The following is a 144,179-nucleotide window of genomic DNA, read 5'->3' on the forward strand; positions in this document are numbered from 1 at the left end:
GGACACAGCAGTTTATACATAGTTTCAGGCTTCAGTAACCAATGGATCCATTGCAAAGGTAGCAAGTCCGTGTAGTTTCAGTGATATGCCAACTAGCATTTGGACATTAGGCAAAATTGCAGTTTTATCTTTGGCATTTGCCTATCTCCCTTTCTCCTTCTTTTGCCAATACCTCACTAATTTATTCATTCAGTCATTTGTTCCACAAACATATATTGAGTAACCACCATGCATCATACTCTAAGCTAGTTGCCTTTAGCAACTCACACGTGGGGTTTGTCACCCCAACAGATCACTCCTCCCCCCTAAATTAGCCCTCTATCTTCCATGACCATTCAACCACTTCTGGAAGGGTGCTGATTAGATATTTATTTAAATAACTCATATCAATATTAGGCATAAATGATAATTGCTATAAACCTATGCCGTGCTCTCGCCTAAGCTCTTTGTAAGTGTGAATACTTTTAATCCTCACAACATACTATAAAGTAAGTACTATTATTATCCCCATGTTAAAAACTAGAAACCTAAGGCATTGAAAGTTTAAGTAACATGCTCAGTGGGGAGGTGGCCGAGGCAGGACTCAACCACGCAGTCTTTCTTCACAGCCTGTGTTCCTAATCACTGCCCACATGGCCTACACCTGAGGCCTGGGACGAGGATTGGGGAGGAAGAATTTCTTCTGCCCTTCAAGGTCCTTTAGCTGGACTAAGAATCAAATTAGCATGAGACAGATTAACAGGAAAAATAAAATTTAATGGCATACATGTGGGGAATCCCCACAGATGGGGAAATTCCAAAGACAGGCAACTGATGCTTGTATGAGCTAAGGATAGGGGAAGGGTCTGAGGATACAAAGGGGAGAAAGACATTAGCAGGAAGGTGAAAGGTGTTTGGAAAACAAAGGTGGCTCTATTATGTAGATAAATTTCTTAGGTAAAGAAGAATCTCTGTTAATAGCTTTCTTCACAGTACAAGCAGGCAGTTGAAGAGGAGGTAAAAAGCTTTTCCTGAATCAGCTGGGCTTTAATTGCTTTTAACTCAAAATAATGTTCATGCCAAAGTGGCCCATCTTGGGGGCTGCCTGACCTTGGCCCTTCAGAAGAGTAAGAGGTTCTTACAGGCTCTGTTATAGGTTGGAATTGAAATTTGCTTTCTGCTTTGAATTGACCCTTTTCTTCTTATCATCAGGAGTCCAGTGGTCATTAGGATAGGGTTGTTCTGTTGGTATTGAATTTTATATAAACATCAAAGAAAGTAAAAGTCTATTCATGACTAATCTGAGAAAAGACTTCTTTATGGTCATTGGGATTGATAGTAATGAGGATATAGGCATGCTCTACCTGACTTTAGGGGTGTTGAGACCTATCCAGGGAAGCAGAAAGAGGAAGGATGTACATTTGTGATCACAGAGATAGAACCATGTAGCAGTTAGAGAGGTGGTCCAGTTAGACGGTTAATGGGATATCTAATTTCTGTTGAGTCAGTGAGTTAGAAGAAATGTTTCTGAAACTTTTATAATCAGCATGCTGGGGCGCCTGGGTGGTTCAGTTGGTTAAACGTCTGATTCTTGGTTTTGGCTGGGGTCATGATCTCAGGGTCATGGGATCAAGCCCTGCTTCAGCTTCTACACTCAGCACGGAGTCTGCTTGAGATTCTCTCTCTCCCTCTTCCTCTACTCCTCCCTACCACGCTCTCTCTCTAAAATAAATAAATAAATCTTAAATAAAAAGTTATATAATATGTATCCTGATGGTAAGAATTAAACCAGAGTATTACTTCTCAACTTAACTCTGGAAAGGAGGAGATTAAGCAGATGAAGCAAATACTATGAAATCTCCAAGGTGCTCAATTTTTCTTTCAGCAGAAAAGAAAAAAAACCTGCATTTTATAGTTTTACCTAGCAGTGTTGGCTTAATATATAAGAAAATGAAGGAAAGAGTGCACTTCTTTTTATATTTCTCCCTCAGTGATTTCATACATCCTCATTAAATCATTTTAATTCTCTCATTCATATATTTGTTCTTTAGCTCTATTTTTATTCATTTGTTCAGTCATTTGTTAATGCAGTTATTAAATACTTTAAAAGTAGCTGCCATTTATTGTTCTGGGTGCTATGAATATTGCAGCAAATAGCATAAGCAAAATTCCTGGTCCACAAAGTTTACAGGTAAGGAGGGCAGGAGTCATAGGCAGAAAGAATCAGTTAACAAATAAGTGAATAAGAGAAATGGAGAAATCAGCTATATAAATAATACAGACCAATGTGATCCAGAGGGACTGGTTGAGGGCTATTTTAAGTTTTTAATTTAAATTGAAGTAATTAACATATAGTGTATTATTATTTCAGAGGTAGAGTTGAGTGATTTATCAGTCTTATATAACACCCAGTGCTCATTATATCATGTGCCCTCCTTAATGTCCATCACCCAATTACTCCATCCCCGCACCCCACTCCCCTCCAGCAACCCTCAGTTTGTTTCCTATGATTAAGAGTCTCTTATGGTTTGTCTCTCTCTCTGATTTTGTCTTGTTTCATTTTTCCCTCCCTTTCCCTATGATCCTGTTTTGTTTCTTAAATTGAAAACAGGAGTGAAATCACATGATAATTGTCTTTCTCTGATTGACTTATTTCACTTAGCATAATACCCTCTAGTTCCATACATGTCATTGCAAATGGTAAGATTGCTTTTTTTGATGGCTGAGTAATATTCCATTGTATATATATACCACAGCTTCTTTATCCATTCATCTGCTGATGGACATATGGGCTATTTCCACAGTTTGGCTATTGTGGACATTGCTGCTATGAACATTGGTTTCCAGGTGCCCCTTCAGATCACTACATTTATATCTTTGGGTAAAGACCCAGTAGTGCAATTGCTGGGTCGTAGGATAGCTCTATTTTTAACTTTTTGCAGAACCTCCATACTGTTTTCCAGAGTGGCTGTACCAGCTTGCATTCCCAGCAACAGTGTAAGAGGGTTCCCCTTTCTCTGTATCCTTGCCAACATCTGTTGTTTCCTGACTTGTTGATTTTAGCCATTCTGAATGGTGTGAGGTGGTATCTCATTGTGGTTTTGATTTGTATTTCCCTGATGCTGAGTGATATTGAGCATTTTTTCATGTGTCTGAAGTGGTCTCTTTCAAAGCATAAAAAAGGAAAAAGTTTTGGGGCACATGGCTGCCTTGGTGGGTAGAGCTCAACTCTTGATCCCAAGGTCATGAGTTCAAGCCCCACATTGGGCATGGAGCCTACTTAATTTAAAAAAAAGAAAAAAGAAAGAAGAAAAAGTTTTATATAGCTGGAAAGAATTCAAGACATCCTGAAGGCTTGATTGAGTTGATAGATGAAAATGGTGGAGTAAGGACATTTATGACTGAGAAAATAAATGAATAAGAGAGAAAGTAAAAGGGAACACTTGCCATGTCCAGCCAAGGTTAACGAGGAACAGAGGGATGGAGGGGGGATAAGGGGAGACAGCTTTTTGGAAGCAGAGGAAACAGATTAAGGCCAGATCATGGAGGGCCTTGAACATTGTGAAACAAGTTTTAATTAAAAAAAAAAAAATTATTCAGGGGCACCTGGGTGGCTCAGTCGTTGTGTCTGCCTTCGGCTCAGGGCATGATCCCGGGGTTCTGGGATCGAGCCCCATGTCGGGCTCTTCCTCTGGGAGCCTGCTTCTTCCTCTCCCACTACCCCTGCTTGTGTTCCCTCTCTCGCTAGCTGTCTCTCTCTCTCTCTCAAATAAATAAATAAAATCTTAAAAAAAAAAGAATTAAAAAAAAATTATTCAAGCAAAGGAGTAGACATTTCTCCAAAGAAGATATACAAATGGGCAAGAAATATATGAAAAGATGCTCAGCATCACTAATCATCAGAAATGCTAATCAAAACCAAAATGAGATATCACCTCACACCCATTAAATGGCTACTATTAAAATACATCAAGTGTCGGTGAGGATGTGGAGAAATTGGAACCCTTGTGCACTGTTAGCAGGAATGTAAATTGGTACAGCCGCTATAGCAAATAGTATGAAGTTTACTCAAGAAAGTAAAAACAGCACTACCATACAATCCAGCAATACCAGTCCTGGTAGATACCAAAAGAATCAGAAGCAGGGTCTCAAAGAGATACTGCACACCCATGTTCATAGCAGTATTGTTCACAATAGCCAGAAGGCATACACAACCCGCTCTATCAATGGAAGAACGGATAAACAAAATGTGGTATAAACATACAATGGCTTTTATTCAGCCTTAAAAAGAAGAAAATCCTGCCACATGTCAAAGTATGGATGAACTTTAAGGACATTATGCTAAATGGAATAAGCCAATCACAAAAGGACAAACTCTGTCCCGTTCCACTTGTGTGAAGTACCTCACATAGTCAAATTCATGGAAACAGAAAGTAGAATGATGGTTACCAGGGGCTGGAGAGGGGGAGAAAGAGGGGTTATTGTTTCATGGGTATAGAGTTTCCGACTTATAAGATGATGCTGTTTCACAACAATGTGAACGTACTTAACATCGCTAAACTGTACACTTGAAAATGGTTAAGATGGTAAACTTTGTTTTTTATCACAGTAGAAAAAAAATTTTGTTACTTAAGTCCTCAAAATCGTTATGCTGTTTTTGTATTAAAATATTATTTTTAATTTTTTTAACTTGTAAGAGAGAGAGCAGCAGTGGGACGGGGTGGTGGGGAGAAGCAGAGAGAGAGAGAGAGAAGCAGGCTCCCCACTGAGCAGGGAGCCTGACGTGGGACTTTATCCTGGGACCCTGGGATCATGACCTGAGCCGAAGGTGGAGGCTTAACCGACTGAGCCACCCAGGTGCCTTTGTATTATTACATTTGTGTGTGTGCATATGTGTGTGCATGTGTGTGTATGTGTGTGTGTGTTAGGTTGCAGGAAAATATATGTATCTGCTCGGATCTACATTAACTGCTCTTATCTATATCCCACCTTTGTGGGTCTTGGAAAGTTGTTGCATGGAGCAAGAAGCTAGCCTGGACAAGGGGGCTTTGACACTTGCTTCGTCAGTGTTTATCACACTGGAATTATCAGTATCTGCATGTTGCAAAAGCTCACTTTATAGTAGCTTTCCAACAAGATAATGTCTTATTATAGGACCACTTTTACCCCATCCTTATGTGAGTCCCAAGGCACTTTTCTAGCATAAACTTTTGTACTTTTATACACTTACACAATGTTTAGGCCCAATTTATTTTTTTTCCAGATACAAATTGACTGAACTTTATTGAGACTTGTTATGTGGCCTGATAAGTGATCAAATTTTATAAATGTTCCATTTGGGATTTAAAAAAAAGTGTGTATTCTATTTTTGTATGTGTGCAACTTCATATATACATATATATTCACACTATTCACATTCGTTTTATATATATTCATTAGAATAAGCTTTTACATTTTTCAATTAGTAAGGGATTTGTAGGCCCACTAAATTAATTATTAATTAAAATTAATTATTTTAATTAATTAAAAATTAATTATTAAATTTAATGTATTCAATAGATAAAAGTTAAATTATATATTTGATATATAAGGTTGCCTCCTATTTTATATGGATTAAACTAACTACAATAGGGGCGCCTGGGTGGCACAGCGGTTAAGTGTCTGCCTTCGGCTCAGGGCGTGATCCCGGCATTCAGGGATCGAGTCCCACATCAGGCTCCTCCGCTATGAGCTTGCTTCTTCCTCTCCCACTCCCCCTGCTTGTGTTCCCTCTCTCACTGGCTGTCTCTCTCTCTGTCAAATAAATAAATAAAATCTTTAAAAAAATAAAATAAAATAAACTAACTACAATAAATGATTTGGCAAGTGATTATTTAGTGTTTAATATTTCATTATTTCACTCTTGCATAATCTATATTATAGGTATTAAATCACATTAAGAACACATAAGGTGAATACTTAATCACTGTCTTCTACACTGGGTAACAGGTACTGAGCTGGAGCGTATAATTCTCAGTGTGCTTAACTTTCGAACACTTGTGTATTCACTTTTATAATTACTTATTATTTATTTTAAATTTAATCTTATTTTTGCTTTTTGGAACTTTCCTGCTACAGTTATCTGTATTCTGTGTAAACACTAGAGAGATACTCTTCACTGTCCAAAACTGGTTCACTTTACATGACCTGAACTTGAGAAGCTCATGTTTCCCAGGTTTCAAGACAACATGCTAAATGTAGGGCAGCACCTACTGGTGAAGGATGATACAGCCTTACAGACTGTTCTACTGGACCTTGTCGTTTAGACCAAGTTGGAGGGCATGGGGATCATGAAGCCTTTAAATGTGCAATCTAGGGAATCCTGCTGCCAGAAAATGCTTACTGTTTAATGTTGCAACAGAGTGGTCATAAGCAGGAAATACAAGAGTTGAGAAGATATTATAAAACAAATATGCCATTTAGATGGGACCACAACATCTAACGGGCATACAGTTGTTTAGTGTTGGTGTACTAAAATGTTTCATGAGGACTGAGACCAGGTCTGTGCTGTTCGCTTAGAATCCCTAGCACAATCAATGGTACCTTGAATATGTCAATAAATATTTACCGAATGAATGAATGAATGTTAACCAGTTTGGACATTTCTTCCTCAAAACATTTGAAAATTTGCCTTTTGTTCTCCTTCTCCCATATGACTGCATCCAACATTTATAATAAAAACAATGAAAATATAACTTATGTGACAAGTTTCCTTTTTAGATGAAAAAAATGCATGTTTGGTTAACTAGAAACCTTGAGCCAGTGAAAAATATACTTATACTTTTGAGTTTAAAACAGTTAAAATGAAAATTGACCTAAACTAATTAAAAGGAAAGTGATGGGGAGTTACATAGGCTTTGTAATCAAATATTGCTAGGTTCAAATTTCAGCTCTATAGCTTAGTAGCTGTATGAGGTTGGATGAATTACTAACCTTTCTGTCCTCACTTTTCCTCTTTCATTAAACTACAGTTTCATGAAGATGTAATGAATCAAGTATATGCAATGCTTTGTGCCTTCTTGATAAATAATAAATAGTAGCGATTGACTTTTTCTTCTGAGGGTACTCATTTTCCTAATTTTCAGTGGATGGTAAGCTTCTTTGGACAGGGACCATATTTTATTTATTCCTAGAACCTAACACAGTGCCTGGCATAGGCTAGTACTTAATAAGTAAGTGTGTGCTGAATTAATAAAGAAAATAAATATTTAAGCAACTATTTGGGGACTATTGTTCATAGTACTTCATAAGGTTGTACATCATACAACTTGTAAATGAGGTGTGTATGTAGACATGTACCAGCAGTCATTTAAAATATAGAAATAGGGCATTTTCTACCCCTGGAATAATTTGTCATTCCTTTGGTTAATCAAATGTTTTTGATGATGATTAAGGAATTCACAAGGAATGTTGAGTTCAACTGCTCTTTGGACAGAGATTATACTCTAGAATATTCACACATAGCCACATTCTAGCTTAGCTACATAGTGACTTTTACCCCTTAAGGACATTTTTCTCACTTGCTTTCATCAACACAAGCCCTGTGTGTAGTGTAGATCAGTGGTTTTAGAAATTTTACAATAAAGACTGTAAAGCAGTTTAGTACTTGGTAATCAGGAAAGGCACCAACAATGGAAGAAGGGATTTGCTTTTAATAAAAATATTTTATACATCCATCTGAAAGTTCTCATGTGACAAACATGACAAGTACAACTCTAAAACATATTTGACATACCTAAAGATATATCAGCAGAAATGTCAATACCCTGGGTTATATGAAAGTACTTTCCTTTTTTAAATGAGAATACTATTTGCCCATAAAGTAATTCTATCAAAGGCATCTCTTTTAATCAATGATTTAATAATCATTACCATTTTCTGCACATCTCAGAAGTGTATAACATTCTCCGGATCTAGGTTCCAGTGTGTAACAAATTTTTCTAAGCTTATGGAATCAAAAAATTATCCCAAACAGATTTTAATAGGCTAAGCCTATTGCCAAATATGAAATTATTCTTGGGCCCAAAGTCTCAAATAAAAAAAACTAACATATTCATTTATACCTTTACTGGCAGAGTAAAATTTGACACAAAACTCAAATTACTGTCGAGGGAAAACCATTCCTATTGTAAACAAATGTAAACTTACATTGAATATCAGGATATATCATTTTCCTCGAGATGCCAGGAAAGGGATTTTTTTAAAAAGATCTAATTTATTTATTTGAGAGAGAGAGAGTGCGTGAGAGAGAGATCACGAATGGGGAGAGGGATTGAGAGAGAAGCAGACTCCCCACGGAGCAGGGAGCCCAATGTGGGACTCGATCCCAGGACCCTAGGATCATGACCTGAGCTGAAGGCAGATGCTTAACTGACTGAGCCACCCAGGTGCCCCTGGAGAGGGATTTTTTAAAACATTATCGTGTTCACAAGAGCGCACACTATTTTAGACTCATGCTTGGCCTAACACTACATGTTGGAGAAATAAAATGCAACATTTTCACAGAATGCAACTTATTTTCCAAGTTCAAAGTTAGCCAGAAAGTGCCCATTTACAAATCTAAGCTCCATAAACTTACAGCTTTCTTTGACAACACACCAAAAAATCCCAGAAGTCAAAAGTTTGGGCAAATAGATAACATGGTAAAAGTACTTTGAAAATTGAAATATTTTCTTTTTCCTTCCCTCATCTACCCTTTGCTGTATCCAAAGATGGCTCTTTAGTTTCTCAATCTTGTTCATGTTTTTCATAAAATATAACTATAAGGATAATAAAATATGGTATACTCATTGGACCATTTTGGAAATAGTTACATGGTACATCAATACAAATTCAAATCACAGATTTTTTTCTCCTCCAAGTTAGAGGATACTGGTCCTTGATGAAAATTCAGAAAATAGGCACAAAAAAGCTCGTGTAAAACATGTTTTTCTTAGAACTGTAACATTTAAATTACAGTATGTACAGTTTTAGTACAGAATTTTAAACATCCTCGAGTCCTGTACATTATAAATAATGAATCTTATTTACTTCCGCTCATTGGTAGGATATACCAAATAAGGGCTAATTACAAATCTAATATTTGTTTTGGCATTCATTTCTAGGTTTCAAAACAAAATATATTTGGTCCTAAATGCTTTATTTTTCAAATTGTGAAAATGAAGGCATGGAAATTATGCACATGTTTCAAATGAGGACTTTTCATTTTCTTCTTGTACCTTTAAAAGTTAACTTAAGACACTTGCCTCAGATTGTTCCCTACAGCAGCGTAAACTGAATAACGGCTAATATAGAAGTTAAGATTAATGGATGATCATTATCAAGCTTAAGTTTTGGCTCCATGCATTTTTTTAAACCTTTGCCACCTGCCTCAATTTTCTAATAGGAAGTAGCAGTAACTGGCAAAAGAATACAAGAACCTAGAGATACTAACAGAAAAACCTAGACAGATGTACTGATTATGATTTTATACCACATTCCTTCATGTAAGATGGTTACATTTACCAGTAACTGAAGATGTCTTAATTAGCATGGCAGAATTGAAAATGTGAAAATGTCATGCTGTTCTACTACAGTCATCGTGAATGAGTTCAGGTACTCTACCACATGAAGAAGTCAGAATCACTGACTTAGCATCCTTTTATGGTTGTGTCTAAACATGTAAATAAAATCCCAAACCACTAACAACCGATCATTCTTATTTTTCCTGGCCTATCCACATGGTGGCCTTGGCAGTGGGAGATTAAAATGCCAGTTCTGGCTTGTCTACTTCCAACATCAGGGCACATGAATAGATAAGATTTCTTTTATATGGGCTACTGCATGCAGATTCTTTTTCATTATGTCCAATAAATATGAAATTTACCTATAACACAATGAATTTCCCTTCTGATTGCTGGCTGTAGAGGTACCTTAATATTGAGTATGAGTGCATAGTTCCTGAAAAATTTGCTAACTTTCTTGGCTCATCTGAAACCACAAACCAATGATCTTTCCACTTTGTATTCAATTTCCACATCTTGTAAACAATAACAAATAATAATATCACTAACATTACCATATTCATTTCCTTTTCAACAGTTAGATTTCAAGGATGATAGTGGAAAGTGGAAATAGTACTGAATCAAGGAATCAGCAGAACTTCATTTGATCCTTGGATCTGTCCCTAAATAAATTGCATAATTAAGGCAAGTCTGAGTGTCAGTTTTCTCAAAAGCGAACAAGGTAAGTAATAGTTGCCTCCAAAGATTGCCACAAGAATTAAAATGAAATGATATAAATGAGGATTGTAAATTATAAAGTGCTATTTCATTGCACATTATTACTACTGTGATTTTGAGGATCCCTATATTCTATTATAGCACTGCTATTTAAAAATGTGGTGGACTCCTCCTTTGAGCACAAAAACAGGCTGAGTATTTCTAGACAGAAGTTGCCGTAGATCACGCTGCCAAGCAAAGTAACAGGCTGAGACATACATTGTTTGGATACTCCTTTTCTGTATTGGCAATTCTCTTCTGAAAATGAGCAAGTTTATTAACAAATATGTAAGATTCTCATTAAAACTAATTTGCTATGTGCCCATAGTAAGATGCTCAAAATCTAAAATTTTAAAATATGGCATTTTATACATGTATAGCCATGCTTCTTTCTTTCAACCACTGCCATTAAAATAATTTTTTTCATATTGAAATTATTTATCAAACTGTCAGCTATTTTGTGTACAGGGTTTAGTTGACCACGAGTAATGATGCACATGAATTCTACTTATTAAACCTAATAACCATAAATGGACTGAAATGTTACTCAAACTTCTAGTTTTATGCACCTGGTTTCAAACCACATGCTGTTCTTAAGTTGTTCCATTTTCAAGATGTCTCCCATGTTTGTTAAGAACTTCAGACATGTCACATACACATAGTAAATCTGGTATTCTTCATAAATTCACCTAGAAAATCCTGTTTGACAGGTGAATTAAGCTTTCATTAGGAATTAGTATAAACCAAAAGGACCAATCTCACATAATGTGTTTGTTTATTTTCTTCTGAAAAGTCAGATCATATATTTCCTTGATGCTAAAATTTTATAAAACATTTCTTACTTTCTTTTTTTCTCTGTGCTTTGCTTGAACACAATGCATGCACTGTAACAGACTCTGAGTTTTTACCTAAAAATTAACTTTTAAACATGTCAAAACAAATTAGGATGTCTCATCTTCATTTTTTATTGTTTTCAGCACTGAGTCTTCTCCCAGAATTTTACATAGTTCATTGAGTCTCTGCTGCATTTTGGGAATTCCAGCTAGCTGAGATTCTAGCTTTTGTTTTTCTTCACTCAGTGTTAAACGGATAGCAGTATCCAGTTGTTCAAAGCGCCAACCTCCTTCACCATCAAACTGTAATAAATGAGTGTGGTATTTCCTGCATAATTGAAATGAAATAATATTATTAGCAATAATCATGAAAAGCCATTTTAGGTTTATCATTCCAGTTGATATTCAAAGGCAAATTTTAAGTAAGGGGCCTATTTTACATTTGATTTTCAAGAACCTTCAAGAGGTTGAGTATTGATTTTTTTTTAACTCCAAAAGTCTTCGATCTCTTGGAAATCCTATTGCTTATATTAAGTTTCTTTTATATTCTGAATATATATGAATTACTAAGGAAGTCATGCTGTTTGTATCTATTTAATTTATCTTCAAACCCAGTATGACTCCTGAATAAATATCAAAGCTTAGTTAGAATGGGAATAAGGAAAGGAAGCTGAGGAAAGAAAGTAAAAATTTTAAAGGTTACACAGGAAAAAAAAAAAACTAAGAAAAATAAAGGATATACAAAGGGTGCCTGGGTGGCTCAGTCAGTTGAGCACTGGACTCTTGATCTAAGCTTGGGTCTTGATCTCGGGGTTGTGGGTACCATGCTGGGTGTGGAACATATTAAAAAAGAAAAAAAAGTTTTAAAACACTTTTTAAAAATGAATTCTTTGATAAAAATCTTTTAAAGATATTTCCATGCCTCCATATAATTTGATCTCCTTTCTCAAGTCTCTGGTTCATAATTAGAAACTTCAGAGAGGGAAAGAGATTATTTTATTGATGAGACAGGAGACAATCCATCTTGTCCTAAAGAGAGGCCAAAGTCACTCTGGTTTCTGGGATTTGTGGGCGATATGTGGAGACAGTAATGCTAGCAGAGTTGACCTTGCATGGCTGAGCCCCTCCATTTTGTCACTATGCTGAAGTGAACCATGTTCCTACATGTCCCCAGTCTTCCTGTCTTTTCCTATAGTTCTTCTTGCTTCTTGATCCCTTTTAAGCTCTCACCTGTCATTATTTACTATGATCAATGAGCTTATTTTAAGTAGCTTTACTTCCTTTTTTAAACTTGGGATATAATTCACATACCATAAACTCATTCTTTTAAGTGTAAAACTCAGTGACTTTTAGTTGATTCACAATCTCATGTAACCATCACTACTATCCAATTCCAGAATATTTTCTTTATCCCCAAAAGAAACACCATACCTATTAGCAGTCCCTCCCCCCACCCCCTTCTGCTCAGTCCCTGCCAATCATCAGTCTCCTTTCTGTCTCTCTGGATTTGTCTATTCTAGACATGTTATATATATATATATAATCATATAATATATATAATCATATAATCATATATATATAATCATATAATATGTGGCTTTTTGTGACTACTTTCACTTAAAATGATTTCAAAGTTCATCTAGTTGTAGCATGTATTTGTACTTCCTTCACTTTTATGCATGAATAATATTCCACTGCATGATTTTGCACACTTTGTTTATCTATTCATCAACTGAAGAACCTCTGGTTTCATCTCATTTTGATTGGATGGATCATGCTATAAGAGGGGGAAACTAACCTGTGTTAAACTGTATCTAAAAGAGTAAAAGTCACTCTCAAGCTGAAGGTTGAAAGTTCATGTGCTTGATAACATATGACAGAGATTAATGATCTTGTTTTTAATATTCTTGGGCTTTCCTAATGTTGCAGTACAACTGGGGGCAGTTTTAGAATAGTTCTGATCTTGGGCAACCTCTATCTTCAGTGTCTAATGAAGGTTTGACTCGTCACTCCAGTCCCACAACATTATTTGATTTCTACATGGGAGGAAGAATATGTATGGGTGTTTCATGACCTGGGATTCAAAGGTATGTCTATATAATGGGCTAAAATAATATTTCAGGGTTTGCCTTAGAGGATTTTAAAGGAAACTACTATATTAACTGAGGCTCATTGGAAATAATCTATAGACTTCCTGCACTAATAGGATCAAGCATAGGAAAGTGGTAGGTACAAAGCTATAATTCTATCCAGGATTAATAATTTAATCAGCTTCTATAATTTTGGAGCTCTTTGTATACTGATATTGATTTTAATCTTTATAATCAACAATTATCCCTTTGCTGTCATGGGGAAAATATAATACATTTTTTTCTGTGTCCTGAAATCTTTTCAGGGAAAATAAGAATTTCATCTAAGGAGAAAGCCTAATCAGAAATTATAGATTTCTTCAACCTATAATGTCTAAATTAATTCATAATGCAGAAGTAACATGATTTTTAGTTTTATGGGAAAATGTGGTATGAATAGCTGCAAATAAAAACACATTTTTCTTGTTAAAAGGCATAGAATTACAGATTTTTTTATTTGCTTTAAAAATTACTTGTCCTCTATACACCTATTAGAATGGCCAAAAATCCAGTACGCTGATAACACCAAATGCCAACAAGGCTGTGGAGCAACAGAAACTCTTACTCATTGCTGGTGGGAATGCAAAATGATACAGGCACTCGGGTAGACAATTTTGCAGTTTCTTACAAAACTAAACATACTCTTACCATATGATCCAGCAATTGCACTCCTTGATATTTACCCAAAGGAGTTGAGAAAACTTGTGTCTACCAAAACACCTTTATATGAATGTTTCTAGTGGGTTCATTTATAATTGCCCAAACTGGAAGAAACCAAGATGTCCTTCAGTAGGTGAATGGATAAATAAACTGTCTACATCTAAACAATGGAATATTATTCAGTGCTAAAAAGAAATGAGCTATTAAGCCATGAAAAGACATGGAGAAAATTTAAATGAATATTACTAAGTGAAGAAGCCAAACTGAAAAGGCTAGATACTGTATGAGTCCAGCTATATGACATTCTGAAAAAGACATTAAAGATAGTGGTTTCTAGGGCTTGAGGGAAGAGAGGAATGAATAGGAAGAGCATGGAGAATTTTTAGAACAGTAAAAATATTCTGTACAATGCTGTAATGATGGATATATGCAACTATAAATTTGTCCAAACCCATAGATTGTACACTGCCAAGAGTGAACCCTAATGTAAATTATGGACTTTGGGTCATAATGATGGGTCAATGTAGATTTATCAATTGTAACAAATGTACCACTCTAGTGGAGGATGTTGATAATACGGCTATGCATGTGTTGGGGCAGATCATATGGGATATTTCTGTTCCTTCCTCTCAATATTTCTGTGACTGTAAAACTACTCTAAATAAAATCTTTAAAAACCCAACAACAACAAAAACCTATTTGTTCCCTCAATTGAGAGAAAAAAAATGGCTGAATATGCTTCCAATGACTCTTTAGGCTACTTGAATAAGGAACTGAATGACAGAATAGCATAATAAATCCATTGATAAGGTCAGAAAAAGCACCAGAACTAAGACATAACTCCATGTTATGCCAACATGTGATCAATTAGGAAGCATGCCTGGAAATGACAAGTCCATACCAGAAAGGGCTCAAGAGTTCTTCTGGCATGATTCTACGTCATCACCGATTCGGGGATTTATAGACAAATGTCAAGTGTCGTAAAGATCCAGTTCCTGTTGGTTTTCTCCAGGGAAAAGTCAGAGGACTCACACTCATTGCCATGTACTCATTCTGGACTAGATCCAGACTGCTTCTGGAGAGATTAGTAAGTCAGGTCTTATCACCCCAGATGCCAATTAGTTCTTAATGACAGAGAGACCAACCACAAATTTGTATAGAGAAGGTCACTTCATGAAATGTTCTATTTTCAGGTCACCTCTCTGAGGGAAAAAAAAATTATGAAAAATTTGAATGTTAAATGAAGAGTAAAAATAGATTATTATCTTCTCAATAGAAGTAGAACAGAATCAAAGAATGTTCAACAATGAAAGCCTGATCTGAATTGCATACTCAGTTAACTCATAATTTTAAAGTAAACATTCTCTATACAGTGAAAAGTCTAGAAGGGCTTCTGGGATTAACTTAAATAAAGCTTGTTACTCAGCCTAGGTTTGAAGTCATGTACATGATAACAGCTTTGGCATAGAATGGGATGAGTCACCTACTAGAGAGAGAGAGAAGTCCTTTCTGTCCCTTGGGAAATAGGAGGCTAACAGGTATAGAGTCCACTGTAGTTACTAATATACCAAAAGAGAAGATTTTGACTGATTAAACAAATATCCAAGTAGTGGAGTGTACTATGAATGAACAAGTGTTTTTATGGCTTACATATACAGAGCATTTTGAATTCCTTATAATAAGTAGAGCAGCGTACTATAGTATAGAGAGTGTGATCATGGAAGTTACTTTACTCATTTTTCTAGTTCTCAGTTTCTTCATCTGTAAAATGGGAATAATTAGACTACCTATACTCAATATAGGGTTGTTATGAGACTTAAATGAACCTGGAACAGAATAGGTGCTAAGTCTGCAATAGCAACTATTACTATGGTGATGAATCAGTAGAAAAGTAAGGAAATGGTAAAAATAGTGTTATCATTTTTTTAAAATAAGGGGAATCCCATTGAGTTTAATGAGATGTTATTTAGAAAATATTTTCATTCATTTTTCCTTAAAACAAAACCCCTCCCCCCAAAAAAGCTTTTTTTCCCTCTGTTTTTCTCCAGCTTAATCATTCGGGAGAATATTAAATTTTGGAATTTTTTTCCTGGATTTTGAAAAAAGGGCTAAAAAGATGATATAAGATTACATAATTATATTTTTCCCAGTACATGCTACGCATTATGAATATTTTCAGTTAAAAAAATCACTGGATTTTTCTATTTCTTTTCAGAATTATTGGAATGTGATAACCATTTTCAAATACCCCATTAATCTTATAATGTTAGGTTTAGGGCATCTACACTACCAGTGTGCAATTTAACAGAAATATATGTAGAAAATAAGTGAAATATCCTATGCTCTATAAAGAAAGTTTAGGCAAAGTTATTCTCTGAGTGATACAAAGAAAAACCATCTATTGCAAATTAACATTGGAAACACTCACCATAGAGAAGGCCTGTGTGTTATAGATAGTAAGGAAATCCCAGCCCCTTTTGCAGCCTGAAATATCTTTCCTTCAACATCAATGCTGACAGCACTGGTACATTCATCCAGCAATGCATATTTTGGTCTTGAAAAAAAATAAACACAAATAAATGAATGATTTTTTCCCATTTGAATTATAAATCTTTACATGGACAATATGAGCTGCAATGTTAACTTCATTAATTTATTTTTTTAAGTACACCATATACCCAACATGGTGGCTGAACTCACAGCTCCAAGATCAGGAGTCATATGTTCTACCGACTGAGCCAGCCAAGTGCCCCGCAATGTTGACTTTTTTAAAGGAGCAAAAGAGCATATGACATTATTAAAAGTGATAAATGATAATGCAAAACAGCAGTCATCCTCCCTCTTTGGATTAGAATATTATATTCCTCTGCAATTTTAAATAGATTTCCTGATGCCTGCTCACTATACAATAAGCTTTATTGTTATGCAGATGGGTGACTCATGGGTATGAGACATAGGAAAGATGAGGCAGGTCACTGAGTGCATTTTCCCACAGAAGGCAAGTTCATTCCTGGTAACAGGTTCTGACTAATTACATGAAAAATACATTACAGTAGCTAATTATCAAACAGGCCAAAAGCCCTGTTAGCAAAGATTTATTGAGAAGATAACTTTATCAACAATGTAAGTACCAAAACATGATTAATGGAATTTCGTTGCTACAAGATTCCACAAAAATAGTATGCCTAACCTGACAAACTTAGAGTAGGCATTTAACCCGGTAACACTGAGACCATGCTTCGCAATCAAATTCTTAAGGGGAAAACAATCGGTAAATATTTTTCTGATTATACTCAGTAAGTTATTTTTCTAGCTCAATTTTTACTTTGGAAATGACTGTCTACTACTGTCAGAGGCACCTAACATTTGCTACCGTTTCCTTCTGTTTATTCTCTTCCTTTCCTCTCAAGCCACCCCCCCACCCCGCCATCTTTCTTTTTTTCCTTTCCCTGTCTTCATTCAAGCCTATCTGGACTTTAGGTACATATTTGGTACTCAGCAACATGACTTAGCTTTGCTAATGGGACCAAAGGTCAACTCATGCACTGTCATTTATTATTTATTTCAGAGCTGAAAATTAGTAAGAAGTATTTATTAGGACAATTTCCTCCATGAAGATACTCTGATCTTTAAAAATAAATGACAATGAAAATGTAAACATTAAAGCCAGTAATAATTTCTCCTTCAGCATACTTATTTAGCACTTCAAATTGTTTTTATAAGCTGGATTTGTTTACGAATAGGATCCTGTTACCTATTCCAGAGAGGGTAGTCAAGGCTAATAGATGCAGGAGTCGAGGGAGCTTTAATACCCCACTTGACTTTAATAACTGCTCTCCGTGCGAAGAACTGAAAGATGGCTGGAGATTCCCCATAATATCAACAGAAATAGTGCTGCTTGGCTTTTGGTTACGGCTCTGTTTAAATATTAAGCACTACTTCTTTGTCTCAGAGTTGGTTACTGTTTTGTGGATAATTTTTTTAAGTAGATAAAAGGGAAAAGAAAAAAGCAATTTGGGATAAATTTTTCTTTTTCTGTGTTAATCTCTTTCTAGTAATTTAGTTATTTATTATACTGTGTCATTTTTCAGAGTGCTTTGAGCTAAACAGAGAAGAGATGCCATCTTAGAATCAGAAATAAAGTATATGTCTTACACTCAGTCGTCATGGTAATCCTTAGGCTAGTAGATGCAGGATCGGTTCCATACTTTTGTTTGGTTGGCAGAACTGGTGTGTGTGTGTGTGTGTGTGTGTGTGTGTGTACTTAAATTAAGCAATAGTTGGAATCTGGGCTGATATAACTAAGTAAAACATTAGATAATACTGTTTCTCTGATTTTCCTTTCTTTTTCTTTTGCTGTAGCATCAGAAGAGGGAGCTTTGTGAAGGATCTACTTTATTCCCACTAGGACAGAAATTTTCTGATCATTCTTTAAACATTAAAATTAAAATCCTCTCAAAAACAGTATACTACCATGATACTTAATAATCCCTGCCAAAATTCTCCATTTTAGCTAGCTCAGGTCTTTCATACCGTAATTCAGAGCTTGTTGTTAACCCTTTGAGGACAAGCGAGGGCAGTTCCTCATTATTTTACTTTTCTTTCACAGGGTTTAAAATTTCGATTTCATTTTGTTTTTTCTCAGCAGATTCTGCTTTTCAACAACTTGCTCATCTTCACGGATCTTTCTATAGGTCACTAAATTTTCTTTCTATTGGTATGCTTGTAACTTGATATTTATTTAGTCTCACGTTGCATCCAAAATATTTTACATACCAAGTATCAACTGCTTATTTCAAGTTACAAGTACTTGAAAATCTCTTTGGGTTGAGATTAATGCCTCTTGCTCTTTGTTACAGGGTTTATTTTATTAACACACCGATACAGTGAGAAATTTATGGTCACATTTTACATTCCATCATATTATATTTCACCAACTATGCTGGAGATCATATTACTGAATATTTATGGACAAGGCTCAAACAGATTCAGGGTGATAGTGGGTAACAGCTGGTCATAAATGTCAAACAGTAAAGTTTACTCTTGAATATCACATCATCTGAGAAAGGGGCATTCTAAAATACACTGCACTAAAAATTCCGAGTTAGCAAATCAATTTGATTTGTAATTTTTTAGCTCACCATATTCTATTTTTATAAAGTTTAAAAAAAATTCTAGTTAGTTAACATACAGTATGATATTAGTTTCAGGTGTACAATGTACTGATTCAACACTTACATACAACTCCCGTTGCTCATCACAATAAATGCACTCCTTAATCCCATCACCTAGTTCACCCATCCCCCCCCCACCTCTTCTATGGTAACCATCACTTTGTTCTCTATAGTTAAGAGTCTGTTTCTTGGTTTGCCTCTTTTTCTCTCTTTTTTCCCTTTGCTCTTCTGTTTTGTTTCTCTTTTTTATTATTTAAATTTAATTAGCCAACATATAGTACATCATTAATTTCAGATGTAGAGTTCAGTTATTGATCATTTGCATATAACCCCCAGTGCTCATCACATCACGTGCCCTCCTTAATGCCCATCACCCAGTGTTTTGTTTCTTAAATTCCACATGAGTGAAATCATACGATACTTGTCTTTCTCTGACTGACTTATTTTGCTTAGCATAATACTCTCTAGCTCTGTCCATGTCGATGCAAATTAGTTTGCCATATGCTTGCGCTAACCATGCACATTATTATAAATACTGTGTTATTTTTTCTTTTTCTTTTAATTTTTTTACTTAAATTCAAATTAGTTAACATATAGTGTATTATTAGTTTCAGGGGTAGAATTTAGTGATTCATCAGTTGCATATAACACCCAGTGCTCATTCCATCAAGTGCCCTCCTAATGTCCATCACCCAATTACTCCATCCCCCCACCCACAGCCCCTCCAGTAACTCTCAGTTTATTCCGTATTCTCTTATGGTTTGCCTTCCTCTCTGTTTTTATCTTATTTTATTTTTCCATCCCGTCCCCTATGTTCCTCTGTTTGTTTCTTAAATTCCAAGATACCATGTTATTAATACAATATTTTTTCTCATTAAAAAAACTCCAGCTAGACACTACATACAGACCCAAAATAGAGTTACTTGTGCTGGGTCCATGTCACCAAACTGGGGCTTAATATCTAACCTAATTGCAGGTTCAACCTTCCCCAGGAATGTAATCTTAACTGGTCAATCTAGAATTTCCTGGTCAGCATTGGTGAGGTAATCCACCTAGTAAGACCCTTTAGTTTCCCCATAGGAGTGAGTTTGTTCATGACTTCCTTGTCCTGCTTTTAAAAATGATTCCCTTTCTGCAGCCCTCTGGAGCTTTTCTCTACTTGCTAAATGGGATGCTGTCTTATTCATGAATTGTTCAATAAAGCCAATTGTTTCTTTAAAATTTACTTGGTTGAATTTTTGTTATTTAACATAGGTAATGAAATAATAGATTTTTTTTACATACCTAAATTTTCTACTTTTATGAAATGAACATATAATTATATTTTAATAAAATTATTTAAATAATATTTTCCTTTTTCAATGATAAATGTGTGTTATATTCTTATTGAAAAGGCTAAGCTTAAATGTAATTAAGATTTTAACTCTAATTTCTAGTTTACAAGAAAAATAGGAGTTTAAAGGAAGAGGTAAAAGATTCCGTGAGGAAGTAATCAGATAGATCTAGAATGAACAACATTCTTATGGGACAACTAACTCTATTTCTTTTTTTTTTTTCTTATATCTTCTTTTATTTTTAAATTTAAATTCCAGTTAACATATGGTGCAATGTTGGTTTCAGGAGTAGAATTCAGTGATTCTTCATTTACATACAACATTCAGCTCATCACAACAAGTGATGATACCCATTACCCATTTAACTCATCCCCCATTCACTTCCCTCCATCAACCCTCAGTTTGTTCTCTATCTCTAACCCTGTTTCTTTAGCAAATCAGTGACATCCAAGATTGGAACTTGGGGGAGGGGGGCACAAAGTAGCAGAGACTTTAGCTTAAAAATGATTAAAAAATATAACAAAAGAATTCAGTATGTTTGAACAAACCACCTATAAAAAAATATTTTTGAGACAATTAGTGAAACTTTGAGTATGACCTGATATTAGATGATTTTAATTTTCATCAATTTTATTAGCTATGATTATGGTAGTTATTATGAAAGAAAATATTCTTATATTGTCTTGATGCCACAGTTTTTTAGGAAAAAATGCCATGCTATTTGGGATTTGCTTTAAAACACTTCAGAATTTAAAAAAAATAGATAAATTAAGTGTGGTAATATGTTATACTTGGTGAATTGGTGTGGTGGGAACTTGGGATTCAAATTTACGATTTTCTCTTTGATGTTTTTTCCATAATAAAAGGTTTTTTATTTTAAATGATAGCCAACTGATTACTAAGTGTGGGCTAACTAGTTGTTAAGTATTTAATGACGCTTCCTTGATGTATATATATTTTTGCTCCTTTTATCAGTTTTTTAAAGTTCCCTACAAAAGTATTACTGCTTCTGCTGTATCTCCTTCAGAGTGTCACATCTGCCCCAGTTTACAACCATAAACTGTGCCATTTAGGCATTCATGTACATAACTCTTGGTCCTTTTTTCCCAAGATTGTTTCTTAAAACTGAGTAACATGATAGCCTCTTGATTTGCATTCAACTCCGATTCACATGGCCAGAGGCCTAAGATTAAGAGAAAAATACAGACAGACAGACAGACAAAGACAGAGGGATCTTTTTCAGAGATGAATAGGACAAATAAGAAGAATTTTTCAGATTAGCTTTAATATTTCTTTCCAGCTTCTTGTGCTTGGTATCCTTGAAGCTGATTGCAAAGGAAAAGTTTTATCGAGAGAAATTATTTCCCAAATCTCTCTTTTTCTGAGTCCATTAAGACCTACTCTGGCTCGTTCCTTTTTGCATTAGATAAGCGTCTAATTTTTAAGGAGGAGAACACTATTAAGCTTAATAGGCTACTTAGTACTTGAAAAGTTAATTTAGTTTGAATTTACTAATTTAATTCAGAAGCAGTATTGAATGCCTACCTACTGTGTTTACCACAGTATAATAGTAACTATGTATTCATCACATTTTAAAATTAGTAATAATTCTTTCAAACTTAGGATATATGAAAATTTAATTTTGTCATCTAACATTACTCAACCTAAGAAATAGAAAAAAAAGTACTGGGAGATTTCCAAAACATGAAAAAAAAAAAAAGAAATTTAAACCTGTAAATTTTAAGCATTACTTTTTTCTTTTTTTTCCTTTCTTTCTCTTTTATTTGCATGTAGTTGACACACAGTGTTACATTAGTTTCAGGTGTACAACATAGTGATTGGATAAGTTTATACATTGGGCTATGTTCTCCGCAAATGTAGTTGCATCTGTCACAAGACAACACTATTACAGTATCATTGACTGTACTCCTTATGCTGTGCGTTTTTTCCTGTGATTTTTCATTCCATCGTTTGAAGCCTGTATCTCCCACTCTCTTTCACCCATTTTGCCCATCCCTCCATCCCCCAGGAAGATATTTTTATTTTTATTTTTTCTATTTTTATTTTTTAAAGATTTTATTTATTTGACAGAGAGAGAATGAGAGAGGGAACACAAGCAGTGGGAGTGGGAGAAGTAGGCTTCCCATTGAGCAGGGAGCCCAACGCAGGGCTCGATCTCAGGACCCTGGGATCATGACCTGAGCCGAAGGCAGATGCTTAACGACTGAGCCACCCAGGTGCCCCCAGGAAGATATTTTTAAACTAAAGATGAGATTGAATCCTGTCCAAAGATTTATTTAGTTACAATAATGGCATACTTACCTATGATAAAACATGCGAGCCATGCCCATTCTTTGCTTTTCTCCTCCTGACAGAACATCTTTCCAGTCCATAACAGCATCCCATCCTTAAAAATAAGCAACAATATATATTTTTATAAGGCATTTGTTTAATTGTTACTGTTTTTACCCTTGACAATTGATTTCTGGCACGTGTAAATTATTAACACAAAGGACGTGGAATTTTATAGAATATATGCTCGGATAAACTAGAGAGCTTCATTTACAAGCATTTTGTTTTAGATTTCATATTTTTAATGGTAATAATTCCTTATACTGATAAAACATGTCCTAAGAATTCTAAATATGGCCACTTTTAAAATTTGTTTGTTTCTGAATATCTCTAAAAAGTTGGTATATTTGTACTTATTTTGAAGGGTGGTTGGAGAAAAGACCAACAATTTACACAGACCTATTGCAAAGTCTACAAAGAGTAAGGCAGAAACTAACTTAAATGCCTTCCATGTGCCTGGTACTTTCTATGAATTTTCTCATCATCTGTTCGACCTTATGAGCTAGATCTTATTGGTTGCATTTTATAAGTGGGTAAATTGAAATCCACGGAGTAGTTGACAAGTCTAAGTTTACACAGCTAGAGATCAGAACTAGGATTTACATGTAGGTCTACCTTCATACCACCTCTCACATCTTAACTACTGACTTTCTGTTGGATATTTATACAAAAAGCAAGCCTTCTATTTTTAAAAAATCAGTTACGTCTATGCATACTGATGTAGAAATATACCTGGAATATTTTTATATGAAAAACCAAGCTGCAAAATTGTGTGTGTGTGTATAGATACATACACGCATATACATGTATATAAATTATGACTGCATTTCTATAAATAAGCACACACACACACACACACACACACACACACGACAGCCCGCTCCAGGAATGGAATTTTGAGACTTTTACCTTCTAAGTTACACGTTTTTATTATATTTGAAAATTTGATGATTTTTATTATTTTATGGCTTATCTTTATTTTGTAATAAGAAAAACTTACTCAAAAACAAAACCATGGGGCCTATGAGAGAGATGGCCATATCAAATATTTATCTGTGGGAATATCAGAAAATAGAGCAGAGTAGGCAAAGTCTGATTTTCAAAGGCCAAAATGACTGCCAAAACTTGACACATACACTCAGGACAACAGTTCCAAATCCCAACTATTCAAGGCTTAATTCTCCTATTTGGAAAAAATTCAGGCTCTTTGCCCTCTTCTTTATCCCTCAGCTGAATTTTCACCTTTATTAAACTTTCTAAATAAACTTGGCCAAAGGGAAAGAAAATAGGAAGTAGAGTCTTTGTTGTTTTTTGTGCACTAGATTGAAAAGATTTTCCCTATTTCCTAATAATACTCCCTAGTGGATACCACTGTTCATTTTCTTGGGTAAATTTCCAGGAATTTTCTGTTCATTTAAAAATATATCCCTACAATTTTATACCAGGAAAAGAATCTCAAAATATCATCTGATTTAAAGTTCTTGCTTCTAGTGAAAACTGTTGAAATATAATTTTTCTTTATAACTGAACTTTATAGCATTTATGAAACATAAGCAAGGATTTGAAAAATAAGTTCAGATTGCTACACAGTGGAGAAATAGTCTGGGCTTAATTTTTTTTTTTCCTGCCAGCTGAGAAAGCATAAGAGAAAAGTATTTGGGTTAAAGGAAACTTTAGCTTTACATATTTAAATAAATCATGTTCTCTGTTCCACTAAACCCAGAAGTTTTAGTAGGCAATATTGCTTGATCATAATACATATAAATCAAAACTCTGAGTTATAATTTCACCTCTGATGCTGATTTAGTGAGCTGAGGCCGGCAAAGAACAGTTTTCCTGTTTCCTTGAGATGTACATATTGCTCTAGTTCACGTTAGCATTTGTTAACACTTTCACTCTTTTCTATTGTGTAACCTCTTTCATGGAATGAATTGTAGTTTTTAATTCCATCTTTAACTAAAGCAAAGTATTTCTCTAAGCAAAGTATTAGCTAGTCTAAATAGAACTTCAGAAGACTCCTTCTAAAGTAAGTGATGTCCTTGAAAATTTAGGTGCTTTCCAGCTTTGCTTAAATACGTGAAACATGTTTCATGTTTTAAGGATTAAGTGAGTAGAGAGTAGGCTTCCTTGGAATTTTTTGTGTGTAAGGATATATCAGTTCTTATTAGTGTCTAAGAAGCTAGTAGATAGCATAGCATGGTGGCATAGCCTAGTACAGAACATTGACTTTCAAGTGAGATGTGTATTTGAGTCCCTGTCATAACACTTGTTGTGGGCTCCTGGGGAAGTTTCTAAACTTCTGAATTTCACCTGTGAAAGGGGGTTATTAAAACCCACATCATGAGACAGTTATAAGTATTAAATAAGATGACAATATACATTGCTTAATGTATTCTGCAAGGTAAACACTCAATAAACCATAATGATTACTGCTACATTATTAAGGTTGGAACATTCTTTTAAAAAGTTCTTAAACTTCTTGATGACTTCTAAAAGAATAGAATGGTCCATCTTTATTACAGATTTCTATTTAGATGGTTGAATTTCAAATGTACCCAAAATAATTTCCTCAAGATTAACATGCAGCATTTATTCTGCCCTTGTGTTTTAAAACTGGGAAGGAGCTGACCATATGAAAAATAAAAAGACAATCTTCTTTCCAATATTTTTAGCATTTATGACTGGTGATTATAAATATCAAAAATAAATAGAATAATATGTCTCTTGTCTGCCTCATTTGATGATTATAAGAATCAAATGAAATAATATATATGAAATTTCCATATAAAATATCAAGTACCATCACAAAAAGATAAAATATCATAGTATCAATATTATGAGTAGTAATATTACCATTAGCTACTAATTCTTGTGCATTTACTATGTGCCATTGTTCTAAATGCTCTAAGAGAGTTTTTTTAAAAAAGTTTTTAATTCCAGTTAGTTAACATGCAGGGTAATATTAGTTTCAGGTGTACAATATAGTGATTCACCACTTCCATACATCACCCAGTGTTCATCACAAGTGCACTCTTTACTCCCTGTCATCTATTGAATCCAACCTCCCCCTGACCCAACCCCTGGTAACCATTAGTTTGTTTTCTATAATTAAGAGTCTGTTTCTTGGTTTGTCTCTCTCCTTTTTCCCTTTGCTCATTTGCTTTGTTTCTTAAATTCCACATATGAGTGAAATCATATGGTATTTGTCTTTCTCTGACTAATTTTGCTCAGCATAATATTCTCTAGCTCCATCCGTGTCATTACAATTGGCAAGATTTCATTCTTTTTATGGCTGAATAATATTCCGTTGTGTGTGTGTGTGTGTGTGTGTATGTATTATATATATATATATATATATGTATATGTATATATATATATATACATATACATATATATATATAATCTATTTTATCTATTCATCTATAGATGCACACTTTGGGCTGCTGACATATGTTGGCTATTATAAATAATGCTGCTATAAAAATATAAGTGTGCATCTATTCTTTCACCTAAGTGTTTTTGTATTCTTTGGGTAAATACCTAGTAGTATGATTGCTGGATCACAGGGTAGTTCTATTTTTAACTTTTTGAGGAAACTCCATACTGTTTTCTAGAGTGGTTGCACCGGTTTGGATTCCAACCAACAGGGCAAGAGGGTTTCTTTTTCTCCACATCCTCATCAATGATTGTTTCTTGTGTGGATTTTAGCCATTCTAGAAGGTGTGAGGTGACATCTCCTGGTGGTTCTGATTTGCATTTCCCCGATGGTAAGTGATGATGAACCTGTTTTCATATGTCTCTTGGTCATCTGGATGTCTTTTTTGGAGAGATATCTGTTCATGTTTTCTGCCTGCAAAAGTTTTTTATTTTGATGTAGTCCCAGTAGTTTATTTTTGCTTTTGTCTCCCTTGCCTCAGGAGACATATCTAGAAAAAATGTTGCTATGGTTGATGTCAGAGAGATTACTGCCTATGTTCTCTTCTAGGACTTTTACGGTTTCAGGTCTCACATTTAGGTCTTTAATCCATTTTGAATTTATTTTTGCATATGGTGTAAGAAAGTGGTCCAGTTTCATTCTTTTGCATGTTGCCATCCAGTTTTCCCAGCACCATTTGTTGAAGAAACTATCCTTTTCCTATTGGATATTCTTTCTTGGTTTGTCAAAGATTAATTGACCATATAGTTGTAGGACTCTCCAGAGAGTCTTATTTAATAGTCACAGAATCCTTATTAGGTAGATATTTATCCCCATTTTATAGTTGAAGATACAGACAACAATTAAGATTTGATTCTAGAACTCTAACTTCAAAGTTCACATTCTTAATCACTGTACTTTTGATAGGTAAATGGCCTAGGAAATAAAACATAAAACCTATGCAAAATTAAACCTAGAATTCTAGCTTGTTATTTCGATAGTTTTTCAAAGCTATCAAATTACGTGTACTCAAGTTATTTCAAGGTATGGCTATTAGAAAGAAGACATACAAATGGCTAATAGACACATGAAAAAATGTTCAACATCACTCAGCATCCGGGAAATACAAATCAATACAAATAAAAACCACAATGAGATACCACCTCACACCATTCAGCTAAAATTAACAAATCAGGAAATGACAGATGTTGGCAAGGGTGAGGAGAAAGGGGAACCCTCTTACACTGTTGGTGGAAATGCAAGCTGGTGCAGTCACTCTGGAAAACAGTATGGAGGTTCCTCAAAAAGTTAAAAATAGAGCTACCCTACGACCCAGCAATTGCACTACTGGGTATTACCCCAAAGATACAAATGTAGTGATCTGAAGGGGCACCTGCACCCCAATGTTTATGTCAGCAATTTTCACATTAGCCAAACTATGGAAAGAGCCCAGATGTCCATCAATAGATGAATGGATAATGAAGATGTGGTATATATATATATATATATATATATATATATATATATATATACACACACATATAGTGGACTACGACTTAGCCATCAAAAAAAAAAAAAAGAAGTCTTGCCATTTGCAATGATACGGATGGACCTAGAGGGTATTATGCTAAGTGAAATAAGTCAATCAGAGAAAGACAATTATCATATGATCTTACTCATATGTGGAATTTAAGAAATAAAACAGAGGAACATAAGGGAAGAGAGGAAAAAAACAAGACAAAATCAAAGAGGGAAACAAACATAAGAGACTCTCCCTATTTTTTATTATGTTCAATTAGCCGACATATAGTACACATCATATGTGTACTAAAATGTTGTAGTGTTCAACGATTAATTAGCTGCTTAATCATAGAAAACAAACTGAGGATTGCTTGAGGGAAGGGGTGCTGAGGAGATGGGGTAACTGGGTGATGGACATTAAGGAGGGCATGTGATATAATGAGAACTGGATATTATATAAGACTGATGAATTACTGATATCTACCACTTAAACCAGTAATACATTATATGTTAATTAATTGAATTTAAATCAAAATTAATTTTAAAAAGGTTTGACTATAAGAAAGTAATTCTTTTTAAAGCTCATATGTATAACTGTTAATTCCACTCTTTCAAAAATGTCTTATGCATAAAACACATAGTATAGAAGTTTCTCTATTTTATCTAATTCTCTATGTGCTACTTCAAAGAGGAAACAAATGTATTGGTGAGACCGTGTGTCTGAAAACAAAAAAGTAGTTTCATGATACCTAATTCTCAAATTATTAAGTTTAATGTAAACTGAGAATGTGACAGGATAATATTTCTGTCACAGACTTTACATATATCTAGATTGATGATGGTCTCAGGGACAACTGTATATTCAAATATGAAGGAAAAACAGTTTTCAAATGCTAACAGTAGACAATAAAAAGCCTAGTGTGCTGCAGGAAATATAACCAAAGCAGAAAAGAGAATGTCAATAATGGAAAAGCAATAAATGCTATAAAGTCTGTCTTCTGTGTTTATGTTCCGATAAAAGCATACATTCAAATTAAACCATGGACTATTCACCCAAGTTTATTTTTTTGAAACAAAGTTAAATGCATTTTAAAAATGATAGACTTTACCTCCTTCCCGTTGAACTATGTGATAGAGGTGGACATTGTGCAGAATGCATTCCAGATCACGGTCTGTATAGCCTTTATCATGCATGTCATCCACTGAATCAGGATAGATGACTTGATCGCGAAGACTTCCAAGAGACATGTATGGCCTATAAAACACCAAGTACACAAGAATCCTAGTACAAAAGTGTTTTAGTTTACTCAGTGTGACAGTCTCGTGGTCTGAAATCTCCAGAGCAGACTTCAAATACCATATGTCTAGGATTACATGTATTACCTGGTAATGAGTATTTCTCTCTCAGGCACAACAGGATCATACTCCATTATGTTCATGTAAAAATTTATTGAGACATAGCCACAAGAAACAGTTGGATATTTTCAGCACAGAAATACATACCTTATTCAATGTGTTTTATAAACATTGCTTCTGCATTTCGTCTAAAATTATTTGGTTTAAATATTATAAAATTTGAGGTTTTGACCCAGCGATGTAAACAAGCAAAACTTTTTAAAAATGCCATTAATGGGATGCCTAGGTGGCTCAGCTGGTTGAGCATGGACTCTTGGTTTCAGCTTAGATCATGATCTCATGGGTGGTGGGATCCACCTGCATCAGGCTCTGGGTTTAGGGGGGAGTCTGCTTGTCCCTCTCCCTCCCTCTCTGCCCTTCCCCCCAACTTGTGTGTGGGAGCATGCTTGTGCTTGCTCTCTCTCTCTCTAGGATAAATAAATAAGTAAAATCTTTAGAAAAAAATAAATAATTAAGATGCCATTAATAATAAAATGAATGCAAATTCAAACTACACTGAGTTTCTTACTTTTCAAATTGGTAAAAGTTCAAAACCTTGACAACTCTGTTAGCAAATATAGAGAAACAGGTACTCATACATTGGTGAAAATGCAAAAATGTACAACCTTTTGGAGAGGATTTGGCAAAGCATCATATAATTTGGCCTTTGACCCACTTCTTGCAATTTACTCTAAAGACGCATTTCCAAAAATAACAACAATAAGAGTGTGTAAGATCCATTGCAGCATTATCTGTAATTGCAAAATATTGAAAACAATCTAAATGTCCATAACAAGGAGACTGAATAAACTATAACACCTACAGGATGGAGCTGTGAAACAGGATGTGGATGTTCTCTATAGAGTGATTTTCCATAATATACTTTTAAGTTGAAAAGCAAAGTGTGCAGAAATAGATGTATAGGAGGGTTCTCAACAGCAGCATTATGGATATATGCAACCAGTACTTCTTTGTAGTTGAGGGCTATCTTACGATTTATAGATGTTTAGCAGCATACCTGGTCTCCACCCACCAGACGCTAGTAGCATCTACTACAGTAGTGACCCCTCCCCCCATAAAAAGTCTCCAGATATTGCCCCCTACAGGACAAAACCATCCCTAATTTGAGAATCACTAATATATAGTATACTACCTTTATACAAAATGAAAGCAAAATAAGAAAGTATACATTTATCTGCTTACATTTATAAAAGGAAACACAGAAACCAGAAATTAATAAAATCGGTTACCTACTGGAGATTGGAGAAAGAAGGCAGAATGGATAGGGGAGGGAGCGAGTATCCTTTCTCTACGTATCCTTTCTATATAGTTTTTACTTTTAGAATCACGTTAAAATATTATTATTCAAAAAAAATAACATGAAACCAATAACCAGTGAAGGAAGTAACCTTAAAATTAAATATAAACAGAAACAAATGAACTGAATGGTATATCAAATGAATAGCAACCACATAAAAGGGGGAGGAGGTGCTGGTCCAAGTAACTTGAACCTGGCCACACAATTTCAGTTGAAGACCAAAAGAACCACAAAGAAATCTTGAACCTTATTTGGCAAGTTTCTTGTTAGTAATGATACAGGTGTAACAATTCTGAAACTATTTTACTTATGTTGCAGGACTGACCAAAGAAGTAAACACTTTAATAATGTTAGGAGCTAGGGTGCTCCCTCTGAAGAAAGAAGATACAAACATGGCAGGTGAGAAGGCAAGAAAAACTATATTTCATTTGAATTCAAGTGTCAGTATGAATTCATGCTTTAAAAAAATATATTTCCTGTTCTGTCTACACTCTGTGTATCCTGACATTATCCTCTTAGAAGGACCCAACAGCATTTAGGTAGTGTAGTGGGTTGAACTGTGGACCCAAGAAGATATGCCCAAGTCCTAAACCCCATGTACCTGTGAATGTGACCTTATTTGGGGCGGGGGGGGGGGTGGTCTTTGCAGATGTAACTAAGTTAAGGATTTCCAGGATTAACCAGATGGGCCCTAAAACCAGTAAGTGCCCTTATAAGAAGAGGAGAATGGAAGGGAAGAAAGTCATGTAATGATGGAGACAGAGATTGGAGTTATGCTGTCCTGGGCCAAGGAATGCCCGGCACTACCAGAAGCTGGAAGAGGCAAGAAAAGATTCTATCCTAGAGCTTTCTTAGGGAGGATAGGCCTGCCAACACCTTGATTTTGAACTCCTGACTTCCAGAACTATGAGAGAATACATTTCTGTTGTTTTAAACCACCAAGTTTTTGGTTACCCAGCAGATTTTGGAAACAGGTAGTATTCTTGTACCAAAAAAAAGAAAAAAGAAAAAAAGTGTAACCTGAATTGTAGCATCAGGAAGCCACCAGACGAACCTAACTTAAAGGATTTTCTTAAAATAACAACAGTTCTGCACTCTATGTATATCAGTGTGGTAAAAAAAGAGAAGCTGAGGAAGTGAGATTAAAAGAAACTAGAGCAACATGACAACTAAAATGCAAATGAATTGAGAAAAACAAGTTATTATAAAGGATAGTATTATGATACTTGGCAATGTTTATATATGGAAAGTTGTTGGGGGACCTAGGTGGTTCAGTGGGTCGAGCGTCCAACTCTTGGTTTTGACTCAGGTCATGATCTCATGGGTCGTGGGATCAAGTCCCGAGTGGGGCTCCGCACTCAGTGGGGGGTCTGCTTTGGGATTCTCTCCCCCAACCCTCGCCCACCTCTCACGCATGCACTCTCTCTCCCTCTCTCTAAAATAAATAAATATTAAAAATATTTATAAAAAAATATGGAGAATTGTTGGGAGTCATTAAGAGAACATGACTGCCAGTTGACCATGAACTGGACTGGGACAATCGGAGGCTCCTCATCCCCTCAGTTGTGCTTGGAATGTATGCTCTGACCACGACTCCCACCACTGGAACTGTTTCCAAGGAAGCAGCCTTTGAATGAGCAATGTGTTGCTGGGACTGTCTGGATGCTATATGTGACTGAACCCAGTTAAGGCCTCTATACAAACTTAAGATTCTGGTGGGCAAGTGCAGAGATCCACTCACCTTGTATCTGACCATGACAAGCCTCATGTTAATTCCCCTGCTTGCTTCTTAAACCTACCACCTACCAATCTGGAGTAGTCTCTTCCATCTCCTTTTGCCCTTGATGTATAGGGGTCAGTTTGTGAACCAACAAACGTACGTTTAGGTAATAATATTATACCAGTGTTAAGTTTCATGAATTTGATTATTGTTCTATGGTTATGCTAGACAATATCTTTGCTCTTTGGAAATACATCCTAAAGTAGTTAGGGATGAAGATTTATGATTGCTGCAACTTACTTTTAAAAGGGAAGGGGGGTGGGAGAAAGAGACTAAGTTGAAAGTTTTAAATATAAATGTGTTTTTGTAGATCAGTTGTCTACCTATTCTCCCATAATATGCAAATGATTCAGTTGAAGGACAGATAACACAAGATTGTTTTACAACAGGCTTAACTAATATTTGAAAATAAAAATATTTATATCTTAATGATACATATATACACTCATGTAAAGATTTTCAATGGGATCTTTACAAATATGGGAATCCCTGGTCATATTTCTAAAATTGAGATACAGGGCAGCTTGGGTGGCTCAGTAGGTTAAATATCCAACTCTTGGTTTCAGCTGGGATCATAGTCTCAGGGTCATAGGATCGAGCTCCAAGTTGGGCTCCGTGCTCAGCAGGGAGTCTGCTTCAGATTCTCTCTCTTCCTCTGCCCCTCCCCCTGCTCACTCTCTCTCTCTCAAATAAATAAATCTTTTTCAAAAATTGAAATATAATTCACATATCATAAAATCCACCCTTTTAAAGTACACAATTCAGTGATTTTTAGTATATTCACAAGCTCACGTAACCATTGCCACTATCTAATTCCAGAACACTTTCTTCACGCCAAAAAGAAACTCTATACCCCATAGCAGACAGTCCACATTCTTCCCTCCTCCCAACCCCTGGCAACCACTAATCTACTTTCTGTCTCCATGGATTTGCCTATTCTGGACATTCATATACGTGAAATCATACAATATGTGGTCTTTTGGGATGACCTTCTTTCTGTTAGCATAATACTTCAGGTTCATTCCTATTGTAGCATGTAACTGTATTTCATTCCTTTTTATGGCTGAATAATATTCCACTGTATGAATATGCCACATTCTGTTAATCCATTCATCAGCTGATGGATATTCCAGTTGTTTTCACTATTTGCCTATTATAAACAGTGGGCATACACCTAGGAGAGGAATTGCTGGGGCATAGAACTCTTTGTTTACTTTTTGAGGAACTGCCCAACTGTTTTTTTTGAAGTGACTCTGTCATTTCTGGTCACATTTCTTCTACCATATCCCTATATCTTCCTCTCCTGCCTTTTTACCTTTCCATCTCCAGTCTACCATATTTTTTTTTAAAAAATAGAATTAGGACACACAGTTATTTGTCTATATATGTTAAGCATTCATATAATGTGACAATATCTTAAATTAATATCTGGTTATAATAATAATAATAGCATAAAATTGAAATTGTCTATCAGAGCCAATGAGTAGTTTTTCAACTAGTACTCTGAGACTATTTAAAGAAGAAATACAAGGAAACCGTAGTCAGCAGTACTTTCTCTAACTTCCGAAGTGACACCAGCTCCAATTTATTGTAAATTAGAAGCACAGATATATCCTATACTTTAGTATAAACCCAGATACAATTTGATCTACAGAACAGCCATGACACAATATATAATGGAGACTACAATGATTAAAATACATCTGAATGTTCATTTCACAAATGTTTCTACAGGATTCTACCATAAGACTTGATTAACTGGCAATATTTGATGAAATCATATTTTGTATCCACATTTCAAGGAAGACAGTAAAGAGTCATGGTTGTGATAATAGGCTTTGGAGAGATGGTTCTGGACTGGAATTCCAATTTCACTATTTACTAGCAATGTGACCGAAATTCTGAACTAGAGGTAACTCATTTATAAAGTAACTTGCTGTATTCCATTTGTTATGAAAATTAAATGAAGCAGTGGGCTTTTATAAAGCAAAAAGGAAGCAATGTAGATGGAGAACTTAGTACAGTATAGGTACGTAGCAGGCACTCAATAAACTGTTACAGAAACAAAAGTTCATTTCTACTTAGGCTTAAGTTTGCTACCTATGTGAAAAGGCAACATCTTAAAAAAGAACAGCTGCAAAAGAATTTCTGTTTAACCAGCAAAGAGACTAGTGGTTTTATACCACATAGTAAATTTATATTATTTTCATGAGATTAATACACAAGTACATAATTATGTAAATTTTAGAAATTATATTCTGTTAAACACTCAAGAAAGCATCTCAGGTTTACCTAGAAGTACTTCTTTTAGTAACTGGAGCACCACTTAGTTCACTGGAGCATTTTTTTTTTTTTTTTTTTTTTTTTTTTTTAGATAGAGACAGCCAGCGAGAGAGGGAACACAAGCAGGGGGAGTGGGAGAGGAAGAAGCAGGCTCATAGTGGAGGAGCCTGACGTGGGGCTCGATCCCATAACACTGGGATCACACCCTGAGCCGAAGGCAGATGCTTAACGACTGCACCACCCAGGCGCCCCACACTGGAGCAATTTATAGGGCCTGAAAGGCTCTTAAGGCCAAGTAAATTCAGAAGGGCTCTTAAGGCCAAGTAAAATAGTTATGTTTTTGCAATGCTGAAGTTTTTATTCAGTTTATAAGTCTCATGACATTTTGAATATGCACTCTTAAAATAAAAGTCAAAACAAAACAAAAAAAACCATGGTGTTTAGCTATTAAGTTTTTAAAATTTAATCAGCATGAAATTTAAGTAAAATGTCAAACCATAAACATTTTATGATGCAAAAATGAACTGCAAATGTGTCCACATAACTTATTATTTGAGCTATTGTTACTCAAAAGGATAAAATAGAATATGAAAACTGCTACTTTGAAAATTTATGTGAAGGGAATGCAGATGAAATTATACAAGAAATATTTATAAAATTATATATTTATAAGGACTAAAAAGTACTGCTTTTTTAGAGTCCCATTTCCTCTCAATTGTTTTACCATCATGAAAAATGATAAAAATAACACATTCCATACATGTTTAATGAGGTACATAGCAACTAAGGGTACTTTTTTTTTTTAAAGGGGGAAAGGGTCAAAGGGAGAGGGGTAGAGAGAGAATCTTAAGCAGTCTCCACACCCAGCACAAAGCCCAACGCGGGGCTTGATCTCGCAACCCTGAGATCATGTCCTGACCCGAATACAAGAGTCGGTCACTTAACCAACTGAGCCACCCAGGCACCCCCAACTAAGGATACTTTGATAGATTGTATTAATATATTTATTTAAAATTATTATAAAGTTAAGGTTACCACCAAATTCTCTTGAAAAGCTATATCAAGAAAAGCTATATCAAGAATCTATTTGAAATCACAGGAAACAGATGACCCTATATCCAATGTTTATATGACTAGTTTGAGTGTGATCCTTTTCCAACTCAAAGGCCTGGAATTTAACATTTTAAGCTAGCTCAAGTTCCTCTAGTCTTACTAAAGTTATACATAATGGATAAGTACTTAAAATACCCTTTACTGAGCTTTCCTTTCTAGATATATAGAATTCAGATTATCTTCTAAATATTTCAGGTAGATCCAGTTACCATCAGAATGTTATTAGCTTACGTGCTCTGGCCCATCAGAGAGGGAATCATGCAACACATCTACTACAAGCAACAAAAGAAATAGATTGCTTGTAATTAGCAGCTATCAGAAAAGAAACACTAGCTAGTTTCAATTTATTTCTCTAAGTAAAATCCAGAATCACCTCTGTTTGCTGTGGAAAAGATATCGGAATAAACTCATAGGTATCACATTATAATTTAAATAATAATTATTGTTTAAATGATTATCATAATTGCTCTTCTTCGTCATCTGGGACTACTTCAAATGCATCTACATTTAAAACTGTTCATTATATGGGGCGCCTGGGTGGCACAGCGGTTAATCGTCTGCCTTCGGCTCAGGGCGTGATCCCGGCGTTACGGGATCGAGTCCCACATCAGGCTCTTCCGCTATGAGCCTGCTTCTTCCTCTCCCACTCCCCCTGCTTGTGTTCCCTCTCTCGCTGGCTGTCTCTCTCTGTCGAATAAATAAATAAAATCTTTAAAAAAAATAAAATAAAATAAAATAAAACTGTTCATTATAAGAGGAAAATTAAAGTTACTTCAGATCAAATCCATTCCCAATGTTTATGGTTTTTTATTTTATATTACAAATGTCTCAGGGTACTTCTATAATTTGTATTCTACTCCCCACTTTTCTGTGTTAACATTTAAAAATCTGACAATTTATGATTGTTCTGGTGAAATGTATTAACATATATTAAGGTTTATATTCATATATTTTTATATTGTTCTGTATTTTTCTCTTTAATGGAGACAAAGGTAGAAAAAAGGAGAAAGCATTGAGAAGTGTTGGCTGTCTTTGTTGCTTGTCGTCTTTGGAATGATCACCCAAAATGCTAAATGTTTCATAGTCATCTGGAATTTGTCAACAATGTTGACAAAAATTTCACAGCAATATTAACTATATTTAAACATGAGATGTGTTAAGTTTAAGGTACAGCTAAGTACTGCTGTGTTACCATAGTGATAAGAAGTTAGCAATCAGAAAGCCATAAAATCTAGCTATTCATTATTCATATAAATGTACACACTGGGACAAGTCATGTCATCAGATCCTTTCATGAACAGCTAGAATTAAATTTGGGTCCTCAATGCATAAGTCATTCCCTATATTCTTAAAAAAATATGTGGCAAAAAAGAAGTACTCAACTGAAAAGAGATATTAACTATTACTGCAATCATATTTTTAGGATGTTATTTCTAGGTGACAAAACAGAGATGTGCACAGCCTCTGAAGAAAAGGGACCGTATTTATTTCCAAGTAATAGGAATAATGTTAGTGGGATAATCAAAGTATTGCTAACTTGATGAGAATGCAAACTTCTTAAAAATCAACTTTTGTTAAGAGTATTTATTATTATATTAGGGGCGCCTGGGTGGCTTAGTCGTTAAGCGTCTGCCTTCGGCTCAGATCATGATCCCAGGGTCCTGGGATCGAGCCCCGTGTCGGGCTCCCTGCTCAGCAGGAAGCCTGCTTCTCCCTCTCCCACTCCCCCTGCTTGTGTTCCCTCTCTTGCCGTGTCTCTCTCTGTCAAATAAATAAAATCTTTAAAAAAAAAAGAGTATTTATCATTATATTAGATTATTGTATGAAATCCCTGTTATTTGACTTTTTGACCTACAAAAATTCTAATTCCATATGGTTCAACTTAATAACTGACTCATAAGGAAAACTTTTAGATGCAAAAGATTTTTCATCATTATTATTTTTTTTTAAAGATTTTATTTATTCATTTGACAGAGAGAGAGACAGCCAGCGAGAGAGGGAACAAAAGAGGGGGAGTGGGAGAGGGAGAAGCAGGCTCCCAGCGGAAGAGCCTGACATCGGGCTCGATTCCAGAACTCCAGGATCACGCCCTGAGCTGAAGGCAGACGCTTAACGACTGAGCCACCCAGGCGCCCCCGTCATTATTATTTTTATAAATTAACTGATAGAATAGTTAAATATGAAAAAAAATGTATCCTAAACATTTTTCCAAGCAACAGAAAGCTATAGGAAATTGTTTACATTTATAGATACTTTTAAGAGAGCTTTAAAAAACTGAACTGTAGCAATTACTACACAAGAGATACCAAAATGTATAATTTACAATTTTGTCAGCCAGCTGCTCCAAGATACTTATGCAAAGTTTACTTGCTTTGAGTCTAATAGTCAGAAAGCAAAGGAATAGGAGTAAATTAGCTATAGCATATTACTGAGCCTTCTTCATGGCTAAAATAATTTCTTTTACAAAGGTCATGTTAAATGACAAATAGTTATCCCCATCATACAGAGGATTAAATGACATATCTAGTGCAAGAAACAAAATAGTTTGCTTTCTAATTAGTGTATAGAACCAGACTGATTTGGCAGTAGAAACCAAATCTGTGGAGATGTTCATTCATTCACTTTTTCAGTCAGTCATCGTATGTTCATTGCACTGTTGTAATATGCCATTTTGTAGATTCTATAGATTCGGTAGGATACCACCAGTGTGGTACAGATATGCAGATGCCCTTTCTAGCTTATATTCTATGAAAATTTGTTCAACAGTGAGTCAACATGGGCAAAGTCTGTTCTAGTAACAACTCCCACTCCCTAAGATTTGTCTAATTTAGGAGCAGCAGTACCAGTGTGTGTGTAACTGACTGTGTATAGGGTTCCATGAGTATGCCTGAATGAAGTCATTTCATACTCTTCCTTTATTCCAGTGGCCCTTTCAGACCAATATCCCACTCAGGCAATGGCCCCGGGGGAAGCCTGCATCTTACTTAAATAAACACAGTCTTTGTCCTTCAGAGGTTCTCCTTTTTGGTGTTTTTGCACCTAGAGATCCATTAAGAATGAAAAGTTCCAAAAATTAGAGACCAAGAGGAAAACAGTAATCAAGGTATTTAAACTAGCATTTCCCCCATACTCTCACTTAGGTCTTTTTCCAGGCCGCATTCTCATTTTTACACTGAGATCTGTGACAAGGAAAGAAAAGAAAAGAAAAAAGAAAAGAAAAGAAAAGAAAAGAAAAGAAAAGAAAAGAAAAGAAAAGGAAAGGAAAGGAAAGAAAAGAGAAAAGAAAGGAAAAGAAAGAAAAGGGAAAGAGAAAGAAAAAGAAAAAGAAAAAAAGAAGAGGAAGAGAAAAGAAAAAAGAAAAAAAGAAGCAAAGCAAGGATCTCACTAACAATACTTATTGACTATGAGGCACCCTCTCTGCCATGGAAAAAGTAGGCAAACCAGGTCTTCTAAACTCCCTCCTGATCTCATGTTCTCCTGGTTCTTTAATAGTCATTATTTGGTTTTATATGCATGGGTTAAACGATGTTCTTCAATAACGTAGTTCTCCTACCCCTCCAAATAGAAAACCTGGATATGAAAGGTATTTATATAGAAACAATTCAAAAGGATGTAAGTATTTACAAAACTCGTTTGACATATGCACATCTTAGCCTGCAGTGCAGTTGTGTCAACGTTGGTGTTATTGGTGTTACGTGTTTTGTTCATTCTGATGAACTTCTTAAACCAAAAATCTTTACCCTGTTGCAAAAGACAATCTCTTCTTTTGACAAGATAAAGGTTAAATGATGATTTTTTAATGTCATAATACATTATGAAAATTAAGATTCGTTTTATATTTCTGCAGGAAGTCTGATTTTATTTTATTTTCCTTAAAGATTTTATTTATTTATTTGAGAGAGAGTGAGCAAAAGAGAGAGCACAAGCTGAGGGGGAGAGGCAGAGGGAGAAGCAGACTCCCCTCTGAGCAGGGAGCCCAACATGCGGCTCAACTCCAGGACCCTGAGATCATGACCTGAGCTGAAGGCAGATGCTTAACTGACTGAGCCACCCAGGCACCTTGGAAGTCTGATTTTAAATTAAGGGAATACTTTTAGAGATTATATAAAATTTTATAGATAAGTGGGTTTTAGAAGAACAGAAGGAATAGAGAACATATTCTAATTTGAAAGTGATTTAAACATAGTTTAAAGGAATTTCAGTGTTACACAAGAATATAACTCCCTCCACATTAACATAAATGAATGATAGCCAGTACCTGTGCTAAATTTTATTTTCTTTTTTTTAAGATTTTATTTATGTATTAGAGAGGTGGAGAGAAAGAGAACGAACACAAGTATGGGAGGAGGGGCAGAGAGAGAGGAAGAGGGAGAAGCAGACCTCCCCACTGAGCAGGGTGCCTGACATGGGACTTGATCCCAGGATCCAGGGATCATGACCTGAGCCAAAGGCAGACACCCAACTGACTGAGCCACCCAGCCCCCCCACCCATTATGCTAAAATTTCTTGGATTGTCCTCCACCCCCAGCATTATAAGGGCCTTGGCTTCCAAACAATAGCTTGATATTAGTACAGATTTAGCATACCAAGCAAACAACCTGAACTGGTGATGCTTGCAAGATCAGGCAAGAGAGTAGTAATTTTTCAGAGAAGTGTGCCCTGCTGCCTGTAACAACCGAGACAAAATAACTTCAGAGCCAGACTTGCCTAAGTGCAAATGTTAGCTCCCCTCGGCTGGACGACTTCAACCTATGTTTTCTCATCTAAAGATAGGGATACTAACACCAACTTTATGGGTTTTCATACAGAAAAATTAGAAACAAATGTGTAGAATAGTGAGTAATGCACAGCAATAATTTGTCACGTTGTAAAATAACAAAACAAAACAAAAACAAAGTAATAAGGCCAGAGAGGTTTAGCTCTGCTAACAATGCTCCAAGATCCATCAATTATTTTAAGAGGTCATAAGATTCTCAAAACAAAAATCAATATTAATTCACTTTATGTTAAAAATGCATAGGCTGGTCAACTATACTTCAATTAAAAAAATGCACAGGCTGTATCATTAAAGGCCTGAGTAGAAATGCCAACAAAGAATGCACGGGTTAAATGCTGGCACCGCTACAAGCTGAGATTTCATGTCATGAGCTCTTCTGACTAAGAAAAACAATTGATGAATACAGAAATTTTTGAAAGTGAATGCAAACTATAAAAGAATCATAGTTTGTTATCCCCCATAAATTTGGGACAGTGCTGGAGAGGCTTTAATTACTATGATTGTCTGAGAAAACATTTAAGGTCAAACAGTGGTTTGTTTTTTTCTTTTCAATCACAGGTAGATGTTTTTAATGTGATTATTTTATTAATCTGAAAATAAGAGGCAGTGAAAGCGGAGGGTTTAGATCCGAGATTTGATGAATTCTAGCCCTGGCTCTGAAATGCTGAGTAACTCAAAGTATTAAAGTCTCTAATCTCTTTGAACTCCAATTTAATTACTTAAAGCATTCTATTTAGCATGACTTATGCAGAGCATAATCAATATGTACTGTTGAAACATTAAAAGATAAAAGTAACCTTATCTATATTTAATTTTCTTTACAGTCTAATTATTCATGCTATCATTCCTGCATACAATCAAATTTAGGATTTTCACGTTTCATTTAATTTAAAAATGTGGTTCATAACTACTTTATTAAGCACTTAGTCTAGCAGATTAAACTACATGGTACTTGAACATACTATCCTGTGAATGAAGTAGTAAACAAATACTGAGCTTATAAATGAAATGCCCTCTATAATTTCAGAATATTTTCTAGCAAAAAGGAATGAGATGCAATGAGTGTAAGAGAAGTTATTGTTATCTTTTGTTATGTTTCTTGAGGAGCATAACAGACTAAAATTTAACATATAAGATTGTATATATGTGATATATATGTAATAATACATATATGAAAATAAGAAAAATGTGTCATTTACTTACAGAGAGGAGATAAGTTCCTTATGTGGAAACTGGGCAGATGGCAGACCCACAAAGCACCAGAGAACTTTAAAAAGTAACTCAGAGAACTTCAGCATACAGAGCACTTTAACAATACCTGAGGACCTAGGGAACAGACACTAGTATTTCCAGTATGTACCAATGACATAATATTAATGGAGTGGAATTAATAAATATTTGCTTTTCTCAGCTTGGTGTATTAGAGGGAGGGTGGATAGGACAACCTTCCTTAGAAGTATCCAAAAGCAAGAACAAAAATTGCATGCCTACTTGAATCTGAGGCATTTCTGATGTATTTAGTCACTGGAGGAACATCCAATTCATGACTATTAAAATTCTAACTAACTTTCAAAACCTAGATCAAAGGAAACACTATTATCTCGTGGTTTTTCCTCATTTTGAACATCTACAGCATTTCTTGCCTTTCTTGAGGCACCCATTCTGACTTGTATTGAAGTTGGTTGCATGATTTTGTTTATAACAAAATTTAACACAAGCTCCACATTGAGAGTGACTGTATCTTACTCATTGTCTGTCCTCCACAGTATCTAATAGCAGGGCTTTAATAAATACTTAAAATTAAAAAAAAAAGAGTAGAGTAATGACAAAGAATAAAGTACATTAATGTTCGCAAGATATGAAGTACGATATCCTAGCCATTCCACCCCACTCTTTTTTCTTGTTTTTTTTTTCCTTTTTTCTCCTTTTAAAAAATGTTTAAATTTAATTCGACCCTTATAATACAATCCTTCTCTCACTTTCCTAACCTTTTACTTCTTAAATTCCAAAGTCAAGGATGGACAGAAATTTGCAGAAGTTATCTTTTCATACAAAATTATGGGAAGTCTGAATCTATTTCGGATCTGTTGAATATAAGTATTAAGGCGTAAGGATTGAGTAGTAAGAAGATCATGGTTAACATTTCTGTCCCAAGATATTTCTATCAAGGAAGAGTAGTGAGAGCAAGAGCTCTGGGAACAGAATTACATAGTGTGTTGGTGCCCGACTGGAGACTGTTGCTGAGGAGAGATATGTATACAAATGATCCTCTGGATGATTAAAAAGAAAAAAACAGTAATATAAAGGAACACAAGATTTTGCTACCTTTTGTCAAGAAACAACTATTTCTTAGGTCTTTCTTCCCTCCCTCCCTTCCCTCCATTCCTTCCCTCTTTGTTCCTCCCCACTTTCTCCTTTCCTCTCCTCACTTTCTTTGCCCCCTACCCCCATCAAGATGTTTCAATTTCCTATTTTGGTGAATGTTAGCATATAATAATGTTTTGTTAGCAGGTGAGCTAAACAAATAAAAGATTGGGCTTTTGAGACTTTAATGGCTAAAGAGAGAGACATACTACCAAATTACTATGTGACTAATGGGTCATAAATTAGTGGATTAGTGAATGCAAAAGCAGGAAATTACAAATCTACCATTAGGTAGTTGGGAAGATAGAAAAACTGCACCAAGAACTGACAAAAGAAATTCAGAATCTGTATCCAACTGGAAGACTTTCCCTGAGGGTCAACATGGCTAATAGGAAAAAATGAGTTTCAATCATCAGTTTGAAGATTACATTACAGTCACATTGCTCAGGAAATTCGGTCTTGAACAGCTTAAAACTGCCCAAATATTTTTAAAAGTCACATCTGAGCAACACTATGCATTTTACCATATATTATTCCATAGGTTTAGAGTAGCTAAATCTACATTAGAGGTAAAATTTTTCTTTGCTAAAACTTATCAAGTGTTCTAGTAGTTATCATACCCAATCATTAATGAAATAGGATAAGAGGAAGCTGTTTTGAAACTAATTTATCTAGCACAACTTTTTATTTGTATTCTTGAACTTAGGCTGAGATTTTCGTTTATCTGGTTCTCATTATTAACATTGTTAAAGTATTAGAAGACATTAACTGGGATAATATTGAGGAGATTTCACAATTTCTTAGGAATTCAGGTTTTCTAGCTTGCAAACTAAGCCATAGCAACAGTCTCTGAAGATGTGGTTTAAAATATAAGTATCCTAATTTGCTTGATTAGAACATTTTTTCCCTCAGTAGTTCACTTTTTTCTTTTGTATACAAATGACATTATTAGAAACCCACTTTAACAAAATCCACTCCCTTTTCCCCATGAAAATAACAATTAATGTACTTTTGATCACTGCATGGAGATCCATCCTCTATCAAGAAGTCTTTTAGTCACAAAAAGTGAAAACAGGGAGATTATTATAAAGTCTGTTTGTAACTTACGGAGTTTATTCTGTAGGTATATAAGACTCAATTCTGTATTCACTTTACAGTTTGTTTTCCTGCCAAGGTAGTACTTAACAAATATTCTGTTGCTATAAATTAATGTAATAAACCATTAGTTAATAATACTCATTAATGAGAATATTCAAAGAAGAAATGTTTAGGAATGCCTACTGACAAATATTTTGAAAGAGGTTGTAGCAGCTTTCTTTGAAATCATAAACACTTATAAGATTATTTTCAAGTTTTCTTGAAGAAAACAGCAGCATTTAGAATATAAGAAATAAATACATTTAGACTCTCTTGGTTTGCATATACATTTAAATATATTTTATGCTTTTTTGCAAGATTGGTCTTATAAAATTTTAAACATAAATACAAATTTTCTTGTTTCTAGAAGCTATATAATCAAGATAAAATTACTTTTTTTTTCTAAAGATTTTATTTATTTATTTGACAGAGATAGAGACAGCCAGTGAGAGAGGGAACACAAGCAGGGGGAGTGGGAGAGGAAGAAGCAGGCTCCCAGCGGAGGAGCCTGATGTGGGGCTTGATCCCAGAACGCCGGGATCACGCCCTAAGCCGAAGGCAGACGCTTAACGCCTGAGCCACCCAGGTGCCCCCAAGATAAAATTACTTTTAACAGTAATTATTTTAAAACACTTTAGACTTAAAAAATTAGAGTTTTCATTCTCATTTCTCCTTAACTAAGTTGCAGTTGACCTTTTGCTTAGGCATCAGTAAATTTCATAATGAAGAAAGTTTCCCAGTGATTCGTGTTTGTTGCAAAATAACACAGGTCTCTCTGAGGGCAAACACTGGAATTTATGTGCTTTGTTTTTTTCTCCCACTTTTTAAAAATTTGGTAAAATACACATAACATAAAATTGGCCCTACCATTTTTATGTGTACAGCTCAGTGGTATTTTTTCTTGTTTTTTTTCGCCATTATTGAGATAAAATTAACATATAACACTGTAAGTTTAAGGTATACAACATATTGATTTGATATACTTATATATAGCAAAATGATTATCACTGAAGTGTCACCTGATGACCCTATCACCTCACATAATTACCATGACTTTATGGTGGTGAGAACATTTTAGACTTACTCTCTCAATAAATTCCAAGTATATAATATGTTGTTGTAAACTGTAACCAAATGCTGTGCATTAGATTACCAGAACTGACTCATCTTCTAACTAGAATTTTGTATTCCTGACCAACATCTCCCCATTTCCTCTACTCTCCAGCTCCAGGTAGCCATCGTTCTATTCTCTGTTTCTCTAAGTTGGGCTTTTTTAGATTCCACATATAGGTGCTATCATATAGTATTTGTCTTTCTATGTCAGAATTATTTCACTTAGTGTAATGTCCAGAAGGGCTGTTCATGTTGTCACCTGTTCTCCAGGCTGAAGAAGTTTCTATTGTATATATATATACCACATCTCTTTCCATTCAACTGTCGATGGACTCTAAAGTTGTTTCCACATTTTGGTTATTGTAAACAGTGCTGCAATGAATATGGGAGTACAGGTATCCTTTCAAGATCCTGTTTTCACTTCCTTTAGACATATATAACCGGAAGTAGTATTGCTGGATCATATGATAGTTCTATTTTTAAGTTTTTGAGGAGCCTCCTTACAGTTTTCCATAGTGGCTGAACCAACTTACATTCCCACCAATAGTGCACAAAGTTCCCCTTTTCTCCACATCCTTGCCAACACTTGTTATCTCTTGTCTTTAAAAAAAAAAAAAAAAAAAAAAGAGGTTTTATTTATTTGAGAGAGAGAGAGAGAAAGAGAGAGCCCGAGGTGGGGGAGGGGCAGAGGGAGAAGCAGACTGCCCTCTGAGCAGGAAGCCCAATGCCAGGCTGGATCCCAGGACCCCAGGATCATGACCTGAGCTGAAGGCAGCCGCTTAACCGACTGAGCCATCCAGGCACCCCTATATCTTGTCTTTTTGATAATAGTCATTCTAACAGGTGTTAGGTGATATCTCATTGTGGTTTTGGTTTGCATTTCCCTGATGATTAGTGATATTAACACCTTTTCATGTGCCTGTTGACCATTTGTCTTTGAAAAACAAAAGTCTATTCACTTCCTCTGCCCATTTTAAATCAGACCGCTTGATTTTTTGCTAATGAATTGTATGTATTCTTCATATTTTTTGGATATTAAACCCTTATTAGATACAAGATTTGCAAATATTTTCTCCCCTTCTATATGTTGATGTAGTCCCACCTATTTATTTTTGCTTTTGTTACTTGTACTTCAGTGTTATATCCAAAAAATCATTCCCCAGACCAATGCCAAGGAGATTTTCCCCTATTTTTTTCTAGGAGTTTTATAGTTTCAGGTCTCACATTCAAATTTTCAATCCATCTCAAGTTCATTTTTGTGAGTGGTGTAAGATAGGGTTCCAATTTCATTTTTCTGCATGTGTTCATCCAGTTATTCCAAAAACATTTATTAAAAAGACTACCCTTTCTTTGTTTGTGTAGTCTAGGCTCCTTTGTCAAGTATTAGTTGACCATATGCATGAGTTTATTTCTGGGCTCCTTTTTTTTTTTTTTTTTTTTGAGAGAGAGAGGGAGAGCGAGCATATGTGAGTGGGGAGGGGCAGAGGCAGAGAGAGAATCCCAAACAGGCTTCATGTAAAGCATGGAACCTGACGCAAGGGTTGAGCTCATGATTCTGAGTTCATGACCTGAGCTGAAATCAAGAGTCAGATGCTTAACTGACTAAGCCACCCAGGCACCCCTATTCTGGGCCCTTGATTCTATTCCATTGGTCTATATCTATTTTTATGCCAGCATCATACTGTTTTGATGACTACAGATTTATAGTGTAGTTGAAATCAGAAGTGCAATGCTTCCAGCTTTGTTCTTTCTCAGGATTGCTTTGGCTATCCTGGGCTTTTTGTTGCTCCATGAATTTTTAGGATAGTTTTGTGTTTTGTTTTTTTTTTTCTATTTCTATGAAAAACGCCATTGGGATTTTGACAGGAATTGCACTGAATCTGGAGATAACATTGGGTAGTATAGACATTTTAGCAATATTAATTCTTCCAAACCATGAACTTGGATATCTTTCCATTTGTTCGTGTCTTCTTCAGCCTTACGGTTTTCGGTATACAGATCTTTCACCCCCTTGGTCAAATTTATTCCTAAGTACTTTAGTGTTTTCCATGCTATTGCAAATGAGATTATTTTATGTCTTTTTCAGATAGTTTATTGTTAGGGTATAGAAATGCAGTTGATTTCTACATGTTGATTTTGTATCCTACAACTTTATTGAGTTCATTGGTTTGTTCTGAATGTTTCGGTGGAATTTTCAGGATTTTCTATATGTAAGATCATATCATCTGCTAACAAAGACAATTTAGTTCTTCCCTTTTGATTTGGATGCCTTTTATTTCTATATCTTACCTAATTGCTCTGGCTAGAACTTCCAGTACTATGTTGAATAAGAGTGGTCAGATTGGGCACCCTTGTCTTATTCTTTATTGTAGAGGAAAAGCATTCAGTCTTTCACTATTGAGTGTTGTGTTAGCTGTAGGTTTGTCATATACAGCCTTTTATAATGTTGAGGTATGTTCCTTATACACCTACTCCATTAAGAGTTTTTGTCATGAAAGCATGTTGTATTTTTTCAAGTGCTTTTTCTTCATCTATTGAGATGATCATATGATTTTTATCTTTTATTCTATTAATGTAGTACATCATATTGGTTATTGATTTGCATACGTTGAACCACCCTTACATCTCAGCAGTAAATCTTGCTTGATAATAGTATAATTCTTCTAATGGGCTGTTAAATCTAGTTTGCTAATATTTTGTTGAGAATTTTTGCATCTCTATCTGGGATATTGGTCTGTAGTTTTCTTATTTTGTAGTGTCATCTGCATAAGGGTAGTGCTGGCCTCATAAAATGAGTTTGGGAGTACTTTGATTTTTTGGACGAGTTTGAGGAGATTGTCATTAATTCTTCTTTAAATATTTGTTAGAAATTTACCAGTGAAACCAGCTGCTTTGGACTTTTCTTTGCTGGGACATTTTTCATTACTGATTCAATCTCCTTACTTGTTATTGGTCTGTTCATATTTTCTTTCTTCATGATTAAGTCTTGGTAAGTTGGATGTTTCTAGGCAGTTATCCAATTTGTTGGTATACAATTGTTCATAGTAGTCTTTCAAGACCCTATATATTTTTGAGTTATCTGTTGTAATGTCTCTTCTTTCATTTCTGATTTTATTTATTTGAGTCTTCTTTTTCTCTTATTCTAGCTAAAGGTTTATCTTTTCAAACTAGTAGCTCTTGGGTTTGTTGATCTTTTCTATTGTTCTTCTTGTCTCTATTTCATTAATTTCTGCTCTGATATTTGTTATTTCCTTCCTTCTGTTAACAGCAGGCTTTATTTGTTCTTCTTTTTCTAGTTCATTGAGGTGTAAAATTAAGTTTATTTGAAATCTTTTTTCATCTTTATATAGGCATTTACGACTATAGATAATTCTCCTAGAGCTACTATTGTAGGGGCGCCTGGGGTTGCTCAGTCATTTAAGCATCTGCTTTTGGCTTATGTTTTGATCCCAGGGTCCTGGGTGATCCCAGGGTCCTGGGATAGAGTTCTGCGTTGGGCTCCCTGCTCAGTGGGGACTCTGCTTCTCCCTCTCCCTCTGCCTGCCACTCCCTCTGCTTGTGTTCTCTCTCTCTGTCAAATAAATAAATAGAATCTTTATTTAAAAAAAAGAACTGCTCTTGTAGCATCCCATATGTTTTGGTTTCCATTTTCATTTGTTTCAAGATTTTTTTTAAATTTCTCTTTTGATTTCTTCTTTTACCTATTGGTTGCTCAGGAGTATTATTTAATTTTCACATATTTGTAAAATTTCCAACTTTCCTCCTATTATTGATATCTAGTTTCATACCATTGTGATGGGAAAAAAAATACTTGGTATGATTTCAGTCTTCCTACATTTGCTAAGACTTGTTTTGTGTCATATGATATTCCTAGAGAATGTTCCATGCATGCTTCAGAAGGATATGTATTTTGCTGCTGTTGGATAGAATGCCTGTATATGTCTGTTAGGTCCGTTTGATCTAAAGTATGGTTCAAGTTCAATGTTTCTTGTTAATTTTCTGTCTGGATGATCTATTTGTTGTCAAAAGGAGGGCCCTAAAATCTCTAACTATCAATGTATTGTTGTGTAGCTTTCTTCAGATCTGTTACTATTTGCTTAATATATTTATTTGCTTCACGGTTGGGTGCATATATATCACAACTATTATATCTTCTTGACAAATTGACCACACTATCATTACATCATGACCTTCTTTGTCTCTTATTAACATTTTTCACTTGAAGTCTATTTTGTCTGATATAAGCATAGCTAATCCTGCCCTCTTTTGGTTTCCATTTACATGGAATATCTTTTTCCATCCCTTCACTTTCAGTCTGTGTGTGTACTTAAAGCTGAAGTGAGTCTCATGTAAGCAGCATATAGTCAGGTCTTGTTTTTTATCTAGCCAGCCACTCTATGCCTTTTGACTGGAGAATTCAATCCTTTTACATTTAGAGTAAGTGTTAATAGGCAAGGACTTACTAATGCCACCTTATTGTTTTCTGGCTTTTTTGGCATTCTCTGGCTCCTTTCTCCCCTTGCAGCCTTCCTTTGTGAATTGGTGATTTTCTATAGTAGTTCTCTCTCTGATTCCTTTCTCTTAATCTATGAGTATACTACATGTTTTTGTTTTATGGTAACAACCTAACTTCAACTGCACACAAAACCTCTACACTTTCACTCTCCCTCTTCTAAGTTTTTAATATCACAACTTATCTCTTTTTTATATTGAAATTATACTAGTTATAGTTATTTTTAATACTTTGTCCTTTATACTAATATTTAAGTGGTTAACACACCATCATATTAGAATATTCTGACTTTGACCATATATTTACCTTTACTACTGTTGTATATTTTCATGTTTTTTCATGTTACTAGTTAGCTTCATTTCAATTTCAAGAACTCCTTTCAGCCTGTCTTGTAAGGCAGGTCTAGTGGCAATGGATTCCCTCAGCTTTTGTTTGTCTAGGGAAGACTTTATTTCTCCTTAATTTCTGAAAGATGATTTTGCTGAATTATGCACTTTCCTATGCCTTGGAAATATCTTGTATTGCTCAGGTCACAGCTATATTAAAGAATTGTATCTTTCATATTATATAGGAAATCTAAAATAGCTAAAAATATAAAATTTATATATATTTTATTTGAATTAAGAGAGTAGAATTCTATGATAGACTATTTTCCTCATGATTTTATGCTTTTTAACCTAAATTAAAAAATTAAAATCAGCCTACTTAACACATTAATATCTGAAACTTAAGCTTTGGCAGGATAATTTAGTTGTCAGATTCAGAAGGTTTCCCTAAAGACTTTAAAGCCTATAGAGGAAGAGACAATGATTCTGTCACAAAATATTATTTTATGCTAAACATAAGAATTCATGACACTGCTCACAACCAACATCTTCTTACTGAGAATGCAGTTCTTCATTCTCCCATCCTTCAAGTAGCTTCTTACTACTAACATAAGTCATACTTTAACGCAAAGAACCTCACAAACCCTCACGTGCCTAACTACAACATGTGATCTAAAAATTAGGCCCATGGGCAGGATGGTACAAGCACTTTTTGACAAGAGAAAAGGAGCAAGAGAGACATGTGACAGTACCATACTTGATGTGACTTTTATGTTTGTTCTGGTTCTGTACTTCCAGCCTAAGTGGTGTATTAGGTTCCACAGAATAGTCTTCTAATACAGTAGGAGTGCTCTGTGATATCTACCTAACCCGGGGTGATGACAGATGGAAAAGATGAGCATGAGTGTGTCTCTTCTTCAAATTTCAATGTTTCTAAATTGTTACAAGGAAAGATAGCTAAAGACTTCAGAAGAAACAATATTCTTTTAAAATATTTCTATGCTTACTTTACACTCATTTGTAATTTTTTAAATTAAGGTAGTTTCAAATCATTAATTAATAATATAGCATAACTGTAATAAAGAGTATTTTATGGAGGCTCTTAAAACATAAGTGAACAATTTTAGAACATATGAATGTATACAGCTTGATAAAGAGATTAGTATACTAAGTACAATTTTGTCTGTGAGAAGAGATAATCTGACATCTCAAGCAATCAAACTACTCCTTCGACTTGCCTGCTCTTCCTTGAAATTAACATCTATAGTCTTTGAGTGCTCATTATATCTAGATAGATGTGAAAATAAAAAGAAGAGGTCTTGTCCTGGAAACTCTTACAATCAAAGCAATAACAATTTTTTGGATAACTGAATGTTTATTTCCTTAATAGTTTCTCTCAATGAAAACATGCTTAAAGATTATAAACTGAGGAGCTTAAGGAATCAAGATAATTCAAAACCAAACTGAAATTTTCTCGTGATATAAAATATGTACCTACCTTTGTGGAATATAGAACATATGTTGGGGAGGTGGTTTATAGAGGACTCCTTCATACACAGGCCAGAGCCCGCTTAAAATTCTGAAGAGAGAACTTTTCCCACAACCATTAGGACCAGTTATCAAAAGATGCATTCCTTCTTGTACCTAAAGTAAGAAATAAAATTACAAATTGCAATATTTAAAAATGATTTCATTTGTTAGCATTTAAAAATGATTCATTTTTTAAAAACTTTCAAACACATGATAACCCAGGGTAGGCAAGGAGTCAAAAATATATATATATCAGGATGGAGAACATCAAATTTGGCTTTTGACTATGCTCTGAAGCTAAAAGTATGATAAAGTAATCCAACTCCAAAGGAAATGGATCTTCTTGGAATGAGTACTGCCTTTCTAAAATTTTAATTGAGGTCTTGTAATCAGGCACACACACACATATGTAGAAACACAGCCATATGGGAGATAATAAAGTATACATTTTTTAATTAAAATACATTACATTTTACTTTATTTATATTAATATTTGGTTAAATTTATATTGAATTCAAATACAACTTTGTTGTTTTTGTCAGTTGGAGTTATTAGCTACAAAGCTATTCTAAGATCCAGCTGGGTAGCTTAATTTTGTACTTCGGCAGTCTGAAATATTACACAGTCAGAAAAGCCCATAATCAGACAGATGAAATGATTCTAATTCTGTTTTATTCACAGAAGGAGAAAATACATGTACCAAACCAGGACAGAGGAAAGCAAGAGGATTATATCTTAGTCTTATGTCTAGGAATGAATTTAAAACATATATATATATATCTTTTTTTATCCGGGAGTTATTTATCCATTATCAACCGGGTGCTTCTCTTTAGAATCTTCCATCTTATTTGTCATTTAAATTTTAACAGTTAAATTTCATGAGTTCCCATTCCACCCAATAGGATCAGGAAGTTGTCTTCGTATGGTATTTAAAGAGTATTAGAAAGAATAAGGAAAAGGAACAACATTTAAAAATTTGCTCTAAGAACAACGATAACATTTCTGAGAACAAATGATATTTTATAATGGTGATTAAAAAGTGAATGCAGCATCAAGTATGAGAGGCAGAAATCTACAGTATGCTTGTAGATAAAGCTTTGTATAATATGGATACAAATATCTAAGTATTAATGATATAGAGTATATCATACTGAAAATTCAAAGATGAAAAAACATTATATTATTTGGGTTATGCCAGTATAAGGGGTCAGTTCCATGTCTACACATTGTGTGTAACATAAGCTGAAATCTTTTTGTTGAAAGAAGGTGGTGGAGAGAGGGAGGAAGGGAAGGAAAAGAGAAGGGTTGGATGGAGTTAAGATAAGGGAACTAGGAATGTATATAATAAGTGTATGTAAAGCAAAATGGTTCAGATTTACATTCTGTCTAAATAATTAGATATTTCCTCAGTAAACATTGATTATTCACCATGTGCCAGACATTCTTTTAGGCACAAGGGATACAGGGCTACCCAAGACAAATTCTCTGTTCTCACGATTTACATTATAGTGGGAAACATGGCAAAAAAGAAGTTAACAAAAAATTAGGTAGTGATGGGCGCCTGGGTGGTGCAGTCTTTAAGCGTCTGCCTTTGGCTCAGGGCATGCTCCTAGCGTTCTGGGATTGAGCCCCACATCAGGTTCCTCTGCTAGGAGCCTGTTTCTTCCTCTCCCACTCCCCCTGCTTGTGTTCCCTCTCTCGCTGGCTGTCTCTGTCAAATAAATAAATAAATAAATAAATAAATAAATAAATAAATAAAATCTTTTTAAAAAATTAGGTAGTGATAAATGCTATTATAATAGCAAAAGAAAAAAGATGCATTTGGGAAAGATGGTGACATTGTGGGGTTGGAGGCTGTGGGGGGGTGGTGAGGAGAGCTTCTTTTGATTGGGTGGTCAAGAAAATCCTCTTTGAAGAGGTAATATTTCACCTGAGCCTGTGTGACAAGAAAAAACCAGTCAGAGCTGGAGGAAGAGCATTTCAGGCACTGGAGGCAGCTACCACAAGGATATGACAGGAGAGAGCTTGAGTCTAAATTTTACTATATAATTTTACTATAGATATTTTTTCTCCCTAATTGTATCCAAACTGGCAAGATATTTTGATAGAATAAAATTCAAAGAAAATCCTGGGAAGAGCCCAAAAAGAATTAATTTTGTGATTTGCTGTGCTCTTTCACTAGAGAGGTTAAGGAAGTTTAATTTTGTAGAAGCCTAATACTTCCCAAATGATTTTTTTAAAGGTATGTGCCATGGCAAAAGGCATATTCACAAAATATTTTAATAGCATCATTCTCAGGAATTCTCAGAAATTTAACACATTTTGAGCCATGATAGAAGCCTTTTCTACATTCAAATTCTTTTATTGGCATAAGTTTTCTTACGCTTCGTAAACAGCAAATGTGAAGCAAAAATAATTCCCACATTTATTGTATTTTCTTCCAAACAGTTTTTAATTCCATAATGTCTACAAAAGGATGAGAACCTTTTCCCCTAGAAACCTGTTTGTCAATGCATACAGAGGAAACAGAACTTTTATTATATTTTAGGGACCTGACCCTTTAAATAAAACTCCCTGAGTCAGAAAAAGACCACTTATCATAAAGTGTACTATATTAACATATATCTTTGTAGAACTTCAAAATTCATGATATTTTCATTAGATTAAGTATTTTAAAATTAATTTTTTATAAAAAATAAACTGAGCCCTGAATTTTTTCACAGGAAGAGTGTGATGTATCCACAATAATGTAGTTAGTAGGTGGCAGAATTCAAGATTTACTCTATTTAATAAATGGAGCAATAAGAATTAATATTACAAAACCTAGCCTCACAATTCTACACAAAGAGTCATAAATCGTAAATGGCTTAACTATTAATAAGTAATTAAACATTCCATGTATGCCTCTTCAAATGTTTTATTTCAAATCTACTTAAGATTATGGTACATCATTAGCACCTATTAGGTACTCATGGCCAGATCCAAATAATTAAATCACTCTGTAGGTCTATAAATGGAAAAATAAAGCCTAACCAAATTGTAGTTAAAACACAATTTCTCTTATATTTATTAACACAGAATCTCCCCATGTTTAGTACTTATCATCTTCCAGCCCCCTTATTCATTTGCAAACCCATCTTTAACAATTAAGGCTAGACTGAGGAACATACTAAAATCATTAGTGCATGTATTGCCATACTTGTAATTCTGTTACCAAGTCCAATCATGTCATTGTTTGAACTACACTTAGATGCCTGAATTATAGTCATTTAGGCTTATCTGAAAATTTTTGTGTACTTGAATTCCAAAATGTATGTTTTAATTTTACAATGCTTAAAATTAGGGCCTCAGGTTTGTTAAGCAATTTTTACATCTTGGTTTCTGTAGTCAAGACATAGAACAATAAATAACAAATATCTCTCATTCAAATATCTCTTATAACAAAATTAAAAACTAAATGCCAATCCATGAATCTTCTATTTTTTTCCGAATAGAAGATGTGATTATTGGAAATATAAATTAAATTTAGGTAATATTCAATAATGGAAGTAAGCTTGTTAAGGACTTCTTTCCTCATATTTTAGTAAATATATTACAATATAGGCTTTTATATTTTGAGTAATCCCTATAAGGAAAAAATTAATTTTATTTCCAGGTATTAATTTCTGATGCATTTTTCTATTGTTCCCAAAAGTTACCTTGTATAGGCCCTCAGTGCACTGAGAAATTTTGATTTTCAACCTGGGAAAAAGCAGTAGAAATCAAATTTCTCTTTCTCTTTGCTTTCTGAGGAAGTAACTGCTTCTGTAATTGAGTCACTGTGCATACCTTTCTTGATTTCCCCTCCTTTCCATATGCTCCTCCAAGTATATAACATAAGGTACATGAATTCTGAGTTGTTTTGTATTAGTGTGATGGCAACAATCAGAAGATTCTTGAATATCATCTTACTTTGAAGTTTAGCCTGGAAGCCACCACTTCTCCCGTTGGTGTAATTATGGGAACATTTTCACAAATTATTCCATGATCCACATCAATAACTCTTCCTAAAAGTTAAGGAATAGTTTAAGTTATAAAAGCCATTACATGTGGCATCTACATATAAAGCAAAATTTAATGTAAATGTGGACATTCTGACACATATATTTGGAAAATCATTCTCAGAAACATGATTTTACAATAATCTAATGTCAATGTCATAATGAGAGCATGATGGGATAAACTCTATCTCATAGAACCCAGCCATATTCTTTACAATTACTTATTTCACTAAATTAACCTTTCCTACAGAAAAAAAAAATAGCACTGCAAAAAGGGAATTAAGACAAGGAAGAGTACAATTTTTAAAAATGTGATAACCATGGGGCGTCCAGGTGGCTCAGTCGTTAAGCGTCTGCCTTCAGCTCAGGTCATGATCCCAGTGTTCTGGGATTGAGCCCCGCATCGGGCTCCCCACTCAGCAGGAAGCCTGCTTCTCCCTCTCCCACTCCCCCTGCTTGTGTTCCCTCTCTCACTGCCTCTCTGTCAAATAAATAAATAAAATCTTTAAAAAAAATGTGATAACCAAACTTAAGTTTAAAAACATGGAAGGATGAAGAACAATAAGATGTTAGCTCTAATTCTGTGTTTGAATTTTAAAAGCAAACAATTTGTTCTGCATATGGGCAGTTTCCAAAAATAATTCTAGAAATTTGTCCTAAATACAAGTAGCATAATTTTTTTATGGCAATGTTAGTCACCACTCCTCAAATTGTGACACTAATTTTAGGAAGAACTGTTTAAATAAGCAAGTATTAGTTCTTTGTAACCGTTAAAAGCTATCTTCTAGAAATATTTGGTTTAGTTGCTAAAATAAACATTCAAATATAGGAAAATACAAAACATTTGATTCAATACCTTTGATCTCCAACGCATCACTAAGGGGTAATTCTATGTTAGCTCCATTCTTGCTGTGGCTTTCAGACTCTTGCAAGACAGCAGCTCTCTTATAAATGCCTCTTTTCACTTCATCAAAGACCCAAAACATATTGTACACTCGAGCAGTATAGCCTGCTAATTCTGTGATCTAAAACCAGCACAGAGGGGTAAAATAGAGTTAATATACCCAAGATAGACTTTTTAAAAAAGATATGCAATCCTATCAGCTTCCTGATTTAATGTTAAAAATCTTATTTTACTATACATGAAAAAAAATATACATCTGGTAACTATCACAAGTAACAGTAAAAGGCTTACCCAGAGAGCAACATAGCAAGTCAATGTGAGTTTGATTGGAATTACAAAACCTGTAAAATATTGTTTGTTCAAGCCACAGTTCAAAATAAAATGTAAAGATTTCAGAATGTTAGTGAGGCCTAAAGATCTTTCAGTCAAATTTCTGATTTGGCTCCATTTACAAGACAAATTTCATTTCCAGAAAATAAGAAATTTTGTGAAAAGCTTAAGGTCATAATGATCCTTTGTTTTAATATCTTTTTTAGATTTAAAAGAGAAGATTTTAAATGGAAGAAAAACACTTTTTTTTTCTTATTATGAGATGAATGTTTCTGAGTCAAATTGATTGTCAACATTCCTAAGCTTTACCAAAGGAAATACCCATCAGAGGATATCAGTATTGAGAGTGAGCTCAGTGAAAAGCTTCAAATCCTTTTCAGTCCAAATCCCACAATTCAGCTTCTTTTCAAGCCAAACATGATGTACATGCCCAAAGAAAAACATTAAATATGACTTTTATTCTAGGCGAGATTATAAAATGAGATCAATCTCTGCTTTAGTCCATAAGGCTCAATAGAATGGGGTCTTGCTCTTACTCTGCCAGTTATCCAATTTAGGTGGAATCTCCTGCTGATTCTCTGTTAAAAGAACACCTTGTTATCAGGGTAATGTGAAAGGTGACTCATCTCCCGTCAAGACCATCTTTCTCAGTGAAAAGGAAAGCACAAAAACCATTCCCTTTTAGGAATATTTACTAGGAAATTGGCACCAATATGCAAGGCATGTCACTAATTAACTGTGGAATGATACAACAATGCTGATATTTGTGTAAGATCTATGTGTGTGCAAAACCTAAGCCATAAATGTGTAGGTGTTTTTATCAAAAGCCTTCCACCATATGTCTCCACTGTGTGAGAGGTCTGTCATTAGCATTGCATTTCTATATATTAATGTTGTAACTAATTAAGGGGTAATTTCTAAAATGTTATCTTGAAGAATCTCTTGAGTTCCACAGTGGAGGAAACAGAGCTAAGAATTAACAAAATACAGATTCAAAAGAAACCAGGGTAAATATATTTGCATAGAGAAAATAATCCAAAACTAAATGCATGGGTCAGCTAAGGAAAGGCAGGAGGCAATGAGTTAACACACTAGGATGCAGGATGGAGTGGGCAGAGTGTCTGAAAAAAACTGAGAACGTGACTGGGCAAATGACTTTGGGATACACGGCAGGGAGTTTGCCCTGGGACTCTTATTCTGAAAAGGAATCTTGTTCCCTGTGGCACTAGCAGAGGGAAGGCTCAGTGCTTTCATGTGCTGTCACAGTGGTAATAAGATTCTTTAGAAGTGAGCATTCTATGATCCCAAGCACATTCAGGGAAAATAAAGCAAAATGCAATTATTTCTTGTATTGGATACAATGTGGAAAAACTAGTCGATATTCTTTCTGGGACTTAGCAAAGTATTTTAATATGAGATGGATAAAATTTTGATTTGTCACTTAATTTTAATAAGGGATTTATTACATCAAAAACCTATCCCCAAAACTGTATCTACAGATTATCAAAATTACTATTTGAAAAATGTTTTAAAAGATTTTTTAATTTATTTTAGAGTGAGAGAGAGAGAGAACACCAGCAGGGGCAGGGGCAGAGGGAGAGAGAGAGAGAGAATCCACAAGCTAACTCCCTGGTTGAGCATGGAACCTGACATGGGGCTCGATCCCAGGAACCTGAGATCATGACCTGAGCTGAAACCAAGAGTCAGCCGCTTAACTGACTAAGTCACCTAGGCGCTCCTGAAAAAATTTTTAAAAACTGAGTTGTTTTGGTGTGTGGCCCTAAACAATTGGTTTTACTTTTTTAAAGAAACCCAATTCAATAAATCAATTTTTGAATGACACTGAAAACTTTGTGAGCAAATCGCAAAACTTTGTTACTCTTTTATGTGGTCTATTCAAGGATGATTTAATTGGCAGATGAATTTATAATGATGCTCTGGTGATTCATATCGGTACGAAAGCCACAAGAGTAATTAATGGTGAAAATGACTGGCCTTGGGAATATCGTATAATATCTGAAATAAATAATTTCTAATTTTAACCCTCTGATATCTACAAGTCTTATCACCATTCTTTCAGCAAGTATTTCTTAATTACATGCAATATTTCAAGCATTAAAATGAATATTAAGAATGCAAACATGAGTAAACTGTTGCTGCTTTCCACTCAGGGTCTGGTGCGGAGATGAGCGATTATAATGTGGTATTGCCCAGAACACAAAGAAGGAAGACCCAGACTTTGCAGGGAACGTGAGAACAAAGTAGAATCACAAGAGGTTTTTATATGTGGTTGGTGAGGTTTGACTTGTCATGAAGGATGAGTAAAGGTTTGCAAGGTATATAAATATTATTGGCTAACAGTTACTGAGTTCCTAAATATGTGTTGTTTTAAATATTCTATATATATATTAACTCACAACAACCCTACCAAGTAATGCTATCACTATCTTCACCCTACAGACAAGGAAGCAAACACAGACAGATTAAGGATCTTGATCAAGTTCACATAATTTGCAAATACTGGAACAAGATTTTAAATGTAGGTGCTCTGGTTTAAAGTTTAAAAACAAATATGTCATACTACAGACAGGAAAAGAGGAGTTACAATTAAGAGTGTAAAAACTAGTGTATTAGCAGCAATACACTTGGGAGTTGCTGCCCTTTATCTTGATTATACTCTTAGGAATTTTTAGTAGAGAAAAGATATGTTTCCAAAATGCTAAGTATATCTGATAATTTACATTTTTCTTGATTTTCTTATGTATTATTTTAATCAAATTGACAACAAGAAATGCCAGTACCTCTTTGTATGAAGACATAATCCTTTCAATAGCATCAGCTCCAGAGGCCAGTAAATTTCGAGCAGTGGTAAAGGCTTCTGTCCGCTCACTAACCATTGCTTGTTTTTGGCCATCCTCTAGATCTAAAAGCAAATTACAAAACTATTGAGTTTTTCAGGTGACTATTTTATTTTTAAAAAAGAAATTGCAGCTAAAAAACCCACATGTAAATATTTCATTAGTATCAGCAATTTCCTAGAAATTTAATGAATTATTGAAAATATAAAATTTGTTCCAGATTTTATTCAAAGCTTCCTTTTGTTTTATTATTTTTCTAGGAGGAGAGGTAAAACACTTAATTAACAACTAAGACTGTTTTCATTTAGCATTCTTTTAACCCTTTCCAAATTCAACTCTCGGCCCTTCCTATGGCTAGGCAATAAAATACTACTGATTTGGTCAAGAAAATACTAATAACTGGAATATAAGCAGATATTTCTAGTTTGGTTCCTTCAATAGAACTGCACATTAGCTGACCTTCATAATCTAGACTCAGTGTATCTATTTCACCCAAACTGCACCTACATTCCACAGCACCTCAAACGAGCCATACCCCGTTTATGCTTTGGGAGTTGCATATACCATTTCTTCTGACTGTAATCTACTTCCCTTCCTTTTTTGCCAAGTTCTTTCTTCAAGAAAGTTAACTCTTTAATACAGGTTTCCCTGGAAAACCTTGTCTGGCTTTTCCAATGGACTACAAAGTCCTTAAAGATAAAGACTATGCTTTATATTCTTTATTCCCGGTACAAAACAGAGTGTCTAGCACGTAGTACTCCTGAATGTATACTGAATGAATGCATAGATAAGTAAATGGATAGATGGATGAACATCCTAAATTACTGTCAATGCAGAATTATGGTCAAGAGTAGGAGTTAGACTAGGTTTCAGTCCAGGCTCTACCACTTATTGACAAATGGTAAGACAAGTAGAACAAGCCAATTATCTTCTCCAAGCCTATTTTCTCATGTGTAAATGAGGGAATTAATACTACTATTTGAAACAATTCTATCTCAGAGGATTGTTGTGGGGCTTAAAGGTGAAACGCAAATGAAGTATTAGCCTAATCCACGGCCTATAATAAGTGCTCTAAATATTAGCTGTTATTACTTTCTCTGGTAATTATTATTATTGCATATGTACTCAATTTAGTCTTATTCTTCTAAATTATTCTCCCCAGTCATTACTTTAAACTTCCCATCAATATGATTCTCTCTTTGGTTCTTCGATAAATTATCTCCAAAGTTCTAAATTAAATACTGTGAATTGATGAAAGTATTAGAATGATTTGATAGCCATTGGCCCATTTTTATACATTTCTCTCTGGTTCATCTCAGTGTGAAGATTTTTTGTTTTTGTTTTCTATAGCAATGCAGATATTTAACTTGTGCCCTCCTGGGACTACCAGATACTTTTACCTTTACCTGCTCATAAACACCTCAGCTGAGTTTGAAAGGGATCCATGCATAATATAAGGTAAAATGTGATTTTCAGCTCTTTCCTTAGGGGCCTCACAGTTTGGTAGGAGAGGGAAGACAAGTTCCCAAATAACTGTACAGAGCAGCCTATGATGAGAGTTAACATGAAGTGTTTGCAGAGGCAAAAATCATTTCTTGGTGCAAGAGACAGGAAATGTTTCCTGGCGGAGCGTACTGTGAGAGAGGCCTTGAAGACGATGCACAATTTTAATAGACCACAAGTACGGCATAAGCATGGCACAGAGAAAGGAAATTTCAGACAATGCCAATTGAATGATAAATAGCCTAGTCATGTTACAGTATGGGTGGTGTCAAGCACAGATTTCACTTGAGTATCAGAATCACCGTGTGTTCATGGGGACCTTTTATGAAAGTCCAATATGGCCCCTCCTAGAGCTACTGTCAATCACTGCTCTGGGAGCTACTGTTAGTTCCCTTGAAGTTAGTTAGTTTCCCTCAGACTGGAAAAAAAAAAAAAGGCTCCGAGTGCTGGTAGAAGTGAGGAGTGAAAGACGTGACTGGATAAATAGACTGGGAACAGAATGTAGATATTCTTAAACACATTTAAATGTGTGATAAAATTTAGATAGCCACAAAAAAATTACCGAAGGATTCTCAGCAAGCTACCAAAATAATGAATTGCTGTATCAGTTAAAGTTCTAAGAATAGTTTGGGCTTATAGAGAATCTGGCTGATGATCTAAAATAATTATGGAATTTTATGAATCTGGGTTAAAAGGGGTTTGAGTAGCAGCTTGCATCGACAGCCTCTGTTAAGAAGGAAAAACACGAGCACAGATGGACGCGTGTTTGATATGGCATGGTACTTTCCCTGTTGCTTGGGCAGATTAATGCCTACTGGGTTTTCTTCATGCTTTTAGCAACAAAATTACGAATAGCTGTGAACAGATTTCATCTGACTTTTATTCTACTGGTTGTTTTTTGGCAGGTACTATGAGAACAGTGCCCATAGTATTTTGCCATGCACACAACAGCCAACTGCATAACCTCTATGAAAAAGCCAGATTGCTTAGTTTCAGAATATAATGACCTCAGACACTTATTTATTTTGTACCATAGGTCAACACATTTTATTTTCCTCACCAAATATTTTCAATATTTTTGCCGAATGCTTCTCATTTAAAGATGTAATATTTAACATTAGATCTGCTCATTTTACTGCTACTTTTCAGCTCTGCTAATAGAAAGTATTATATTGAAAATGGTGACATCTGTTGTTATTCACTGAAAAGGTGAGAAAGGGTTTAGAAACTAAGGTTATGTTATTATACACTTGTCAAAACCCATGCAAGTGTACAATGCAAAGAATAAACCCTAATGTGAACTGTGCACTCCAGTTAATAATGCACGCATATTGATTCATCAGTTGTAACAAATGTACCACACAAATACAAGATGTAAATAATGGGAGAAATTGTGGGAGAGAGGGGATATTTGGAACGCTTTGTGCTTTCTCATCAATTTTTCCTTAAACCTAAAACGGCTCTAAGAAAATTAAGTCTATTAATTTTTTTAAAATGAAAAAAAAAAGGTAAGTTATTCCTCTGTGCTTTTTCTTTGGATTTATAATCTGAGTTTATTTCTTTTCATTTGCATTTTACCTTTATCACCTTGACAAATCTCGGCAAAAACTTATGGTCTTCTAACATATATAAATATCAAATCTAATTGGATTGAAGGTCCCCATGTGAAATGAAAAACCAATAAATTTCTAGAAGATAAAATAGGAAAGTATCTTCATGGCCTTGGATTAGGCAAGTATTTCTTAAATAAGACATAAAACCACTGACTGCACACACAAAATGATTGATAAACTTAACTATGTTAAAATTATGAACTCCTCTTATACGCTGTTAAGAGACTGAAAAAGTAAGAATAGAGTGGGAAAATTAGTATCTGAGATTGTGTGTGTGTATATCTGATGAAAGTCACATTACAGAGTAGGAAAGAGCTTTTACAAATCAATAAAAAAACACCAGATAAATCCATTTAAAAGTGAACAAAAAACTCATTGCTACTTCATAAGAAAAGCTATCTAAATGGTGAATAAGCAAAAACTACTTAATCTCATTACCCATCAGAAAAATGCAAATTAAAACCACAATGATGTACCACTATGCACTCTTGAGAACATTAAATTGAAAAAGACTGACATCATATATTGACAAATGTTTGTGGAGCAACTAGAACTCTCATATGTATTGTATGATATTATTTATACAAGTTTCAAACCCAGCAAACACTAACAAATGGTTAGTAAAATAATGATATTTACTTCATCTTTACTGTGGCATGTTGGGGGGAGGAGTAAGTGGGGATGGGATAGTAGGCTGAGGATGGGGGTAACACTGGAAGGACACAGAGTTTCTGGGATGAAGGTATGTTTCTGTTTTTTTGCGAGTGGTGACTACGTGTATGTGTTAACTTTGTGGCAGTTCATTCATTGAGTGGTACACTAACGACAGAGTCCTAGGGTCCTTTATGGCCTGTATGTTATACTTGAAAAATTATAGCTACCTAGCATAGCTATGTAATAGGGATAACTAATTACAACTAAAAAGTACATCTTTCATATGTTTTGCTAATTATTGTTACAATAATTGGTCAACAGGAGAGGAAGTATATCCAAATTGACCCATAATATAAAATTATATTCAAATAATTTGACATTAGAATATGAGACACTAACACAGCAGGTGTTATGGATATAGTCTTGTTGGAGGTACATTTTAGGAATAAAAAACATCGCCCTGTTACTAGGTGATGATCGAGTTTAGTTCCATTCTTAAGAACAGTGCCTCTCAGTGGCTACTTTTGACGTGCCACCTTACACTAGCAGACCACCCACAGACAGACACCATTGGCAGTGCTAGCGGCTTAGATGCTTCTTCCCTGTTAATGTCTGTGATAAGGTCTGGCAGGAGGGACCTATAAACAGTTTTCCTTGGCCTTGCCCAGAACTGTTCTTGATATGAAGAAAAGTGGCCTATAACATTAAAAAAATTGAGATGATACCAGATGGCCGATAGAAACAGAAAAGATGCTCAACATCACTCATTTTCAGGGAAATGCAAATCAAAACTACAATGAGGTATCATCTCACACCTACTAGAATGGCTAAAACCCAAAACACAAGAAACAACAAGTGTTGGCAAGGATGTGGAGAAAAAGGAACTCTCATGTGCTGTTGGGGGAGGCAAACTGGTGCAGCCACTGTGGAAAACAGTGTGGAGGTTCCTCAAAAAATTAAAAATAGAGCTACCATATGATCTGGTTGTTTTACCTAAAGAATACAAAAACACTAATTCAAAGGGATACATGTACCCCTATATTTATGGCAGCATTATTTACAATAGCCAAAATATGGTATTGATGGATTGGATTGATCAATTGATGATCAATTGATGAACAGATAAAAAAGATGTGGTATACATACACAATGGAATATTATTCATCCATAAGAAAGAATGAAATCTTGCCATTTGCAACAACATGGATAGAGCTAGAGATTATAATGCTAAGCAAAATGAGTCAGTCAGAGAAAGACAAATACCATATGATTTCACTCATGTGGCATTTAAGAAACAAAACAAATGAGAAAAGGAAAAAAAAGAAAGAGAGAGAGACAAACCAAGAAACAGACTCTTAACTATAATGGTTATCAGAGGGGAGGTGGGTAGGGGGGATGTGTGAGATAGGTGATGGGGATTAAGGAGTGCACTTGCCTTGGTGAGCACCGGGTGATGTATGGAATAGTTGAATCACAATATTGTACACCTGAAACTAATATAACACTATGTTAACTATACTGAACTTAACATTTAAAAAAAATGAGATGATAGCTCCCAGGTAACTATTTTCTTCATATAATTTCAATCTCTCTCTTAATATAAAATAAAGGCGGAAATATCCTCTAAAAATACAAAATAGAAAATATACATAATTAACTATTTCAGTGCCTCTTTTTCAACCATCTGGTTACATGATTACTTAGTGTCAATCTAATTTAAATCCTTTCTAGAGCAAGTTCCAATATAGCTAATATGGAGGCAGCATGGTGAAGGGGAAAAAGGCAGTGCACTAAGAATTATATAGTGTCTTCTATCCTCAGGGCTTCCATTAACCATCTGTGTGACTGTAGGCAATTCTGGGGCTCTAGACTAGAAGGCTTGGACGCTCCTCTTCTGATGTGAAAATGGCATGATTCCATATGCAATTTCATAAAGTGAACTTGAATATAAACATATTCCTGTCCTTACCATAAGATTTCACTTAAAGTTGTAGGTAAATGGTATAACAAAACTACTAGAGAACGATTTTTCTTTTCTCCTCCCCCCCCCAAAAAAAAAAAAAGGAAAAGAAAAGAAAAATTATGCATGCTCTTCCTCCTATTGACATTTTCACCTCGGATTTGCTAATCATTTCCAAATGCCTTGCTCCTTTAACTACAATAACCATGCCAGCGAACATCTATTGAGCATTTCTTACGAGGCAGGCAATATTCTAAGTTTTACATAAGTCACCTTCTTTTATCCTTGTAACCAGCCTGCTATAATTACCCCCATTTGGCAACGAGAAGCACAGAAAGGTTAAATGATTTGCCCATAGTCACAGTCTTACGTAGTAAACAAAAGAATCAGAATTTGAACCCAGAACATCTGACTCCAATGCCCACATGGTAAGACTATAGTAAATATTAACAATTGCTTCCACCTAAGTTTTTATTATTTGCCAAGGACTGTTTCAAAGCACATTAAATACTTTATACATAATTTCATAACAATTCTGTGAGATATATATTCTTATCCCTGTAGTTATGATGGGAAAACTGGGACATAAAAGCTTATGTAACTTTCTCAAGGATGGGTAAGTATTAAATAGCAGAATCAAAATTTGATCAGTGCCCTGCTTCTTTTTATCTATTCTTTTCTTTCTTTTCTCTATCCTACCTTTTCTCCTTTTCTCTTTGCCATACCTCTTTTATTCACCCATTTTTTCCCATGTATTTTTGTCTTAAAATGCACAGTATCAGGTGCTTGATTCGTCTCTAACATTAGAGACAATGCAAGGCATATGTGTAAATTAAGATTGAAGACAAGATTAGAATATAGGGTATGTAATTCCAAGACCTCAAAGACCTATCATTATCTAAAAAAAAAAAAGTAATTCTACCTGAGTAGAATGGTAACTTAATATTTTCATATGTTTAATTATTGTAGGTCAATATATTTAGTAAAAATATGCATAGAAACATTATAAGCATACATGTAGTAACTTTAGGAATTACAGAAGATAGTGAAGTGTACTCTCATTATGTTGACATACGAATTCATTTTTTGTCTGTGTAATTGTCATATTGCTTCTCTTTGTATAAAATTTTCTTCTGAAAGGAAGCTTTAAGAATTACTTGGTTTATTTGCATAAATGTAATTATTATCATAATTTCTATTTAAAATTTTTATGTTGTCTCTTTAGTTTAATAAGATATTTTCAGGATTTATAGGATTTACTTTTAAACATCTTATTACATCACCTACAGAAGTAAGATTGTTAGACTCTTTGCATACACTGTTTACTTCTAACTGGTCTCTGTGGGGTTAATTTGTCACCATTAATAGTTGCATTTTCTTTGTTCTGTGGTGAATACTTCAGGGTTTTCTAATAAGACCAGTGCTTCCAAGGACTAACATAACTACACCATAATCTTGTCATTGGGGTTATCTCTAATATATATTCCAAATGAAACTTTTATCCATAAATTTAGAGACTCACTATGAATATCTGATGATTTTGTCAAGTTTCTTAGTAAAACTAATCTTAAGACCATAGGTTTTTAAGTTGTCTTTTTTTTCTCTAATACTCTTTTGAAAAAGTAATTATTTCATTATGGAAGGATTAAATCTGAAAGTATTATTACTAACAATGACTTTTTCAATATAAACTTATTAAAATGATTAAAAAACAAAATATAAAAACATAAAATTTAGTTTTCCTAGCGATCTAAATACACTGGCTATCAGTTAAGTTGTGGAATATATTTGGTATATGTATAGTACTCAACACTAAGGGACTGACAAATCTTAATTTACTAGAGTGAACAATTTTAGGTTAAGAAAGACTCAAATTTGACAAATATTTTTGTAAGAATTGGTTAAAGCATTGAAGCACTTTTTCAATATAGTATAGAAAAGGTAATATTGTACTTGTTTTTATTAGATGACTTCAAACAAATAACTACTGATTCTCAATTCAATACCAAAAATAACTGTAATATAGTGTGAATTCTGTTACGCTCTTTTAGTGCTGCCTTGTGCTTTCTAAGTAATAATTGTCACCATATATCAAGAACATCAAGAGTATGCTCTGTACTTTATAAACATTACTTTACTAAATCCTTACAACAGCTCTCTGAAGTAGCCTTTCTGATTTTCATTTTATAGGTGAGGAAACTGATTTTTAGAAAGTTTAATTAACATGCCTAAGAGGATACAGGCAGGAAGAGGGAAAGCCAAGTGTTGAGCAAAGCTCTGTCTCACTACAAAGACCATGCTTTTCTCTAGCGCCTTCAACGCCAAGGCCAATTCTGGTCAAGTGGTTTTTAAAGAGGAGGGAGAATATTTTATTTTGGAGGAAGAGCAGAAAAATGATGCTTTTTTAATTAATTCCCCCATCCTTGTCAATTACAACCCAAACTCCCATCTTAGGTTTTATACAACATTTTAATGTTGTCCTTCTTGCCCTTATCTTTTTTAGTTATTCCAAAGGATGAAAATGTTGGTTAAAACCACTGAGATAGTGACAGAATAGAATTAGATGCCTGGAACGTGTTAAGCCCTACCTCCCACAGTGCCACTAAATCCCGCTACATAGGATATTATCTGTATTACCTACAAGTAGAGGAGAGCTTGTTCCAGGGCATGAAGCATTCCCTGAAATAATATTCCTGGTTCCTTCATGTAGTCAACCAGTTCTTCAAATCACAAATCAGGGCTGATCCAGTTATAGAATAGTTATAGACTAAAAGCACAGAATGTACAGAACTGAAGTTTACAACACATGGGGAGAACTTGTATAATACTCTTTTTGAAGGTATTAATTTGTTTTGAATTTAAATGCAAACTAAAGAATCATTGTGTGTTAGGCAGAATAATTAAAAGTGCTCAAGGTTAAGTCCCAGACACACTGCATCAGAGATCTCTGAAATATCTCAGAACTAGAAAGGTGTTTTGAGCCACTTGTCATTTTTTTTTTAATATTGCTGATCTTATTATTGGATGCCGCAAGGTCTGCCATTGTTTCTGACCAATAATGACCATAGAGTAACTGCACACACAGTTTCTCTCACACAAAACCAGCAGTGACAGCTTCAAGAGAACTAATTTTAAACATATACTTGAGATTGAGCATAAATGTCATTACCACCATCTGCAAAGCCAGTTGCGGTGATAATAGGTACAGCCACCATAATCAGTCCACTGCTGCTCCAAACATACTTCATCAAGAATTGCTCTATCATGATGTACCACAAACGTTTGGATAAAATGAGGTTTATCTGATCTGCTAAAGCTTTGTAACTTTTCTGGAGTTGCTCCATTTCTACCTATGGAGGGAAGAAGAGATAAGGATTAACCTAGCAGGAACTATAAAATTAAATATTATATGTTTGAGGACTTTCAAATATATAAGCATATATATTTTGTTTTACTTAGTATAGTATTATCTATGATTCTAACAACCAATAAATAGATCAATATCAGGATTAGCCATTATTATCTAGTTTTGGCCACACCTGTATTATTTTTAAAAAAAACCATAATGCTCAGTCAGTATGATGTTAAGTATAAAATACATATAAGTGATTTATAATTATGATTTCAAAATTATATGTATAAGATGTTAAAATTAAATAATATCCTGTGAGACATGAATAAACCATGTTAGACCTTATCTTCTTTGATCAAACCAAAAACATCTAAAAATAAAGACATGACACATATATGTGTAATTAACTCCACTTCTGAACTAACTCAATTTACTGGATTTTCTCTTAAATGCAAGAAGCCTACAGGATGCTATAATTTACATCACCGAGTTCAATGATTCAAGAGGAATGACCAATCAGTATGGTTACTATAACACATGAGACCAATTTTCAAGTGGGAGTAGAAGTCCTAAATTTGCTTTAAATTTTCTTCTTCAGGTTGCTACTACTTCAGAATTTTTTTGATAATTGATGATGCTTCAAAAATTAAATAATTCTATTTGGTAATTAAAATACCATTTTCAGCTTCAGAATTCCTTAATATTTCATTTGCAAATTCATTTGTATTAAGATTTCAGATGCATCACCATAAAAATTTCCATCATAGTTAATATTCTGAAGTTACTTTAATGCACTGCAAGCTTATGTAATTAGGCTAACTATTTTGGGGATCTACTTGATGTTGAAAATCTTTAATATTTAAAAATAACATTCTGGAACTCCTTTTCTCATCCTCATTTCTTCTCTAATCTTAGCTTTTCCCTCAAAGCTAGGCAAAATTTCATTTCATTGCCTCTTTTTATTTGTGTCAAAATATGGTGCTGAACATTAACTAAGAGTAATGTAAATGCTGTTTGTGAGACACATTCTCCTGCAATTCTTAGGACTGAGGTCACTCCATTGATCAGATATGCAAAATTGTCAAACTTGTCTTTCATGTAAAAGCATGGTTTTTTTCCCCTTCTTGAAAAACAAAGGAACAACAACAAGAATACCATCCTAAATTTACCAACCTAGTGGAAATATGTTTACTGAGTTCCAAACAAAAATTTTCTTCTAATGCTCTAGGACCAACCAGTTAGAATTTAAGTTTTATGAAAATGTTTTGGAGATAATTCTGAACATATTTGGGTAACTGAGGCTAAGTAGACTGTTTTTCAGATTGCTGAAAATCTTATTCTCATGAAACTTCAGAAAAGTTTGCACTCCACAGTTCTTTAACAGATTGTAATTAAAAAGGTAAGGAAGCATATATTTCAAAACAGGTTTAGATGTCATAGAAATCTAAAACGCTAAAGAAGTGGGTCCATCAACAGGACAACAGATGGTATCTAGCACTGCAGTGGCAGCTGGAAGAGTCTCACATTTCACTCATCACCTTAATTTCTGTCTTACCTTATGTCCTCTGTAAAAGGCAATTTCTTCGACATTGGCTATAATTCTGGAGTGCACATACCGCAAATAGCCTTTTCTGTGAGCTTCTTCAGCCACCAATTTACCAAATTTGGGAGAGCAGGCTTTCAAAACTTTAGCAGTGGCATATACCACAAGTCCTGCTAGTAGGGTGGGTCCAATTGGGCTCGCTCCTCGGGATGTAGCAGTCTGGATAAGCGTATAGGAGGTCAGGATTACATCTAAAATAGGCTTGGTCAGATTGGAATATAAGTGAGCCACAGATTGGGAGAACATCATAATATCCTCAGTAAGAGATTGGTCAGGGTTTGCCAGCCTCCCATCCATGTTGATCACCTTATAATAAGTCTGATTTGTAAAATAGGTTTCATAGGCATGGTCTACCAGGCGAGTTCTGAAGGCCAAAGCCAGTTTGCACTCCAGGTACCTGATTGCACTGTTAACAAAGGTGGCAGGGATAGCAATCATAAGCCACTTGATTAATTTGATGATGAAAGTCCGAGGCTTCTTTTCCACGATGCTTTTCACGATTTTTCCATCCAGACCAGCCACGTAGATAGACAGAAAGGTTCTTGAGATTAGAGCCACCGAGTGGAGGCAGAGCCAGCCTGTTTCAGTGGTCACAAGTTTTGGAAAGAGAATTTTCCGAAGTTCTAGCAGCTGTTTGAAAAAATCTGCATTCACTCCAGGACAAGGTTTTTTACAAATGTTCTCGGTGCAATGCAGTATTTCTCTGTTCTCTGCAGCCGGATAAACTGCTTCTTTTTTCTTCCTGTGGCCAGATTGCTTTAAACGCTTGCCAATGATGGGATAGAGTGTTTTCAGAGCATATGCCGCAGCCACCAGGCAGGCAGCCCTTTTAGCAGCACTCGATCTGGTCCATTTCACCCGATCAGCTGCTGCATTTAGCATATTTGTCATTTTCCCAGTTACCCAAACAGGCTTCAAAAGGAATTGGTTTTAAAAGATCATGCTCCACGGGAATCCCCAGCAAATGTTTCAGTAAGTCCTACAGCGTTCCATAGTCTGCAGCATTTCTCCTCTTCTGTTTTTTGTTTTTGTTTTTGCTTTAATTTTGCTCTGCTGTGACAGATGCAGCAGAGCTCAGACTCCAAGGCATCTACGGGGATGAATCCCTCAGAAGCTCAAGCTGCACCAAGCCGCCCCAGGCTCCTCCCTCTCGGGCTCCTCATTGGCTGGGAGAGCGGTGGGACCTTGGAATCCTCGCTGCCTCCCTTTGAACCTTGAAAATGAGGAGAGCAAAACGAATTACATCTTTAAGCAGGAATTCAAAGAGTTAAACGTCTATTTTAGGAGAGGTCGAATCAGGGCAGCTGCTGGCGACAAAACCTGCCCTAGCTACTGAGCATGCTCAGCGTCACTTAGAAGCCCACAGAAGTTTCAGAATATACATCTCTTCTCTGAGGTTTTGGTAGGTACCACAAGGGGAAGAGCAAAAAGAAAGGGAGATTTTCAAAGAGCTATAAAACGAGATGAGGGAGAAGGAGCTAGGGAGATGAGGGAGGAGGGACAAGAGGGTTGACAGAAAAAGAATCTGAAAAGGGTATGCAATGAATCTAAAATGGAGAGAGAAGAAAGTGACAAGTTTGGAGGGCACTGGAAAGAACAAAGTATCAAATACTTAGATCTGCTTTTTGGTGCCACTCCCCTCCCCCCATTTTATTTTTTTCTCTCTGTGGTATCACATGAAGTCCTAAAACCTATCAGACAAGATGTGGTTGAGGGTTCCCCCCCCCCTTTTTTTTTCTGGTAAATAAGTAGAAATCTTCTGTATTATAAAAAAATAATTATTTGCTATACTTTCATCTCCGTGTTTACTTGTCCTTATAAAAAAATCTTCGAGCCCCGTAACTACTATTTTTAGCAATGAAGCATATTTATTTACAATGTGACTATTAAACCAGTGCAATGTTTCCCTTTTTCCATCTCCCTGTGTTCTTTAGATAGTTGTACTTGGAGGTATGTGACTAGCTTCTCCAGAACATTACTTATTTTTCAAGAGTTTTGTTTGTTTTTGTCTTTTTCAAGCTTTTGTTTTGTTTCTTTTGTTTAGGCTTAGAGATAATCTCCTGGTTACTTCCCATGTCCATCTTGGTTACTTGACAAAAAGCAAGTGTGTTAAAGAAAAATTCTGTACATCACGAATGGAGGACTTAAACTGCTAAATAGTCAAGCAAAATTCTGCTTGACTATGTTCAGAATTATCTCCAAATATTAAATATTAAAAATATTCAAAAAATGTAAAGAGCCTTTTTTTAGGTAAGGTTGGGTATATTCCCAAATATGCAAAAACATTTTTGCTTTCCCACCCGCTCCCCCTATACACAACATACATACACATCTCTAGTCATCTGGAAGTCTGGGAAAATATGCATTAAACAGAGGTTGGCAAATTACAACCAAATCTGGCCCTTTAGCCAAGAATAGTTTATACGTTTTAAAGTGGTTGAAAACACATCAAAAGAGGTGCGCTTGGGTGGCTCTGTTAAGTGTCTGCCTTAGACTCAGTTCATGACCTCAGGGTCCTGGAATTGGACCCCAAGTTGGGCTCCCTGCTCAGCCAGGAGCCTGCTTCTCCCTCTTCTTCTGTCCCTCCCCTGCTTGTACTCTCGCTCTCTTGCTCTCTCCCAAATAAAGAAATAAAAATCTGAAAAAAAAAATACATCAAAAGAAGAATATTTTATGACATGAAACGGTTCTGAAATTTTTATTTCGGCATCCAGAAATAAAGTTTTATTGGAACATAGCCGTACCCATTTATTTGCTTATTGTTTATGGTTTTCAAGTCACAGTGACAGAATTGAGTAGATGAAACAGAGCCTAAATATTTACTCTACCTGACCCCCTTCAGAAGAAGTTTGCCAACCCCTGTGATAGAATATAAAACTTGTCTCAGTGTTGAATGATCTTTGTTATTCAGTTTACTATGAGTAAAGAACTATTCTTTTATAAGTAATAATATTCGTAAACTTTAAAAACTCTTTTCCCATGTACCTATATTAATTCCAAGAATCATCACAGGTCTCTTTTCGTTTGTTTGCATTCAATTCAGCAAATTTATAATGCATGAGTGGCAAATTCATGCAAGTCTCTTTGATAGTTGGCCATATTAGCGGCACAATCATTTCATTAAGACTTTCTAAGTCTGTGTGTAGAGATCATGGTGTTATAGTAGGTATTTTCAACATCTTTTATTCCTAATCTTATGCTTTTCATGTGTCAAATAAGGCTGTCTGACATTTACAAATTTTAATTCTTTATGTCACATCTCCTCACTGGGACAGACAAGTGGAAGGCCAGGGTAAACTTAAGTGGGAATGACAAGAGGGTGTTCAGCCAGGCAGAACATGCTACACAGAGGGATGTGTAGGTCAGAAAGCTGCTGGCAGTCGAGGCAAGTGGCTTACATCACTGACATAGGACAGCATTTCATAGAAGGAGCAGTGTAGTGGGAATCTAGATGCAAAGAACATTAGAGATCCAAACAGGCCCACGCTTAATTGTAGCTAGGTCAGTTTACCAAGTGATATGGAGGCTGGGGTACAGGAGCAAGCTTTTAATGTGTGGTGAAAGACTTGTTAGAATGAGGATGTAGGTATGAGGAAAATAAGATAGAAATTTGGTTGCTAGAATTGTGTACAAGGAAAGTTGAAAGCCAGTTACTATAACTGGGGAAAAGGTCAATGTGAGATTTGACTTGATGTTGAGCTCCTTAAGTACAGACCTAAGTACAAAACCATTTAAATTCTACTCCCACCCTTCATTCCACCTTGCTCCCAAAGGTCAGATTTGGTCCTAGCATCTGAGACTATGTTCCAGCCTTCAGGACATTCAGAGGAAGTATTCAAGATGATAGGAAACCAGATAGGTAATTCCAGTTGGAAATATATCCCACTTAAGTAAGAAACTAAGAATGTCAAGGTAATTCTTTCATTTTTTATACTGGTGATATTCAATTAAAACAAAGATAATATTAATTTGTTTTGAATTCCAAATTAGGTGACAAAAAGGAGGTTCAAAGAAATCACTTGTTACTACACTAAACATAATTCAGCCTAATTTCTACTCAAGCTTCTCAACTTTACATGTGTTTGTATGGAAAAGTATTAAAATTTGCTTAAGAGAGGAGAAAGATCTTAGAAAAAGATCTTGAAAATGCATAAAAATTAAAAATAAATAATAGTTATCAAATTACTCTCTTCTCAAGTGTGATTTTTTTTTAAAGTATATTTCATGCCCAGTGTGAAACCCAATGTGGGGCTTGGACTCCCGACACTGAGATTAAGACCTGAGCTGAGACCAAGAGTTGAATGCTTAACCAACTGAGCCCCTGAGGTGTGATATTCTTAACCAACCTAGGTGACCCTGAGGTGTGATATTCTTAACCAACCTAGGTGCCCCTGAGGTGTGATATTCTTAATGTCAGTGTCAAAGTGAACTGTGAACTACTAATATCCATGGAAGAGCCAGATTAAATAGATTCTCTATATACTCAAGAATATATATAAAACAAATTAAACCATATGCTTTATAAACTGTAAAACATCATTATAAAAAATGATTTTATAATAGATCTACATATACAAACATATAAATAAAAAATGTATAATGTAGACAATATATATGTTGTATGTTTAGATAGTAAATCACCAGAAAGTAAATATTTTTTAATAATAAAGATAAATTAAGATTTAAGAATTTTATGTGGATTTCCTTTCACCAAATGCTAAGTAGTATTTCATCTGTGCTGTATTCCTTTCTTGAACTGTTTCCTGACCCAAGAGATTACCTTATTGCCCTACTGGCCCTAAAATAGCACTGTGTTTGACTCATTATCTATCGATCATGTTAGTCTTATTCATGTGAGGCAGAAACAACACTAAAGATGAGAGCTTAGGTCAACATTTCAGCTGTTAAAAATAACCACCTAATAACTAGTTCATAAGGAAATGTCTTTTGCTGTGAAGGAAAAACCAGCAAATATCTTGTCTGAAGATGTGTCTCATAGGTCAATTTTTTCCTTAGCCTAATTGACCACTTCTGCCTCTCTGTGACTGGAAGGAAAGCAGTGAGAGTTCTTGATTTCTCAGTAAATTGATCAACCTCTCCTTTATGTCCTTTCACATACAATATATCAAAAGAGTCGGTTAATCCTTTAGCAAATTATTTTCCCCTTTTAGTTAATTTAGTCAATTTGTACCTGCTTAAAAATGTTGAAAGTAGGAAAGTCTAATAACTCTGGGTCATTGCTTCTGCCTTGACTGTATAGTTTAGTCACTGAAAAATGATCAGCCACTCCATGTGGAAGACTAATTTGTTCTGAAATGCTGTATTCACCTGGTCTGATTAAAACCATAATAGGTATACTTGGTGAATTTTTATTATAAAAATCAGTATTTATGTGATTAAACAAGATATCTACCCTGGGACATAATCCTATTTTATGTACTCCTTCCCAATGACTTAACAGAAAATATTTGAAATTTTGAGATATTCCCTAGGTTAAATTCTGGAAAACAATCATGACAATTGAGGGGGGAGGGTACTTTGTGCATTTATTTGTGACAAGAGATTTCTAGTTTCCAACCAAAATATCATAGAAAAGTTTGTAGGATAAATGTTTTGTGAGGATATACAAACATAACGCAGAAATGAGCAGCAAAACCCAATTCTTGATTTGAGATTTTTTTCAGTAAGATTTTGGGCCTTTACAGCTTAAATAAAATTTTGATCACTGTCAGAAACTCACAAAAGGTACAGAATAGTAAATCACTACAGTGCAACGTTCCTAATAAACATCTGTTTACTTAATATTAAAACCATATGTGAAAGGTATTTAAAGGATTTGTATGGGGAGTGATAAGTGGGAATGCAAGCTTCACCTTTAGGATTAGGGATCTTGTAGCTTTGTCTTTGCCTTCTTTTTCTCCCCCAAGTCTGATCTTTGATCTGAAAAAGAAGGCTGAGCCCAATACAGAACTAAATAAAATTATGGTGGAGGTGGCTTGAAACACTAACCCTGTGGCCACTGTCGGAAACTTCATTTACTTAGGCTTCCCTTGCCTCAGCGGTTAAAACTGCTGATTCCTCTTCCCTTAGGCGGACTGGCTGCTTTCCCACAGCGTCCCTTGCGGCCCTATCAGGCCACTGTCTCCGCAGAAACCGCAGAGGCTTTCGGGAGGCTCGCAAGAAGCCCGCGTTGGCGCAGAGGCTGTCGGGAGGCTGGGCCCGGAAGGAGTTGGCTGAGGCTGAAGAAGCTGTGGCGAGGCGCAGAAGGGAGACGTGTGAGCTTCTGCCTTTGGGGCCTCAGAAGTTTCTGAGACATGAATTGGGTCGGGGGATCCCGGTGAGTTGTGTTGCTGGAGCTCCAGATTGTAGGCCTCGAGTGCCTGTACGTTTATTCCCATAATGGCGTTTCTTTCCTAAGCCCCGGAGGGGTGGACACAGCCTGAGCTGGAGAGACCTTGCCAGGAGTGGGTGTTTTCATTGGTAGCCGAGTTGGGAGACCCTAGTCACCACCTCTCTGTTCTAAACCAAAAGCAAATCGGCTTCTCCGTACAGTCTTTCCAAAGGCTTCGGGTGTGGGGCCCACAGTGAGTATGGTTCTCCGCTCCCCCTCCCTCGTGTCCCACGTCTTCCTTCTCTAATGAGGCCTCTCAACACCTGAGCCCTCTTCTGCCTTCTTCCCGACTCTGCCCCTCTCTCATGACAAGTTTTTTTCTCGTGCAATATATAGTTTCTGCATGAATTTGGACAGTATTATGGAAGAGACCATTCCTTGCTGCCCCTAAATTCATGGGTGGGGGGTGCGGTGGCAGTATCAATCATTAATTTAGTTTGCTTTTTTAAAGGGAGGTAAAGTGAACAGTATTTATTTATTTTTTAAGATTTATTTGAGAGACTGGGTGCACGCATGTGTGCATGTGAGCTCACAAGTGGAGGGAGGGGCAGAGAGAGAATCTTCAAGCAGACTCCCTACTGAGCAGGGAACCTGACATGGGGCTCCATTTCAAGACCCTGAGATCATGACCCAGGTGCCCCTAAAGTCAACAGATTTTCACTGTAATAACTCATAAGAAAATTTGTAATTTATTTTATATTTAGCTTTAATCACATGAAGCATGATGGGTTGACAATGTAGTTTTATGTAACATTTTCATTGCCGTTGGCCTACAGTCCACTAGGATAGAAATAATGTGGACCTGTAATTTCATTTGATGAAATTCCTTGATGAAAGGAATTTTTAAAATCGAAATATTAATCTATTAAATACAGTGTTTGTTACAAGTAGACGCAGAGCGTGGTGATATCGTTAGAATATAAACATTTACATTCTAAGGAATTTTGTAAGGAGGAAGACAGCTTTTATGTTCACCAAGTATTGTAACTATGCCCAGTAATTTTAGCAGAAGCATTTATCCTATTGAAGAATATGTTAGCGTTGTATTTTAGAAATGTCTCTGAATTACTTCTGGCTGTTCTAGCATCACACTTCTACTTTGGAGAAAATGGAAAATTCACTTACAGGCTTCACAAGATTTAGGTGATATGTGATTATAATTTGATGTTTTTGAATTGGACAGTCTTTAAAATGTGAATATTAAATGAGATATGAAATCATTTTACAAATGCTTAAGTACTGTTAAAATGTAGATGCCATGATTCTCTCATATATTTAAAACTTCTGGCTAGTCAAAGAGTAATATTTTAGTTGCTGCTGGGAGGATGCAAAAGCAATATACTGCAGGAAACTTAGTCTAGCGGTGTGTTTCTCAGAATGAGGTAGTGCTGTGCCTGGAGGTATTAGGTACCACTGGGGCTTAAGAAACCACAGAAGAAACATGACACCTCTCCCTGGAGCATCAGTTTTACTCAGGGATTAGAGGAAAACATATTTTTAAATTTAAACAAACGTGGATACATTATGAAGTAAAGTGCAAAATTCTTCCGATATTTTAAGGTAAAAGCTACAATTTTAAATACATTTTCTTGGGGGAATGGACTCCTTAAATCAAACCCCAGATTGGTAACGAAACAGTGAGTATTTTCATTTTCTACTATCACAGTAGACAAGGGTGGAAAAGATTAGTTGATCAAGGCTTAGTAATGACTACTAGCTGCTGATCAGAGCTATTATAGACTAGACATTTTAATCCATATCCCAGTCCATCCTGGAGTACTTGTTTATTACCCTCCATTATTTGAGTTGTTTTTTGGTTGAAAATTTTGAGAACTGTTAAGAACTTAAATATAGACAAATGAAATAATTGGAGAACATTTACAAAGCTCCATCAGAACTGCACCCTCAGAGCATTCAACATTAATTAAACAAATAGGTTGTCACATGCCTCCCTGTTTAGGGCAAACTCTGTATGGGGTGGGGGAGGGAAATTCAGAAAAGAAAAAGATGTAATTTTGATCCACGAAAGTAATCCGTGGTAGAATGGTGAGAATAGAATTAGGTAAATGACTATAATACTGAATAGTTAAATAGCACTTAATATTAAAACAAGCACTCTTCTAAGTGTTTTTTTACATGTTTGCTCATTTACTCTTAACAAGGATCTCATGGGGTATATACAAAGGTTATCCCTATTTTACTGATGGGGAAACTGAAGCACTGTTAAGGTTAAGTGACTTGCTCAAGGTTACCCAGCTAATCAGTAGCAGAGTTAGGATTTGAGAACAGTGTGCTTAACTACTATGCTATGCTGTGTAGAAACATGAGTATTGTGAAAGTCACACACATAAAGGGCTGTGGATACTTCGAGAACCGAGAAATGGGAAATTACATGAAACTTTGAAGGATAGCAATATTGTACAGAACAAGCACCACAGAGAAGCAAGGAAGCACAGGTTCATAAATTTGAAAAGGAGGTGAGATAAATAATTGATCAAATTGGAGACCTAGTTTTTAAGCAAGGCTTAGGAGAGATGGGTTGAGAGGAGAGGTATTAAAGAAATTGAAAGGGTTATTTGTCAGACAGCAGGTGGGTCTGCATTAACCCAGGAAACCAGTAAGGGGCTTTACACATTTTTGTTAAGGGAATTAAAGAAGCAGGCTATAGCAGTTTATGTTTTAATCATAGCAGTCTGATTGTATACACAACTGGAAGTAGAGTATTCTTGTATGTTGTAGGAAGCTGATAAGTTTAATAGCAGAATCATTTGATAGGATAATTTTTAATTTTTTAAAAAGAATTTATTTTAAAGGGGGGGGGTAGGTAGGGGCAAAAGGAGAAAATCTGAAGCAGACTACCTCCTGAGCTCGGAGCCTCATGTGTGGCTCGATCTTGCCACCTCCAGATCATGACCTGAGCTGAAACCAGAGGTCAGATGCTTAACCACTAAGGCTCCCAGGCGCCCCAGTAGGAGAATCTTTATAATTGCAAAGGTCTTTACAGTTTTTCTTGGCATAAAACAAATGTGGCGTTTGATATTTTGGTACTGTTAATTTTGGGGATTTTACCAGTGAAGTGTCTGGGTTTTTTTTGTGTGTGTGTGTGTGTGTGTGAAATAAAAAAGGGAAAGGATTGGTGGCTAGGGAAGAAGTAAGGTTCCCTTATTTTTTCTTGTCAGAATTACTGGGTTTGGCTTTAGTGTTATAGTCTGTGGACATTTTTGCAAGATATCATGACATTTCATTTCAAACAGTCTTATTTTGGTTAGAGATTGGTCTAAGGTGGGAGTAGTTTATGGGTCTCTGATAGCAATTCTCAATCAACTGTCTCTGAAACTTGCTAATCACTGGTAACGTCAGGTTTTTCAATTTAATGGTCTGTTCTTTTTTTCCAAGATTATATATATATATTTTTATTTTAAAAATGCCCCTCACCTTTTAAGTTCTTTTCTTGACAGAGTTAAAATATCAGTCATTTGTCAGTCTTGCCATTTAAATTATTTTTTCCTTTTACTTGTCTGGAATCATTGCTCTAGAACTCTAATTCTTTTTTTTTTTTTTTTTTTTAAGATTTTATTTATTTATTCGACAGAGAGAGACAGCCAGCGAGAGAGGGAACACAAGCAGGGGGAGTGGGAGAGGAAGAAGCAGGCTCATAGCGGAGGAGGAGCCTGATGTGGGGCTCGATCCCATAACGCCGGGATCACGCCCTGAGCCGAAGGCAGACGCTTAACCGCTGTGCCACCGAGGGGCCCTAGAACTCTAATTCTTGTTTTATACTTTTTATATGTCACTTAGACCCTGTGTTTTCCTAGTCAGATTGAGGTATAAATTTGAGACAGGACAGGTATAACCACTGATTTTTTAAAATTTGGAAACGATTTTCTTTTATTTCCCTGTTTATTGGTCAGTGACTTGTTTCACCAAATTCATAGCCACCTCAGACATGAAGGTGTTAAGATAGGAGAGGAAGGAGCATATAAAGATGTATCCAGTCTTTGGGCTACAGTATGTGTTGAGTTCAACTATAGATGGACTATATCACACTATATAAAGTATACTATATATAAAGTATAAGAAAAACATTTTTTTATTAGGGGAAATTTATTTTGCAACTTAGATTGAATAATGCAACCAGTGTCATAAGATGGGCGCAGATAAAATTCTGCTTAAATTTAGGTAAGGGAGAGGTTTGCATTTGTAAATGTAGGCCTAGAATGTTTGTGCAAAATATTTGTTGAGTGCTGTGTACTGAGCTTTGTGCCAGGTGGGCATGCAAAATAATGAAATTTAGTCTTTTTCTGAGAGATTTATATTTTATTGGGTGTGGGGATATGCCATGCCATTAAGTTTGAAAATGTTTAAGATAAGGGGCCAAAATACTTAAATGCTTTAAGAAAGAGATACTCTGAACAATAGGAGAATATAGGATAGTTTTAGCTGAAGCTTTGGCAGACAGAAACAAGAATAAAGGAAAGTTTGGATGGAGAAACAAAGATGCAAGTAAACATTACATAAGTAGTTGGAGATAAGATTATATATTTAAAAATTTAGAAATGTATATGTGTGTGCTTGATAGTGAGGTTGAAAGCCAGACTGAGAAGTTGAAATTTAATTTGTTAGTTATTGAGTCATACAAATTTGAAAGTAACACAATCAAGATGGTATTTTATGGCTGTGGTATTAGTGTTTTGTAGCTTGGAAATAATGGGGTGAAAAATTTAAGATAATGGTACCAGTTAGAATTATGATGGGGAAAAAAAGTTAATACTATTTTTCCATTTTCTGGTATCACTGTATATTCTCCAAATCGAATCAATACAAGTCCTAACTCATTTTGTAGGTTTCATGAGCTATGTGATTTTGGGTTAATAAACCTCTCCATACAAGGGCAGAACCTTCTGTATGGAAAAATAATGCAAAGTCATGACTACAAAATTAGATACAGGGCTTGGAAGGGGCATTTTCACATTAAGGGCCCTGAAGCTTAATCTTAATTAGCTTTACAATAAATTCTCTTTATAGTAAATTAGTCTCTGTGCATCTTTTCTTTATTTGTTAAATGCACTGTGAACATTGCCCTGTTTGCATGATGTAGTCATGATTTATGCTTGTGGTCCTAGAGGCATGCCCAGTTTAGCATTTGTCTTGGGAGTTTTTGTTTTTTAACTAAAGAAACTACCATTACTGTTTCTGTTAAAGTGAGCCCAGATAGATTCAATGAATGGCCTATTTTTTTTTTTTTTTTTAACTTCTGCTGCCGTGGTCTGTATTAGTGCATGAGCTGAGTGTGCAGTGAAGGGAGTTCTCACTTTAACGTGTGGTTAAATCTAAAGACATCCAGTGATAACTCGGGAAAGACACTTTCCAGATCGAAAATAATTAACCACTCTTTTTAAAGACAGAATAGAGGGTACCATTTGATAGAGTGTGTTGGGACTTGAGCAGCTAGGGACAATTAACTTGCTGGTTGGGGTTGCAGAAGTATTACATAACTGCTGCCCTGCTGGCCAGTTGTACCAGCTAGTTGTGCTACAATGTGCTGAAGTCTGAGAGATTTGTATTAGCTCCATACCTGGATGTGGGGACAATATGAAATATGGGAAATTTTAGGTTAGATGTAAGTGAAATATTTGTAAGAAATAGAGACTAAACTCTTGTCCTGTCAGAGAGCATACAGAGAGTAGTAGGAAATGTTCCTTTAATGGTTTTTGTCAACTATTTTTTTAATATTAACAGTTAATGCTTTTGTAATCTTTTCAGTAGCAGGGAACTCAAAGGAAAATTAATGCTTAAAAATAAATTAAGTACTGATATTTTGTTTTTAAGTTGATGATGAACCTGTAAGTAAGACACAAAATTTTTACCAGCATTTAGCATCTCTCATGGTTATGTCATTGACCACATGACAAGCTGAAGACACAAATCTACTGAAAAAGCGTCAGGATTTACTTTCAGATTTAGTAGTTATTTTAAGGAGTTTATAGTGGTGAACAATAATTTGACACATGTAACTGCAGAACATTGAAGATAAAATTGTAGCTGCAATGATAATATGAATACACATTTGGTGGATTATAGCATCACGTGTTAAAGAGGGCTCTTACTAAATTACATAGCCTATGAAACCAAGATATACTTGGATTGACTGTGGTTTACGTGTATTTCACAGTTGCATCCAAAGAAGCTTGGTATTTTACCAAATGGAAGTTGCAGTTGTCAAAATTTTGAACAATTTTATGTATGTGCGGTTAATGTAATTGAATTACAGTGTTTCTGAGACAATACTAATGTTGAAAAATACTTTGGCATGTCATTATAAGCTTTCTCTCCTTGTTGCCTTTCATTAAATGAATTTCGTAAACATTAGAGTTTTTGAAGAATTACTGTGTAAATCAATTCATGTGTTCTACGTTGTTTTGAACATTTTTGTAAGCAAGTTCTCTAAATTTTGGTGACATTTTGTTTAAAAAAATGTTTATTCAAATAAAGTAAGTCTTTATTTCATAAGTAGAGTGGAAAAACTTCAACATTTAAAGCTTTAATGAATTAAAATTATCGAAAATAACGTTTTTAAGATTTAATTGTGAATAGCCTGAAACATACATTCATGTTGCGGTATCATTCACTTTCTAAAATCTCTTCCACTATGTGACTCAGGAGATGGCTGCTCATGTTTATCATTATAGCCTGTAACTGTGAAATAATTTTTTCTTTGTGAAAGTACTATAAAAATTCAGTCTGTTAAGAACTTAATTTAGGCTCCGTATTTTAAGTATTAGATTTCTGCCTTATTGATTTGACAATTTTTTTCTCAATACCTTACCTTTTATAATTCATCCATCTCTAAAAACTTTTTTCTTGTATTATAAGAGAAAAATTTATGTAAAAGCCATAATGTTCTACACATATCATTACTATTCCTGACACATCAGGTAGACCTGTTTTAGTTTTGTGGAAAGCCAATGTAAGTACTTTTTCTAGGCTAGTTACTGTCCTGAATCTTAATAAGTTTGCTAGCTAACAATGTTGGATTATGATGTTTTAGATTAAATTAATTTCCGTGTAATACAAGCTGTAAAATACTGTTTTTCATTTGTTCTATTTATTGTATTTACAGTTTCCACTTTTAATCACACAAGATACTATTATAAGATCTAAACAATCTGGAAACAGTTTCTTTTGCATGGCACCGTGCCACTAAAAAATAAACTAAGCAGCAAACTAAAAAGCAAAACAAAAGAAACAAAAAGCAATTCAAGACCGTTAAGACATAGGATACCCATAGTATTTAATTCATATTGTAGTTTCAATATCTCCTGCATACTCCATGTAAAATGTATGTTAGTGTTGTTTTTTATCTTGGTCAACCTGTTTGCCTTTGTGTCTTTTTTGGGTTTTTTTTTTTTTTTTTTGAAGAAAGTATTTCTTTAGCCTTTTCCTTTAAATCTTTCTTTACTAGAAAGCATAGTAAGGAGCAGAAGCATTGATACATTACTGTTGTCAGCATGCTTTTCTTTCTTTCTTTCTTTCTTTCTTTCTTTCTTTCTTTCTTTCTTTTTTTTTTTTTTTTTTTTTTTCTTTTCTTTCTTTTCTTTCTTTTTTTTTTTTAAGACATCCAGAGAGAGTAGGAACACAGCAGGGGGAGTGGGAGAGGAAGAAGCAGGCTCCCAGTGGAGGAGCCCGATGTGGGGCTTGATCCCAGGACTCTGGGATCACACCCTGAGCCGAAGGCAGACGCTTAACGACTGAGCTTAACGACTGAGCCACCCAGGCGCACCCCAGCATGCTTTTATTTCTTTGTGCATTGCTTTGTCTCTCTTTTCTCACCCCTTATCCTTTTTCCTCCTTCTCTCCCCATCTCTTAATTTCTTTCCTTCCCTTAACCTTTTTACACCTCTCTATTATACTTTATTCTTTCTTACAATGAATAATGTAACAAATATCTATATTCCTGCTTTCCAGATTTGATAATTTATAGAGTGTTCTATGAACAGGTTATGATCTACTACTGATTTTCTTCTAGCATGTAGCTATAATGGCAACTAATATTGTTCGTTCTTCTATTGAAAGAGATGGTTGCAATACATTTTTCTAAAAATCCATTTTCCTGAGTAACATGGTAATTGCTGGTTAGCTACATTCTTAATGGTAGTTAGCTACATACTTAATATTGCAGTTGTCAAAGTAACAACTTCTGGGGATTCATATTATACAGTGGCAAACTGTCTTTAATTATGTGCACATTTTTCTTTGTCAGGTGTAAAATTCTAGTTCCCCCTTTATTTAGGGTCTATGTTCTCCCTTTGGTATCTTATTTTTTCTAGCTTTATTGAGGTAAAATTGACAAATTGTAAGATATTTAGAGTGTACATTGTGAAGGGATTCCCATAATCAAGTTATCACATCCATCACCACACATTATTTCTTTTGGTGAGACCATTTAAAATCTCTCAGTAAATTTCAGTTATATTTTACAATATTGTCAACTATAGTTGACATGTTATACATTAGATCCTCCACCTCATTCATCTGAAAAACTTTTTAGCCTTTAAAAAATCTTTCTCTATTTCCCAAAACCTCCATCAGTCACTTTTCTAGTCTCTGTTCCTATGAATTTGACTTTTAAAAAGATTCCCATATAAGTGATGCCATGTGGTATTTTTCTCTGTCCTGCCTATCATTTATCATTATGCCCTCTAGGTTCATCTAGAGGGCATAATGTGGTTTGATGTTTTTTCTTTCTAAAGGCTGAATGATATTCCAGTGTGTGTGTGTGTGTGTGTGTGTACACAACACATATACACAACAATACACCACATTTTCTTGATCCATTCCTCTATTGACAGACACGTAGGTTGCTTTCATATCTTGGCTATTGTGAATAATGCTGCTGTGAACATGGGAGTAGAATTATCTCCTTTTTTTTTTTAAAAAAAAGATTTTATTTATTTATTTGACAGACAGCCAGTGAGAGAGGGAACACAAGTAGGGGGAGTGGGAGAGGAAGAAGCAGGCTCCCAGTGGAGCAGGGAGCCCAATGCGGGGCCCGATCCCAGGACCCTGGGATCACGCCCTGAGTGGAAGGTAGATGCTTAACGACTGAGCCACCCAGGTGCCCCTAGAACTATCTCTTTGAGATACTGAATTCTGTTTGGATATGTACTCAGAAGTGGTATTGCTAGATCATGTGGTAGTTCTATTTCTAACTTTTTGAGGGAACTCCATACTGGCTCAGTGGCTTTCCATAGTGGCTGTACTGATTCACATTCCCACCAACAGTACAGAAGGGTTCCCTTTTCTCTACTTCTTCCCCAGCATTTATTATTTCTTTTCTCTTTGTTAAATTCTTCCTAGGGGTAAGGTGATAAATCATTGTGGTTTTGATTTGCATTTCCCTGATGATTAGTGATGCTGAGCACCTTTTGCATGCACTTGTTAACCATTTGTACGTCGTCTTTGGAAAGTATCTGTTTAGGTTCTTTGCCTATGTTTTAAAATTTTTATTTATTTATTCATTTTTTATTTTAAGTAGTTTCCATGTCCAATGCAGGCCTTGAACTCATGACCTCAAGATTAAGAGTCACATGCTTTACTGACTGAGCCAGCCAGACACCCCTATCATTTTAAAATTTTAATTCCAGTATAGTTAACGTAGTGTTATATTAGTTTCAGGTATACAGTATAGTGATTCAGCAATTCTCTGCATTACTCAGTGCTCATGATGACAGTGTGCACTTAATCCCTTTCACTTATTTTACTTTCCTCTCCTTCCTCCTATTTTACTTTCCTCACCTTCCTCCCCTCTCGTAACCATCTGTTTGTTCTCTATAGCTAAGAGTCTGTTTTTGACTTTGTCTCTTTTTGTTTCTTAAATTTTACATATGAGTGGAATCATATGGTATTTGTCTTTCTATGACTGACTTATTTCACTTAGCATTATACTGTCTAGATGCATCCATGTCATTATTTTTTATGATTGCATAGTATTCTATTGTATATACATTGCACCTCTTTTTAAAATTTTTATTTTATTTATTTTTATTTATTTATTTTTATAATTTTTATTACGTTATGTTAGTCACCATACAGTACATCCTTAGTTTTTGATGTAGTGTTCCATGATTCATTATTTGCATATAACACCCAGTGCTCCATGCAATATATGCCCCCCTTAATACCCATCACCGGCTTATCCCAATCCCCCACTCCCCTCCCCTCTGAAGCCCTCAGTTTGTTTCCCAAAGTCCATAGTCTGTCTCTCGTGGTTCATTCCCCCTTCTGTTTACCCCCCCTTCATTCTTCCCTTCCTTCTTCTAATGATCTTCCTGCTATTTCTTATGTTCCATAAATGAGTGAAACTATATGATAATTGTCTTTCTCTGCTTGACTTATTTCACTTAGCATAATCTCCTCCAGTCCCATCCATGTTGCTGCAAATGTTGTGAAATCGTTCTTTCCGATGGCTGAGTAATATTCCATTGTAGATATGGACCACATCTTCTTAATCCAGTAATCTGTTGAGGGGCATCTTGGCTCCTTCCACAATTTAGCTATTGTGGACAATGCTGCTATAAACATTGGGGTGCATATGGCCCTTCTCTTCACTATGTCTGTATCTTTGGGGTAAATACCCAGTAGTGCAATTGCTGGATCATAAGGTATCTCTATTTTTAACTTTTTAAGGGACCTCCACACTATTTTCCAAAGTGGCTGTACCAACTTGCATTCCCACCAAGAGTGTAAGAGGGATCCCCTTTCTCCACATCCTCTCCAACATATGTTGTTTCTTGTCCTGTCAATTTTTGCCATTCTAACTGGCATAAGGTGGTATCTTAGTGTGGTTTTGATTTGAATTTCCCTGATGGCTAATGATTTTGAACATTTTTTCATGTGTCTGTTAGCCATTTGTATGTCTTCATTGGAAAAGTGTTCATATCTTCTGCCCGTTTTTTGATTTGTTTCTCATGTATTAAGTTTGAGAAGTTCTTTATAGATCTTGGATTCAGTCTTTTATCTGTAGTGTTATTTGCAAATATATTCTCCCATTCTGTGGGCTGCCTTTTAGTTTTTTTGACTGTTTCCCTGGCTGTGCAGAAGCTTTTTATCTTGATGAAGGTCCCACAGGTTCATTTTTTCTTTTGTTTCTCTTGCCTTTGGAGATGTGTCATGAAAAAAGTTGCTGTGGCCGATGTCAAAGAGGTTGCAGCCTGTGTTCTCCTCTAGGATTTTGATGGATTCCTGTCTCACATTGAGGTCTTTCATCCATTTGGAGTTTATCTTTGCGTATGGTGTGAGAGAGTAGTCAAGTTTCATTCTTTTGCATATAGCTGTCCAATTTTCCCAGCACCATTTATTGAAGAGACTGTCTTTTTTCCACTGGATGTTTTTTTCCTGCTTTGTCAAAGAGTAGTTGCCCATAAAGTTGAGGATCCATTTCTGGAGTCTCTATTCTGTTCCATTGGTCTATGTGTCTGTTTTTGTGCCAGTACCATGCTGTCTTTGTGATCACAGCTTTGTAGTACAGCTCAAAATCCGGCATTGTGATGCCCCCAGCTTTGTTTTTCCTTTTCAACAATTCCTTGGCGATTCGGGGCCTTTTCTGGTTCCACACAAATTTAAGGGCTGTTTGTTGCAGTTCTTTGAAAAATATCATTGGTATTTTGATCGGGATGGCATTGAAAGTGTAGATTGCTCTGGGTAGCATAGACATTTTAACTATGTTTATTCTTCCTATCCATGAGCATGGAATATTTTTCCATCTTTTTGTGTCTTCTTCAATGTCTTTCAAGAGTGATCTGTAGTTTCTAGAATATAGATCCTTTACGCCTCTGGTTAAGTTAATTCCGAGATAACGAATGATTTTTGGTGCTATTGTAAATGGAATGGATTCCCTAATTTCTCTTTCTTCAGTCTCATTGTTAGTGGGTAGAAATGCAACTGATTTCTGAGCATTGATTTTGTATCCGCCACGTTACTGAATTGCTCTATAAGTTCCAGTAGTTTGGGGGTGGAGTCTTTTGGGTTTTCCACATAAAGTATCATGTCATCTGTGAAGAGAGACAGTTTGACTTCTTCTTTGCCAATTTGGATACCTTTATCCCTTTTTGTTGTCTGATTGCTGTTGCAGGGACTTCTAGTACTATGTGAATAATAATGGCGAGGGTGGGCATCCTTGTCGTGTTCTTGATCTTAAAGGAAGGGCTTTCAGCTTTTCCCCATTGAGAATGATATTCTCTGTAGGTTTTTCATAGATGGTTTTTATGAAATTGAGGAATGTACCCTCTATCCCTACACTCTGAAGGGTTTTAATCAGGAAAGGATGCTGTATTTTGTCAGATGCTTTTTCTGTATCAGTTGAGAGGATCATATGGTTCTTGTCTCTTTTCTTGTTGATATGATCTATCACACTGATCGATTTGTGAATGTTGAATCACCCTTGTATCCCAGGTATGAATCCCACTTGGTCTTGATGGATAATACTTTTAATGTACTTTTGGATCCTATTAGCTAGGATCTCGTTGAGAATTTTGGCGTCCATATTCATCAGGAATATTGGTCTGTAATTCTCCTTTTTGATGGGGTCTTTACCTGGTTTGGGGATCAAGGTAATACTGGCCTCATAGAATGAGTTTGGTAGTTTTCGTTCTGTTTCTATTTTTTGAAACAGCTTCAGGAGAACAGGTATTATTTCTTCTTTGAATGTTTGGTAGAATTCCCTGGGGAATCCGTCAGGCCCTCGACTCTTGTTTTTGGGGAGGTTTTTGATCACTGCTTCAATCTCTTCATAATTAATCAGTCTGTTTAAATAATCAGTTTCTTCCTGTTTGAGTCTTGGTAGTTTATAGGTTTCCAGGAAGGCATCCATCTCTTACAGGTTGTTTAATTTATTGGCATAAAGTTGTTGATAAAAGTTTCCAATGATCCTTCCTGTTTCATTGGTGTTGGTTTTGATCTCTCCCCTTTCATTCATAATTTTATTAATTTTGGTCCTTTCTCTATTCTTTTGAATAAGTCTGGCCAGTGGCTTATTGATCTTATTTATTCTTTCAAAGAACCAGCTTCTAGTTCTGTTGATCTGCTATACTGTGCTCATGGTTTGTAAATCATTGATCTCTGCTCTAATCTTGATCACCTGCCTTCTCGTGCATGGGTTAGGCCTGTTCTTCTGTTCCAGCTCCAGCTTCTTGAGGTGAGAATATAAAAACTGCATTTTGTTTTTTTCTATTCTTTTGAGTGAGGCTTGGATGGCTATGTATTTTCCCCTTAGGACCGCCTCTGCAGTGTCCCATAGGTTTTGGACCAATGTGTTTTCATTCTCATTGGTCTCCAGAAATTGCTTAATCTGATTTTTAATTTCCTGGTTTACCCAATCATTCTTGAGCAGGATGGTTCTTAGTTTCCAAGTGTTTGAGTTTCTTCCAAATTTTTCCTTGTGATTGAGTTCCAGTTTCAAAGCATTGTGGTCTGAGAATATGCAGGGCAAATCTCAGTCTTTTGGTATCAGTTGAGACCTGTTTTGTGACCCAGTATATGGTCTATTCTGGAGAAAGTTCCATGTGCATTCGAAAAGAATGAGTATTCTGTTGTTCTGGGGTGTAGTGTTCTGTATTTTTTTTTTTGTCTCATCTCTTTTACAACTTTTTTTTTTTAATGATTTTTTATTATATTATGTTAGTCACCATACAGTACATCCCCAGTTTCCCATGTAAGGCTTGATGATTCATTAGTTGTGTATAACACCCAGTGCACCATGCAATACGTGCCCTCCTTACTACCCATCACCGGTCTATCCCATTCCCCCACCCCCCTCCCCTCTGAAGTCCTCAGTTATCTATGAGGTCCATCTGGTCCAGTATGTCATTCAAAGCTCTTGTTTCTTTGTTGACTTTCTGCTTAGGTGATCTGTCTAATGCTGAGAGTGGAGTGTTGAGTTCCCCTACTATTAGCGTCTTATTATCTATATGTCTCTTTATTCTGGTTAAGAGTTGGTTTGTGTATCTAGCTCCTCCCCTGTTGGGGGCATAGATATTTATAATTGTCATATCCACTTGTTGGATACATCCTTTAAGAATAATATAGTGTCCTTCTGTATCTCTAACTACAGTCTTTAGTTTAAAATCTAATCTGTTATGAGAATTGCTACCCCAGCTTTCTTTTGAGGTCCATTGGCATGAAAAATGGTTTTCCATCCCTTCACTTTCAGTCTGGATGTATCTTTAGGTTCAAAATGAGTCTCTTGTAGACAGCAAATGGATGGGTCATGTCTTTTTATCCAATCTGCAACCCTGTGGCATTTTATGGGAGCATTTAGGCCATTCACATTGAGAGTGATTATTGAGAGAGATGATTTTAATGATGTCATGTTGCCTGTGAAGTCTTTGTTTCTATAGAATGTAAATTTCTGTTCTGTATCACTCTTGGGGTCTTTTTACTTTTATAGAATGCCCCTTAATATTTCTTGTAGGGCTGGCTTGGTGGTCACATACTCTTTCAGTTTCTGCCGGTTTTGCAAGGTCTTTGTCTCTCCATCAATTCTGAATGACAGCCTTGTTGGATAAAGGATCCTTGGCTGCGTGTTTTTTTTTTTTTTTTTTTTTTTTTTTTCAGTTAGAGCTCTGAAAATACCTTGCCAGCCTTGCCTGGCTTGCCAGGTTTCTGTAGACAGGTCTGACGTTCTGATGTTTCTCTCTCTGTACATGAGGATTTTCTTCCCCCTGGCCGCTTTCAAGACTGTATCCTTGGTTCTAGTATTTGCAAATTGCACTATGATGTGATGTGGTGTAGGTCTGTTCTCATTGAACTTGGGAGGGGTCCTCTCTGCCTCTTGGATACGAATGCTTGTTTCCTTTGCCAGACTAGGGAAGTTCTAAGCTACAATTTGTTCAAATATCTCTTCTAGACCTCTCTCTTTCTCCACCCCCTCGGGGATGCTGATGATTCTGACATTGGAACATTTCATTGAGTCAGGAATCTCCTGTAATCTACATTCTTGAGATTGGATTTTTTTTGAGCCAAGTTTCTGTTTTTTCCTTCTCTTCCACCATCCCATCTTCCAATTCACTAATTCGTTTTTCTGCCTCATTTACCCTGGCCATCAGAGCATCTAGTTTAGACTGCATTTGATTCATAACATTTTTAATTTCTGCCAGATTCGCTCTCATTTCCGCCCTTAGAGATTCTGTATTCTCATTCATATTTTTGTTAATATTTTTTTCAAGCCTGCACATCATCTTGACCATTGTTACTCTGAACTCCATTTCTGACAATTTGGTTATATCCATATCCATTAGTTCTGTGGCAGAGGCCACAGACTGTATCTTTTCTTTGTTGGGGGGGATTTCTCTTCCTTGTCATTCAGCTGAAAAGTTTATCAATTTTTTATCTTTTCAAAGAAGCAGCTCCTGTGTTCATTGGTCTGTTCTACTGGTTTTGTTTGTTTTAGTTTCTTTCTTTCTTTCTTTTTTTTTTTTTTTTTTAGATTTCTGCTCTGATCTTTATTATTTCCTTCCTTCTACTGGTTGTAGGTTTTGTTTGTTCTTCTTTTTCTAGCTCCTTTAGGTGTAAGGTTAGGTGGTTTATTTTAGATATTTCTTTCTTCTTGAGATAGGTCTATATTGCTATGAATTTTTCTCCTAGAACAGCTTTTGCTGTATCCCAAAGATTTTGGACTGTTGTGTTTTCATTTTCATTTATCTACATGTATTTTTTTTTGCTTTCTTTGATTTCTTGGTTGACCCATTCATTGTTTAGTAGCATGTTATTTAACCCCCATGTGTTTATATTCTTTCCAGATTTATTCCTGAGGTTGATTTCTAGTTTCGTAGTGTTGTGGTCAGAAAAGATGCATGGAATAACTTCAGTTTTTTTGGATTTGTTGAATTTTGTTCTGTAGCCTAACATGTGATCTCTTCTGGAGAATATTCTGTATGCAGTTGAAAAGAATGCACATTCTCCTGTTTGGTGATGGCATGTTCTGAATATATCTTACATCCATATGGTCCAATGTGTCATTCAGAGCCACTCTTCCCTTGTTGATTTTCTGTTTGGATGATCTATCCATTGATGTAAGTGGGTTGTTAAAGTCCCCTACCATTATTGTATTATGATCAATTCCTTCCTTTATGTTTGTATTAATTTCTTTATGTATTTGGGTGCTCCCATACATAATTTACAGTTGTTATATTTTCTTTATGGATTGTTCCCTTTATGATTATGTAATGTTGTTCTTTCTGTCTTGTTAGAGTCTTTGTTTTAAAGACTCTTTTTTTCCGATATAAGTATTGCTACCCCAGTTTTCTTTTCACTTCCATTTGGATGATAAATCCTTCTCCATTCCTTCACTTTCAATCTACATGTATCTTTAGGTCTAAAATGAGTCTATTATAAGTAGCATATAGATGGGTCTTGCTTTTTTAACCCATTTCATCCCCCTGTATATTTTGATTGGAGGGTTTAATGTATTTGTGCTCAGAGTAATTATTGATAGGTATGTACTTAATTGCCATTTTGTTACTTGTTTTATGGTTGTTTTTGTAGGTCTCTGTTCCTTCTCTTGCTCTCTTTTCTCATGGTTTCCTGGCTTCAGTGATATCCTTGGGTTTTTCTTTAGTTTTTGCATATCTATTACTGGGTTTTGATTTGTGGTTATCCTTATAGTCCCCTTTAGCATTTCTCATAGAGCTGATTTAGTGGTCATAAATTCCTTTAACTTTCGTTTTTCTGGGAAGTGATCTTTATCTCTCCCTCTGGTCTGGATGATAGCCTTGCTGGATAGAGTATTCTTGGTTGCAGGTTTTTTTCTTTCAGTACATTGAATATGTCATGCTACTGCCTTCAGGCCTGTGAAGTTTCTGCTGAAAAATAGCTGATAACCTTATGGGATTTCCCTTGTATGCAGCTGTTTCCTTTTGCTGCTTTAAAAATTGTCTTTATATCACTACTTTTTACCATTTTAATTGCTGCGTGTCTTGGTGTGGACCTCCTGCGTTGATTTTGTTGGGGACTCTTGGTGCCTCCTGGATCAGTATTTCTGTTTCCTTTCCCAAATTTGGAAGTTTTCAGCTATAATTTCTTCAATTAAATTCTCTGCACTCTTTTCTTTGTCTTCTCGTTCTGGTATCCCTGTAATGCAAATGTTATTACACTTGATGGTGTTGCTGCATTCCCTAAGTCTATTTTCATTTTTATTATTTTTTCTTCTCTCCTATTCAGCTTGATTGCTTTCCATTGCTTTGTCTTCCAGGTTGCTGATTTGTTCTTCTGTTCTCTCTAGTCAACTGTTTATTACCTTTAGTGTACTTTTAATTTTTAAATACTGATTCTTCATCCCTGATTGGTTCTTTTTTATGGTTTTTTTTTAGCTTTTATTTATCTTTTTAGTTTTTAATAGAACTTGACAGAGAGAGTGAGTGCACAGGAAGGGGGAGTGTAGCAGGCAGAGGGAGAAGCAGGCCCCCTGAGCAGGGAACCCGATGTAGAACTCAATTCCAGGACCCTAAGATCATGACCTGAGCCAAAGGCAGATGCTTAACTGACTGAGCTACCCAGGCATCCCCCCCCCCTTTTTTTTTGTTTTTACATTTTTCTGTCTTTTTGTTAAGGGTCTTACTAGGTCGTCCACTCTTTTTTCAAGTCCAGTGAGTATCTTTATGACCATTAGTTTAAATTCTCTATCAGGCGTATTATGTGTTTAATTTAGCTTTCTGGCCGTGATTTTGTCCTTTTCTTTCATTTGGGACATATTTCTCTGTCTTCTCATTTTGTCTAACTCCTTGTGTCTGTTTCTGTATGTAGGCTACACCCCCTACTCTTAAAAGTAGTGGCCTTATGAAGAAGAGGTTTCTGTAATGCCCTGCAGGGCAGCATCTCCTATTTAGTAGAACCTGGCACTTCAGGGGTGTTGTGTGTGTGTGTGCGTATCTCCCCTGCTGTTGTGGCTGAGCCAGTGTTTGCTTCAGTCATCTGAAGTGTCTCCCTTTGCCTATTGTGGGCAGGGTTAGTTCCCTGTGTTTTTTGTGGGACTGTCTTGAGCTGCCTTGGTCTTGATTTGAGTTAGGCCAGGCATTTTCCAGGGATGCAGTAGCACTGAACTGCAGGGTGCTTTCCCTGTGTTGTCCCCTGAGAAGCTTTTGTTGGTGGGCGGAGCCTGCTGTCAAACCAGATGCCTTTCCCCAGCCTACTGCTGGGGCCATAGTCTTACTAGTGTGTGTGGTTATCCTTCCCTTTCCCTGGGGCAGTAGTCACTCTGGAGTGGTATTGGCCCCTGTTGGGGCTGCTTTCACACTGCCAGGCTTGTGGCACCACTTTGGATGGATCTGGCTAAGGGTGTATTGGAGGGAGCAGTTGGGCAGGAGAATGCAAGGGTAGGTATGCTGTTGGCAAGTTAAGTAGCTAGTATTGACACTGTGTTGGTTCCTGCAGGTGTCTAAGGATCTAGGTTGCAGGTTTGGGGAGGGAAATGGCACCTTCCAGATCTTTTGTTCCCAGAGAAATCTAGTGATCCTATCCCTCCAGCATACACTCTGAAATTAGTAAACAGATCTCCCTCCCAAATACCCCAGGTATTTTTTCAAACCACTACTCTGTGCTCTATCATCACTAGGCTGTTGTGCTGTGTCTTTAAGGGTGGGGACTCAGTTTCCTCTTGCCCTCCTGGCTCTCCCAGAGCCAAGCCAACTCATTTAGAAAGTTCTAGATGTTAAGCCCCCCTGACTGTAAGAACTCATGAAATTATGTGCCTCTGGTTTTCAGTGCCAAATATTGTGGGGATTCTTTGTCCCAGTGTGGGTCTCCTATGCCTGGGGTGCCTGGTTTGGGGTCCTTTCCTCTCCCCTCTTCTCATGGGCAGTGTCCCTCCCTCCCAGGCAGAGTCCCACAGGTCCATTTAGCTCTGGACTGCATCTCTGCCCTTCCTTCCCTCTTTGATGTGCCTCTTTTCTACATTTAACTGTGGTGAGTCTGTTCTGCTACTCTTGCCTCTCTGGGTTATTTACGCTGATGTTGGTGTTACCTAGTTGTATCTTTGGGATGAAGTGAGCTAAGTGTCCTGCTACTGCCATGAGTCGTGGGCAGGATGAGCTGCCTCTTTGCCTCTTTTTAAATTGAGTTAATTTGTTTTGTTTTGTTTTGTGTGTTATTGAGTAGTCTGAATTCCTTATAGATTGTGTATATTTACACTTTATCAGATATAACATTTGTAAATACTTCTTGCCATTCTTTAGGTTGCCTTTTCATTTTGTTGATGATTTCTTTTGCTGTGCAGAAGCTTTTCAGTTTGATGGAGTTCTATTTATTTTTGCTTTTGTTGTCTTTGTTTTTGGTTTAATCCAAACAATTTATTGCCAAGACCAGTGTCAATGAGCTTACCCCCTGTGTTTTCTTCTAGCACTTTTATGTTTTCAGGTCTGATGTTCAAGTCATTTTGAGTGAATTTTTGTGTATGGTGTAAGATAGGGGTCCACTTTCATTTCATTATTTGCATGTGACCATTCAGTTTTCCCTACCATTTATTTTAGGACAATTTATTGTCCTTTCACCATTATATTTTCTTGGCTCTTTTGTCATAAAATTGACCATATATGCATGCTCAGCTATTTTATCCCAGAATCTCAGTCTACATGTCTACGTTTATGCCAGTACCATACCATTTGATTGCCATAGGTTTGTAATATAGATGGTTCCTGACTGATGATGGTTTGACTTAAGATTTTTTGACTTTATAATGATGCAAAAGCAGTATGCATTCAGTAGAAACCATACTTTGCATTTTGACTTTTGATCTTTTTCTGGGCTAGTGATATGTAGTATGATTCTCAGGATGCTAGGCAGTTGCAGCATGTTGTAGCTCCCAGTCAGCCATGCAATCAGGAGGGTAAACAATGAACAAATAACAACCATTCTCTACCCATACGGCCATTCCTTTGTTCATGTTTAGTACAGCATATAAGTTACATGAGATATTCAACACTTTATTATAAATTAGGCTTTGTGTTAGATTATTTTTCCCAGCTGTAGGCTAATGTAAAGTGTTCTGAGTATGCTTCAGGTAGGTTAGGGTAAGTGTGAAATTTGGTAGCTTAGGTGTATTAAATGCATTTTCAGCTACAACATTTTCAACTTACAATGTCTTTATCAGAATGTAACCCTATTGTAAGTTGAGGAAAATCTGTATAGTTTGAATTGAGTGTGATGCGTTCAGCTTTATTCTTTATTTTCAAGATTACCTTGGCTATTTGGGGTCTTTTGTGGTCCCATACAAATTTTAAGATTGTTTGTTCTATTTCTGTGAAAAAGTCTATTGGAATTTTGATGGGGATTGCATTGAATCTGTAGATTGTTTTGAATAGTATGGACATTTTAACAATATTGATTCTTCCTATCCATAAGCATGAAATGTCTCACCATTATTTGTGTATTCTTCAATTTCTTTCATCAGTGTCTTAGAGTTTTCAGTATACAGATGTTTCATCTCCTTGGTTAAATTTATTCTATTTTTTTTTTTTTTTGGCTGCTGTTGTAAGTAGGATTGTTTTCTTAATTTCACTTTTTGATAGGTTGTTGTTAATGTATAGAAACAACTGATTTTTGTATATTGATATTATATCCTGTAACTTTACTGAATTTGTTTGTTTTGGTGGAGTCTTTAGGGTTTTCCATATATATCGTTATCTGAAAAGAAATACAATTTTACTTGCTCTTTTTTGTTTTGGATGTTCTTCATTTCTTTTTCTTTCCTGATTGCTCTGGCTAGGACTTGATATGTTGAATGAAAGTTATGAGAGTGGGCACCCTTGTTTCTGATCACAGAGGAAAAGGTTTCAGTGTTTCACCATTGAATGTGAGATTAGCTATGAGCATGTCATCTATGCCCTTTATTATGTTGAGGTGCGTTCTCTCTGACTCACTTTGTTAAAGTTTGTTAAAAGTTTTTATGATGAAAGGATGTTGAATTTTGGTAAATGCTTTTTTTGTAGCTATTGAAATGATCATACGATTTTTCAGCTTCCTTTTGTTAATGTGGTTTATCACATTGATTTGCATATTGCTGAGGCATCATTGCATCCCTGGCATGAATCCGGCTTGATCATAGTGAAGGATCTTTTTACCATTATGTTAAATTTGGTTTGCTGATAATATGTTGAAGATTTTTGCATTGATGTTCAACAGGTATATTGGCCTGTAATTTTCTTTCCTTGTATGTCTTTGTCTGGTTTTTGTATCAAGGTAATGCTGGTCTGGTAAAATGAGTTTGGAAGTGTTTTCTCCTTTTCTGTTTTTGGAAGAGCTTGAGAAGGATTGATGCTAGTTATTTTCTAAATGCATGGCAGAATTCACCAGTATAGCCATCAAGTCTTTGTTCTCTATTGGTTGATTTTTGAATACTGATGCAGTCTCCTAGTAGTATTGGTCTGTTATGATTTTCTATTTTTTCATTATTCAGTTTTGGTAGATTGTGTGTTTTAAGAAATTATCCATTTCTTCTCAGTTGTCCAATTTGTGGTTTATAATTGTTCATAGTAGTTTCTTATGATGCTTTTTATTTGTATTATGTCAGTTGTAATGTCTTTTCTTCCATTTTTAGTTTCATTCTTTTTCTTGATAAATGTAGATAATGGTGGGTTAATTTTATCTTTTCAAAAACTCAACTCCTATTTTCGTTGATCTTTTCTCCTTTTTAGCATCTATTTCACTTATTTTCACTCTCTGTGCTATAGACTTGTTTCTGCTAACTTTGGGCTTTGTTTGTTTTGTTTTGGCTCCTTGAGGTGTAAAGTTAGGTGGTTTTCTTGAGCTCTCTTTTTCTTAATATAGACATTTATTGCTACCGAGAACTGCTTTGCTGCATCCCATAAGTTTTTGTATGTTGTGTTTTCCTCCTCATTTGTCTCAAAATATGTTTTTATTTTGTTTCTAATTTGTTCTTTGACCTGTTGGTTGTTCAGGAGGATATTGTTTAGTCTCCACATAACTGTGTTTTCCAGTTTCCTTCTTGGAAGTGATTTCTAGGTCTTTTTTTTTTTTTTTTAAGATTTTATTTATTTATTTAGAGAATATGCATGAGCAGAGAGAGAGGGGCAAAGGGAAAGGGAGAGAGAGAATCTCAAATAGACTCCACTCTGAGTGTGGAGCCTGACGGTGGGGGGGGAGGGCTTGATCTCATGACCCTGAGATCATGACCTCATGACCTGAGCTGAAACCAAGAGTCGAATGTTAACCAACTGAGCCACGCAGGCACCCCGTGATTTCTAGTTTTATGCCATTGTAGTTGGAAGAGATCCTTGATATGATCTCAGTCTTCTTAATTTTAAGACTTATTTTGTGGATTAACATGGTCTGTCCTGGAGAATGATCTATGTGGGCTGTATATTTTTGCGCTGTTAGATGGTATGTTCTGTAACATGTTCCGCCTATTAAGTCCATCTCATCTAATGTATCGTTTAAGACCAATGTTTTCTTATTGATTTTTTATCTGATTCTGATGTATCTGCCCTCCCACCCCCAAGCAACTCTCCAAAACTAGCTGGGTGTCCTACAACTAGTGTCATACAATTAAACTCGTTTATGACAGTATCTAACTGGAGATAATGTTAGATTCCTACAAAACTGTTCCTGCCCCCTACTTCAGTCACCAACAGCAAGTCCCAGTTGTCACCTGTGCTTCTGACCAACTGGGTATAGATTGGAGATTCCATTGAGGCCCTTCTCTGGTTCAATTGATTTGTTAGAGGAGCTCAGAGAACTCAGAGAAGCATTTTACCTACTCGATTACAGTTTTATTTTAAATGGATATAGTTCAGGAATAGCCAGATAGAAGAAATACTTATGGCAAGATATGGGGAAAGAGCATGGAATTTCTATGTTCTAAGAGTGCCACTCTCCCGAATCTCCATGTGTTCACCAACCTGAAAGCTCTCCAGACTTGGTCCCTTTGGTTTTTATGGAAGATTTATTATGTAGGTGTGATTAAATCACTGGCTATTATTGATTGATTCAACTGCTAGTTCCTCTTCTCTCCAGGAAGTTAAGGGGGTGGGACTGAAAGTTCCAACCTTCTAATCACATGGTTGGTTCCATTGAGGCCCTCCTCCAGTTCAACTGATTTGTTAGAGGAGCTCACAGAACTCAGAGAAACATTTTACCTACTTGATTACAGTTTTATTTTAAATGGATATAGTTCAGGAATAGCCAGATAGAAGAAATACTTATGGCAAGATGTGGGGAAAGAGCATGGAATTTGTCAAAGTTAAAGACAAAGAGAGACTCTTAAAAGCAGCAAGAGAAACACAACTTGTTATTCACAAAAGAACCCGCCATAAGACTGTTAGCATATTTTTCAGCAGAAACTTTGCAGGCTAGAAAAGAGTAGCACAATATATTTCAAGTGCTAACAGAGAAAGACCTCCCAACGAAGAATACTCTACCAGCAAAGTTGTCCTTCGAAATTAAAGAAAGATGGAGTTTTCCAGACAAACAAAAGTTATGGAGTTTGTTACCACTAAACCAGCCTTACAAAAAATGTTAAAAGAATTCCTCAAACTGAAAAGAAAAGATATTGGTAACAGGAAAACATCTCACTAGTAAAGAGAAATATATAAATAAATTCAGAAAATTCTAATTTAATGGTAGTGGGTAATCACTTATAATTCTCTTGTGGAAGAAATATGATTATAATAGAACTACAATAACTTGGTAACAGGCACAAAATGAGAAAATGAAAATTGTGAGATCAGAAAATGTGGGGGTGCCTGTCTGGCTCAGCTGGAGAAGTGTGAAACTCTTGATCTCAGGGATGTGGGTTCAAGCCTCACACTGGGTATAGACGTTACTTATAAGTGAAGTATGAAACACACACAAATACGGAAGTGGGGGAGCTTTAATATACATCTGAAGTTTAGTTATTATCAGCTTAAAACAGACTGTTACGTTTTCTATAAACCTCATGATAAACACAAAAGCTTTTAGAGAAAAATAAAGAGAAAGGAATCATAGCATATCATACAGAAAATCATCAAACTACAAAGGAATAGAGTAAGAGAAAAAAAGGGAATAGAAGAATTAACCAAAAAACTTTTTTTTTTTAAAGATTTAATTTATTTATTTGACAGACACAGCCAGCGAGAGAGGGAACACAAGCAGGGGGAGTGGGAGAGGAAGAAGCAGGCTCCTAGCGGAGAAGCCTGTTGTGGGGCTTGATCCCAGAATGCTGGGATCACGCCCTGAGCCAAAGGCAAATGCTTAATGACTGCGCCAACCAGGCGCCCCACAACCAAAAACCTCTTAACAAAATGGCAACCGTAAGTCCATAACTATCAATAATTTCCTTAAATGTGAGTCGTCTCAATTCTCTAGTCAAAAGATATGCAGTGGTTGATTAGGTTTTTTTAAATGACCCAACTAGAAGTTGCATGCAAAAGACAAAGCTCAGCTTTAAAGACATGCACAGACTGAAGTGAACAGATGGAAAATGATATTCCATGCAAGTGGAAACCAAAAGAAAGCTGGGATGGCATACCTATATCAAGCAAAGTGGACTCTAGGCCAAAGACTGTAACAAGAGACAAAAAAAATTATTACACTATGATAAAGGGGTCAGATGGTCAAGAGGATATAACGATTGTAAACATTTATGCACCCAACATTGGAGCATCTAAATTTATAAAGCAAATATAAACAGAGCTGAAGCAAGATGCAAACAGAATAATAGCACGGGACTTCAATACCACACATTCAACAAAAGACTGATCATTATGATACTCTGATATATAACAAGGTAAGTATATTTGGTCTTCAACCCCAATCCTGGCACAGAGCATCTAAAACCCTTGGAATTTCCTAATGAGAGCAAAATAAAAATAACTGAATAAAACATAAAAAGAAAAAAGGAAAAAAAGAAAAGGAAAATGTTCTTCTGTTATGTTAGTGAAGTGGCTTGTGGAACACACCTGAGGATGGGAACCAGCTACCGGGAGAACCAACCATACTATTTTCTGTAGTGGTGTTGCACTAATTTGCATTCCCACCAACAGTGCATAAGGGTTCCCTTTTCTTCACATCCTCACCAACGCTATTTTTTTTTTATACTAGCCATTCTGATTGGTGTGAGGTGATACCTCATGGTGGTTTGGATTTGCATTTTCCTGATGATTATTGATTTTGAGTGTCTTTTCATGTATCTGTTGGCCATTTTTATGTCTTCTTTGGAAAAATGCCTATTCATGTCCTCTGCCCATTTTTAAATTGGATTATTTTGGGGGGAGTTGTTGAGTTGTAGGAGTTTTTTATATGTTTTGGATATTAACCCATTATTGGATACATCATTTTTAAATATCTTTTCCCACTAACTAGGTTGCTCTTTTGTTTTGTTGATGGTTTCTCTCACTGTGCAAAAGCTTTACAGTTTGTTGGTAGCCGCAGTTGTTTATTTTTGCTTTTACTTCCCTTTCTAAGGAGACAGATCCAGAAAGATATTGCTAAGGTCGATGTCTAAGCATTTACTGCTTATGTTTTCTTCTAGGAGTTTTATGGTATCAGGACTTATATCTCCATCTTTAATCCATTTTGAGTTTATTTTTGCGTGTAGTATAAGAAAATGGTCCAATTTTATTCTTTTCCATGTACTGTCCAGTATTCCCGATATTACTTATCGAAAAGACTGTCTTTCCTATTGTATGTTTTTGCCTCCCTTGTTGTAGATTAGTTGACCATATAAAAGTGGGTTTTTTGAGGGCTCTCTGGTCTTGGTGATGTATTTTTGTATCAATACCAGATTGTCTTGATTACTATAGTTTTGTACTATACTTTGAAATCTGGGATTGTGACACCTTCAGCTTCGTTTTCCTTTCTCAGCATTGCTTTGGCTATTCAGTCAGTGTCTTGTGGTGCTATCCAAATTTTAGGATTATTTGTTCTAATTCTGTGAAAAATACAGTTGGTATTTTGATAAGAGTTTGCATTGAATATGTAGGTTGCTTTGGGTAGTAAGGACTTTTTTTTTTTTTTAATAGAGAGAGAGAGAGTGAGCACAAGCGGGGGGCAGAGGCAGAGGGAGAAGCAGACTCCCCACTGAGCAGGGAGCCCGATGCAGGGCTCCATATCAGGACCCCAGGATCATGACCTGAGCCGAAGGCAGACACTTAACCGACTGAGCCACCCAGGCATCCCAGTAAGGACATTTTTACAATATGTCCAATATGTCCAATTCTTCCAGTCCATGAGCACAGAGTATTTTTCCATTTATTTGTGTGTCTTCAGTTTCTTTCATTAAGGTCTTAATCATTTTCAGAGTACAGGTCTTTTACCTTTTTGGTTAAATTTATTCCTAGGTATTTTATTTTGTTCTTTTTTTTTTTTTTTTTAAAGACTTATTTATTAGAGACAGAGACTGCAAGCAGAGGTAGGGGCAGAGGGAGAAGTAGAGAAGCAGATTGCCTGCTGAGGGCAGAGCCCAATGTGGGGCTGGATCCCACAACCCATGAGATTATGACTGGAGCTGAAATGGAGTCAGACACTTACCTGACCGAGCCACCTAGATGCCTCTATTTTATTTTTATTTTGATGCAATTGTAAATGGAATTGTTTCCTTAATTTCTCTTTCTGCTATTTCATTTTTAGTGTATAGAAACACAGCATATTTCTGCACATGAATTTTGTATCCTGCAACTTTACTGAATTCATTTATTCTAATAGTTTTTTGGTGGAGCCTTTAGAGTTTTCTATTATAGTATCATGTCATCTGCAAATAGTGACAGGTTGAGTTCTTCCTTACCGATTTGGATGTCTTTTTCTTGTTTGATTACAACAGCCAGAACTTCCTAATACTTGGTTGAATAAAAGTGGTGAGAGTGGCTATCCTTGTCTTGTTCTTCATTTTAGTGAATAGCTTTCAGATTTTCACCATTGACTATGTTGTTTGCTGTGGGTTTGTCATATATGGCCTTTATTATGTTGAGGTATGTTCCCTCTAAACCCATTTTGTTCTGAGTTTCTATGATGAAAGGAGATTGAATTTTGTCAAATTTTTTCTGCACTATTGAGATGATCATGTGATTTTTATCATTCATTTTGTTAATGTGACGTATTGTGTTAATTTGCATATATTGAATAGTCTTTGCATCCCTGAGATGAAATGCAGTTGATCTTGGTGAATGATCTTTCTAATGAATGTTTAAAAGGTTTTTTTTGTTGCGTTTTGGTGTTAGGGTAATGTTGGCCTCTTAGAACAAATTTGGAGGCATCTCTTCCTCTTCTGTTTTTTTTTTTTTTTTTTTTTGAATAGTTTGAAAAGGATAGGTGTTAACTCTTATTTAAAAATGTTTGGTAGTATTTACCTCTGAAATCATCCTGTCCTGGACTTCTGTTGTGTTTTGTGATTACTGATTTTTTTTTTTTTAAGATTTTATTTATTTATTTGACACAGAGAGAGACAGCCAGCGAGAGAGGGAACACAGGCAGGGGGAGTGGGAGAGGAAGAAGCAGGCTCCCAGTGGAGGAGCCTGATGTGGGGCTTGATCCCAGGACTCTGGGATCATGCCGTGAGCCAAAGGCAGACGCTTAACGACTGAGCCACCCAGGTGCCCCTGTGATTACTGATTTTATTCATTACTAGTTTTGGTCTGTTCAGAATTTCTATTTCTTCCTGTTGAGTCTTAGAAGGTTGTTATTGTATGTTTCTAGGAATTTATTCATTTCTTCTAGGCTTTTAATTTGTTGCCGTATAATTTTTTGTAGTAGTCTCTTACAATCCTTTGTATTTCTGTGGTATCAGTTGTTACTTATTCATTTCTGGTTTTACTTTTTTGAGCCCCATTCTTTGTTTTTTTTTAATGAATCTAGTTTAAGGTGTTTTTTTTTTTAATTTTAATTTTTGCTTTACTTTTCAAAGAACCAGGTCTTAGTTCATTGATTTTTTTTTATAGTCTCTATTTTATTTATTTCCGTTTTAAGCTCTATTATTCCCTTTCTTCTAACTTACGGCTTTGTTCTTTTTTCTGGTTCCTTTAAAGGTTTAAAGCTATATTGTTTATTTGAGATTTTTCTTGTTTCTTGAGGTAGACCTATATTGGTATAAAATTCCCTCTTACTACTGCGTTTCCTATATCCCATAGAATTTGAACTGTTGTGTTTCCATTTTCATTTGTCTGCAGATATTTTTTGGTTTCCTCTTTGATTTCTTCATTGATCCATTGGTTTTTAAGTAGAATGGTGTTTTAGCCTCCATGTGTTTGTGTTTTTTTCCAGGTGTTTTCTTGTAATTCATTTCTAGTTCATATTGCTCATATTGTACATTCCATGTGCACTTGTAAAGAATGTGTAATCTGCTGTTTTTGGAATGTTTTGTGTATATATATGTTAAGCCCATGTGGTTTAATGTGTTCGAATTCACTTTTATTCCCCCTGGCTGGATAATCTTCATTTATGTAAGTGGGATGTTAAAATCCACTACTCTTATTGTATTACTGTTAATTTCTCCCTTTGTGTGTGTGTTAATATTTGCTTTTATGTGTCCAGATGCTCATATGTTGGGTTCAGATACTTAAAATTGTTATGTTGTGGTTTTGGATTGATCCTGATATCATTATGTAATACCCTTCTTTGTGTCTTGTTACAGTTTTTTAAAGATTTTATTTATTTATTTGACAGAGATAGAGACAGTGAAAGAGGGAACACAAGCAGGAGGAGTGGGAGAGGAAGAAGCAGGCTCATAGCTGAGGAGCCTGATGTGGGGCTCAATCCCGCAACTCTGGGATCACGCCCTGAACTGAAGGCAGACGCTTAACGACTGTGCCACCCAGGCGCCCCTACAGTCTTTGTTTTAGTCTATTTTGCCTAAGTCTAAGTATTGCAGCCCCAGCTTTTTGTTCATTTCTTTGCTTCCATTTGCATGGAATATCTTTTTCCATCTCTTCTCTTTCAGTCTGTATGTGTCTTTAGGTTTGAAGGAAGTCTTTTTGTCAGCAGTGTATAGATGGGTTTTTAATCCATTCAGTCAGCCTCTTTTTTTATTAGAGCATTTATTTAGTCCATTTATATTTAAAGTAATTATTGGTTAGTGTGTACTTATGCCATGTTATTCATTGTTTTCTGGTTGTTTTTGTACTTTTTTCTTTTCTTGTTCTCTTCATTTGTGATTTGATGACTTTCCCAGTGGTGTTTTTATTTCTTTCTCTTTGTTCTTTGTGCATCTATTATAGATTTTTAGTTTATGGTCACCAGTAGGTTCATATATAATATCCTGTGTATATAGTAGTCTGTGATAATTTGGGTGTGACCTAAGTTAGAACACATTCATAAAACACATCGATTGCCCTCTCCACATTTTATGTTTATTTTAGTTTTTTTTAGATTTTATACCTAAAACGTATATTTTTTCATATTTTAAATGTTTTGTGTATTTCCTAATATGTAGATATAATTGATTTTACTGCTTTTGTTTTTTGACTTTCATACTAGCTTTATAGTGATTGATCTAGTGTCTTTCCTATATATTTGCTTTTGCCAGTGTATTTTTTTTCCCTTCATTATTATTTTTTTTTATTATGACTGTTTTTTTTCTACTTGAAGAAGTCTCTTTAGTATTTCTTGTAAGGCTGGCTTAGTGGTGATAAATTCCTTTTTTGTTTGGGGAAAATCATTCTCTTTCAATTCTGAATGATAACCTTGCAGGGTACATTATTCTTAGTTGTAAGTTTTCTCCTTTTAGCACTTTGAATATATCATGTACTTATTTCTGGCCTGTGATGTTTCTCCTGAAAGGAGGAAAAGTCAGCTGATAGTCTTATGTGGTTTCTCTTGTATGTACCCATTTGCTTTTTCTCTTTGATTTAAGATTTTCTTTATCTTTACTTTTTGACATTTTAATTATTGTATTTCTTGCTGTGGCCCTCCTTGGGTTCATCTTGTTTGGAGCTTGCTTTTCCTCCTGGACCTGGATGTCTGTTTCTTTCTCCCAGTTAGGAAAGTTTTCAGTTATTATGTCTTCAAGTAAGTTTTCTGCCTCATTCTGTCTCTGTCTTCTTCTCTGGAACTCTTATAATAGCAGTGTTACCTTTGATGTTATTTCCAGGGATTCCTTAAGCTATCATCATTAATTTTTTGTTGTTGTTCATTTTTCATTTGTTTTTGGATCCTTTCCACTACTCTGTCTTCCAGATTGCTGTCTCCTCTTCTGCACTCACTAATCTGCTGTTGATTCCCTGTGGTTTATTTTTCATTTCCATTATTTTTCAATTCTGATGGTTTCTTTTTATATTTTCTCTTTATTGAAGTTCATCCACTCTTCTCTCAAATTCAGTGAACATCTTTATGACCATTAGTTTGAACTCTGTTGGGTAGATGGCTTATTTCTGGTTTGTTTAGTTTTCTGTGGTTTTATTTTGTTCTTTTGTTTGGAACATATTCCTTTGTCTATTCATTTTCCCTGACTCTGTGTTTGTTTCTATGTATTAGATAGGTCAGTTCCTGGTTTTAAAAGCAGTGGTCTTATGTAGAAGGATCCTGTAGGGCCCAGTAGTGCAGGTGCCCCTGGTCATAAGAACCAGGCACTCTAGGGGTGTCCCCTGTGTCGGCTTCATGTACCTTTCTGTTGTGATTGGGCTGTGATTGCTGTGGGCTCCCTGGTAGTTAGGGCTGGCTCTCAGCCCAAATGTCTGCAATGACTGGCCCTGACTACTATGGGCACACCGATGGGCACGGCTGGCCCCTGGCATGGCTGGCTGAGAGGCCCACCTGCAACTGCTGTGGGCATACTGATGGCTTGACCTGACATTCCCTTCTCTGAGGAAGGAGCTGCTTTGGAGTGGTGCTGGTCTGGTTGGGGCTGCCTGCTGGGTGTAGTGGAGTGGGACCTGCTTTGGAGGAGTGCCTGTTGGGGCAGGTGGGTTAGGTAGTGTATAATTGCAAGGGAATGCGAGGGCAGGACTAGCACTGCTAGCAAGTACATAGCGTCAGAATTGGCTCTTGTAAGTATTAGGTTGAAGGAGGGCAAGAAAAATTGTGCCAGCATTTCCATTCCCAGAGAAAGCTTCTACAGATCCCTGCCTGTCTGGCACATGCCCTAAAATTCGTCAATAAATCTCCCTTTATTTATAACCCTGGTGCTTTTCAATCTGCTATTTTTGTGCTGGGTCTTGGACCAAGTGATATGGCATGCTGGCTCTTTAAGAGTGGCGTATCGGTTTTCTGTAGTCCTCTGGCTCTTCTGGAGTTAAGCCCCACTGACTTTGAAATCCTGACATTGTGAGGGCTTGTCTTCTGGTTCAGGTTCCCAGGGCTAGGGTGCCTGATATCGAGATTGATTCCCTTGCTTCTTATGAGGACTTCTATCCTCATCATATCCTTCCTGTTTGTAAGTCGTCTCGCCTGAGGGTTTGGTTCTTGACTCTATCTCTGCTCCTCCTACCCGTCTCAGGGTGGCTGCTTCTTTATGTCATTATCTGTGGAGGATCTGTTGCTAGCCTTCAAGTCGTTTTCAGAGTCAGTTGCGTTATATGTAGTTGTTGCCTCGCTGTGTCTGTGGGAAGAGGTAAGTTCAGGATCTTCCTACCCCTTGATCTACCCTAAATCCCCCTCTTCTCCCAGTTTTGACAGAATGGTCTTGTGAAGGAAATGAATCTCGTATCAGCTAGCTAGGACCTACCTCCTAGTTCTCTCTCAAACTTTTGTGATTGTCCAGGTCTCCTTAGTGTTTCTTAGTAGTAGATGGTGTGCCAAGACCCATCAGTGTCCCCAGTGGGTAGGACTGCAGTTAGCGCATGGTTGCTAACCCTCAGGCAGCAGCTGGGTATATATGTATTTAAGCCCCTTCCAGGAAGATATTGGGAGATGAGCTTTTTTGCCTGTTCCTTTGTGCTAGCCACTGGGTTATGTTTTTTGTGTCAAGAACTATTTCTTTGTTTGCTGCATTTCTGTGGGACTTGTGAATGCAAGCCCCATTGGCTGTTAGAACCAGGTGATCTGAAGACTTATTCTTCCGGTGGCTGTCACAAAAGTTGTGGCATTAAATATGCTGTACAAGCTCCTTCCAGGGAGATACTGGTATTTGGTTTTACCGGCGTGGGCTGGAGGGAGAAAGCCTGGTCTCTCGGGAAGATCACAGCCAGCCTCTTGATGCCTGCTAGATTAGAAGCCTTGCCCTACAGCAGTATCTTTTAAGGTAAGCAGATAAACCTTTTTCGGGGAACCTTTTTCAGGGATCTAATGGGATTAAGAGATTTTGCCTGGTTGCTCCTTGCTTAGCCCTGGGGTGACAGGCAGTTAAGAATTGTTTGTTTACTAAAGTCCTACCGGTTTCTTTGAAAGGAAGCCACTGACAAATGTCAGTGCCAGGGCATCCAGTGACCCATTCTTTGGGTGGCAGCTATAATAGCTGGGGCACACCATCTCCTTCTAGGGAGATACTGATGTGCTGGAGTGGTTTGGAAAAAGACAGGAGAGGTGTCCTCTGGCATTCTCCCTTCCTGGAGTGGTTTGCAGCCAGCCCCTAATGTCTGCTGGAATTACAAGCCTGTATCTCAGGAAGGAGCTTTTAAATATGCAGATAAACCTTTTCCAGGGAAGGCTGGAAGAGAGATGATTTACCTACTCTATGCTGAACCCTGAGGGATAGCTGTGGTGAGTGCTGCACACCTGTTAAGAATTTGCGTATTTGTTTACTATAGTTTTGTGGGTCTCCTGGACACAGGCCCTGTTGGCTTTCAGAGCTGGGTTTTTGGGAACTTACCTATCTAGTGAGGGCCCTGAAAATTGGGAGTGCTGCATAGGCAGTACAAACCATTTGCTCCTCAGGTCAAAACTAGGAGTTGGAGGTTCCCTCCCAACTATATGGCATTGTGCTAAGGGGGAGGGGGATGTGTTTATGGTAAGAGTGTGTCATAGTTTTTCCTACCTGTTTCAGTGAGGGTATTTCCTCAATTAACTAGTATGTAGGAGTCATTCAGCTAATTTCCGAACCTCTTTCAGAGGGGATGCTGCAAATGTAGCTGTACATATGGTGTGTCTGTGGGAAGAGGTGGCCTCAGGAGCCTTCTGTATTGCCATCTTACTCAACCCTTCCTTGTAGAACAACAAAAAGAACATTACTGTCTTATTTTGGCCCTCACCTAAGCAAAACCATTAGATGCAACTCTTAGGAATACACACACACACACACACACACACACACACACATACACATCTGATAGTCAAATAAAAAATTACTTTTGGATCATCAGCTATCTTAATTGTATTGTATAAGTAGATATTTGTACTCTTTGGCAGCCCAGCATCTGAGCCCCTTGTGTGTGTGTGGGGGGATACTTCCCACCTTATGACTTTTGGTGCTAGGCACAGGCCACCTTCCTCTAAAGAATGTGGGGGAAAAACCCCCACAAAACCCAACACACATAAAAAAAACCCCACAACAAAACCCAGATAATGTGTTTCAGGCTGTTCAGCACTAGGGAATGGGCATATGATCTAAGCTCGGACTTTGATATGCTTGTCCTATACTTTGAATCAGCAGTTACTGAGCCAGAGAGAGAATACAGAGAATCTATTGTAGTTTCAGGCAGTTGTAGGAGCTGTAGCAGGATTGAATTTTCAGGGACAGTAATGTCAGTGATGCCAGAGGAGGTATTTTACTGTCCAGGAGTGGAGATGGTGAAGCCGCCACCGTGGCCCCTCTGGCCAACTTAGTCTTTAACTTTTAGCAAGCACCTTTCGTCCACATGATTGGTTAACCAAACCTTTCTTTGTATATCTATAGATCATGCATTGTTTCCCAGACAGTCTCAGAGCCAAACCCCCTTGCACAACCTCTGAGTACCACGATAACATCTGTAGCTGGTACCATTGAGTCGGCACGCAATCAAGAAGTGTTGCAGACCACTATGCTCCCTTTTTACCGATTTAAAAAAATATTTTAAATTAAAAAAAATTATTTAAATTCTAGTTAGTTAACAAAGTATAATGTTATTTCCTGGTGTACAATATAGTCATTCTACATTTCCGTAAAACATCCAGTGCTCCTTACAAAGTACGCTCCTTAATTCCCCCATCACCTCTTTAAGCCATCCCCCGACCTACTTCCCCTCTGGTAACCATCAGTTCTCTGTAGTTGGTTTTTGGTTTTCTTCTCTCTTTTTTCTCCTATGATCATTTGTTTTGTTTCTTATATTCCATGTATGAGTGAAATGATATGGTATTTCTCTTTGACTGACTGACTTATTTTGCTTAGCATAATACTCTCTAGCTCCATCCGTGTCATTGCAGTTGGCAAGATTTCATTCTTTCTGATGGCCGAGTAGTATTCCTGTGTGTGTGTGTGTGTGTGTGTGTATGTACACACCGCATCTTCTTTATCCAGTCATCAGTTGATGGACACTTGGGCTGTTTCCATAATTTGGCTATCGTTGAAAATGCTGCTATAAACATCACCGTGCATGTATTCCTTTGAATTAGTATTTTTGTATTCTTTGGGTAAATACCTACTAGTAGAATTGCTGAATAATAGGGTAGTTCTATTTTTAACTTTTTTGAGGAACCTCCATATTATTTTCCTCAGTAGCCGTACCAGTTTGCATTCCCAGCAACAGTATAAGAGGGTTCCCCTTTCTCTGCATCCTCACCAACACCTGTTGTTTCCTGTATTGTTAATTTTAGCTGTTTTGACAGGTGTGAGGTGGTATCTCATTGTAGTTTTGCTTTGCATTTCCCTGATGAAAGTGATGTCGAGCATCTTTTCATGTGTCTGTTGGCCATCTGTATGTCTTCTTTGGAAAAATGTCTATTCATGTCTTCTGCCCATTTTTTAACTGGATTTTTTTTTGAGTGTTGAGCTTGATAAATTCTTTATACGTTTTGGACACTAATCCTTTATCAGATATGTCATTTGCAGATAATCTCCTATTCTATAGGTTGCCTTTCAGTTTTGTTGTTTGTTTCCTTTGCTGTGCAGAAGCTTTTTATTTTGATAAAATCCCAGTAGTTTATTTTTGCTTGTTTCCCTTGTCCCTGGAGACATATCTAGTAAGAAGTTGCTGTGGCTGATGTCAAAGAGGTTACTACCGGTGTTGTCTTCTAGGATTTTAATGGTTTCCTGTCTCACATTTATGTCTTTCATCCATTTGGAATTTAAGAAAATGGTCCAGTTTATTTATTTATTTATTTATTTATTTTTTAGATTTTATTTATTTATTTATTTGTCAGGGAGAGCACATGCACACTAGCTGGGGGAGCAGCAAGCAGAGGTAGAAGCAGACTCCCCGCTGAGTAAGGGGCCTGATGTGGGACATCATGACCTGAGCCAAAGGCAGATCTTAACTGACTGAGCCACCCAAGCATCCTCGGTTTAGTTTTTTTTAACTTTTTTTTTTAAAGTTGGCTCCACACTCAACATGGGGCTTGAACCCACAACTCTGAGATCAAGAGTTGCATACTCCACTGACTAAGCTAGTCAGGCTCCTCCACTTTCCTTCTTTTGCATGTTACTGTCCAGTTTTCCCAACGCCGTTCGTTTCAGAGACTGTCTTTTTTCCATTGTATATTCTTTTCCTACTTTGTCAAAGATTAATTGACCATATAGTTGTGGGTTTCCCCTTTTAGTGATAACTGCCCTAAAGTTCCTTTAAAATTCTTTGGGTGGTTGGGGGGGGGGGAATCTTTGGCCAGGCAGAGAAACCTCAGAGTTGGTTTTTGCACAGGAGTCCACCTTCTCCCCAGGTGATCAACCTCCTGAATAAAGCTCAAATTCCTTTCCAACTAAAACTCATCTCGAGGTGAGTATTGGCTTTTCAAGCAAAGAACAGCTGAACTTGGATTTTCTGTAACAGTGGTATAATCAGTGGTGTCCAATGTTGACCTGTGTCAGCAGTGATGTCCTTATTGAAACTAATTACGACATGGTTTTGACTGTGACCTCACAGCCTAGACTATCTTGTTCCTGCTGGTTGCCAAATCTGCTTTCTCAGCCTTGGCAGGTTTGTTGGCTACCCAGTTTCCTTTTATTTTTTATTTATTAACAATTTTTAAAAAAGATTTTATTTATTATTTATTTGAGAGAGCATGAGCCGGGGGGAGGGGAGCAGAGGAAGAGGGAGAAGCAGACTCCCTGTTGAGCAGGGAGCCAGTGTGGGTGCTCAATCCCAGGACCCTGAGATCATGACCTGAACTGAGAGCCAAAGGTAGAGATGCTTAACCGACTGAGCCACCTAGGTGTCTCAACCCAGTTTCCTTTTAATGCATTTATTTTCTTTGTAAATTAACCAAAGGTGCTTTCAGTTTCTTGGAACTAAGAATCCTAATTGATGCAGTGTTTTTCTTTAGTGCATTTAATTGAGAGACACTGTTTCGTAGCATCAGTTGCCTTAATAACAATCTAAAATGTTTTATTTGAGAAATTACCTTTGACTTCTACATCAGGATCCTTTTCACTTTTATTATGGTAGTAGGCTGATCTAGCAGCTGATCTTGAGTTCTTTTTTTTTTTTTTTAAAGATTTTATTGATTTGAGATAAAGCAAGAAAGGAAGAGCGAGCACAAGCTGGGCAGAGGGACAGAGGAAGAGGGAGAAGGCTGTTGAGCAGGGAGCCTGATAAGGGACTCGATCCCAGGACCCTGATCATGACCTGAGCTAAACGCTCAACTGACTGAGCCACCCAAGCACCCCTTGAGTCCTTAATTGACTTTTGTTAGGCAGAGTGATGGGGATTATGTAGTACAGAGAATTTGGTGAGAGCCATAAGCGTGTCCTGGAAAATGGAAAATCAGCCTGGAATGAAAGCACTTGATATTTACATATATAAAGACTGTATTTAGATTTTGACTTGTCCTTAATTTTGCTGATCTTTATGATGTTGGAACTGCTTGTAGAATTGATATCTCTTCTTATTATCTGTTTATAAACTGAAATGCTTAATATTGCTGGCTCTGTCATACTTCTTATATTTCTGAACTTTGAAAAGTCACTTGGCTAAGTCACTTGCAAGTTTTTTGTAAATTTTAATATGACGGAGAATAAACTAGTCTCTAAGATCCACTCCAGCCTTAACATTTGAGGTGTCAATGAAATGTAATTTATTTCCTTTTTCTTTTCTAAAGTTTGAATGCCAGCAGTACACTTATGATGCTGCACAGAACAGAATAGATTGGGTTCTTTGTTCAACGAGCTCAAAATGGTCAATTAGGACAGAGCTATTGGGAAGTATGTTAAAGAACAAGTTAAGTAAGTGGCAAGTATGAGGGTATTCAGTAACTTACTCATGTAGTTTATGAAAATTTGGAAAAATGAATAGCTTGTGTATTCACAGTTGACATACTTGGAAAGTAGTGTAATGCACTGGTTAAAGTTTTTAAAATCAGAATTCTTGGAATTAAATCTCCATTTTACACTTACCAGCAATGTGACTGTGGGCAAATTAGTTAACCTCTCCGTGTCTTAGTTTCTCCATCAGTAAAATGAGGATAAAAATAGATCCCACCTTACGGAGTTGCTGTGAAGATTAAATGAATTTATACATATAAGTATCCAAAGCATTTAGGGTGGTGCAAGATGTATAGTACTTGCTATTAACAGTTTTAATTTTCATGTTGTTATATAATCTCATGTAGTTAAGATACATTTTATAATTTTACTTATAATTCTTGCACAAATCTTGTTGAGACTATAGTTTCATGTATATCCAAAAGCTGTATTGTTGGGGTGCCTGGGTGGCTCAGTCGTTAAGCGTCTGCCTTCGGCTCAGGGCGTGATCCTGGCATTCTGGGATCGAGCCCCACATCAGGCTCCTCCGCTATAAGCCTGCCTCTTCCTCTCCCACTCCCCCTGCTTGTGTTCCCTCTCTCGTTGGCTGTCTCTCTCTCTGTCAAATAAATAAATAAAATCTTAAAAAAAAAAGCTGTATTGTGCAGATCTTTTTAAATTGTTGAATGTTTTATAGCATTCCATTATTACTAATAGAGTAAATATTTTATAACTGTTAAAAACTGTACTGTCATTGGGATTCAGTGCAGTGTTTAGCACAAAGATCACAGGTATAAGGCACATCCATAATGACTATTTTTTAAAAGTCAGGTACACATATAATTAATATATTAATATAATTAATATATTAATATAATTAATATATTAATATAATTAATATATTAATATAATTAATATAACTGAAGTTTCTCTAATAATAAACTTAAAATTTCCTTAGATCCAAATAGATTTTGATGTTCTCTCTATTCCCTCTTGATTTTAGTAGAATATTGAAATATAAGGGAGGCAAGAAAATAACAGTTTTGACCAAGAATATTGCTATTAGATGAGAATGTTTCAGGGATACATCTCTTCCAATGCATTGTTTTGTCTTTGCTTATATTGATTTTATAATCCAGGTTTATTCTGTGTTTTATTATTCTTCGTAGGCCTAGAGTCTTTTTTACTATTTCTTGGATTTTCTAAGAAAATTGTCTGAAACAATATAAACTGTAAATAAGAACATTTTTATAGTTTCTTTTCAGAAAATAATTCTTACTGTACTTCTAGATTTTTAATTTCAAGTTGTCAATTCAGCTAAAATGTCAATTGTTTTAGAGACTATTTAATCATTATATCTTTTGTCTTGCTTCCTTTTTCAGTACCAGGGTTCTGATCAAGCAGGAAAGGAGAAAGCAAAAGGTAAAGAAAAAATATTTTTATTTATATTAGCCTTATAAGAACAGTGATCTTTTGGTGTTTTTCAAAGGGTAATAAATTCACCTAAGTAACTGGAAGACCATCCAGTCTTCTCTGTTCTTATAGATAGCTTGATTAGCCAACCATTTTTTCAGGTGGAGACTTAAAGATCATTGCTAATTCTTGTTGTCATTCTAGTTCCAAAATATATCCCAGTATTTTAAGGAAAGTCTGATCACTTCTCACTACCTGTGCATACCTGTGCTATGAGTACCCTGATTCAACTCATCGTTGAGTGCCTAGAGTATTATGACGGCCTTATAATGTATCTTCTACTTTTTTTTAAAAATTTTTTTCTTACATCAATTTTATTATATAAAGTTGAGCATGTATATATCTTACAGCCGATCAGTATATATTTAAGAGAAACTTCCACATGTGTACTTTGAGACCTGTACAAGCTTGTTTGGATCATTGTTGTTAAGTAGCAAAAAAGAAAGAGAAGAAGGCAAAAGAGAAGAAGAAGAGGGGCAGAGGAATGGGGAGGGAAGGGGACCACCCAAATGTTCATTAGGGATAGAATGGTTAAACAAATCATGGCATACCCAAGTAATGATATAGCAGTGAAAATGTGTTAACCACATGTAATTAATGTAGATGAATCCCCAAAATATAATGTTGAACAAATGAAGCACTCAGAATGTAAGCAGTAAGATTCCATATATAAAAAGTTCCAAAACAAAATATGTTCAAAGCTTATAAAACTTAAAGAAAAGCAAGGGAGTATTATTACAAAAGTAGGATAGTTATTAACTTAGTGAAATGATGTCTCATTGTAAATTTAACTTGTATTTTCTTGATTACTAATGAGGTTATCTGAAATTTTCATCCATGTTTCCTCTTTTGTGAAGTATTTTTCCAAGTATTTTTTCCATTTTTAATTTGTGTTGTCTTTTCCTTATTGTCTTTATATATTTAGAATTCTTCGGTTATATGTGTACTCTATAGCTTTTATCCTTAATGCTGTCTTTTAAGGAAGGTTCTTAATTTTAATGTAATCAAATTTATCATTGTTTTTCTGCTTTATCTTTTATTCCTTTGTAGTCTGTTCTTCACACAGCAGTTAATATGATCTTTTAAGATCACAAATCAGAATTTTCATTCCCCTGCTTAAAAGCTTCAATTGTTTTTCATTGCTTTTAGAATAATATCTGACTTAACCATAGCCTAGAAGGACCTGAAGGATCTTCACCCTGCCAACTTCTCTGACTTTGTTACCACTTGGCCTGTTCATTTTATTTTAGCTATACTGGCCTTCTTTCTGCCGTTCTGATCTTTGTCTGGAATATTCTTCCTCAAGATATTTGTGTATCTGGCTTGTCAACATTTAGGTTTCAGCTAAAGTATCTCCTCTTAGGTCGGCTTTCTCTGATCACAGCATCTAAGTAGCTCCCTACCCTCCAGTTACTTTCTCTCCAGGACCATTTTTTTTTTTATCACTTTTCTCTTTCATAATCTGGTATTTTCTTATAAATTTGTTTCCTCTGTTCTCCCCCACCTTCATCAGCATGTATTCATCAGAAGAGGGATTTTATTACTTTTGTTCATTTTGTGTCTCCTATACCTAGAATTGTGTTGAGCAATAACATAGGCATTCAATAAATAAACTATAATCTGTCCCCAGATTTTTTTTATAAGAAAGGGAAAAACATATGGCCCTTCCCAGAAATGTTGATCTCTAGTTATGTCACTTTCCTATTCTTTGAAAATGTCATACCTTCCCTTGAATATGTCATGCCTCCCTTAAACCACTCTTCTCCAACCCTATTTTTAATCTCTTCATACTCATTAGATGACTTTGTCTTATATTTCAGAGGAAATAGAAGCTATCCGATGAGAATTATCTCATATATCTACTATCAGTTCTGTAAACTATCTTACATCTTCACTGATCCTCTCTTTCCCTTCTGTGATAATGGAAGTAGTTTCCTTCAGTCAAAGGAAGGTCTGTTTATTTGCAGTCTGGATTCCATCTTTCTCAAGGACTTCACTGAATCAGTTACTTCTTCTCTTTCTTGTATCCTCAACCAGTCACTGTCAACTGGAGGCTTTCCACTGATATTCAGACATACTCAATTTTCCCTTATTAAAACAAGTGAAGCCCTCTCTGGATCCTTTCCCTTTCTTGCTATGCCCCTTCACTTTTATCTCTCATTCACTTCTCAGTCCACTCAACAGTACAGCTCTTGCTAATGGCAAAGTAGCAGTCATGGAAGGATAATGAAAGAAATTAAATTGACTCTGGCTGGAGATTAGTCTCACACAGCTGCTTTTCCTTGTCCTCTTATTTCAGTTGACTTTTAATGGTACTAAACTGTGCATATCTTTAAGGTTTTTAATATCTGTGGGATAGTTACTCTGTAGAAAAACAAATTTTTAACTTGTCAGATTTTTTTAATCAAAATTTTAAAAAGCTTTACACTTCAGATAATTTTTAATCTTTTGATACCTAGTAATGCCTTTATAAAGTTCTATTTTAAAGGCATTACATATACCAAAAAGATTTTAAGAGGCTGTGAAATTAAGGGTCTTTAAGCAAACTATGTTGTCATGATTGATTTTAATTTATATGTAAGTATATAAAGGGGGTGTCAAAAATATAAAAATGTCCAGTCAATTAATTACTAAATAGCATTATTACTTTTTTATTTTTTATGATTCTGCCTAAAACCATATGGTTGTTGTAATAACTTTTATTTTTAATTATTTTAGGAATATTTTGAAAAGAAAAGGTTAAAATCAAAAATGAAATTACTGGGGGTTTCATCCCCTGTCAAAAATTCCACTGTCAGTTTAGACCTCCTTAACCTATATATGGTAAATCACATATCTTGCCAGAAGAAAACACCTGGTAAGTCTTTCCATTAGCATTTTGTTTTGATTCTAATGTGATCATAACATTGTTTTCTAATAAATTTATAATTTTAGAACTCAAAGGATATGGAAAGTAAACTAATTTTAAAACTTGGTTGCCTTCTTAAATTACTTTTTGTTTAAAGTACCTTTGTTACTTTTTGCTTAAAATCCTTTTATTGCTTATCTATTTTTAAGTTGTGTGTTATATAAAATTAATTTTATAAGACATGGTCAAAGTTATTATATTGCAGTTCTTTTAATTACTACATTAATCTGTGTAGGCAGATAGTTACCAAAGTTTAGCTAAAAGAGCAGGAAATAAATGTCTTTACTGTCTTAAAGTATTTAGAGAATTTGTTTGAAAGGAGGTGCTGAAAAGATTTTTACCTCAATAATTAGTTTCCTATATCACAACTTGAATAATTTCTTAGGCATTCTTGGAATTTTAACTAGAGTAGACTAATACTTCAAAATAAAGTTCATTTTTGCCTGTACTTTGAGCCTTCAAGTGAATTAAAAGTTTAGTCAGAGTATTTTTTTTCTCAGGGAAACTCGTGTCTGATATTTAATTTTTAAAATAAGTATGAAAATGAGAACTTAAGAAATAAGACAGCTCATAAAGGAGGGATAGAAATTGATCATAAGTGCTGTTAGTATCTCCTCTTCCTTTCTCTGGCATTTTTATTCCTTAATGCAGACGGCGGTTTATAGAAGCAAATTTAGTTATACTTTAGACATAAATACATTATTTATGGACTTTAGGAATAAAAGGTTCGTTGTAAATCTATTTGATGTATTTACCTTCTTTTTCTTCACTTACGTAATACGGTGTTATCAGCCACAGTCATGGCATTTTACATTAGCTCCTCATACCTTATTCATCTTACAGCTAAAAGTTTGACCTGTTACCAACCTGTATTTCCCCTACTCCCTAGTCTCCTGCCTCTGACAGCCACTTTTCTACACTGTTTCTGTGAGTTTGATTTTTTTCAGATTCCACGTGTAAGTGATACCATGCATTGTTTGTCTTTCTCTAGCTTGTTTCAGTTAACATAATGCCTTTAAGGTTCATCCGAGCTGTCATGAATGGCAGAATTTCCCTAATGTTCATGGCTGAAGAATATTTCATCATATGTATATATCTCACATGTTCTTTATCCAGTCATCCATTGACAGACATGAGCTTGTTTCCATATCTTATATCTTGCCCATTGTGAATGATGCTGCTGTGAACATGGGACATGGGAGTACAGATACTCCAGATGATTCTGTTTTCATTTCCTGTGGCTATATACGCAGAAGTGGGATTGCTGAATCATGTAGTTTTAATTTTTTGAGGAACATATATTATGTTCTCCATAGTTGCTCCATCCATTTGCATTCCTATCAACTCTGCACAAGGGTTCCCTTTTTTCACATCCTTCCCAACATTTGTTATCCCTTGCCTTTTTGATGATAGTCTTTCTAACAGGTGGGAGGTGATATCTCCTTGTGGTTTTGATTTGTATTTCCCTGAAAATTAGTGATGAGCACCTTTTCATGTGTCTGTTGGCCATTTGTATGTTTTCTTTGGAAAAATGTCTGTTCATTTCCACTGCTCATTTACAAAATTAGATTGTTCATTTTTTGCCAGGAGTTGTATGTTCATTTTATATTTTGCAGTTTGAACCCTTATCAGATATACGATTTGCAAATATTTTTTCCCATTCCATAGTTTGTCTTTTCATTTTGGTAATGATTTTCTTTGCTGTGTAGATTTTTAGTTTGATGTAGTTCCAGATGTTTGTTTTTGCTTTTGTTGCCTTTGTTTTTGTGTCAAATCCAAAAATATCATTGCTTAGACTGATGTCAAGGAACTTACCCTTATGTTTTCTTCTAGTTTTATGGTTTTAGGTCTTACATTCAACTCTTTAATCCATTTTGAGTTGAATTTTGTGTATGTTGTAAGATAGGAGACCAGATTCACTCTTTTTCATGAGGCTTTCCAATGATGTATTTACCTTTATATATTTCCTTTCTTCCTCACTTTCTTTTCATTTATACAGTCAACATGTTTATTGAGTACCTCCATTATTGAGTACTTCCATAAGTAGTGTATTGGATGCTGGGAATAGAATAGAAAATGATGGGGTCAGGACACACTGTCCCAAAAATAAGGCATGTTGGAATACTAAAGATTTTAAGCAGAAGGAATTGAGAAGTGGCATGTGCAGGAAAGATCCTCATGTGAGAATTGTTCTCCCTGTACCTGGAGGAAAGGAACATCTTTATCTCCAAGACAGAGGGACACTGAGAAGAATCTAAACAAATAAGCCTTGCTATTTCCTTCAGTTGGCTACAGTTAGTCCATACCCCCTTTTGTTTGATCATCACTACTTTTCATTCTCCATCAAACTGCTCAAGTTTAACCACTTCTTTGGGTCCCAGTTTCCTTATAAAGTTTTCCATTTAAAATTTATACTAAATAAATTGGTATTTTTTTTCTCTTTATTAATCTTTTATTATAGAGTCCCTACTTGAGAATTTAGAAAGGTATAGAGGAAAAAGATATTTTCCTTCCCTACAAAAGCATACGTTTATTAGTGATGGTATTAGGAGGTGGGGCCTTTAGGAGGTGGTTAGGTCATGATGGTGGAGCCCTCATGAATGTTATTAGTGCTTTTATAAAGAGACCCCAGAGAGCTCTCTTTGCTCCTTTCACTGTGTGAGGACACAGGGAGAAGACAGCTGTCTGTGAACCAGGACTCAGGCTCTCACTAGACCCTGAATCTGAGAGCACTTTGATCTTGGACTGCTTGGCTTGCAGACTGAGAAATAAATTTCTGTTGTTTATAACTACCCAGTCTGTGGTATTGTGTTACAGCAGCCTGAATGGACTAAGACACTTTACTAAAAGGAAAGGGCAGTGGTAGAGCTGGGCCCCCACTGCTTGAATCGGGGACTTGAATACCACCAAGATTTTTTTCTCACTTTAGAGAAAAAAATTAACTTTATTTTCTCAGATTGTCTTTTACGTTCAGGTTTAAAACGTGACCTTAAAAACCAGTATTGCTCATCTCTCCTGGTTTGCCACAAGGGAAACACTGAGAGTTGTTTCTTTGGTTCTGAGTTTTTGAATTTTACTGGAAGCATATTACCTTCCCCTACTGGTGCCAGGTCCTAGCACTGGAGCAATTATTTATAACCACACAGATGTAATCCTACTATTGATTCATCTTGGGTCAGATGGCTGCCCTTAAGTCAATTATTTTTTCTAGGGACAGGGTTTATTTATTTTTTATTTTTTATTTTTTTTTATATTAATAATGATTTTTTATTATGTTAGTCACCATACAGTACATCCCCGGCCTTCGATGTAAGGCTCGATGATTCATTAGTTGTGTATAACACCCAGTGCACCATGCAATATGTGCCCTCCTTACTACCCATCACCGGTCTATCCCATTCCCCCACCCCCCTCCCCTCTGTAGCCCTCAGTTTGTTTCTCATAGTCCATAGTCTCTCATGTTTCATTCCCCCTTCTGATTACCCCCCCTTTCTTTATCCCTTTCTTCCCCTACTGATCATTCTAGTTCTTATGTTCCATAGATGAGAGAAATCATATGATAGTTGTCTTTCTCTGCTTGACTTATTTCACTAAGCATTATCTCCTCCAGTGCCGTCCATGTTGTAGCAAATGTTGAGAACTCATTCTTTCTGATTGCTGAGTAATATTCCATTGTATATATGGACCACAACTTCTTAATCCAGTCATCTGTTGCAGGGCATCTCGGCTCCTTCCACGATTTAGCTATTGTGGACATTGCTGCTATGAACATTGGGGTGCATATGGCCCTTCTCTTCACTACGTCTGTATCTTTGGGGTAAACACCCAGTAGTGCAATGGCTGGATCATAGGGGAGCTCAATTTTTAACTTTTTAAGGGACCTCCACACGGTTTTCCAGAGTGGCTGTACCAACTTGCATTCCCACCCTTGTGGTTTTGATTTGAATTTCCTTGATGGCTAATGATTTTGAACATTTTTTCATGTGTCTGTTAGCCATTTGTATGTCTTCATTGGAAAAGTGTTCATATCTTCTGCCCATTTTTTGATTTGTTTATTTGTTTCTCGTGTATTGAGTTTGAGAAGTTCTTTGTAGATCTTGGATACCAGTCCTTTATCTGTAGTGTCATTTGCAAATATATTCTCCCATTCCGTGGGCTGCCTCTTAGTTTTTCTGACTGTTTCCTTGGATGTGCAGAAACTTTTAATCTTGATGAAGTCCCATAAATTCATTTTATCTTTTGTTTCTCTTGCCTTTGGGTATGTGTCATGAAAAAGGTTGCTTTGGCTGATGTCGTAGAGGTTGCTGCCTATGTTCTCCTCTAGAATTTTGATGGATTCCTTAGGGACAGGGTTTATAAGAAGATAGGAAGTTCTCTGTTAGAACTGTATAGCTGGGGCGTCTTGGTGGCTCAGCTGGTTAAGCATCCAACTCTTGGTTTTGGCTCAGGTCATGATCCTGTGGTCATGGGATCAAGCTCCACGTTGGGCTCTGTGCTCATCACAAAGTCTACTTCAGATTCTTTCTCCCTTTCCCTCCTGCTCTCTCTTGCTCGCTCTCAGATAGACAGATAGATAGATAGATAAATAAATAAATAAATAAATAAATAAATAAATATCTTTAAAAAAAGGTACATGCACACACACAAAAAAACCCATATGTAGTTGGTATGTGTGTCAAAAGCATTACCCAGAAAAGGAGAGTAGTTAAAAAGTACTGAGCAGACCAAATAGTGGAATCTTGTCTAAGGAGAGAAAAGGCTTCTGTTCCCATAAAGTTTAAAAATCTACTAAGAGAGGTAGAATTAATCAGGTGCAATAAACCATAGTAAGTGGTATAATAGAGAACATACGTACTGCTATGGGCATGTATAACATAGCATCTGGTATAGTCTGGGGGTCAAGGAAATCTTAGAGGAAGGAAAAAAATAGAACTGAATCAGTGTAGCCCCTTTGATGAGGACTATGTAAGATAATGAAAAAGAGATGATTTGAATTATCTATGATAGTTTTTAGTACTGTAATGACTTCTAGCATATATAGAATATAGGTAGTTTTAGGAAATTTCTAAGATGTACACTTGTTTAATGAACATTGTATATCAAATATTGCTTTTAAAATATTTTTAATTATTTTTTCATTATAGAAACTGTGAGAAAACCAATCCACGTGAATATGCATAGAGACGTAAAAATGCCCCTAAGAAAGCATAATTTAGAACTTCCAATGTCACCTCACCGTGTACCATCTAACCTCTGCATTGATGATAGAGACAACAGGTATATTTTAGCAAGGTTGTATATTATTTAGGTATTTAAGCAGGTCATCATCAGTACTGTTTCATTCATTAGAAAATGTACAGAGGACTTTTCTTCTAGCTGTAGTTTTTGTTTGGCTGTTAACAGTATTATTAAAGTATTAAGACTTTCATCAAAAAAGCTAATGTCCATACTAAGTGTTTTGTACACATAGTTTGACTTTCCTTATCCTCAAAATGTTTCTCTAGTAATAATACAATTTTTATAACATTTGAGAATGATTGAGTTCTGTATGTTTTCGTGTATTTCTATAGAACAGTGTAAGTTTTAAATACATATAAAAAGATAGCCAAATTTACTACCAGCTTTTTTTTAACCTTAAAATTTTCTTTTCATTTTTATGTACTATCAAGACTAGGCAGCAAGAAAGAACTTGACACAGTTCAGGTAAGATTAAAAAAAAATTTTTTTTAAAGTTACTTTAACAATTGTGGCATGCTACCAAATGATAGAAATTTTTGGAATATCAGGGAAAATTATTCTTTAAAAAAATTTTTCATAGTCTTTGAAACTATTTTTAAAGTTTTTAGTATATGGAACTTATACCTTAAATAACTGATTGCTTATGAGAAACTCTTTGGAATTCTGGTAATGTAGATTAGGCCTGTGTGTACATAACATTATTCATTTGGGGATTCCTGCTTTGGGTTCATGTGATCATTGAGAAATTCATCTCTTCTAGCATAGTGACCGTATATATAATTTTATATGAAATTGTGATTTTCACCATTTACACTGATTCCAAGATTATTTTTCTTTCAATGTATCATAGATGATTTTTTTACTAAATAAAATTTTAACAATTGGAAAATATATAGATTGTGATTAAACCTTGAAATTTTAAGATCCAATGCTATATTATTATATATTTTTAAAAAGATTTATTTATTTATTTGAGAGAGAAAGAAAGAAAGAGATAGCACAGGGGCCTGGGAGGGGCAGAGGGAGAGGGACTCTTAACCAGACTCTGTGATGAGTGTGGAGCCTAACACAGGGCTCAGTCTTACAATACTGAGATCATGACCTGAGCCGAAAACAAGGGTCAGATACTTAACTGACTGTGCCGCCCAGGCGCCTCGGGTCCAACACTATATTATTAATTATCCTTTCTTTGCTTTGAGTTGCCAAAATTAAACTGCATCAGGGAATGACAATGATACTAACATCTCTTGGAAATCTTTTTACCTGAATTGTGGATCAGTGAAACTCAGATTTCTTGTCATTTGGAGATGGTATGAAGCTTGGAGGTTGAGGGGACCAGTAGTGAGAAAGGCAGATAGAAAGGAGCTCTTCAGAGAAAGTCAGATAGAAAGAAGCTCTTCAGTATGATTTTACTTGATAACCTCTCTTGTCTTAATAAGTCCTGTGGATTACTGATGACTTGCTTTTCCTTGGAACTTTTTCTGCAGTCTGTGACCTTTTTCACTCCTATTTTGACTTTCCTCTTCTCAAGTTTATAAATTTTAGCAGATCAAATGGTTGTATCTTCTTTTCCTCTAGTTGTCACAAGTCATGGACTCATATAGAGTGTTTAAACCTCAGTTCAACAGAATAGAAAATTACACTTTTTCTCAACCATCTTTTTCAGCAGAATTATCTTCTAATAAGAATATTACAAAACACAGTTTCATTCTCAGAATAGCACCTAGTTCTCAGAAAGTTTTATGTGAAAAACAGAATGAACAGGTACATTTGAATCACTAGTCTTAGGATTTTATATCATTGTATTTTTATGATATGCTCTTTTTTTCTGTTCCTATGGATTTAAAAACATTGTGAATTGCTATAGATATAGTCAAATTAGGGTATCAGTTAAGTATAATAATTCCTCTGGTCAGGGGTGCCTGGGTGGCACAGCGGTTAAGCGTCTGCCTTCGGCTCAGGGCGTGATCCCAGTGTTATGGGATCGAGCCCCACATCAGGCTCTTCCGCTATGAGCCTGCTTCTTCCTCTCCCACTCCCCCTGCTTGTGTTCCCTCTCTCGCTGGCTGTCTCTATCTCTGTCGAATAAATAAATAAAATCTTTAAAAAAAAAAAATAAAAAAAAAAATAATTCCTCTGGTCAAAATTTAATTGTCTGCTCTGCAGAAGATTATGAATCCAAAAAATGCACTCTTCTTTAAAAATCTTTGAAATCATCATCCTTTTATAAAATTACTGGTGGTAAAATTGAAAATAGTTGAGTGTGTTTATATAATAGTTGATGATTATAATCACAGTAAATAACCAGTTGTTGATGTCGTGGTTGCCCAATAGTCATGATATGGAAAGGGCCCTGTGAATTGCAGTATAAAATCTCAGTGATGTCACAGTAGTCTGTTAAAGAATGAGTTGTGATGGTTTGATTCTTTTTATGATTTGACAGATGACAACTGGTTATATGCACTTGAATTAAAACTATACAAATGTGTTTATATGGATAGAGATGTGTAGTGCTAAAATATTGTTTAGTCGTTGTATTCTCTAAAGTTAAAAATCTAAAAACATCCAGATTTTAAAGTTCTGAAATATATCTGCAATAAACTATAAAAAGTAGTCAATTTATCAGATTATATAGAGTTTAAAAAATAAATAATAAAATTATGATTGTTATACTAGTGTATAATGGTAGTGGGAAAAATGGTTATATAAACATGATGTCTTGTTAATGGGAATATTCAGTTTTGAATTTCTCCCTTTTTAGCATGCATTGGTTTTATGCCATAATTATGTATTTGTCATTTATAAACAAATTTATAATTTATAAATTTCTAATTTTATAAGTTATACATGGTACATTATATATAATGATACTGATTCAATTTTATGAAAGTATTAAAGTATGTTTTCTGTTTTTCAGAGAAGAGAAAATAAAGTATTATATTCCAGTAATAGATGTTAGCCTTATTAATTTAAGGACCCCGTTAACTTTGGAATGATACAATGAAAAGCATTTAGTTTTTCAGTTTGTATTTTATAAGACTAAAATTTGCACCTAGATAGTTTATAGGATAGGGAATGTAACTCTCTGTAATCTTACTTAAATAATCTCCTACTTTTAGGCTGCAGGTTAGTGATTATCTTCAGAGGGGTAAATAGTGTTTTGTTTTTTTAAAGATTTTATTTATTTATTTTGTCAGAGAGAGAGAGAGCATGTGAGCGAGCACAAGCAGGGGGAGCAGTAAGCAGAGGGAGAAGCAGCCTCCCTGCTAAGCAGGGAGCCCAGTGCGGGACTTGATCCTAGAATCCCGGGATCATGACCTGAGCCGAAGGCAGATGCTTTACCGACTGAGCCACCCAGGAGTCCCAGCCAGTAATGTTATACTTAATATACAGAAGAGAAAACTAAAGAAGAGAGGCTGATGTTCCTGTCCAAAGTGTAGTGGCACTTTGTGAAGTATTAGAAAAGTGTTTAATTGCTTATTTGGAGGGATTTCAAGAAAAGTAAGAATTAAACAAAACTATAAAATACAAAGGAAAATAAATTGAAACAACAGTTTAGAAGAAAAAGTGGCCTGGGGCTCACTGAACCCTAGAGAAGTAGAATTGAGCCAACATTAAGTATTCTCTTCTTTTTAGTTTGTGTGTTTCTCACTTCATGGGATGACTTTGTCTTTGCACCTCTATCACTGTTTCTCTGAGGCTGAGATAAGAGATGTATTACCAGACTTTATTTCTAGCTCTCCCTGACTTTGGACACCCCCCCCCCCATTTTTTTCTAAGACTTTCAGTATCTCTTTTTGTCTTCTTTTCTTTTTTTCCAACTTTGTGTCATTGATTGTTTTTGGACTTCTCATTTCTGTGTTTCATGGCTAATAAAGTATACTACAGATATAAATTATTATTGCTGGATAGATTAGTGTTGGGCCCCTATAATATCTTACATTTATGTGGTAACTTCCACATTAACAAATGGATTACCTAAACTGTTTTCCACAAGTCTTTCCATACGTTCCTCATTTTGCACTCAATGATATTGATATTCAGAAAGATTAAAGGAGCATTCTAAAATTACTTAGTAAATGGATAAAACTGAGGTAAATATAGCTGTTTTTGGGGGAAAAATTATTTTCTTTCAGAGATCATTTGCTCAGGATCCTGGTGTCCTGGGTATTATATACACACACACACATATATATATTAATTGTTTATAATAATATTTATAATATATTAATTATAATTAATATATTTTCAATTTTATTTAATTATATTTATAAAATATTAATTATAGTTAATAACATATATTTTAACCTCTGAGGAAATGGTTAGCTCATCATAGTATCAATTCTGTTATTTTAACAATCATTTAAATACTGGTATTGCTTTTCACTGTTAGCACAATATTAGTTTTGTTTTCAATAAGGACACAGTTACTTTCTTTTGAACTAGAAAATTAATTTTCTTTGCATATAGATATCCACTTACGTCTACATTTTATGGTAAGTAATTTAAATTGTATACATGTATGTACATTTACCATTTTGGCAGGTTCTTCTTTCTTTTTTCAGCTCAGTAAAGGTAATTATTCTAATTCCTTGGTTTCCCAATTAAATGAAAATCAAGATGCTCTCAGTCCACCACATAAAACAGCACAATTTGGGTCATTATTCGAAAGATTAGGCAGGTAAGCAAATATCTTCGAAGATTTTATTTATTTATTTATTTATTTGTGAGTGAGTGAGTGAGAGAGAGAGAGAGAGATGGAGCAGCAGGCAGAGGGAGAAGTAGGCTCCCTGCTGAACAAGGAGCTCCATACAGTACTTGGTCCCAGGACCTTGGGATCATGACCTGAGCTGAAGGCAGACGCTTAACTGACTGAGCCACCCAGACATCCCAAGCAAAGACTTTTGAAGGAAATAAAGAAATGACAGCATTCTTTCTTTGAGTTATTAATTCAATTTTAATGAACAAATATTTTTTTAGAAATATAGACAAACCTAAGTAATACTTATAGGAAAAAAATACTAGAAGTTAAATGTAGCATTTAATTAAAATAGTTTTAAGTAATTATTTTCTAATGTGCACATCTACCTTTCATTTATTTAAAAAGCGCAGGTGCTTTGCATTTGTTTTATAATCTCCATGAATTACTAGTTCTTTTTCTGTATCATAAACATATTTTATTTTTCTTATTTATGGTAGTCGATTAGTGCCCCTTTTTATTTTCTAGTTGTTTGTATATAAATCCTGGTTCATTGTTTTAAAATCCATTAAACTTGTAAAACCAGTATGAATCACTCCTAGTAATCAGGATGAGAAACCTTGACTCTGTAATCCTATCCCAGACTTCATCATTTTGGTAAATGACACTACTATTCACTCAGTAGCTGACACCAAAATAAAAGTTCTTGATTGCTTCCTTTCCTTCAACTCCCAATATCCATTTCACCAACAAAGTTTTGACAATTCTGTGTTCTAGTAAGTTTTAAAGTTACCTACTCACATTTCCACCTCTATAGGTTCCATCCCAGTCTAAGCCACTACTGCCTCTTGCCTGGAGAATTGTAATAATCAAATAATGGTTCATTTTGTTTTAAACTCTTTTCCTGAGATCCGTTTTTTGTTTTTTTTTTTTACAGCTCTATTAATGTATAATCGGCTTGCAACAAACTGAATTTATCTAAAATGTGCACTTTGATAAGTTTTGACCTGTGTCAAATATAATGAACATATTCATCATCACCAGTAGTTTCTTTGGGCATCTTTGTAGTCTCTTCCTCTGGCCATTTTACATCCCTTACTCTCATCCCAAGGCAACTGCTGATCCGCTTTCTGTCACTGTTGATTAGTCTGTATTTTCTAGAGTTTTACTTGAGTGTGACATCATATAGTTATGTTCTCTGCAGAAATGGGGAGACAATAGTCAAAGTGTACAGACTTCCAGTTTTAAGACAAATAAGTTTTGGAGATCTAATATACAACATAGTGACTGTAATTAATACTACTACTTTACATACTTGAAATTTGTTAATACAGTATCTCTTAAGTAGACTTACCACAGTAAGTCTAGTAAGTTAGTTCCCAATAGTAATCATCATTCTGACTCCTGTCACCATACATGAATTAAGCCTGTCTTGGAACTTCATATAAAAGGAATTATACAGTGGTCTTCTTTTGGTATGGAGATTCATCCATGCTGTTGCTTGCTATTCCATGTATCAGTACTTAATTCTTTTTCATTTCTGTGTGTTGTTCCACTGTATGAATATTACATAATATTCTATGTTTTGTTGAAGTATAGTTGATATACAGTATTTCATTAGTTGCAGGTGTACATATGTTCTGTTCTTAATGGACATCTGGGATAGTTCAAATTTGGGACTGTTATGAACAAAGCTGCTGTGACATTAAAAAAAAATTAATAGGAGAAACACTTCATGATCGTGGATTGGAGGAATCACTAACTTTAAGGTGGAAATTTTCCCCAAGTTTCTGCCATTTTCTAGCTCCTGGCAGTTCTACTCCTTGCTTCTTGGACTGTCACTTTTTAGAGTCCACATATAGGTGAGATCATGTGGCATTCGTCTTTCTGTGTCTGCTTATTTCATTTAGCATAATGTCATCTATGTTCATCCATATTGGCACAAATGGCATAATTTCTTTTTTTTATGGCTGAACAATATTCCATTGTATTTCATCTTCTTTAACTTCTCTTAGTGTAATGTATTGTGCTTTCAGTTAATAAACCTTGTGCTGCTTTGGCTGAATTTATTCCTAAATATTTTTTTCTTTTTATGCTGGCGTGAATGGTATTTATTATTTTCTTAATTTCTTTTTTGGATTGTGCGTTCCTAAAATATAGGAATATAATTAATTTTTTAATATTGATCTTGTCTTCTGTGACCTTGCTGAACTCATTATGAGTACTACTAGTGGTTTTATGGATTCTTTAGGCTTTTTACCATACTGGATTATGTTGTCCATAAATACAGGTATTTATACCTCTCTTTTTCAGTCAGGATGCGTTTTACTTCTCTTACTACAGTGACTAGAACCTCTAGCACAGTGTTGAATAATAAGCAGGCAGGCAAGAGTGGGCATGCTTGCATTGTTCCCAGTCTTAAAGGAAAAGCATTTCACTCTTATGTTAGCGGTAGGTTTTTTGTAGGTGTCCTTTATCAGGTTTAGGAAATTTCCTTCTATTCCTAGTTCATTGAAAGTTTTTATCATGGATTTTGTCAGATGTTCTTTCTGTGTCCCTTGAGATTATCATGTAGTTCTTTCAACCCTTTATTCTATTAATATATCGTGTATTACCTTATTTTCAAATGTTAAACTGCCTTGGGTTCCTGGGATAAAAGCTGCTTGGTCATGGTATATAATCCTCTTCATATATTGTAGGATTTGGTTTGTTACTATTTTGTTGATGATTTTTATGTCTGTATTCATGAAAATTGGTATGAATTTTTTTTTTCTTGTAGTGTCTTTGGTGCCAAAGTAATACTAACCTTACAGAATAAGTTGGAAAATGTGTCCTCCTCTATTTTGGTATGGAAGAATTTGTGGAGAATTGATATGATTTTTTCTTTAAGTGTTTTTGCATCTGGGCTTTTCTTCCCAGGACAACTTTTAACTACTAATTTTTCTTATGTCTGTTCAGATTTTCTAATTTCTTGAGTCAGTTGTAGTAATGTATGTTTTTCTAGAAATTTATCCATTTCATATAAGTTGTGTGAAGCATAAACTTGTTTATAGTATTTCCTTGAAAATCTTTAAATTTCCGTTAAAGTCAGTAATGATGTCCCTTCTTTATTTTTTTAAGACTTTATTTATTTGTCAGAGAAAGAAGCAGGGGAGCAGCAGGCAGAGGGAGAAGCAGGCTCTCCGCTGAGTAGGGAGCCTGATGCAGGACTCCATCCCAGGATTCTGGGATCATGACCTGAGCCAAAGGCAGAGGGTCAACTGACAGAGCCACCTAGGTATCCCTGATGTCCCTTCTTTAATTCCAGATCTGTGTCTTTGCTCCTTTTTTCTTGGTCAGTATAGCTAAAGATTTGCTAATTTCATTGATACTTTTAAAGAACTAAGTTTTTGGATTTCATCAGTTTTCTCTATTATTTTATTTTCCTGTTTTCCATTCCTTCTGAATTTCCTCTTGTGATTGAGTTCCAGTTTGAAAGCACCGTGGTCTGAATATATGCAGGGGATAATCTGAGTCTTTTGGTATCAGTTGAGACCTGATTTGTGACCCAATATGTGATCTATTCTGGAGAAAGTTCCATGTGCATTTGAGAAGAATGGGTATTCTCTTGTTTTGGGATCAAGTGTTCTGTATATATCTGTGAAGTCCATCTGGTCCAGTGTGTCATAAAGCCCTTGTTTCTCTGTTGGTCTTCTGCTGTCCATTGTTTTGAGTGAGGTGTTGAAATCTTCTACTATTAATGTATTATTATCAATATGTTTCTTTACTTTGGTTATTAATTGGTTTATATAATTGGCTGCTCCCATGTTGGGGGCATAAATATTTACAATTGTTAGATATTCTTGTTGGATAGACAAGAAGTATGATATAGTGTCACTCTTCATCCCTTTTACAGTCTTTGGTTTAAAATCTAATTTGTCTGATATGAGGATTGCTACTCAATCTTTCTTTTGTGGTCCATTAGTGTGGTAAATTGTTTTCTACCCCCTCACTTTCAGTCTGAAGGTGTCTTTAGGTCTAAAATGAGTCTCTTGTAGAAAGCATATGATGGTTCTTCCTTTTTTATCCAATCTGTGTCTTTTCGTTGGAGCTTTTAGCCTATTTACATTCAGAGTAACTATTAAAAGATATGAATTTGGTGCCATTGTGTTGCCTGTAAAGTCCCTATTTCTGTAGATTATCTGTTTCTTTCTCGTCTGTATTACTCTTGGGGTCTCTCTTCATTTACAGTATCCCCCTTAATATTTCTTGTGGGACTGACTTGGTGGTCACATACTCTTTCAGTGTCTCTCTGTCCTGGAAGCTCTTTATCTCTCCTTCCATTCTGAATGATAGTCTTGCTGGAGAAAGTATTCCTGGCTGCATGTTCTTCTCATTTAGTACCCTGAATATATCTTGCCAGCCCTTTCAGGCCTGCCAGGTTTCTGTGGGAAGGTCTGATGTTATTTCCTCCATATGTAAGGAATGTCCTCTTCCTAGCTATTCTCAGGATAGCTTTTTTTTTCCTCTAGGATTTGCAAGCTTCACTATTATGTGTTGGGGTGTTGATCTATTTTTGTTTATTTTGGGAGGGGTCCTCTCTGCCTCTTGGACATGAATGTTTGTTTCCTTCCCCAGGTTAGGGAAATTCTCAGCCATTATTTGCTCAAATATACCTTTTAGCACTCTCTCTCTCTCTGTCTCTCTCTCTTTCTGTCTCTCCAACCCCTCTGGGACCCCAGGAATTCTGACGTTGGTTTGTTTCAAGGCATCATTAAATTCTCGAAGCCTTTCTTCATGGGCTTTGAGTTGCCTTTCTCTCTTTTGCTCATCTTCTTTCCTTTCCATCAGCCTGTCGTCTAGATCACTTATTCTCTTTTCTGCCTCATTGACCCTAGCTATTAGAGCGTCCAATTTAGACTGCATCTCATTCATAGCATTTTTAAGTTCAGCCTGATTAGATCTCATTTCTGCCCTTAGTGATTCAGTACTGTCACTTATGCTTTTCTCAAGCCTAGCTATTAACTTTGTAATTGTTATCCTGAATTCCATCTCTGCTCTCTCACTTGTATTCTATATTGATTAGCTCTGCAGCAGAGAACATTGCCTCTGGTTCTTTCTTTTGTTGTGAATTCCTCCTTCTAGTCATTTTGCCCAGAGAAGGATGGGTAAGCGGATGAGCAGAGTCCAAAATATCAACTGCGACCCAAGCAAAATACACCCTAAACAAATCTGAAGTGATCAGAAGCCACAACAGAGCAAACAAAACCAAAATGAAATAAACAAACAAAAAAAGGTGGTTGGGGAAGAGACTCTAATCCCCCAGGGTGGACAAAAGAGGGTGATCCACTTGTTCCTGATTGAACTTTGGTCTGTGTGTTAAATCCCAAAATTGCAAAGAAAGCAAAGCGTGTGTGTGTGTGTGCGTGTGTGTGTGTGCATGTGTATATATATATATATATATATACACACACATGCACATAGAATATAAATATAATTATAAAATTATAAGTAGTAAATATATATATTTAAAAATAAAGTTGAGTAGAGTGGAAAAAAAAGACAAAAATGAAGCATATATCTATAAAATGTAGATGTAAAAAGAAAAGTTAAAAAGCAACTTAAAACCATAGGTTAGTAAATTAAGTATCTAGTTGAAATGGGAAAAAGGTAAAAAAAAAAAAAAAGAAATAGAAAATTTTAGACTGAAAGATAAACGAGTCATAAGGAAATACCTGGAGCTCAATATACTATTCTCTGCTGGAGCTGCAGTTCTGCAGTTTTCTGGAATCCATACAGTTTTAGTTCAGCTGTTCTTCCAGTCTTTCTTCTGTGGGTGGGCCTGTTGCGCTGTTTCTCAGGTGTCTTTGCCTGGGTGGAATTGCACCGCTCCTTGTCGGGGGGTTGGGCTCAACATAAGCTGGTTGCCTGTGTGGCTTTTGTTCCCTGGAGGCTTTCCGCCCTCTTCAGAGGGTCAGAGCAAAAATGGCCGTGTTGGATCTCTGGCCCAGAGGCGCAAGATCCCGATCGCCCCTCTTCAATAAACCCTGGGTCAAGTATTCTCTACTTCTGTGTGTGCCAAACTCCACAGACTCCTGTGGTATGTACGCACTGTGGTCCTCCTGGGGGGAGTCCCAGGGAACCGTCAGTGCCAGTGCTCTTTGTGTATTTGGGACTGTAAGTGCTTGTGAGATCATGCGTGCCCCCTGCTCCGCTGCTCCCGGGTCATGGCTGAATGTTGCCCTACTGTCCTTTCCATGGCCCTGAGAGCTTTTGCCTAGTTGTGGGTGCAGCCATTTCACCCCTCCCAGGGGATGGTAAACGGCCCACATGTACCAGTCCTCTTCAGGGTGCTCAGGCAAAGGGTGGTCTCCCCACGGGCCGGGCTTGCGGTTTATGATGACTGGAGCTGAGAGTCCCTCCTGGGCTCTCTGACCATAACCAGTTTCCTCGTTCCCCTGCTTGGGCACTCTACTGGTTCAGGCACCCCGGTTCATTCTGTGTCTCTTGGGATCCTGAGACCACAATGACCCACCTAGAATTCTGCCCTTTTCATCCCCCAAGCCACTTTAAGAAAGGGTTGTGTCTCACTGGAGCAGATTTCTGAGGGTTCTGATTTTGCGCTCTGGTGTTATATAACTTTCCAGTAGCCAGCTTATGGAGGCTCCCACCTTCTTCCATTTATCTTCCAATACTTCCCTGCAGATTCACGACTTTGCACATCGTACCTTGCAAAAAACAGTCGCTTTTCTGCTTCTAGAGTTCCAGATATATTTTCTTATATATCAGGCTGATTTCTTGAGTGTTCATAATGGTTTGATAGGTATCCAATTTGAGGGACCAGGTGAAATGAGGTCCCTAATCTTCTGCCTCCCCTTCTCATTCTTTTTTAATAGTAGTATTCAATTACATAGACACACACGCACCCCTCCCCCATCTTCTTTATCCATTTATTTATCATTTATGGACACTTAGGTTGTTTCCATATCTTGACTATTATAAATAATGCTTCAGTGAACATTGGAGTGCATATATATTTTTACTTTTTTCCCCCTGATCATTCTGATAAAGAGACTAACCAATTTTATCTTCTCCAGAATAATCTTTTAGTTTCACATATTTATCTTCTATTTTTTATTTCATTGAATTCTGCTCTTCAATTCCTTTTGCCTGTACTTCTGGATTTAATTTAGTTTTTTTCTATTGTCTTAGGGTGAAAGCTGAGGTCATTGATTTGAAGTCATTTTTCTTTTCTAATAGAGGTATTTTCACACTTTAAATTGTCCATTAACTGCTCCTATTGCTATATCCTACAAATTTTGATGTTTTAATTTTCATTCAGTTGAAAGTCTTCCTAATTTTTCTTTTGATTTCTTTTTCAATCCATGAGTTATTTAGAAATTTGTTGTTTGCTTTCTAGAAATCCTAAGGCATTCCTGTACCTTTCTAAATTAATACCATTGTGGATAGGAAACATCCTTTGTATGATTTGAATCCTTTCAAATTTATCGAGACTTGTATTACTGTCAAGAGTATGGTTTACATTTAATGTGACAGTTTATATGGTTGGGTTTAAGTCTATTCGCTTGTTTTTTTTTAAATTTTTTAACGATATTTATTTGAGAGAAGAGAGAGAGAGAGCATGCACGAGCATGCGGAAGGGGCAGAGGGAGAGGGAGAAGCAGACTCTATGCTGAGCAGGGAGCCCGATGCAGAACTCGATCCCAGGACCCTGGGATCATGACCTGAGCCAAAGGCAGACGCTTAACCGACTGAGCCACCTAGGCGCCCCTAAGTCTGTTCTCTTGTTTTTTATTTGTCCCATATGTTTCCTTTTCGTCTTTATCTGCCTTTATTTTGTTTGAGTGTTTTTTATGACTTAATTTACCCCTTTTGTTGGCTTATTAACTTATATCTGATTTTTTTTCCAGTGGTTGCTTTAGCTTATAGTATATATTTTATCACAGTTTATCTTCAAGTTATACAACTTCACATATAGTATAATAACATAATAGTCCGCTTTCTTTTCTCCATTCTGGCCTCTGTATATTCATATATCTTATTTATATATATATGTTGTAGATCCAGTAATACATTATTGCTCTTTTTAAAGAGATCTATAAGAAAACATATTTTTTATATTTAAGCACAAATTTACCACTTTTGGTAAATGGTCTTGATGATTTTGTGTAGATCTAGATTTTCATCTGGTGACATTTTCCTTCAATTCTAAACACTTTAACATTTCTTCTAATATGGGTCTGCTAGTGATTAATCCTTTTTATCTTTTGTATACCTGTCTTTACTCTTTTTGAAAGATGTCTTTTGACTTGCATTGTTTCTAACTAGAAATTTGCTGTCATTTTTATCTTAATGTCTGTATATACAATATATAATTTTTCTGTTGGACTCTCTGTCATGCACTTTCTAACATGGATTTTTATCCGTTAATTAGGATGTTCATTTTCTTTCCATTTCTTGTGTTTTGGCTGTGTCGAGCTTCTTAAATCTGTGGACCTACTGTTTTTATCAAATTTGGAAACAGTTCAGCCATTAATTTTTAACACATTTTTTCTGATTTCTTTTTCCTCTTTGGGGACGTTAAATTAAATGTCATTACATTAAATTAGTCCACTTGAAATTGTGTCCCGGTTTACTGATGCTTTGTTTATATATTTTCAGTGTTTTTTCTTTCTGTGTGTTTCATGTTATATAGATTATTTTATCTTCAAAATCACTAGTGTATCTTCTTTGATGGTCTCATCTACTCATAAATCCTGTTCAGTATGTTTTTCATCTCTGTAAGTTTGATTGAACTTTTCTTTATATCTTCCATGCATTTATTTCAACATGCTGTCTTTCCTCTGTCTTCTTGAATATATGGATATAGGCACAATAACTTTTCTTAACGCCTTTGTCTACGAATACTGTCATTTGTGTCATTTCTTGGTCTGTTTCTAATAAATGATTTTTCTTCTCATTATGGCCTGTACTTTCTGCTTCTCTGTATTCCTGGTAATTTTGTTTGGATTCTATAAATTCTGAATTTCATATTTTTGGTGTCTGGAGATTTTTGTATTCCTATAAATCACCCTAAGCTTTGTTCTAGATACAGTAGTTATTTGGAAATACTATGATGTTTTTGAAGTTTGGTTTAAACTTTGTTAAGCAGGACCAGATATGCCTTTAGTCTGTGGTTAATTTTGTGCCCTGCTGAGGCAATACCCTTCTGAGTACTCTGTGATTCCCTTTGAATTATGAGGTTTTCCACTCTGGCTGATGGGAACACCAAATTTTCCCATCTGTATGTGAATTCCTGGACTTGTTCCATCTTATCCTATTAGATATTTTATTCTCCTCCCCATCCCCAGCCTTGGGTATTATTTCTTCATATGCATGTGCTGATTAGTACTTAGCTGAAGATTTGAGAACTCTCCGTAGACCTCCAGAGTGCTCTCTCTTTGAAGGACTCTCCTAATGATACTCTGCCTTGTGAACTCTATCCTCTGTATTCTTTCTGAACTCCCAGCTCTGTTTTCTCAACAAGGGGAATCTGTGAGCTCTTACGGCATTGTCCCTTTGTATTCTGTGGCTTGTATACTTTCTGCAGGCAGTAAGCTAGGAGCAGTCATAGGGTTCATCTCATTTGCTTCCTTTCTCTCTCAAGAATCATTATCCTGTTCTACCTGATGGTCCATGTATGAAAACTTTTATCTCATATATTTTGTCCAGTTTTTTAATTGTGCCAGTCAGGAGGGTAAGTCGGGTGTCTCTTGCTTCATATTGGCTAGTTGGAAGTTTTGAAACTTATGTTCACCTAGCAGTCAAACTGATATTTTTCAAGGCAAAAAGCAAGCCAATTTTACTTTTGTATTTAGAAACTTTCAGTGTTTCTTATTGTTCTTTTAAAAAATAAAGCTCTATTCGTATGACCAAGTAATTCCACTACTGGGTATCTGAAGAAAATTAAAACACTAATTCAAAAAGATGTGTGCACCCCTATGTTTATTGCAGCATTATTTACAATGGCTAAATTATAGAAGCAACCCAAGTGTCCCATCCATAGTGGATAAAGAAGATGTATATATACACAATGGAATATTACTCAGCCATGAAAAAGAATGAAATCTTGCCATTTGCAACAATATGAATGGATCTAGATAGTATAATGCAAAGTGAAACAAGTCAGTCAGAGAAAGACAAATACCATATGATTTCACTTTTGTGGAATTTAAAAACAGATGAACAAAGAAAAAAGAGACAAAAAATCAGACTTAAATTTAGAGAACGAACTGGTGGTTACCAGAGGGGAGGTGGGTACGGGGGTGAGTGAACTAGGTGAAGGGGATTAAGAGTACACTTATCATGATGAGCACTGAGTAATGCATAGAAGTATTGAATCATTATATTGTATACCTGAAATTAATATAATACTGTATATTAATTATGCTTGAATTAAAAATACTAAGTTCTGTATAATCTGGCCCCTTTTAAGACTACGTCATAGGTTTTCCTTCACTGATTCTATTCAATCTTTCTTTTCTTTTTTTCTTTTTTTGTAAGATTTTATTTATTTATTTGAGAGAGAGAGTAAAAGGGAGCACAAGCCGGGGGAGGGGCAGACAGAGAAGCAGACTCCTCCCTGAGCAGAGAGCCCAACTTGGGGCTCCATCCCAGGACTCTGGAACCATGACGTGAGCTGGAGGCAGACACTTAACCGACTGAGCCACCCAGGCACCCCTGTTCTTTTTGTTCCTCAAATGTGTGGCAGATTTTGCATTTGTGTATATTATTCTATTCCCTTGGAGTATGCTTACTCCTTTCTTCACATGTTTAACCATTCTGTGTCTTTCATTTACTTATCCCTTCCTTACTAGGGACTTTTCTGACCACACTCTCTGAGATAGGACTTCTAACACAAGTTATTCCATCATATGATCTTGTAGCACCTATAAAGGCACAGTAATTATCTTTTTTATTTGTTTATTTCTGTATTTCTTTTATCCTTTCTACTTATTAATGGTTAATTATTTGTTATTTTCCTTAACTAGAATATAAGCTGTATTGTCTCCCTACCACATAATAGGCATATATTAAATATCTGTTTAATATACATAGATAAGTCTTTCTTTACATTTAAAAAAAAATTTAGAGTAATGAAAATTTCTCTGGTGTTAGTGTTGTATATTATTGCATACTATAGGTTATGCCTTTTGATATAATAGCGTTATGTTGTCCAAAACACCAAAGAGACCTATGTTGATTAACAGTTCAGGATCGTGATCTGTGAACATTCCTGGGTAAAACATCTCTCTCTCCTTAATAGCAGATTGAATTCTTTTATTTCTCTGTCCACAACACATTACGGTATAGTGTCTGGAACACAACAGGTGTACCTGCTTGTTAGGTATTTAATAAATAACTTAAAAAATAAAATTGGATATCAGTCAGAGTTTTAGTGGCCTATATTTCTTCTCTCAATTTCTTTGGTACCTCCAGTCTCTGGAACAACCCAACCCCAAGTAAATTTGTTGATAGTCAGTGACAAAAAAAATTGAAATATCTTGATATCTAATTATTTCCTACAATAGCTTTGATTTGATAGAAGTTGGACATAAAGTAGAATTATGTTTTCTGCATTAAAAAGGAACTTAAAAATTAGTCTAACATTTTCATCTAATCTGTCTTATATATCTTGGCTTTATTACTTACATATGCATTTGTATCTACATTTTTCTGTTGTGGGAACTTCAGAGTTGTTAGGTTGAGAAAAATCTGTTATATTCTCATGACTATATGATTTTATGTTTTAACAGGATAATTTTCCTCTGCACCATCTTTAAATATCTTTTTCTGGTTAAATGATGCAGCAGCTATACACAATAATTGTCTGGGTTATTCACTAGATCTTATTATAGAAGACAAGACAAGCTGAAGGTTTTTGTTTTGTTAATATAACAGTACATTGAACCCATGCTAATTTTTCATGTTGAAATCCTGAACTAAGTGTAGCTTGTTTTTATACTAAGGCATGAGAAGAGTACATTAGACAAATTTCGACCCAAAGTAATATTGTATATTTAAATTAAAAAAAGTAAAACATAGTCTAGGTAAATATTAGTGGCTATTCAATATGTTATCTAAGAATTTAATTGTCTCGAAATGAAAATGCTGTATGTTTTTCTTGCTAAATACGTTTTTATTTATCTCAAAGTCCAGGCAATAGGAATTTCCTTACTGGAAGACCTGTTGTAGTTATGGGTGAAGAATGTGGAAGCATGGATGAGCAAAGACAGTCAGACTTCATTACTGAAAAACAGTCAGTACAACATGTTTGGGGAGAAAATAGAAGAGTTTCAAATTTTCTTGAAGATGTGAACCAACCAGAAGCCAGCCTTATATCAGAGACTTGTAACTCTTTTATTAGTGAAAATGTCAATTTTTTAAACATTGATCAACAGAGGATAAAGAAAAACTTTGACAAGTGTGGTTATGACAGTATGGGAGATATTTGTGCAATCACAAGTTCTGATAAAAATGATTCAACTGATAGATGCATTAGAAGTATTTTTACATATCCAGAGTTGACTCATAGTAATTCTACTTTTAATAAAACAATTTATCCAGAAAAGTGTCAGCCAAACAAGAGGTATCAAAAAGAGTACCACAATAATGAAAGAAATACCCTTACTACATCTTTTGAAAAGGATTGTTATGCAGCCAGCTCTGAAAAAAAAGGTGAGTGTTACACATGGAAAACATAATCTATTGGGAATTTTTGTTTTCAGTTTGTGTGTGTGTGTGCGCATATGCGCGCGCATGGAAGAATAGGAAATTAAAAATAGAATGACATTCTATTATATGACTTTTCGAATCAGTAATTTTCTTCTATGGGTTGTAAGCTTCAAATTAAAAAACAAATAGTCTCTGTTAAGGTTTTGAGTTCAACGAATACTTTTATTATTAAAGGAAAATTTGAAAGTGATTACCAAGAGAAGACACCACAGAATGGAAGCCAGACATATCCAGTGAATCATATGTAAGTTTTTAGGTAAATCTGGGGAATACAAATTAGGATCTAATATAATGCATGTTGAACGTTTGAACTGATGAAAAGTGAATAGGCATATTGCTCTCTAGGGGTGGGTAGACCACCCTCAAGGAAGGCTTCTCAGCTGTCAGAATCTTGGTAATATCACCTCATTTGAGAGTATGGTGCTCATATTTGCTATTGCAAAAATATCTGGAAGCTGAGTATTAATTAGGTTTGAGAAAACTAACTTATGTGTTCAAGAAACTTACATACTTACCAGAATGTCAGTTTATTAATTTACAGAAAGAAATAGAAGAGTCACATGTATAGGAATGCTTACTTGCATGGTAAGCGTATTTTCTAACTTTTGGCTCAGCTCTCCATGGGAAGGTTGCTTGGTTAGTACAGAATCAGAACAAGAGTTTGATAGAATTCAACTGTAATGGCATAAGCATATTAACATTTTATGGGACTGTTACTATAGGGAATTAAACAAAATTTCTGGTTTTGGAATAGCCCAAACTTTCTTGGTAGTAATTGTGATTTAGTCAGATCTTGGTAACTGAAAATCATGAACTAGAATATATTTTAATTTTGAAAGTACTTTCTCATGGAAATATTTAAAATATCTATTTATAAAAAGAGTGTATAGATGCTATTTTAATGGGATTGGCACAACAAATTAATTAAAATATAGATTCACAACTTATTTAATAAAATCAATAAATTAGCTGCTTTATTGTCAAAACCCCAAATATTCAGAAACTTGTGAATGAAAAACAGAATGGTAGGTCTTGAATTTTAAAATGTACTTTATGAAAGTGATTTAGAACATGGTTCCCAGCCTGACTGCATGTCCACATCACTTGAGGGGATGACTTTTTAAAATTAAAAATACCAAGTTTGATCCACACATAATGAATACTCTCTTTAGGTTGGAGCTTATGAATATTTGTTTTTCAAAAAACTTCCCTTATAATTCTGATCTGAAGCCAACTTTGGAAACCAAAATTTAGAATAATAATTTTCAGCAGGAAATAAAGCACACTTTAAAAGCATCTTATTTATGATCCTTAGGGGTAATATCTGTTTGGAAGAATTGCATTTGAAGCAACCATGGGACTTTGGACTTGGTGAGGTAAAGTACATCTTCCATTGTCTTTCCAATTAAGTCAGTTGTTATTATGCCATATTTTAGTATTGGCAGTTTACTTTGACTTAAATTTAGCTTTTATAAAAAAAAAATTTCTTCTGAGTACTTTCTTTTGTTATATTTTTTTATTCTGGGGAAATTATAGCTTGGATTTAGAAATAAAATTAACACCTTTCAGAATGCTTTAAGACAAACCAATTAGATGTTTTAAAAATTGTTTTTATAAGTCCTATAAAATTTTTTCCAAAATGAAAACACTTAGGTTTCAGTGTGCTATGGTCAACATAGTTATATGTTTAAGAATACTGAAAGAACTATAAACATTGGTTATGTAAGTTGTAACTGCTGCTCATTATAAGGGTGTGTGATTGTTAAAACAGTCCAGGCTTTGTGCTAGAAGCTTTATGTACTTCATTTCTACTGTGTAAGAGCCTGATTCTGTAAGCTCTTCAGTGCAAAAGAGACTCCAGTTCAGAGAGATTAAATAACTTGTTCAAGGTAATACACTCAAACCAGGATTTAGACTCTTACTATTTTTTTTTAAATTTGATTATTTTAAAATTTATTTTAAAGAGAGAGCGAGCGAGCAGGCGGGAGGGGCAGAGGTAGAGGGACAAGCAGACTCCTCACTGAGCAGGAAGCCGGGTGCAGGGCTTGATCCCAAGACCCTGAGCTGAAATCAAGAGTCCAACGCTCAACTGACTGAGCCACGCAGGCACCCCTTGAGACTCTTATTTGACTCTATATTTTCTACTATACTGTTTTCTCTTTTTATCTTCAATAAATACTCATCGAATGCATATTATGAATTCATTTAATAGAATTTATTGAGTGTCTTTTATATGCTAGACACTGTGGCTACAGTGGTGAAAAAACAAAGTTTTTGTTCTTCTGATGCTTACATTCTATCACGCATGTGACGATGAAAGGTACAGAGAAGAAAGGACATGGAACTTACCTTTAGGAAGCTATATAGTCTAGTAGCTAGACCGAAACAAACAAAAAACCTAATGCATTTAGATACAATTGCCCCAGCTGGGGTTTTTACAGAAGGCAGTTGGAATTTAGTAAAAGATACTTATAAGTTTTCTTTTAGGAGTTTTATGGTTTCAGTTCTCAGTTTTGGGTCTTTAATCCATTTTGAGTTCATTTTTATATATGGTGTAGGAAAAATGGTCTGGTTTTATTCTTTGGCATGTAGCTGTCTAGTTTTCCAAATATAATTTATTGGAAAGACTCTTCCCCATTCTATATTCTTACCTCCTTTGTTGTAGATTAATTGACCATATAGATGTGGGTTTATTTCTGGGCTCTCTATCCTGTTCCATTGATCTATGTGTCTGTTTTTGTGCCAGTACCATACTGTTTTGATTACTATAGCTTTGTGTAGTATATCTTGAAATCTGGGATAGTGATACCTTCAGTTTTGTTCTTCTCAGCCTTAGCAACATATTTATGGCTATGTTTCCTCAGACAAGGGAAACAAAAGCAGTAGTGAACTAAATTACGCCCAAATAAAAGGCTTTTGCACAGCAAAGGAAACCACCAACAAAATAAAAAGGCAACCTACTTAGTGGGAGAAAATATTTACAAATTATATATATCTAATAAGGAGTTAATGTCCAAAATATATAAAGAACTGATACACCTCAGCACCAGGAAAGCAAACGATCTGATTAAAAAATGAGCAGAGGACCCGAATGAACCTTTTTCCAAAGAAGACAAACAGAAGGCCAACAAACACATGACAAAATGCTCAACATCAGTAGTCATCAGGGAAATGCAAATCACAACCACAATGAGATATTACTTCATACCAATCAGAATGGCCAGTATTCAAAAGACAAAAAGTAACAAGTGTTGGCGAGGATGTGGAGAATTAATTTTAATTTTTTATATTGAAAATATACTCCCTAAAAATATTTTTT

General features: G+C 35.6%; 2 protein-coding genes across 2 annotated transcripts in view; one reads left to right on the forward strand and one right to left on the reverse strand.

Annotated features, from left to right (window-relative positions):
- Window positions 1-11,035: 11,035 nt before the first annotated feature.
- Window positions 11,036-71,233, reverse strand: ABCD2 (ATP binding cassette subfamily D member 2). The gene is made up of 10 exons (XM_008704452.1): window positions 70,114-71,233; window positions 68,376-68,556; window positions 59,420-59,541; window positions 56,241-56,409; window positions 55,296-55,390; window positions 51,313-51,458; window positions 28,805-28,950; window positions 22,730-22,814; window positions 16,328-16,453; window positions 11,036-11,438 (listed from the first exon to the last, which is right to left on the reverse strand). Exons 1-10 carry the CDS (start codon window positions 71,050-71,052, stop codon window positions 11,219-11,221), a joined length of 2,229 nt encoding a protein of 742 aa, XP_008702674.1. The 5' UTR covers window positions 71,053-71,233; the 3' UTR covers window positions 11,036-11,218.
- A 41,195-nt stretch (window positions 71,234-112,428) lies between these two features.
- The window catches only part of CUNH12orf40 (chromosome unknown C12orf40 homolog), a 53,330-nt gene continuing 21,579 nt past the window's right edge, over window positions 112,429-144,179 (forward strand). The window contains exons 1-11 of the mRNA XM_040641939.1: window positions 112,429-112,506; window positions 113,627-113,757; window positions 115,151-115,190; window positions 117,960-118,098; window positions 123,294-123,441; window positions 123,819-123,852; window positions 124,966-125,151; window positions 127,953-128,068; window positions 140,280-140,803; window positions 141,035-141,104; window positions 142,176-142,236. Of these exons, the coding sequence (XP_040497873.1) occupies window positions 112,429-112,506; window positions 113,627-113,757; window positions 115,151-115,190; window positions 117,960-118,098; window positions 123,294-123,441; window positions 123,819-123,852; window positions 124,966-125,151; window positions 127,953-128,068; window positions 140,280-140,803; window positions 141,035-141,104; window positions 142,176-142,236 (1,527 nt within the window). The remainder of the gene's footprint in view (window positions 112,507-113,626; window positions 113,758-115,150; window positions 115,191-117,959; window positions 118,099-123,293; window positions 123,442-123,818; window positions 123,853-124,965; window positions 125,152-127,952; window positions 128,069-140,279; window positions 140,804-141,034; window positions 141,105-142,175; window positions 142,237-144,179) is intronic.

Source organism: Ursus maritimus, unplaced genomic scaffold (assembly GCF_017311325.1).
Source record: "Ursus maritimus isolate PB19 unplaced genomic scaffold, ASM1731132v1 scaffold_26, whole genome shotgun sequence".
Taxonomy (NCBI): Eukaryota; Metazoa; Chordata; class Mammalia; order Carnivora; family Ursidae; genus Ursus; species Ursus maritimus.

Excerpts from the sequence above, each read along its gene's own strand:
- ABCD2 (XM_008704452.1), bottom strand. The coding sequence starts at position 71,052 with ATGACAAATATGCTAAATGCAGCAGCTGATCGGGTGAAATGGACCAGA. Across the intron at positions 28,951-51,312 it reads ATGTTCTATATTCCACAAAG|GCCATACATGTCTCTTGGAA; the intron begins GTAGGTACATAT and ends GGTGTTTTATAG. Across the intron at positions 11,439-16,327 it reads ACACACAGGCCTTCTCTATG|GAAATACCACACTCATTTAT; the intron begins GTGAGTGTTTCC and ends TCAATTATGCAG.